Below are 120,784 nucleotides of genomic sequence, written 5' to 3' on the forward strand. Positions count from 1 at the left end.
TCAGAACATTGGGACTATCCGCCAAACAGCTTTTATCCAGAAGATTTTATTTTGCACTGTACATATTAAACCTTTTATGCAGACACTCAGATTAAGCTTACTCAGTGGACCTATCCTGGGCTGTACATTTTCCTGTTCAGAGACCTCACAGGCACCTGAAGGTAAAAACCTGGTTACTCAAAGCAATAAAGCACATCAGCATATTCAATCGTTACAGTATTCAAAACCATGTGTGAGTTGTGTACCTCATAGGAGCCAGACTCCCATGACCAATGGGTCTGTGGGGGGGGGGGAACAATTCTCTCATTAAAATCTGAGCAAGAACTCTTCTGCCTAATACAGAGCTTCTAGTTAGACTGTGTTATTCTCATTTACAGAACGTTAACATACGGAAAACAAAAAGCTTTTATGACGAATGGGGGGGGGGGGAAGCATAGATTTTTCACCAAATATAAGGATTCCTGTCTATGGTGCTTATGTTTAAAATGGCTTGGTGAGGTTTCTCTTTAAAGCAGTCTTTTAATAGGGGCTAGACATGAGGACTGCATTGTCTTTAAATTCTCTTATCTTTGCTGTGCTGGGACCTTTGGTGCAATTTCTACAGAGCAGGACTTTTCACACATTTCTGCTCAAACTTCCACAGTAAACCAGGTTTAAATTCCACACTCGACTGGCTGCATGGCCTGGAAACTGTGGCGATATCACTCAGACTCCTTCCCCCTGAGAGGCAGCAGCCTTCACTTTAATCATGGCCTGTTTTTAAATACAGTCATTTCTGGCAGTAAATCAATGGTTTTGGTAGGTTTTTAGACAGAATGATGATCACATATATTGTCATGTAACATTTATAGAGTAGTAATTGAATTCGAAAGTAATTGGGTTTTATTGGCGAGTTCATCCGAGTGACAGTGAAACGACTACAAAATTATTATGAAAAATTTAAAGGAAAACATTGTTGGAGGATACCAGGCAGCGTTCTAGTTGTGTTCCTGTCACTAGTTTTAATGGCTATCAAAATTCTAGTGATTGATATTTCTATTTAAATGAACGTTGTTTGTGATTTCTTGTCATTTCTTTTGGGCAAAAAAAGATGGTAGTGAACAGTATTTTTGATAGCTATTAAAATCCAGCTAGCAGTAACAGTGGAAAGTTTGGTGTTTGCATGAATACGACCACAAACGATTTCTTGTGAATTAACGTGAAAGCTTGCGTCCAAAGAGAGAGCTTCATAGGAATGCTGGTGTGGTGATGGATTTATTTATTTATTTTTTAGTTTGAAATAAATCAAAACGAAACCATAAAATTGAATTCGATTTTTAACCCACGAAGGATCAATGCTGTTATGATCAGTGATTTTCATCTTTTAATTTGTTCTTATAAATCAAAGGTTGCATGCAGGCATATTTACTTATTTCTTGATTCAGAAATGGTTATCAGAAATTTTTTTAGGTTCCACACCATTGTGTCATATCCCTGCAGCTGTACTAACACCTGGATATAAGTTGCATTGAGATTTACTGCACAGTCAACTTGTCAACCCTCTAAAGCAAGCCATCTTCAGGGCTCTGCTGGCACTTGAAATCGCTTAAAAGCTGAACAATGGCTGACAAATTCCTATACTCAGTGAATGTACTGTATAACTGTTTTTAAATGATAGGATGAGCTAATAATCTAGTCACCTTTTGTTATTGGTCTTGTTTAATGTCTAAGGTATTTTTTGTATACAAAAGTTTACATTTTTATGTATATTTTTCTTGTATAAAATATGTAATATGTGTATAAACATTGTATGTAATAAGTGTATATAGTGTGAGGAAATTTTGATCTGTTTTTTTGATGTATGAATAAATCTTGCTGTGCTGAATTTGTTCGTGCTTATTAAAGCAAAGACACTGAAGTCGTCTGGCTCGTATCCAGGCCTGGACCAAATTTCTTTTTAGGCAAAAAGATGGACCAATGAACCGATGTAATGCATATTCTTATGAGGAGTAAATAGAAACTTCTCTTCTACTGGATGGAAACTGAAGTATTTTGCACACAACAAAAAAACAATCAAATCAAACTATCATTGTTTTATTTTTCTTAAAATCACTTGAAAGCTTGCAAGGAATTCAGTACCTTGATATCTGATGACAAAAGCAAGAATTATTTACAAGACTATACACTCAGCAATGTTACAGAAAATTACATTGTTTGAAAATCAGTTAGATAGCATATGGTGTAATCATTCGAGAGATAATACTGCACTTTACACTTATAAAAATATTGAATTCTGTTCCATAGAATATATCTGTGCTGAGAAACCTGACAGCCTAATTTATTGCCATACTCAAGAAAGGTCAGTCGCAAAGATAAAACAAGACAAACCGTGATCTCATTTAAAATTACAGCTTACACACAGGGACACATTCAGGTGCAAATATCAATAGTATGAACGGAAGAAAAAAAAAACTAAAAGGGCAAATAAGAGAGAGAGAAAAAAAAAGGGAAGCACTTTGTGGTAAACAGAGGCTGAGCAACAGGACAGTCTAAATGTGGGTGCAGAGTTCTGCCTCGAATAAAATGCCATTTATGGGTTTTGCAGACAGACAGAACGACAAACTTAACAAGCAATGATTTGAACAGCTTCACTTGTCGAACGTTTCAGTTTCTTTCAGCAATTGTTTTCGATCAGGTTCATTGCCTCATTATTACCTAGTCTTACTTTAAGAACATGCTCTTCAGTTTTAAACGTTTAATTCCAAACTAGTCTTGAGTTGAGGATCGACTCTACATCTGTAGCCTTTTTATGCCATATTATAAGCATATTATTTATTATAACCAAGACAAAGCAAAAGTTACTTTCCACCTGACGACATGAAAAATCATCACTCCTCGTGGTTCTCTGTGCTTTTACTGGTCTCATGGTCAGTGTCATTGTTTTGTTCTCCATCTCGTTCTAAACCCCAGTGCCATTTTTACTCGGGGGTTACAGCGGGGTAGAAGAAACGCACATATTTGATTGAACTGTTGAAAAAAGTTGAAGTCTTGAAGAACAACTGTTTTTGGAGCACACTGTGCAACTAAAAAAAAGGACTAAAATTCTAATTGTAGTAGTGTTAGCGCAAAGAATTGAAACAGTTGGATTTCAGAATTTGAAACACTTTCTACACACATGCATATGCGTCATGCTTGTGATAGCATCCACGTCCCTGAACGTATTAGAAAATAAAATCTATCTAGAATCGCCTTACGCTCAGATTCCCATGCTGTTTTTAAGCGATAGCTTTTAATCACTGGATTTACATGTTTAAAAAACGGGTGAATAAATGCATCAATGCCCAGTCTGAGGGGTAACATTAGGGTTAAGAGGGTTAGCTCAAGTGCAGATCTACCACAACATTTGTTGATGCTAGCTTTTCATTACGGACGCTACATGTACGTGAGCAACAAACAGATCGAGTTGTGCATGAACGCGCTAGACTTCGTGGAGGTCGTGGACGGTGCTCACATCAGCAGTCCTGTATGCATGGAGGTGAAATGCACTGTACAAGTCTCATGCTTATGTCTTATGGCTAATTCGCGTATCATAAGAAGGCAGTTATCTAAGTGCAATAGAAGCTGTCGGTACGACGCGTACCGTTTCGATTTCCAGGAAGACGTGAGGATTTATCGGCATATGACGTGTTTTCAGCAAATCAAATATACTAGAATTTAGTGAAATAGCGTGGCGCTGTTAAAGGAACAAAATCAAGAGTACAGCATTATTTGTTTCATGACTAAAATGATCAGGTGGAAAAAATGGGCTTGGAACTTAATACATTTTCTAAGTGCTGGACTCAAAAACTGACAGTAAATGGAAACAGTGGAGAAGCACAAATGGCACTGTGAAGGTACAGGAAAACAAAGATGTGTGAAAACGAGTCCAATGGCAGCATTCAGTTTAAAACATGAAAAAGATTTAATCAAATGATTAAAAAAAGAAAAAAAAAAAAAAGAAGCAAACTAAAAGACAAGGCAATCTCAGTGATGGCCGGTTTACATATATACCTTCATGAACAGTATCTACAGGAGCAGTTGGCCATTTTTAACACAGTGTTTTCATTAGCGTACCTCCAGGACATGTCTGTAAGCCTATGTACACACACATTTACACACCCAGCTGAGCACGCTCAGTCTGCCTCTCAGAAGACTCCAGTTACTGAGAGCAGAATACCTGAGTTTAAAAAAAAATAAAAATAGAAAGGAAAAAAGAAAGAAACTAAATTAACCAAAGGAGAGAAATAATTCAGATCACAAGGTTCACTGCTGGGACCCCTACAGCACTTATTCTCACACAGTCACACACACGCACACACCTTAAAGGTCTCAAATACTGCACATACACATTCAATACCTGGTTTGCACCAAATATCCAAATTCGAATGAACCTGACTGCCTACTTTACAGAACTGTATTGAATGCACCATAATGTAAAATTCACACTGGCGTAGGAACGAGTGTAAAACAGGATATCGCCTCAAAACTGACCAGCTGATAACGACTGAACAAAAGAAACAATATTAAAAATAATAATAAAATACTCATGTACCGTTACTATAAAACAACCACTCCTTGCATTTCAACTACATTCTGACTTGCACGCTCTACTGAAATGTTAACTAGCCATCTGGTTCAGCTAGACTGCGCAAAGGGATTAATGATATCAGTGCGGATTTAACGCCGCGAGAGTCGATTAATCTGCACTCACTAGACGCTTCAGAATAAAATGGTGTCATTACGATGCATTTTGCTTTATACATGCAGTTTGGAAGGAACCTGCACACGCTGGTGCAACCACCAGCTGCTCTGCCCCTGTGTGTGCTGAATAAGGTGCACTGCTCTCAGAGGGGTGAGTCTGAGTCCAGGCAGACCTTCACAACACTACCCATGCACCGGATATGTGAACCACCAAATTTTGTTGAGGGGGACAAAAAAAAAAAAAAAGTGTGCCAGGTACAAAGTGAGTAAGTGGGTGAGTGAGTGTGTGTGTGTGTGTGTGTGTGCATAAAGAGAGAGAAGCTGCACAAAGGGGCGGAGAGTGGAGAATCCACAGCAAGCAGTCAGTGAGAGGAGCCCCGGGGAACTGCAAACCTGCAAAAACCACACAGAACATACCTGTAGTTAGTCCAAACAATAAGGAGAGAAGAAATGATACAATCCAATATGTGATCAGTTGGAATTTGGAATTAGATATGACTGTCATTTAGCATTTTTAGTGTTTAAAACAAGAACCATCACAGCTCGAAAGCCTTCTATTATTTCGCTAAAGGCGGCTAAAGGATAGAAATGAGAGCCTTGTCGTAGACTTATTATATTACACATATACACATTTTTTTAGCGTGATCAGGGATATTATGACCTATGGTTTAAAAATAGGTTGCAGAAAACAAATAGACAGAGAAATGTGTGTTTATTCTCCCTGTGTTTAATAACACTGGTCTACAAATTCTTCGAAACGATCGAACGCCGAGATTATTTGTGCCAATTCTTACAGATTTTGATTAGATGAATTAGAAAACAGGTGATGAAGGTGCTGATTGGCTAAAGTTTTCAAGCTATTTCACCAGAAAGATTTATACTTATTTATAGACAGGTGAGTATATTTGCCTACAAGGGAGGTTGGTGTCTGTCAAGAAGTTCTGAGGTCATCAAAGTACAGTAGAACAATGAAATACCATATGAAATTTTATGCATTTATTTTCACTTTGATACCAAAGATTATGATTGAACTGTAATTTATTGGTCTTTTATTGGAACCATGTTGTTTAATCGGATGTTAGAGATTGTATTTTGTAATTATCTGATATTCACATTATATTTCGTAAGCTTTGAAACAATAATTTTGAGGCTGTATCTTGATAGGCTGGGAAGCTCCACAGCAATGGGGTCCAACCCAGCCACAAAACAGTATTTCCATGAAAACCCCCCCAAAAAAACAATAAATAAATAGAAAGTCATATCAATAAAAAAGATCAATTTATTATGATTGGTGTGGCACTATTCTCATTGCTAGATCACATTTTGCATAAAGGTTATGGAGCATAAACTTTATGAACACAACCCTTTTAATATGGAATTACCTCAATGAAATTTTGATCTTGGAAACTGGAGCCAATTAACACTCAGGACTAAATTTTTCTTTATGAATATAATTAATATAATCAAATCTCCATTTAGTTATGGTAGCAGCAGTTTTGTATTTCCTTTGTATGCAAATAATTGTATGTATGTGGAACATCACAAACTCGACATTTATTCCTGCTCTAGCGTCTGCTACGTCAATAAACAGCCACCTATTGCCTACTGTTACATGTAGACGCCATTTGACTGATAAAGCCATGACTACGGTCAGTTGCTGGTCATTTGCAAAACACTTTCCACTTACTCCTGTTTCTTTTACAATCAACTGGCTCTAGAAATCTAATTGGCTCCAAAATATAAAAGTTTGCTACTAGAACATCTGAGTGTATACACATTTGGCGACACACAGATGAATGCTACCACTGGCCATTCATACCTCTAAGTTTACATTACATTCCTGATGCTCCATTAAACTTATGGTCAAGTATCAGACAATTAAGATTAGACAGTTAATTTTAATAACCATTTAGAAATAAGGAAATGAGCAGCTAATACAAGACAAACGTGAAAAATTGACTAAAAACTATTTTGAGCTCAACAGTTACCTCTATTAGACAAAACAATATGACTAAAATCAGTGAGAAAATTAAATCCATAAATCGTACCTCTGCAGTCTCTGTACTAGCTCTGTAACCATAGAGTCCGAGATGCCTGGGCATGTCTCTTCTGCCAAGAATATGGCCTCCCTCAATTCCTCGACTGCCTCTGGCTTTCCATTACTTGCTTCACCCTTCTGTTTCAACTGATTAAGTTAAAGAAAGAGGAGCAACTGTTAAATCTCATGAGGTACTAGGCAACAGGCCTAGTACTCAAACTGCTTTCTTGACCTACATACACAAGTCTAGAAAGAGGAAACTGCTGCTTTGCACTGCAGGGCAATATAGCAGCCTACGATTCATTTAGCAGCTAAGTCAATACAGTGCACCAAAGCAGCTGCTGCTGATGGAGCCTGCACATGACAAATACTATAATGTTTTTCAATACACACAAAATTAAAAATAAAATCAGCAAAAATAACTAGATTAGCCCAAATCTAGTGCATAAAAAAGTGATCAAGTTCTTACCTCTGCAAATAACGGAGATATAATAGTTGACAAGCTCTTGGACAAAGGCCTTTGTGCGCTGCTCTGTACCTGTGGCACGGAAAACCCAACAATGTGAGTGAGAGCAAGTGAGAAACAGGGTTATAGATATTTAAATTAGCATATTTAAATGTATAATGCTTTTAAAAATGTTTTGCTTTTTGAAAATAACTAATCTACACATGAACTCCTGGTCGATTTGAAGAAAAATATTAACATGCATTTGTGCACAAAGATTTGTACTAGTATTCCACCAATGACAATGTAATGCCTCAAAGTACACAAAGTAAATACTACTGCAGTTACTGGTCTGGTTCAGTTATTACAATGTAGTTTTTTTGTAGAAAAGCAATCAAAATAACGACATTAACAGAGTCTACATAAAAATGTGCTGCAAACTGTTGAGGCCAAAAAAATATAAACAATACATTGTTTAAAAACCCTACCCCAATGGACCCCTATGCACATGTATAACAGCAATAAAAAGTTCTCTCTCCTTCACCTCGCCATGGTCCAGCTCTGATGCTTGCATGATTCCATTTTGTATTTTCTTGGGGTCTTTCTCTCTAATAGTAAAGATCCAATCATCATTTCCTGAATCGTTCCCACCTGAGGCCTGTCCATCCTGTTCCCTGAGTAGAGACACAGAGACAGATTCTAACTAGAATTGTCAAAAAAATGGCCTTTAAACATTTCAATGTAGTAAAACCAACATTTTTAAAGGTCCAAGCTACAGACAGTATATCCTGTGTAGTAATATAAGGTTTACAGTTTACTCATTTAAACTGAATCAGTGTTCTTGAATTAATATGCTCTGTACTTATTTTAAACACACATACAGTATATGTAGTTTATGGCACTTTTTCCAATTTTGATTTGGACCAACTTAAACTGAAATAAAGTAAAATAAATAAATAAAAAATGGTGATGCTTACGAGTCAGATTCGTCGGAGCTGGAATCCTCTCGACTCTGCTCAGACTTCCACCTCTTGTACCTGTCAATGAGCTCTGTTAGGTACGAAGTCTTTTTAGCATGACGTACAATAAGCTTATGTTTTAGCAGCTCTTTGGCTGAAGGTCTCTGAAGAGAAAAGGAAACATTGAAAATTAGCTTAAAAAGATAACTTCAAGATAACAAGAAGTATATATATTTAATTATTTATTTATTTATTTATTTATTTATATTTAAATTTATATTTTTATTTATTTAAAAGTGCTAGATCCATAAATATCCAAAGCAAGGATCGTTTCCATCTGCCACAATCATCAGCTGAGAAACAGCTGGCGTCCAACCAGAGCCAACGATGCAGAAAAAAACTAAAGCTGACTGACACTCAAAATGACATGAGGAGAGGAAAAAAAAAAAAAAGAAAAAAAAAGAAAAAAAAAAAAATCGGGCCAAAAAAAATCAGCATCATATATCGGCTGCCCCTATTTCTAAATATTGGCATCAGGCAGAGAAAAAAAACAAACTAAAAAAAATTTATAGTTGTGTGTGTGTGTATATATATATATATATACACACACACACACACACACACACACACACACACACACACACACACACACACACACACACACACACACACACACACACACACACACACACACACACACACACTCGTTTATATATACGTACAAAGCTCGGTTCCTTGTTGAGACAGGCTTCTACAAACTCTTTAAGCGGTTTGCTGTAGTTTCCCTCCAGAGTTGGTGGGTTGTTCTTTGGGATGAGGAATAAAACCTTCATGGGGTGCAGTTCTGAGTGAGGCGGCTCTCCCTTGGCCAACTCTATTGCAGTAATACCCAATGACCAGATATCCGCCTGAAACACAAACACCACACATAAAACAGTTTACCAACACTCACATGCATTTATTCTTTTACTCTAATACCGTAACGCTTTCATCTGAGAAAATACAGTGAACGATTAAAAAAAAAAAGTCTAGTGCATGTGGATGATTCAATTTGAAATACATTAGACAGCTGGTAAAAGCTTTATTATCCTTTTATTACAAATTTTACAGACTACACTAAAACCCATAATCACAACAAAGTAGTAGAAAGCAGTCACAAACATACACTTTTCTTAGCTTCTTTTTTTTTCTTTTTTTTCTTTTAAAACATTATTCCTACTAATTTTGAATTCAAATATATCTAGTTTGTTTGCCTGTCACCTAAAATCCCACCCTATAGACTTTAATAAACAACCAAGATAAAGCACTAGTTCTAATTAAAAAGTGGGGGTGAGTATAGGGATTTAGGATTTGTGGACATTACAACCAAATCAGAACGCAAACAGCTTTAGAGCAATCTCCCCACACGTGACACAAAAGCCAACATCAACAGAGATGTCCTCCACTGCCAACAAGCCAACTTGTTACAAATTTGCATATGAATTGCATAAAAGATTATTAAAATTTACTTTAAATCTTCTTCTTTCGGCTTGTCCCATTAGGGGTCGCCACAGCGGAAATAAAATTTACTTTAAATAAGAAAAAAAAAAAAAGCCATTTCAGACATTTGCTCTTGGCTTTTAGATCCTGATTGAGTCAATTCCAAAAAAATAACCTGCTGATTAAAATGTTAATTCTGTTTAAATTATACATTTAAACATTCATTCTTAAAGATACCTAAGATAGCATAAAAAGATAATACAAACCTTCCTATAGTTCACAGTGAAATTAAGAAAAGTAAGTGCAAAAAGAGAAAAGGTATATAAAATGGGGGGGGGGGGATTCTTCAATAACTCAATACAAAACAAAAAGTGAATTACTAGTTTCAGAATGAAAAGCATCTCTCCTACATGATATAATCATCCACCAAGTCATCTCTTGTATGAAAAATAAATTACACAACACTCAATGAGCGGTTTCATACTATTCAGAACAATAAGGACCTTTATATGTGAGTCATCACAGTGATGCATGTTTGCTCATCATCTGATTTTCGAGTCACTCTGACTTCTTCACACATACAGAAACAAGGAAATTGCATCAAATTTCTGAATTTATAAAGAAAGGCTTATCTGATCACCCGGGTGCCTGTCACACTATTAGTACACACTCAAAAAAGGCATCAGCATTAGTTAGCTATTTTATTGTGTCGCTGAGTTAATATCTGATTAGATCTGGCGTTGTGAAGGGCTCTGACCTTTGAATCATAGGCTGACTGTTTTATGACCTCAGGTGCCATCCAGAACGGTGTGCCCACAAACGTGTTCCTCTTGATCTGGGTGTCTGTCAGCTGGCCTGCCACGCCAAAGTCAGCCAGCTTCACATCACCCTGCTCTGACAGCAGCACATTAGCAGCTGTAGAGGTATGTACACACGTTAGTCTTTGAGGTGAATTATAATGTCAGAGCTAATAAATGCAGCTATAATCACAACACACATTATAGATTGAATGCATTCACAATAGTATTAAAAGAACCTTTTATGTCTCTGTGAATTTTCTTTTCTGAATGCAAGTACTCAAGACCCTTGAGAATTTCTCTCAGTATAGTGGCAATCTGGGACTCATCCAGGGGCCCTGGCTCCAGCTGTGACAGAGGGGACAGTGTGATAAACCCTACATTTATAAGCATTTTACATCGTCATAATGAACAGCGGAAAAAAAAAACAGGAGCATGAATGTTACATACTACTCACCAAATCTAACGCTGATCCTCCTCCTAAATACTCCATTATAATCCATAACTTTGTGCCCTAGCACAGAAAGAGCAGCAGAACAGAGACAGTAGGACATTATGTTAGAAGCATCTCATGCCACCTAAACTCCCAGCAGAGCTCACATGATCTGTGACCATGACCACACAGTTGAGATATGAATAACCATTCAGTTATAATGAAGTGCAAATGAAAGGTTTTAACATCAACCATCAGCAAGCAGTTACAAAACCTTAAACGAAATAGATTTCGTAAATGCACCCTTGCAGGTGTCGCTTAAATGCAATATACATTGAATAATAAAAAGCTTAAAGTTTTTCCCCATAAAAAATGTTTGTTTTAATATTTTATAGACAATTTTTTATCTTATAGAGCAGCAAGTAACCAGGTCAAAATACACCATAGAAAACAATATTAGTTTCTACCATTAGAAAACATGCAGCTGGAAACACAGGATCTGTATCTTGAAGATTCTGGATATCATATTATAATTCTGCAATGAAATGACTCAAAATGAAGCATAGCCAAGGGGTGTGTCATTTTTGTATATGGGGTTTTATAACACTCTACGAAGGATCAGCAGGTTAGCAACTTCCCTCATCTTCATATTAAGGAATTATGCTTAACTATGTTATATACTCCATATGCTCTTATAGGATAAAAAGAAAATCCCTGCTGTATACTGCTGACTTTCAGTGACCACAGAGTTCTCTCAGCAGGAAACGAAAAAAAAAAAATCAGCCTCAGAGAGGAAATGATGAGCAACAATGAAATTTGGGCTGAAAATGAAAGCAAGTCTGTTCTAGACAGCTGTAAAGGTGTGTCAAGGCAGAAATGTCCAATGCGCAGCATTTTCTCTTAATTCGGAGAATGCTCTGTGAAACTCTGTATAGAGGAATTTGAATACAAAGACCATACAAAAGAATACAGCCATGCAGGTATTTTTAAGAGGTAACATAACCCCTCAGCATTAATTTACACACACACACACACACACACACACACACACACACACACACACACACACACACACACACACACACACACACACACACACACACACACACACACACACACACAAAATGTAATTACCGTAATTTTCGAACTATTAAACGCACCAAAATATAAGCCGCACCCACTGAATTTTACAAAGATTTTTATTTTGAACATAAATAAAATAAGTCTACATTGAAACTAATGAACTTTACACAGGCTTTAATGTGTCTGATACACGGCTTGTATCGAAACAGTAGCCTACCAAGAAAGTCATTGTTCACTGTCTTCCTCCTTCCTTTCACAACAATTTATCTCAGGAGTTTTTCTTTTGGCATCGTCGTGCGTTTAAAAATCACCATCAGTGAAGCTTTTCTCCCGATGCCATGCAGCTCAGAACACAGGTGAAGTGCGGTTTTTCATGCCCGGTTGTTTTCAGCGTGACGAATGATTTGCATTTCCTGTTGACAGTCCGAGTGAGCGGCAGGTCAAACGTCAGAGGAACCTCATCCATATTTATGATGTGGTGCGGCCTGATTCAGTGGGAGCGCATCTGATTTAATATAAAGAATTTCATCGGTTCACCTGAACCCGTTCAGCAATTTCATTGGTCTAATGTTATGGGGCTCAGTTTTTTGGCTTGAGGTTTGTGAAACCGGGAAAACCCAGGAAAAATCCATATATTAGCCGCTTCATTGTTTAAGCCGCGGGGTTTAAAGGGTGTGAAAAAAGTAGCGGCTTATAGACCGGAAAAAACGGTACACACATATACATACACACACACATACACTCACACACACTCACATAGATATTCACATAGATATACACACACACTCCTGAACAAAATCTAAAGACTGGGGGAAACATTCCAAGTATACGCATTTCGGGCGTGTGGATCATAACCAGGTTGTAAGTACTTCTTCAAAATGCCAAAAGAAGAAACAAGAGCAAGAGACAAAAAAAATAGAGTAGGCAATTTATTGAAAACTGCACTTAAACTTAAAGGCTGTTTATCAGCTGATCAAAAGTTTAAGACCACAGCCTTTAAAAATTTAAATCTGTACAAAAATATGGCTTTAATGTCATTGTCCTTCAGACAGTCACAATGTCATGGTCTCCTGTTGGAAAAAACTAAAAGGCTTTCTGGTTTTGAAGGTGTCAGGATTGTTGAGCTGCACAAGCATGCTGCCGAGGTTAGACGCGGTAAGACAGTCATCTTAAATTTCTTAAAAGATCCTGAGAGTTATGCGACAAAAAAATCAAGTGTAAAACCCCAAAAAATATCACCTCTACTGAGCCGGAGGATCCGACGGGCGGTCCGTGAAGACGCAGGCCGAACCTCGGCCCAAATAAGGACCCTTTCTGATGCTGATTGGACCCCAATAACCATGAGACGGCATCTGCGAGAGAAGGGCTTAAAGAACAAAAAAAAAAAAGTCTTCGAAAGCCACATCTCCACCCACACCACAAACTTGCCCATTTGGAATTTGCAAGGGAGCACCAAACATGGGACATTTAAAGATGGAAGAAAGTTTTATTCTCGGACGAGAAAAAATTTAACCTGGATGGTCCTGATGGCTTCCAATGGGATACTGGCATGACAAGGAGATCCCACTGGAGATGTTTTCTACACGGCACAGTGGAGGAGGCTCCATCATAATCTGGGGTGCTTTTTCCCCTTCTATTTGAAAATGGAGCTTCAAGTTGTGCAGGGTTCTCAACCAGCGTCTGGCTATGTGGACATGTTGCAGCAGGCATCCCTCATGACTGAGGGCCCTCGTCTGTGTGGTAATGACTGGGTTTTTCAACAGTACAACACTGCAGTTCACAACGGCTGCCTGAAGGACTTCTACTGAAGGACTTCCATCCTGCATGTTCCCCTGATCTAAATCGCTTTAAGAATGTTTGGGGATGGATGCAAGGGAAGTTTACAAAAACGGACGTCACTTCCAGACTGTGGATGCCTTTCGAGAAGCCAGCTTTAACACATGGAAGCAGTTGCATCAAGCATGTCGAAACGAGTGTTTGAAGTTATGAACAAGAACAGTAGGGCTGCTCAGTCCTTTTTTGACACTTTTAGTTCTGTTGTGGGGATTTTTGGGCTGTGGTCTTAAACTTTTGATCAGCTGATGAACAGCCTGTTTAAGTTGAAATGCAGTTTTCAATAAATTGCCAGTCTCACTCTTTTTTTCCTTTTGACATTTTGAAGCACTTCTTACAACCTGGTTATATTCCACCAGCACAAAATGCGAATACTTGGACAGTTTCCCCCGGTCTTATGATTTTGTTCAGGAGTGTGTGTGTATGTATGTAATGTATGTCATATATTATATATTACATACATACACATACATACATACGCATATACACATATATATATATATATATATTATACACATATATACACATATACACACACACACACACACACACACACACGCACATCTAAATAAGTATTTGAATATCATTAAAAAGTTGATTTTTTTTAGTAATTCAATACAAAAAGTGGAACTCGTATATTATATAGATTCATCATACACAGACTGGTATGTTCAAAGGGTTTATTTCTTTTAATTTGAATGATTATGGCTTACAGCGAATAAAAACCCAAAATTTTGTATCTCCGAAAATGTGAATATTGTGAAAAAGTTTATTATTGAAGACTCGTGATGTCAAACTCGAATCAGCTAATTAAATCCAAACACCTGCAAAGGTGAGCCTTTAAATGGTGTCTCAGTCTGGTTCAGGCTACACAATCATGGGGGAAACTACTGACCTGACAGTTATCCAGAAGATGATTATTGACACCCTGCACATGGAGGGTAAGACACAAAAGGCCAGAGCTAAAGAAGCTGCTGTTCACAGAATGCTGTATCCAAGCACATAAATGGAAAGTTGAATAGAAGGAAATAATGTAGTAGAAAAAGCTGAAACGAAGCCCATTCAAGAATTTGTTCTCCAGTTTTTTTCATGGGACCCACAGGATCAAAGGCCACATATGTATACTTCCTTCTGCTTTGGTCAGAACTCTTACTACCAAACAACAGTGGTGGCATTGCCAGAGGTGCACCCAGTCCAAAGGCTCCATCAACACTGTCACTTTTGTTTTTGAATTACCAGCTCCAACATGTTTCCATTCAGTCCACTATAACAGTTTAACGTTTTATTTATTATCTGATTCTGAACAATGTTTTATTTTGGAAAATTACCGGATTCTCTCTGCAACATCTGTCTATGATTCACTCTTGATGCATGACATGATGCCTCGGTCACATGTCTTACATGTCTACATCCTACCTTCTTAAAGGGGCTGCTCCCGCCGGTAACACATAATACATTAGCGCTAAATTGAACCCCCCAAGCTAGCAAAAGAAACAAAAACACAATACAGTGGATTCACGTTTATTATTATATTTAGAAAATACCAGTTTTTATGCTGGCCGTATCATTTTATTTGTTGTATTTATCCGCTACACCTTAAAGGCCGATCCGTCATTAAACCGGTCCGTGGCACAAAAAAGGTTGGGGACAACTGCACTATAAGTTCTCACATCTTTCCAACTGTGCATTATTATGCTTTAACTCTTAGTATTTAGCTATTAGTAATGCCTTAATGCACTTACCTTCAAATATGACCCATAATACTTTGTAACAAAGGGGCTGTCACATTGGCTCAGCACAGTGATCTCCTGCTGAATGTCCTCAATCTCATCTTCTGCTTCCTCCAGATCAATGATCTTAATAGCCACGACCTTCTGCGTACGATTGTCTATTCCTTTAAACACCTCTCCAAATGAGCCTTTCCCGATCTTCTCCAGCTTAGTAAACAACTCTTCTGGATCAGTTTTAATATTCTAAAAAAAACACACACACAATTTAGTTTTAATTACACATTAAATCCTTGATAACCAAATCCATGTCTTGTTTTGAGTCTAAAATTGCACTGCCTGAATTCCACCTTGCTATAGACAAGCTAAATATTACCCTTAAAAACTTTTTACAAACATTCTGGACACTTGATATGAAGTAATGAAGTAATCGACATTACTCCTCACTGAAAACTTAAAGAGCAACTCTGTGTTATTTACATGTAGAACACAAAGAGATTTTTCACATATGAACTATTCAACAAAAGTAGTCTTCAATTTAAGAGGGCTAAAAAAAAAAAAAAGGACACCAAAAGTGTTTGTGCCTATGACCAAACTGCTGTGCAGCAATGGCTTTGTTCTTTGTAACACTGCCTGTGATGTCTTTATATTTATATTTAATCATGCATAATAAAAACTTACTAAAATTGAGTTGCACATTCCATTGAATGAATAGCATATGGGCAGTAGAAGTAAAATAAATAAAATGGAGGGGGAAAAAACAGCATTGCCATTTATATACATTTGACACAGGCCGGAAATGACAATTAATTAGACCGGTTATAAAATTGTAGTTCATTAATGTTTTCTCTAGTTTTTGAGTTATAAAATACCAGTAAATTCTCCTTTATACTTGGTCTCAAACTACATATACTGATAAAAAAAAAAACCTGTGACAAAGTACATCAGCAGACATCACAGTGCTCACGTTTGAAGTCTGTCAGTAATTGTTTACCAAAACTTTACTCTTGTTTCACGTTAGAAACGATCAGAATAAGAATGCGGAATTCTCACCACATTTTTTATTTTACATGGACTGATTTTGAGTTGCGTTTTAACATATCAAATACTGCCGCAACATGCATTTTGTCACACCTTCATTTACTGGCAATGGACTGGACTATCATCTTAAAACCCAGTCACTGAGAGTCTTTACACAGGGTTTTTTTTTTTTTTTAATGCACATACACTAGAACAGTAACAGTATGAAGATGTGAACAAAATTAATTAACTGCAAGTCTGATAAATACACAGAAGTCAAAGACCACACAATAAAATAAACCCTAAAATCTCGGTCAAACAGACCAAACTGTATCGTAGCATTGCAACTCATCACTACTGAACATGCCAATTGGTTACAACAAAAAGAAGAAATGTACCTGTTGCCTGATAGACTCCATTTGAGCTCTTTTCTTTCGGCTGAACACTATTCATTCAGGCTACGCCAGTCAGGTGAAACACTATCACGAACCGTAAAACGGGGCGTTGTTCACACACACTTATCTAGCGTGAATGAGTGCACTATCTTAAGGAATGATGTTAGTGAGTCTTGCCGGAGTCCAAACTGCACAGTGACATTAACTTTCATACAACAATAAGGATACTTAATAATCCATATCCTTCTCTTCCTGTCACCCTCTTTTCTTTCTTTCTCTCTCTCTCTCTCTTTAAACTTGCTCCTGAGGCTCCAGTGACCACTGTTCCTGCCCCTCTCCCCTCCGTGGATCTTTCCACTTCATCCAGGCCTGCCTCTGGATAGTGTTCTCGTCGACTGGAGGCCACTCTGTGCAGCTTGGGACGGTTTCTCATCAACGCCTTGGGTGGTTCCATGAAATTCCGGAGTAAGAACGGGCACTTTGAGGATGGATTGGACTGTAGTTAATGTCAACAGTCTTCTACACTGACTCAGGAATACAGTTCGCTTCTGATCATCATCACTGCAACCCAGATGAGGATGGGTTCCCTCTTGAGTCTGGTTCCTCATAAGGTTTCTTCTTAATGCTATCTCGGGGAGTTTTTCCTTCCCACAGTCGCCACCGGCTTGCTCATCAGGGACAAACTTACTCATAAAGAACATATTCACTTTTAATCACCACATTATCTGTGTAAAGCTGCTTTGAGACAATGTTCATTGTTAAAAGCGGAATACAAATAAAAATTGAATTGAATTGGTAAAGGGCCTTGTGGAGCCCTACACCGCTAATCAGAGAGAAATTTTTTTTTTTTAAATTGACCGTCACAATCTGGCAACAAGCTTTCACTTTAACAGTGAGCTAAAACTGCTCTAATCTGGACAACTTTAATTCAAATTGTTCAATTAGTTTTAAACTACAGACTGCAATGTTGACATTAAAAGGCTTTTGAGGAATCCAGTCATTTGGACATGGCTGTGTGTGTGGTAGTGTGGGAAAACCTGTTAGGATTTTGCTGTGGCTGAATTCTGGAAATCTGCTTGAAAAATTCTTCCTATAATACAATGAGACATCAAAATAAATACATAAGATGTAATAATGTTTTATTCAGGCTGCCTTTTCATTTTGGCTCAACTACAAAGATCACTTTTTCTATGGAGGTGAGGTGGTAAAAGGAGTAAGGCTGCTCAAACATGGCTATAAACGTGCTGGATCTGTGCGATACGTGTGATCCGACACTGGCTGCCCAAATGTTTGTGATGTTCCTGCATAACACATCATCAAACAAAGCTACATAGGACAGTTATGAGGTTTATGAAGAAAAATTTTGTTTATGAATAAAATAGATTAACAGCCAGAACCAGAAAAAACTGGATTAGCAAATATTTCCACCTTGTATTTTACCCCAGGTGATGAGACAGAGGCTGATGTAGATGATGCTGAATAAAGTGAAGATTAATTTCCACTTACAGTTTTTCGGCAGCAATGTTGCATTTCCACAAGTAGATTAGGCTTGTATTTTATATTTATATCAACTGATTTGAAGACTTACAACTGCGCAGATTAAAGTTAGGGGGTCTATCATAGACAGCCCAGTGGTGCAAGTAGTTTAAACTCTAAGCTTTCTGTTCGAACCTTCACTAAGGTTATAAATGTTGCATTAGACAGGACATTTATAAGCTGAAATCTTTAACTGTAAATGTATTTTCAGTTTTAGTTAAAAGCTAAACTGGATGTTTACTTCATTGACTTCATTGTCTGTTATCCAGCATGCATGAAGAATGTTTACGATGGCAAGTCTGTCTCTTAGATCATTTCCTTTTATAACAGTAACTACAGTTCAATTATTTGGTTGCATACTAAAGCTTTAGAAATACTAAGACCAGCTGAGTTGAGAACAAATAAAAAACAGCAGTCACGGCAGCAGAATGGACAGCCAGAAAAGTAAATGGTTGTGTGACAGACATAGGGCAGAAAGGAAAGGGCTGCAGAGCTGGTAACCCACATAATGTTTAGTCAGTCAGCAGCCTGTGCTCGAGTCTTGACCTCAAAGCCCTATCTGATCCGACACAAGACCTACAGGCTATACCACAACCGCTACTGACATTTCTAAAGCCAGGCCAGGCGCAGAATCTCACAGTTCAATACACATGCAACAAGACTAGCAGGAACTGTTCCCAGGGCTCATAACAGAGAACCTCTCAGGTGTGAATACTAATAATGATGTCACCAATACACAAGTATGACTATGGTTGACTGATTATAAATCATATGACTTACATGACTATGTTCCTCTTAAGAACACAGATACCCAAAGATTTTTTGTTTTTAAAAAGGGCAAAAGTCAAAGCTTAGTTCTGCTGTGTATAATATGGATTAAAATATTAAGGGGGAACATTTCTGATTTCATACCTGGCTATACAGCACTATCTTCACACTACACACAACCCCACTGCCAGAATTGTCCACCCTCTGCCACAGAAGATTGGCAAGAAATAAAACATTTTCTTTAAAAAAAAACAACATTGCTTTTTTTCCCCACAGATGTCAAGACACCGCTCTACATTCAAAACCATATAAGAGATTCTCCACAGATAAACCTCCCACCACTACCTGTCAAAATAATAGCATTTTCAAGGGAAACCCAAATATAAATGTTCTTACTCTGTTTTCACAATAATTTAAGGAATGCTTCTTTACTCTACACTCGGATGATCCAAGTTTCTGAGCGTTTATTACATTGATAATCGCTTCACTGTTGTATTTGAGTTCACAAAAAAAGTCCAGATGGGTCTAATTTGGGAATCCTCCTATATTCTCACTCACTTCTGGTAGCTAATAATCCTTGTCAGGTTCATGGTGGATTAAAATCAATCCCAGAACCACTGAATGTACAGGAACTCCCGCTGAATGGTATAAACCTTACTATGTAGTGCAAGTCCCCCCCTATCTCAGTCACTAAATGGAAGTTGATGGGATTAAGAATAGATTCAGCATCGCTCAGTGTAGCTGTGTAGGAGGTCAAAGGTTCAGCTTCACGTGAAGTGAATAGGATAGTTTCTCAATCATGCTATTTATTTAACGCATAGTTTTCCTGAAGCAGCGGTCTTCAATCTTATAGGCAAGGTGTGGGTGTACCGGCAGGCCTTCACTTCAGGTATACTTAATATCCATAAACTGATTAAACAACTGAGACCAGGTGTGCTATAATCTCTGTTGAAATGTGAAACGAGAAAGCCTGCAGCTACACTGGTCCTTTCTGAAGATAAGACTGAAGACCTCTGATTTAAACAAAGCCCCAGTATAACCAGGCTCTATGGATGAAACTGTTCAACAATTAAAACACATACAGCATCACGGCAAAGCTCACAACTATTATTTCCGGTGTTGTTTCATGACTTGTGGCGCTCAGGAAACTCCCCAGGAAACTGAACTACCATCGTGTGCAGCATACACAACCTCATTCTGTGTATCTTCATGAAAAATAAATAAAATGCACCAGAAATAGGAAAACATACACCCTCCCAGGGTTAACAATCACGTAGCAGGTGTATTTAAAACCCAAAAAAGAGGCTCAGGTGAAACATTTACTGGAGAGTAAACATCCTCAGTGATATCGTTTTGAAATGCAGCATGTCACATTACAGGTCGGTACTACTGTATGATGCTGTTGGATCTGTTACCTGTATGACTGGAAGTCCTCTCTGGACTGGAGAATGACGAGCCATGGCTTTTGATCAGTCTCTTGGCCAAAACAAAAGGAATAAGAATAAAAAAAGATCCAAGCAGACGTGACCACCACTGTGGTTTCTATCTTAGCTTGCTGGGTTTATCATAACACTAAAACCTAATCAAACATCCAACCAGGTCCATTCAGCCAAAACCGTCCCCAGTCCAAGTTGACGTGTGTTCAGAGGACGGCTAGCGAGCTTAGCTAAATCGCCACTGTTTTTAGTCCCGAAAAGAAATATATTGCAGTAAGAAAGATGGATCGTAGTTTAATAACACAATGACTCCGGGGATGTCGGTTTGCTAGCATTCGAGCTACGGTCGATAGAGAAATTACACCTCGGCCACTCCGACATCCATAACGCCGCTCCTCAGTGGTCCTTCAGTGAATAAAACAACGCCAGACTCGAGCAGCAGCGCTGAGATGATTAAGTGCGATAAACCGCCAGAGTCACTGGACCGGAGAGGATTATGTTATTTTTTTGCCAACTGCCGCACAAGTTCTGTGGATGGACAGCAGGCTAGTTAGCTAACTTTCAACTTCCGCCTCGAATAGCTGCCAATATTACACAGATCCTTCGAATGTCCGAAATCCGAAAGCCAGCGAATGATGCGTTTGCGTCTACATTTAAAACGGCTTAAAAACCTTTCAAATGCAAAATGCCACCAAATACACTAAACAGATCTCTTCCTCCTCATTTTTCGCCGTAGCCTTCCGCCATATTGAAACCTCAGATTATATCAAGGCGGAGTCAAACGAGTCGCCACGACCAATCGCTCTTTCGTCATAAGGTTTTTTTTTTTTTAACCACGCCTCCTGACAAACGGGCACAAAATTGCCTGACGACCGGTCCTTTGTCTGAATCCTCAATCGGCTTCCGGTGATTATGTAAGCGCACTATATCAGTTAGAGGACTGCAGCTTTCACACCCTATGAAGTGCACTAGGTGTAGAACAATGTGCTATTTGAAACGCACCCACGGCCCGCGCTGACTAAATGGAAGCTGACTCTGTAGCGCATGCGCGTGGCTTTGAAGGAGGCATGGCTTGAGCTCTTCAGAACAGAAGTGGTTTGTGGTTTGTTGCCGATGTGCAGGATAAAAAAAGCTTTATACACTAATACCTTTAGTGGGTACGTTATTATATAGTGCAGAGGCGCGTTTGCTAATTGTGAATTTGTAGCTTAGTGTTATGTTTATCATGTTTATAAAACATGTCTTTAACTACAGTCATGTATGAACTTGGCTGTCAAGTATAAACAGTATCTCACAAAAATGAGTACACCCCCCTCACATTTCAGCAAATATTTTATTATATAATCTAAAGAGACAATACTATAGAAATTAAACTTGTGAATGTGACGCTTGTACAGCTTGTACAGCAGTACAGATTTACTGTCCTCTGAAAATAACTAAACATACAGCTATTATTGTCTAAACAGCTGGCAACAAAAGTGAGTACACCCTAAGTGAACATGTCAAAACTGTATCCAGAGTGTCAATCATTTGTGTGAGCACCATTGTTATCTACAGTGGGAGAAATAATAATTTGATCCCCTGCTGAGTTTCCCCTTACAAAAGAAATGAACAGTCTAAAATAATAAAAAAAAACTATAAAAAAATAAAACTTTTGGTAGTTTTTTTTAACAAAGAAAGACAGAATATAAAAAAATCAACATTAAAGAAAGGTTCTCAGTTAAGGAGCTGTCAAAGGATGTGATGGGTGTCTTTAGTACTTTCCTAACGGGAGAGGACTAATTTGGGTCTGTGGAAGTCAGAATTCTTGTTAATTTGGTATAGGATTCACTCTATATTTGATCGATTTCACTGGATCAAATACAAATTAATGTATAACCTTTCTTTCTTTTTATGGATTTTTTTTTTTTATCTTTGGACATACTTAGCCACTCCATCATCTTTACCTTCAGCAAGGCAGTTGTCATCTTGGTGGTCTGTTTGGGGTTGTTTTTATGTTGGAAAACTGCTGTTCTGACCAGTTTCTATAGGGAGGGCATAATTTTCTGCTTTAGAATGTCACAGTACATGCTGGAATCCTTCTTTACTTAAATAAACTGCATATCCAGTACCCGCAGCACTCATGCAGCCTCAGACCATGATGCTACCACCACCATGCATGACTGTAGGCATGTACATTTTTGTTGTCCATATATATATATATATATATATATATATATATATATATATATATATAAACACACACACACACACACACAGTGGTCCCCCGGAACTCATGGGGGTTACGTTCTAAGACCCCCTGCAAGTTTAGAAAATCTGTGAATTTTGGATGCACCCTCGCAGCCCCTATGGTATCTGAATTAATCTAGACAGTTAAGTGAAAACATAGTTTAAAATGTTATTCCTAATGTTCCTAAATTTTAAGATAATAAGCAACTTGCTGTTATTTGTGTTTTAAATGAGAACCCGCAAATTTTCTGAGCTGCGAGTTCCGAACCCGCAAATTACCGGGGGTTCACTGTATTTCATATAAATCTTGAATCTATACTGCTAGCCAAATCTTGGTTAGTGGCTAACATTATTTAACATGTTATGTCCAGCTCAAGAATTTCTCTTATTAATATTGATTATAAACAAATTATATTAAATGTAACACAGACTTACATATACATCTGTATTACCCAAATAGGGTTTAACAAAAGTAAACTATTTAATTACACATTTATTTATTCTATTTATTTACTTCTATTTCATAAATGTAATTTGTGGCAATTTAATTGACTACTCAGTTCAATCAATATAATAAAGTGTATTGCATTGATTTAATGTATTTTATTTTTATTACATTTTAAATATTATTTTATATAATATTTAACCAAGCGGGCATTTTATTTAAAATTGTTTAAAAAATGTAAACTGTTTAAATGTTGATGATCACAAATATTAATAACAATAAAAAATAAACTGCGTTAATAAATAACGACAATCAATTTTATGTTTTGCATTTCAAACTATGAGATTTCTTTTGTAATGAAATATCTCCAGCAAAGTAATGTTTTCACTCATAATTCATTTACATTTTTGTCATTTTGGGTTCATTGTTCTGGTTTTGCAGATCCTTTTGTGCTTCCATCTCTATAGCTTTTCTTTCTTCCCTTTCTTTTTCACAGGGTTCCAGCTCTTTGTTTTGCTGGAACTGGGCCTCAATTTCAGCAGGGTCGATGTAGGTGTAGAAATAAGCCATGATCGAAAAGATTATACACACTGCTACTAACAGAGATGCAAACAGCACATACTCTGCCCACTGTGAAAGCAACACACAAAAAACACACTTATGTCAAATACATTACAAGTAATAAACCAAATTATAAATCCTAACTTAGAATAAATATAAAATATGAATTGAATATTAAATATTTCATAGTTTACTGCACATTACTGCATTTATTTTACTGGATACAACACCTTGTCAGGAAGCTTTGCTAGCTCTGCCACAATCAACACAATGAAGTTGCCCACAGCCACAGTGAAGAGCCAGCCAGCCTGCAGTACTGCCTTCATGTTGCTAGGAGCCTGCAGAGTGAGGGAACGCTTCAGTATATACCCCATAATGTTTTTTTTACAACCAGATGAAGCTACAGCTACTTTGTGACTTTTTAATGGTACAGAAGAAAACATGAAGGTCTTCATTTGAACGTTTTTTGTTTAGACACCTACAGTATATTTTGTGAATACTTTGATTTATCCAGACTATTATTTAAAAACAAGAATAATAATTTGTGATTGTACCTGCGAGTATGAGAATTCCAGGCCGGTGACGGAAAACACCACTTCACCTGCAGTGATGAGGAAATACTGAGGGATCTGAAGAGCCATGTGCACAGAATTGGGCTGAATATCTTCCACTGTCACTACAGAGCCACCACACTACACACAGACCATAAATACACAAGTTATTTTACATAAGCCTGGTAATATTTGGCACAAGTAATGTTTATAAATAATATGCATTTTTTTTTACTGTTTAGAAGAACAAAGTGTTTCGCAACAGGCTTTAATCAAGGATTTTCTTTTTGCACATTTTGCCATCAGAACATTTGTTTACACCACAACCTATTTATAGCTCAGACCCCAGCAGTGTAACTCAGACCCCAGCAGTGTAATAATTCACAGGGCTGTGAATTATTGAAAATGTAATTCAAAACATTCGGTTTCAAGAACAAAACTGTATTAAAATACCAGTACTGTATGGAAAAAGCAAAGTAACAAGGAGAAGGAAATACATTTTTTAACTATTTTCTAGACCTACTTGTGACAGTCAAGTGTATGGCATCACTAGAATAAATGCATTCATATACACATTTATATGAGTTCCTATATTCCCCTGATTTTGATGTTTTATGTGAACATTAATGAAAGCTCTTGACATCTCAAAAGAAGCTCTTGACATGTATATCTGCATGATCTGCAACATGAACTGCACTGTTATCATATGAACTCTGTAGTCCGATTACAGTTTTCTTGTGGACTGCTTTAGAAGGGTCTGTGTTTATTATTGTGTTCACATATGCATAAATGATGAGTCACTCATCTAAAACCACTTGGAGTAATAAGTGGACCAAATGTGTAAAGGGTGTCAAATATATAAATAAACCCAATGTGCATAGGGAGTACACTTCAGAATCATTTAAGAATAAGAAACATGATAACATACATTTACAGTCCAGTTTAGTGTGCTAGGGATAAGGAAGGTGTAAGCTCCTCCAAACCCAAACTGTGTAGAGAACTGACAAGACTGTGCGCCGTCAGTGATGGTGAACATCCGCCTGATGGGAAAAAATACCCAACATGAGATTTCCTGTACCAATAACATTTATATTTCTATATAGATTTTCCAACATCAGAAAATTGAACAGATGAACTTACGACCCCTGTGAAAACAGTGCGTTTTGTGAAACAGCAGATGGTTTAATGAATCCAACATTTGAAACATTCAGTCCTGTACTCCCACCATTTACAAATCTGTTAAAAAAGAAAAGTAAAAAAATAAATTGCACAGAACACAATACATAAAAAATTAAATAGTCTTGTATCATGTAGGTAATGGCCTTATGGATATAAAAATTTTATGAATAAGCTGAATTAATACAAAACTTCTATAACCTGACTGCATTGTTGCCTTGCTCTGGTTTGGAGAGTAGATCTTGTGTCTGGGAGAGTGAAAGAGAGAGAAAGAGAGAGGGGGGGGGGGGTGAGCGGCGAAGATTTTAATTTCTTTTTTATTTAGAATTCCCACCAACCATATGCATAAGAAAGTAAATGTTTTGAAAGCAATGCATATGAAAGAAATGTCATTATGATAGTAATAATGCTCTTTTAATAGGCTATTTATATTTATATTTATCGACTGATGTGGATTTTACCGATACCAATAGCTAAGTTGGATCGTACTTGTTGATAACCAATTAATCAACCGATAGTTAACAAACACTCCATAAAATAGTACTTAACTTAATTAAAAAAAAACATACTGATTCATTAAAATATGCTAAAGGAAATACATATAAATATATATTAATTAATAAATATAATTATATAATTAATAAATAATAAATGTATTAGGTGTAATAACAAACAACACGTGGCATCAGCGATTCGCCTCTAGAGGCCGCTCTCGTAATGACAGCGGACAGGAAGCCAGAAAAACTATCGCAATGGATTTTTGCATTTGTACTTCGACCTTTATTAATAACTAAGATACCTTTTTGTTTGAAAGCTGACCTTTATTATCAAAACCAGATATGATATGAGTAAAAAATATATGTTTAAAATTACATTTTCACAATATGTCTCTGACATTGTGGGCCATAGTTTGGGGATCCCTGATTTAGGGATCTCATGAATAAAAGTAAAGCAATTATTTAATTATTACCAGATACATGGAATCAGGATCAGAGGGGATGATGAGGGTCTGACGTTCTCCCAAACCAAGGGTGAAGGCTTTAGTAATCACAGGATTTGTGTTCAAAGAGACTGTAATGTTTGTACTATCAAATGTCATGTAGTCCTCCAAGGCCTGTAGTGGGCATAAAGAAGAGTGTCAGTCTGTTTTTTATACTATATGGGCAAAAGTATTTGGGCTACAATTTCCCCTCACTGAAACTAAGACTAGCACTGTTACATCATTGCAATGCCCATGTGTACAAAATGTGAGGTCCATGCAGACATAGCTGGAGTGAAAGAACTCAAGTAACCTGCACAGAGCCCTGTCCCTAATTTTACTGAGCACATCTGAGATGAATTGGAACACGTAGCACTAGGTCTCCTTGCATGACATCAATGCCGAACCTCATTAATTGGACAAATTTATACAGCCAGACTCAAATTTCTAATAGAAATTCCAACCATAAGACTGGAAGCTAAAAATTATGGTTTTGGACTGCACATTTATGCTTTTGATGGTTGGGGTCCACATACCTTTTACCATATACTATATTGTATAGTGTGTGTGTGTGTGTGTGTGTGTGTGTGTGTGTGTGTGTGTGTGTGTGTGTGTGTGTGTGTGTGTTTCTGCAATGCTCATGGTTTTGGACTGCACATTTATGCTTTTGATGGTTGGGGTCCACATACCTTTTACCATATACTATATTGTATAGTGTGTGTGTGTGTGTGTGTGTGTGTGTGTGTGTGTGTGTGTGTGTGTGTGTGTGTGTGTGTGTGTGTGTGTGTGTGTGTGTGTGATGTGCTATACCTGCATGGATCCGAGCAGAACAGGTGTATTGGGAGGGATGCTGACTTGGAGCTGCGCATTTGAAGAATTTGCCATGTTCACTACCTTCAGCTGACTTTGTATAGAGGATGGGAAAACTGGCAGTGTTTTCTAAATATATATTAAAATTATATAAGCATGGTTTTTAAAAACGCGAAACACACTGGAGTTGTTTTTAAGTACAAGACATCCAACACAAAGCTTGCATCAACTCAGTACTTGCTAATGGCTGTCAGTTTAACACTCACATCAATCTGAATCTGGACCAGAGCTGCAGACACAAAAGCCATGGCAGCTAATAACATCCCAACGGTCATTCTCTTCAAAGGGCTGTGGGAAAAGTTCAAAAATTTACAATATACAGGCCAAAAGCTAAAACGCAACATTAACTAGGTAAATTCTACATTCGTTAAAACTACTTTTGACATGCACACTTGGATTCTTGTGAATTCTTAAATAAACCGAGCTTATGTGCTTAATAAAGCCTGTGTGGTTAATGTTTGTGTTAGCATTAGTAGTTAACGAAGACTGATATCCCTTTTACAAATGATTCACTCAAAGGAATTCTGTGCTTTGTTTTCTCTGTGAGAACCCTTCAATGTTCTGTGTACAACCCTACAACAAAAAGTTCCCTTTCCAGAAAAAGTAAACCATTGGCCATTAACGATAATAAGAATTCCTTTAAAAAGTGTACATTACACTATTACATTATATTATTAGTTTGAAGACAAGGCTCTTACGTGAAGTTGAAGCCACACTTCCTGATGAGGGGATACACAATTCTGTCCATGATGGGCACCAGTGTGAGAATCAAAATAGGGTTCACAGTCTGCACAGGAAAAAGAAACTCATAACAATATATCATGCATTCAGCGCAGTCACACCGTGTTCAAGTCTGATACAAAAATCAGCACTTACTTGCATCTGGTCTGGCTGCAGAATCAGTGTTCCCTGTAGAAACAAACAACAATAAAACATTGTCATTTAATGCTATAAAATGTAATACAGCTCCAGTATTTTATGATCTAAAGTTAGCTCTATGAGTCTATACATTAAATGGGAAATATTTATTTAAACAACTCACAAAGGTCCCATCCATGGTGGTGGCTTGGAGAGTCCAACGTGATCCCTATGGACCAAATCACACGTGCAATACTTTTAAGAGTTTATTAGTTTAATACACAAAGCATCATGACCAGAAGTAGAAAAGTAAAACTCTTCAATTTTCTTAAAGTACAATCAAGAAAAATCCTTAACACACATTAAGTTACTGCTTGCAAAATAGCACCATTAATCAGGATTGTGTGGGAAAATGCTAAGGCTAACTATCAACAGTTGGATTTCTCTCAAAGGTTAGCTAGCATTATAATAACTGACATAGAATTGAATGAAATTCATAAAAATTTATATAAACTAACTAATTGCCAAAAGCTAGCAGTCACAATACAGTTAGCCGTAAAAAATAACAAAGTGTACGTAGTAAAACTGATTGAGTGCAGTGATCTCATTTTTATTGTTCAATTGTTCATTTGGTACTTAGGAATTCAGATGTCTGATGATGATTTTATGTGACTAAATGAAATGATGAAATATGTGATGAAAGGGGAAATTTAGTGATAAGTTAAAACTAGTATATGTAGAAAATGTATATAGTAGTGTATTAGTATATTAAATAAAATCTCAAATAATTACAGATACTACAAACTCTGATTTAAGTAAAGTAAATAAGTGAATGCCAGTAAGGTTGTTAGTGTTACCTTTTGGTCAAATAGAGTCCAGAACATTGGGAGAGGGATATAGAGGAACAGCACTCTGAGCACCATCTTAATTTGAGCAATGAGGAGTTTCTGTAGCACACAGGGAAGAGTGTCACACAATAAACCATGTATATAAGAGAATAGTGGTGATTTTAAAGGTAATGAACAACATAATGGGGCATGAAATGAAAAGGGAGTTGAGTTCATTCCTGTAGAAGGTCCTGAAGTATTTACTACAGCATTTGAAATCAAATGTACTTTATTTATTAAAGAATCATTTGTCATACTACTTATCAGTTAATAGTTACATTTATGTTGCTTTACCTCTGACTTTAACATGCTAACACCAGAGACTTCTTACTGAAATGCTAAGTAAACATCTCACAAAAAGCCTGCTCACATTAACATTACATGTTTCAAATATTCAAATTCTGATTGCTCTGTTTATGTAGAACATCTGTAACATAATTCCCCTTTTAGTGTTACTATACCAAATGCATTAGTTGATTTAGAACAAATGCAATACCCTTTCCAAATCAGAACTGAGGAGTCAACAGAGCTCAACAGAGCATACAGCACAGTATGAAAGTAAAGAAAAGAGTAAAGGACAGAAAGGGAAATGAGGGTGAACTTACATCGTATTTCTCATTAGCCCAATCCATCCAGTGTTCTCTTTTTGGGTATTTACTGCTTCTGTGTCTAAAACGGTTCTTAATAGCAAACTAGGAAGAGAAAATAGATACTTGGTTCAACATTCACTATACAAAATCTAAATATTTAAGAATTTCTGAAACCCAGTCTTTTAAAGCTTGCAAGGAAAAGGTAATGCTAGTAGTACAAACAGAGTGATATCAAACTTACCCCAATGCATTTACACACATCCAGCATTATGTTGCCCTTGGGTGCAGCTTTAACGTACATACTACTACCAGCGATAAACACCACTGCGGAAATTCAGAACACACATGTTATAAGCCTTTTTTTATATGCTTGTTCACAAAAAAACTTCTACTCTGGAGACAACATTAACAAGATAACAATTCTTGTGAATTATCAATCAGTGCAGAATGATGCTGTGACCTCAATGATTCAGATTCTATAGGTTGCTGCCAAAAAGAAAACAAACGTTATATATTTGTTCAGTCAGACTTAGGAACTCACCCAGAGAGACCACCATAAGGGCTGCAGGAACACCAAAAGCCAGCGGATAGCATTTCTGTGTACTGTAAATACCACACTCCTGACCTGTTCGCCAGTTTGCACAAACACACAAATAACAGCAAAGTCAGTAAACTCATTTTAATGCTTATTTTGTACACCTGGGATGTGAAAGTGTTATACCTCGGAGTATGGGGGTAATGAGAGTGGAGAGGAGACTGCCAGCATTAATACACAGGTAGAATACAGAGAAGAATGTACTTCGCTGCTTTGTCTGCAAAAAAACAAATGACGGGAAAGAAGGGATGCAGTTTAATTAGTATCTACTTAAAATACAATTACAGCTTTATTAATAAGTACAGATTAAATCTTTACATAAACAGTATAAAAAGAAGGTGTGTATTAATGGTCACACCTGATGGTCCTCAAACTGATCTCCTCCAAATGCAGACACACAGGGTTTGATGCCACCTGTACCAAGAGCGATGAGGATCAGCCCTAACATAGCCAGTGTGCTACAACAGGAAAAGAAAAGTAATAAGATAAATAAATAATAGTAATAATTTACTCTAAGTAAATACTAATTAAAAAGGCTACAATGATACAAATGGTGTTAATGGGAAGCTTACACATGCACTGTCATATTATCTGGCGTGCCGTCTCTGTCACTGTCGGTGATGTCTTGAATAGCACTGACTGCCATGGTGACCTGACCGATGGCATACACAATGGACAGGTAGATGATAGTTCTGCATAGAGAACAAATTGGAAATGTTTTCACTACTGGTTGTTACATTGTCAGTTTTAATGCACCCTGGGTTTATTAACAAAGTCCCAATCCCACAAAAGGTTTAACAAGCACTCACTTAAACTTTCCCAGCCAGGAATCAGCCACAATGGCACCTAATATGGGCGTCAGGTAGCACAGTGCCACGAAAGCATGATAGATGGATGTTGCGAGATCATCGTCCCAGTGCAGGAAGTACCTGAAGTACAGTACCAGCACCGCTAGAAGAAAACACACACAATCAAATGTTCGTCTTACTATACTGTCTGAGTGACATAATTTAGAGCCCCAAACAAATGTTCCCACAAGACCACTGTAATATTTTACAGTGCATCTGGAAAGTATTTACAGCACTTCACTTTTACCACATTTTGTTATGTTACAGTCTTATTCCAAAATGGATTAAATTCAATATTTCCCTCAAAATCCTACAAACAATATCCCACAATGACAACATAAAATAGGTTTGTTAAAAATCTTTGCAAATTTATAAAAATAAATAAATAAATAAAGTAATCACATGTACATAAGTATACACAGTCTTTGCCATGGAACTCAAAATTTAGCTCAGGTGCATCCTGTTTCCACTGATCATCTTTGCGATGTTTCTACAACTAGATTGCCAAGCATCATGTCTGGAGAAAACTAGGCACCGCTCATCACCAAGCCAATACCACTTCTACAGTGAAGCATGGTGGTGGCAGCATCATGCTGTGGGGATGTTTCCCAGTCAGCGGCAGGGACTGGGAGACTAGTCAGGATTGAGGGAAATATGAAAGCAGCAATGTACAAAGACATCCTTGATGAAGTTTTCAAACACACTTCTTTGACGTTGTCATTATGGGGTATTGTTTGTAGGATTCCGAGGGAAATAATGAATTTAATCCGTTTTGGAATAGGACTGTAACATAACAAAATGTGGGAAAAGTGAAGCGCTGTGAATACTTTCCAGATGCACAACAAATCAAAGATATAAAAACAAGCCCCCTCACAGACCCACTCCTGTTTACTTATACTGCGATTTTGTGCAAGTAAATCAACAATTATTTTTGATATATTGTGATTTAATAATAAATTGTTATTATCTCTTAAAACTATATTAATTCTCCTAACTGCAATGCAGGTTTTGCAGTTCTCTTACCACGCATTCCATAGTAGGAGAATCTCTCACAGAACTCGTTGACAACGATGAAAAATATACTGACTGGATAACCACAGCATTCCACGCTCTGCTTACACACACACACACACACACACACACACACACACACACACACACACACACACACACACACACACACACACACACATTTGTACAAATATTATTTTATTGCATTTAATATGGCAATAACTTTGGCAATATAACTGTATTTTTAATGCCAACCTGCTGCATCATATATTTTTTAATTTTGCAAATTATATGTGCTCAAAAAGTAAGTGAAAGTAAAATGCCCAACACTGCTCCTGAAATCCCCCTGATCTGCACAGTTCAGTCTTTTCTCTGCTCTAAACCTGAATCTTCCTTAAAAGCAGGAAAAACTAAAAAATAAATTGTGCAGCACAGCATCTACTGTATTTCCAGGAGCAGGTTTGATAGCTTGAGTTGTAAATGAATATATGTTGCCCAGCAGATGGCAGCTCAGTCCATGAAATCTGTGGATTCTTTAAAAGATCTGCAAAAGATCTGCAGAGACTCCCTTCCATCCCAAAATTGCTGGTGAGCCAAAGATTCAATGTGCTTTCAAAACGATTGATTTTACTTACTATGTTTATGTAAATCCAAACAGTGAAGCAAACCTGATTATTTGTATAAGCACTCTATAGCTATGAAACATAAAATGCTTCCTCTTGTAATTACTTTATGTGTATAAGTTAAGCAATAAATGATGCTCCAGGTTTAATGTGTAATTTCATTTAGTGCACTTAGAATATGTCTGTAAATGATCCCTATTGCAATTTTCATCAATCATTTTTTTAATAGAAATATCAATCTGTCTACATTTATTTAGGTTAGTTTAGGTTAGTCACAGTCTTAAACATCGGAGTAAACACAATAGCCACATTAAAAAACAAAGAAAAGGAGAAAGAATATGTAAAATGAAGGAAAATGATCTACAGCATATTTATGAGAATTAGAATCTGTTCCAATAGTTTCAGCAACAGCACTGTTCTGACCTTTTTTGATTTCTTATCACCGTTCTTCTCTGTGTCTGTCAAATCAATAAAAAATGATCTACATCAGTATAAAAGCATCAAAAACATTGCAAATATTAAAATAATGAAGTCATACTGATACATAAAACAGTGATACACGGTCTTACCCAACATGGCTGCGTGTGTAACCTGCTGAGTGGCAGTGGATGTAAAGACCTGTGTGTCTTCAGAACCTGCAGTGTAAAGGTGAACCGTTTCTCATTCGATTGGACTGTGGCCCTGTTTATGAGCCCTTTTTCTAAACATACAAATACAGGCAGTGAATGAGGGAGTGAGAGATAGAATACTTTATAAATATATCTATATATTTGGATGGCTCACAAAAAAAATATATAATAAATCTCTGCAATTAAACAAATTTCAGAGATGTTTCAACTAACAAAATAAATATATCAGATGAAATAAGTGAAAGAGAAAAGAAATAAGTAAAAATAAAAGAAGGTCCAAGCTTTTGTAAAGAAAAGGTGAGGTACTTTGAAGTAATGCAAAACTAGAGAAACAGCAGTTAAAAAAAAGTTTATATCACAACACGTGTTATGGTGTTTACATGTTTTATAGAAGGCTGAACTTTTCCATAAAAACACAAAAGATATTACTGAGCTTATCAGGTCCCATGCATATTTTATCTAGTGGGTGTTGGAAGGATGAAGAAAGATTTTTCCTATCAGCTGGCCTCAGGTAAAGTAAGAGAGGGAATACAAGAGCATGAAACGGAGACAAAACCAAATGGGCAGAGAAAGTTAAATAAAGATCCACACTGTCTAATGGAAATTTTCATAATTCTGATAACAGCAACATATTTTCCAATTACTTGTCTAGAGCCCCCCACTCTGTGAACGGCCTACACCTGGCCAACAGCCTGAACAAGTACTACTGCCGCTTTGAAAGACAGTGGGACAGACCCCCTCCTACAGTTACATTCTTAGATTACCCACACAGCGCCAACTTCCCCCACACCCCTCACACCTCTCACCATCAAAGAATAAGATGTGAATAGATGTGAAAAGACTGTTTAAACATCTGAACAATCGCAAGGCTACAGGACCGGACTCTGTCTCCCCCTCCACCCTGAAAAACTGTGCCACTTAACTGTTCTCAGTGTTCACAGACATTTTTAATGCCATGTGCCAGCCTGCTTCAAGACCTCAGCAATTGTCCCAGTCCCCAAAAAGAAAAGGACATTAGACTCTCTCCTGGATCCACTACAGTACACCTACAGATACTACAGATCTCTAGACAATGCCCTCCACTTCATCCCTCAACATCTAGTCTCCCCAAGATCCTATGCCAGGAAACTGTTGATAGACTTCAGCTCTGCTCAGAGACCAGCTCTCCCTGCTGAATGTGCCTGACACTTTCCGGTGACATCTGTCGAGTCCTTCCGCTTTCTAGGCACCACCATTACCCAGGAACGCAAGTGGGAGCAGAACATAAGCTTCTTCACTATTTTGTTGGTGAACTTCTACACTGCCATCATCGAATCTATCCTCACACCTTCATCATGGTCTGGTTTGCTGCAGCTACAGTCAGAGACAAGGCCAAGCTGCAGCGTGTCATGCGCTCTGCTGAGAAGGTGATCCAGGAGCTGTACAAGACGTGCAGCCAAGACCGCAGCCGACCCTGACTCTCATCCTGGAAATTAACTCTTTTAGTCCTTCCGGTCCATTAGGACCAGGACCCACACCACAAGAACAGTTTCTTTCCCACTGCAGTTAGCCTGCTGAACACCAATGACACCCCCCTCCAAAATCTTAGTCACTTTCAATTTCATATTTTTTTCATGCAAACTCACACTTCTGTATACAATATTTATTTTATTTTAGATTGTGTACATACTTCATGTCTGAATATATGTTTGGACAGTCACTTTTTACTTTTACATACTAAATTGCACAACTTTTAACACAAATGCAAAGCTACCTTTTGTATACAGTATTTATTTAATTTATTATAGTTTATTTAAAAACTGTTTATTTAAAAACTGTCCAGAATGCAGCAGCCAGAGTTCTTACAAGGTCGAGAAAATATGACCATATAACCCCAATCTTTTCATCCCTACACTGGCTACCTGTTAAGTTTCAAATCGACTACAAACTATTGCTACTTACTTACAAAACACTAAATGGTTTAGCTTCCATGCATCTCTCCAGTCTTCTAACACACTACAATCCATCTCACTCTGAGATCTCAAAACTCTGGACTTCTAGTAGTTTCAAGAACAGCAAAGTCCAATGAAGGTGGTAGAGCATTCTCACATTTAGCTCCTAAACTTTGGAATAGTCTTCCTAACAGTGTTCAGAGCTCAGACACACTCTACCAGTTTAATCACAGATTAAAAACTTATCTTTTAAGCAAGGCCTACACATAACACATATCACATCATAACCTTGTGCTCCAGGACATCTGATCAAATGGACATTATCAACTTGTGCTTGTTAATATAATGAACAGCTTCTCTTTCTTTACCCGCCCCGAGGCATCCTGAGGTTGCGCCAGCTCCAGTCACGTCCCACCTCATGAAGATTATGGATTTTTAAAGAAGTAGATGAAGAGCTCGCGAGCAACCCGAACCATCTAGAGACGTACCAGCGCCATTTGGATTCCACTTCATGTAGAGTTTGGACATTGGACCTCTTTAAATGTGTTTAAAGGCTCTGGCATTGAGAAGCTGGTGTTGATCTCAAATGTTGAGCTATTTAATGAGTTGCTCAGTAGCTCCTGGTTCCATAACAACAACTGACTTTATAAGACTGTAGAAAGGACATTATTCACAATCTTACATTCCGGTGCTCATGTTAGTTCTCACTCTCCAGTGTTTTGTATTGTTTTTATGATTTATAATCACACTCTTGATATCACCCAAATAAGGATAAGTTCCACTTTGAGTCTGTTTTATCTCAAGGTTTCTTCCTCATAACATCTAAGAGAGTTTTTCCTTGCCACAGTCACCATGGCTGCTCATCAGGGATAAATACACATTGTTCACCTTAACTGTTAAATTCTGTAAAGCTGCTTTGAGACAATGTCTGTTGTGAAAAGCGCTATAGAAATAAACTTGACTTGACAAAGACAAATTCCTGCTCTTTGCTGAACCCTTTGCTGTACCTGGCAATAAAACTTTTTTTGATTCTAAATATTTTTCTGATTCTCACATTCAGGGTCAATGTTCAGGCAGATATGAATTTCTTACTCTAAATGCACATGGCAAAAAAAAAAAAACAACAACTAATGCTATATGTAGTTGAATAATAGACTTGTTTATGACAATCAGCAATGCGGAGAATTTAAAAGAAGCAATGCTCAAAATTACAATCAACAACTATAACACTGTCAAACTATAAATATTTTAAAATGGTAAACAAAAAACAAGAAAACAATTTTAAAATAGTAAAATTTATTTAAAACAAGCAATAGGGAACATCAGATGTACAGTAGAACAGTGACTTCCTATTAAATAGAGTGGGAAAAAAAATCACCACTGTGAATGTAAAAAGCATTTGATAAACATTTAAAGCAACACTCAATGTGGTAATGTGTCTGCTCCTTCACTGGCTCCTCTCCTCTGCTCTTTGGCAAGAAGGATCAACACCATGCTTACAGTGTATCAAACACAGCAAGCGCTCAGCTTGCTTTATATTGCACTCTGTTTCAGTATTTATACATATAATATCATGGCTTTAAGAATATCTCCAACTGAGACATTAAAGTGATTTGTGTCTGTGTGTTTGATGCCTAGGTTTCTAGCTTTCCATTATAGTTTTTTTCCCTCCTATAAAACAAAGAAAAGCTAAGCTAAAATAAAATCAAGGAGGCCAAGCAGACGGTCTAAAAGACTTTTCAAACTGACATTCTGTACATACGCTATAACAGATCTTTAAGTTAGAAATGACAAACAATGAACAAGAAACAAACAGTAATAATAATAAAAAAAACAACACTTGGCAGATGATGGGGGTATAACATGTAAAAAGTCTCCACAGGAAACAGTAAATCAGATTCCCAGTTAGAATGGGATAGAAACTAATTAAAAACTCAGATATTAGTAAACTGCTACTAATAGGGACACATGGAGCAGAATTTCTGACCACATTTTGCTGTTAAGATTTGTGTGTGAAAGCAGTCATATATGAAAAGTGAAAGACTGCATGGTTAAGATGAGTGCAGGGTGAAGCTCAGACCACAGAAGATGACGTGGGCATGCCCTGGATGCTGGCTGAGGTGGGAGTGCCACTGATGGCATTGAAGATGTGAAGGGAGTCAGGCAGGGGACTCTTTATAACATCTTCCACAGGAGAGATCTACAGGGAAAAACAATGAGAGAGAGAGAGAGAGAAAGAGAGAGAGAGAGAGCAATATTAACAAAGTATCAGAATTTAATAGCATGCTGGAATACAGAGTATCAGATTCAGAGCTGCATTACCATCCAATCTGGTCATGAAAGCAGAGGAGAAACAGAGAGAAGATCATGTTAGATATGGTCAGATTATTTTATGGGTCAGAGATGAGGTCTTCCAAAATCTAGGATTTTTTTTTCTGTTTGTAACCAGAGCTTAAACTGTAAATGTATTAACCTGTACGTCTGCTCATTTATGCATTTGATCCATTCGGACAATTAGCAGCAGCCCAGTGCATAAAATCATGTGGGTGCATGAAAGTGCTATAGTTACTGTTCACATGAAAAATATTTGATCTCTGTGAATTTCTCTGTAGCTCTGGGTATAGGTTGGACTGAGTATTTCAGAAACTGCTGATCTCATGAGATTTTCACACACAGTAGTCTCCACTGTTCCGTGTACAGTTTATACAGAATGGTGCAAAAAAACAAAACAAAAAAAACCCCAAAGTGAATGACAATATATTGGTTAGTGATGACAGGAACAACACAGTAATTCATATAATCATATAATAATGATAATCGTATAATAATAATCGGTATATAAACATACCAACACCTTTATTAGCAAAAAGGAAAGTAAAAGAAGATAATCTAACAATATAATCATGCAGATTCATTTGCCACGGGATGCAAAAAAAAGCATGCAATCCTTCTTTGTCCCACAAGTTATATTCATCATTTTTATATACAGAACATATGTGCTCAATCTTGAATGTAAGAGGGTAGGGAGAAGCACCTGACACAGCACAAGTGTGTGTTTTTATACTGTATAGCTTACCGTTTCGTGCATAATTGCAGAGAGTTCCCTGGTGAGGTCTCTGTAGTTGGCCTTCATTTCATCATGATACTCCTGCTGATCCTCTTTGATGAGTCTCTCATTAATGCCCAGCCCGTGACCGCAAGCCTCCACAAACTGCCTACATATGCCAGAGCACAAACCGCGTTACAGCTACCTCACAATTAAAGGTAATTGTTTGTCCTGAACACTTTCCAGTACTAAACCTCACACATGGTTTATCATATAATGCATAAACTCTTACCTGAACACCTCTTTGAGCTGTTTAACTTTGTTGTCAGGGTACTTCTTAGATGTCGTATCATCAAGAAAAGCTCTGGCATAGGCCAGTGGGCCAGCATTCACCTAATGCAGGGACACAGCTTGTTATATTTGTCATTTTGAAACTGATATCTCTTTAAACGAGCCGGACTGTGTACCTGTACGCTGATGCTGCCCTGTAGTTTGAGCTGGAGTTTGATCATATCCACTTCACTTGAAGCACAGAGCTGCCGCAGCTCGGCCACCTTTTTACTCATCTCATCGATAGCCACCTCGATGGGGTTCAGGTCAGTGTGGTGCTGATACATCACAGCTATCCGCTTCTTAACGTATGGAAAACAGTGTGTGGCTGTAAGAGAGGTACTGACTTAGCCATGGAGAATGAGGAATCCAGAAAACAGATTCATGACTGGAATGATGTGACTGAAAATAGTACATGATTTGTAGAAATAGCTAGATTTCATAGTATTATTTCGCATGGTAATTTGTTGCTCTTTTAGATACTTGCGTTTATCAGAATGAACAGATAAGAGTTGGACTTTGGGGGCCTGATAGATTATATAATTATAATGGCTGCTTGTTTAGCTGACACATTCAAAATCTAATCTCACTTATTAATTATTATACAGGAAACAATATTATTACAGCATGCCATTTCTGCCTGCCAGAATGCTTAGTGTTTACTTCCTACACACACCCTGCATATCCCCAAATATCATTAACAATATGCACGCCAACTACTATTAAACAAACTGCTTCTTATAACATGCCATTTGTGATGTGACTAATTTGTGGTATATATCAGCGTTTTATCATTAGTGGTTTGTTGGAGAGCAAAGCAACTGATGTAGCAGAATAGTTGGCACAAAGGGCATTTATTCTATCATTCACAAAACAGCAGCCATCAGGATTAAAAAAAAAAGCAGAAAAGACTACCAAAGACAGGCCATGATGCAAATTCAAGTCATTTTAGAACACACCAATTATAACGATGGGAAACTACTTCAAGTGTCTTTCTCGCCAGAGACGAACAAAAATGCAGCAATGCACATAGTAGCAAATAAAATTAAGTGTTGAAAAAAAGTTGACTTGTTCAGGACAGATTATAATTTGGTGTACAGATGTACCCATGGAGCGCTCTAATTTGTTATGCATGTAGCAGGTTGGTGGTAATGGTGTGACTCCGGAAAACCACTGAGAACATGTATTACATATTTTTTACATAGAAATAAACCATGTTACAAATCGACACCCAGTTGTCTTCGCTTTTTCGCCGTCCAGTTATAAAAAGGATTTCTGCTCAATGTATCTACCAAGAATCAACACCCAGTTGGGGTCATGCCATTCTAAAGGTCAAAGGCAGAGCACTGTACTTCTTGACAGGTACTGTATATATAAGTGGACAGTTGTATGTTGTGTAAACAGGATGTTGGACTTATGATTAGAAAGTCTTGAGTTCAAATCCCAGCACCGCCAATTTGCCCCTACTGGGCCCTTGAGCAAGCCCCTTAACCCTCAAATTCTCAGTTTACAAATGAAATACATGTACGTTACTCTGCATAAGAGTGTCTGCCAAATGCTCTAAATGTACACACAGGAACAAAGTCATGAATTCAGCAGTTTCATTAAATGAAAACAGCCTTTTTGCATTTTGTAGACTGATCCTTCCGTTTTCTTTTACTAATAAGATGCAGCACTAGTGGATAAACACACTGCCCCATATTCCTGCACATCTCTTTATTGAATGCTTGGTGAAAATCTACAATGCTAAAGATATTATACTGTGCAAGACTATCATACACTTTCATATAACAAATAAATGCTACCTACTGGTGAGTATAGTCCTGCGTTTGCACTGCTCCTCAATACCACCCTGCTTCTTCCCAGAAACAGTAAAGGGCATCTCAAATACAAAGCGGCGGATGTTGTGGCTTCTCTCGAATTCAGTCTTCCTCTCCACCAGCTCCTTCTCCTCTAGGAAGGGAGTGACGTGAGTCACCTGGATATATGCATACTTGGAATCCAGGTCTTTAGGATTGATCTGCACCAGAAAAAAAGAAAAAACAATAGTAACAGATCATACAAACCACAAATTCACATGCACCCACTACAGAATGTATTCATTACAGTGCTTTCTATTTGAATCACATGTCCTCACCCTTCCTGAGTCCTGGATCATCTTGACATTCTCTGCTCCAAACTTCTCTGAGTAGAGTTTGAGAAGTCGCTGAGAAATCTCTGACAGAGGGGTAAATTTGGGCTCTTTGTAAATGTATTCTTTACCATCTTCATCCTCAAAAAAGCCCTGAAAAAAAACAACAAACCCAAAAACAGACAAAGTTGTTATACTGGAAAACAATAATATTTTTTAGTTCTTGAGGTTGTTTTTTTAAACACAACAAACAACACAGTGACTAAAACTAGTCAACTAGTCACACTGCACAATGTTTGTGAAATGAATTAATTGATGTTATGCATTGAAACAAAGACAAGCAGTGGAGCACACAAATGCAGCCACAATGACCAATCGGAAATGCAACTCGTATGTATACATGCATACATTATGTATATATGCATACCTTATATATATATATATATATATATATATATATATATATATATATATATATATATATATATATATATATATATATATATATATATACATACACACACACACACACACACACACACACACTTTGTGTTTTTCCCTTATATATAATCTTAGCAACCCCAGTCAAAAATATTAATGAATGAATTATTGAAAGAAGTGACAGATGCACATTACTATTATCAAATCAATATAAAACCTGCAAGGTTTACTTCACTTATTAAAAAAAGACTAAAGACTGTTGCTATGCAGGCATTTGAGAGCAGTGAGAATTCTAATAATGAGAGTACTCTGTAGGTACAAATGCTGATATTATTCACAGAGCAAATCTTAGGCTTGTAGAAAAAGCATAAAGTTTGAAAAATAAATGATGCATTCTGTCCTTCCTCTCAAAGCAAAATACAACAATGAGAGACTTGTAATAAGGTAGTGAAGTACAGCACTCTTAACACAGACAACTAGTACCAGGACTTACCGCTGCCTTTAGCACACAAGCAGAGAGAGATTACAACAATAATTAGAGTTAAGATAATATGTTCAATACTGGACAAAGAGAAATTACATTCTTAAAAAAATATTTTTGTTGTCATTGATTTTGCTATTTGTAACTTTCAATAAAGACTGAATGTCGTTTAAGCTTTTATGTAGAGAGTTCCTTACTTGTCCAAAGAAGGCCACCCTGAAGTAAGTTCCCAGAAGCCGCTTTCCGGTATGCATCACCTCTGAGACTTTACTGTATGCACGGTGAAGTGTCTCATATAGATGAGCCAGTTTCTGTGAAATCCAAAGCAGGTGAATACATTAATAAACAGCATAGCAATGCATCTAGAAAAGCTTATCTTGGAGCATGTGTGTAGTTCACCAACTCATTGATAAATTCGAATACGACCATTGGATACATAATATTAATTGAGATGGACTGCCTCTCTCTATCTACTGCTGACCCCATTCTTTCCCTATATGACTGCAAATTATACATATGCATTTACTGTATACAATGATTTTATTATCTAGTACTATTTACTCATTTGTCTCTTTTTTTAAAATTGTACCTCAAAGTCTCGGCGTTTCTCATAGATGGGTATGATGAGTTTGTAGATATCAGAGATGAGCTCATATCTTTCTGCTTTCCAAAGTCCATCAGCACACTCCTCTAACAACTCCATTAGGACGTCCTAAAACACCCACAACAAACCCAACATCTATGTAAGCAACAGATTTCTGGATATAAACAGAAACAATGCAAAAGCACAAAGTTGTACACACACACACACACACACACACACACACACACACACACACACACACACACACACACTTTAGCTGTTAAAAGTAACGCAAATTCATTTTAACAGCACAAATTTTATTAATGCGCGATAACTAATCTGCCATTTAACCCTCTGGGGTCGACAAACGCTTTGTGACATTTTTTCCTCCTACTGCCGAAACAAACTTAAATTACTCTCCCTTTTTTTGATCGTACAGATAAGAGCAATACATCATTCGAATCTGTAAAGAGTCTACTTTTATTTGTATTCACTCATAATAACAACAAAACTCTGTGCTTTTGTTGAAAACAGACAGGGCGCTCTCTTCACAGACACACACACACACACACACACACACACACACACACACACACACACACACACACACACACACACACATATATATATATATATATAAAACTTAAAATATACTTAAATTGTCTCTCCCAGACCTTTATTAAAAAAAATAATAATAAAAATAAAATCAATAATAAATAAAAACCAAATTGCAAGCACTGTGATATCAGCCCTTGATAAATGATTGAGATAAGTAAGTACAGATACATTAGTGAAGCCACAATCTCTTACTTTTATATAGCCTTGTTATCAGCGTGACTAATGTACACGAGATCAGTAAGAACAAGCTCTTGCTGCTCCTTATATGTGAGCAACGTGAGAACACTTGAATGGTTAATGAGTGATATTGCTGCCATTATCTCTTGGAGAGTTTAGATAGTGTTACAGTATGTGACTGATTCGCACCTCATTGAAGTGCACGTCCTGCATGCCCACATCTTCCATCATTGATGCCTCCTCATCAATGTTGGGCGTGACCACTCGAAATGCAGAGCAGCCCTGTTTAAACATGCCTATGTAGATAGAATAATAAATATAGATGTTAAACAATACAGTAAATTTGTGTTTCTGATTATGTACTACTGTATATCAATACAGTTGCTCACCTTTTCTTAGAAGGTATTCTGCTACCAGTGCTGCGACGTGCACATAACACATGGCGGCCTGAAAACAAAAATACACACAAACAGAACATATTCAGACTGGAACAACTCTGTGTATAATTGGAGACAGGATGTGGGTTAGTTTGAATGTGTGTTCATACCTCAGATAGATCCCCATTCTTGACATGGATGCGAGCCATGCTGTCCAGCCAGGTTTTGCGCAGTTCAGGAGTGCTGGCGTACGACTTGGCCAGACTGTACTGCAGGTCCACCAGCATCTCTGGATCTCGTTCATGCTCCTTCATTTGAGCTGTAGCCATCAGGACTGTACGGATTCGCTTTGTCAGGTCTTTTACATCAGATGGAAATGCCGTGCTCTACGAGAGTCACCAGAACACAAAGTCTACATCTTTCAAACATATACATCATGTCAAAAATGCTTATTGAAGATTTTTATTTTAATGAACTTCAAAATGAGTTACATAATCAGTTCATGCATTTCTTACTCTACACATTTGGTTGTACTCACTTTAATGGTCCGGTCACTGTTTGCACAGTTGTTTATGATGGACAGAGACTGCTGAAACCTCATCCCTCCAATTCCAATCACATCAGCAATCAGTTGACTGACAGCAATCACCACCTGATGGGAAATGGGTAGGAACAAATGTACATTTACTCCACTCAATATTTCTAAATTCAATAGCACGTAATGTCTTTTGCTCTTTAAGATCGTGACCTGCAGATGGGTGCGAACAAAGGACTTCCTGCCCGTGTAGTCAAAGTTGCTCTTCATGAGAAAGTAAAGAAGGTGGGCAGCATCAGAGCGGATGGAGCTGAGTTTGGAGTTGCAGCACTTTAGGATCTCATAACAGAAAGATGCACACATATCCGCACGACCCTCGAAAAACGTACAAGGGAACTGCAAAGAGAAGCATAAATATAAAACCTTCTCTGGATATGAATTATAAACAAGTGTATTTTACAGGGCAGGACTATGTAGACATGTTTTTGCAGGCTTCATACTGCAATATTTCCTCTACTACTGAGCCACTGACATCATTCACCATTCAAACTAAGGTCAAACTTACTTTGTAGATAAATGTGCGCAGGAAAGTGAAGACTTGTTTGAGGGCTGTTTCTGACTGGTTGATCTGTAGAAAACACAGATTGACTGCAAACACCTTTTTCATCAGGGGGTTGTGCCCATGATCTAAGCTCAGTTGGGTCTGAGGGAGAGAAAAGAGAATCCATGTAAACATTTTCCACATCATTTTCCTTTTTCACCAGGTTTTCCCCATTATTCTCATATTCTTAACATTTTTATATAAAAAAAGAAAGAAAAAACATGCATTATCATTTTTTTTTTATTTCTTGTCTTTTCGTGATCTTAACATGAAATTAGTTATCACAGTCTCGTTATCACAACTTAACTTTCCTGTGATCTTGACACAACAAACATTGTTTTCCTATGTATTCAGCATAAGAGCTGTTCTAGAGGCCCGTGCCAGTGCGTCTAACATGGACGTCTACGTATTATCTTTGTCTACGTGTTATCCATGATACTGCATCTAGAATTGCAGCATTATTGATAATAACCATCGGCTGGTAGACGAGAACAATGCTTTAAATGCCGAACACACCGAAAAATTAAGTACTGATCACGAGGAAACAATGTTTGTTATGTCAATATCAAAAGAAAGTTTAGTTGTGATAATGAGAAAACAAGAAAGAAAAAAACATAATACATGGCCTTTTAAGACTTCTGTATAAAGCGATTATAGATGCTAACAAAGTTACTAATAATGCTATACCTTAAATCCCATGATAAAGATGCTTAGTACATCCAGAACTGTCAGACACACTTCAGTAGCAATATTGGCCTCCAGCAGCGACTGGTTCAGCACATCTGCATCCGAATGACTGTAGGCTACACAACACACATAAAACTGTAGATAGTTCCAAATATTGGCATTCTGCATCATCGTTTGTGCCAAATTGACTCGAAAATTAATGTACACTTTTTTTTTAGAATCATTAAAAAAAAGAAAAGAAATATGTACAGGACATATACAGTGAGGAAAATAAGTATTTGAACACCCTGCTATTTTGCAAGTTCTCCCACTTACAAATCATGGAGGGGTCTGAAATTGTCATCGTAGGTGCATGTCCACTGTGAGAGACATAATCTAAAAAAAAAATCCAGAAATCACAATGTATGATTTTTAAACTATTTATTTGTATGATACAGCTGCAAATAAGTATTTGAACACCTGTCTATCAGCTAGAATTCTGACCCTCAAAGACCTTAAAAATGTCCACCTCCACTACATTTATTATCCTAAATTAGATGGACCTGTTTGAGGTCGTTAGCTGCATAAAGACACCTGTCCACCCCATACAATCAGTAAGAATCCAACTACTAACATGGCCAAGACCAAAGAGCTGTCCAAAGACACTAGAGACAAAATTGTACACCTCCACAAGGCTGGAAAGGGCTACGGGGAAATTGCCAAGCAGCTTGGTGAAAAAATGTCCACTGTTGGAGCAATCATTAGAAAATGGAAGAAGCTAAACATGACTGTCAATCTCCCTCGGACTGGGGCTCCATGCAAGATCTCACCTCGTGGGGTCTCAATGATCCTAAGGAAGGTGAGAAATCAGCCCAGAACTACACGGGAGGAGCTGGACAATGACCTGAAAAGAGCTGGGACTACCGTTTCCAAGGTTACTGTTGGTAATACACCAAGACGTCATTGTTTGAAATCATGCATGGCACAGAAGGTTCCCCTGCTTAAACCAGCACATGTCCAGGCACGTCTTAAGTTTGCCAATGACCATTTGGATGATCCAGAAGAGTCATGGGAGAAAGTCATGTGGTCAGATTAGACCAAAATAGAACTTTTGGGTCATAATTCCACTAAACGTGTTTGGAGGAAGAAGAATGATGAGTACCATCTCAAGAACACCATCCCTACTGTGAAGCATGGGGGTGGTAGCCATGTATTGCGAGATTTTGGGGAACAACCTCCTTCCCTCAGTTAGAGTATTGAAGATGGGTCGAGGCTGGGTCTTCCAACATGACAATGACCCGAAGCACACAGCCAGGATAACCAAGGAGTGGCTCTGTAAGAAGCATATCAAGGTTCTGGCGTGGCCTAGCCAGTCTCCAGACCTAAACCCAATAGAGAATCTTTGGAGGGAGCTCAAACTCCGTGTTTCTCAGCGACAGGCCAGAAACCTGACTGATCTAGAGAAGATCAGTGTGGAGGAGTGGGCCAAAATCCCTCCTGCAGTGTGTGCAAACCTGGTGAAAAACTACAGGAAACGTTTGACCTCTGTAATTGCAAAAAAAGGCTACTGTACCAAATATTAACATTGACTTTCTCAGGTGTTCAAATACTTATTTGCAGCTGTATCATACAAATAAATAGTTTAAAAATCATACATTGTGATTTCTGGATTTTTTTTTTAGATTATGTCTCTCACAGTGGACATGCACCTACGATGACAATTTCAGACCCCTCCATGATTTGTAAGTGGGAGAACTTGCAAAATAGCAGGGTGTTCAAATACTTATTTTCCTCACTGTAATTTGTATATTACAATGCAGTTATGGGGGAAATATGTGTTTAAAAGATATGGGAATGGCGAGACAGTACAAAGATGTAATACACTTCAATCATAAATCTTAATCACCACCAAAACATCTAGTACACATTGTACCCAGCATAAATATAGTAATCATTCAGATTCAGGAATGGAAGAATGATGTTTAAGAAGAGAGGTATGATGAAGGGATGGCAAGGTGCAATGTAATATTGTACTATAAGGCATATTGTTTATATCACTTCTATACAACTTCATACATGGTGAATTAGGAATTACTGATGTGTAGATGATGTTATTATGAAATATGTGGATACTGATTTGATATTTGCTGGCATCAAACCTGCTCAGTTCTTACCATGATCTACAAAAATTCCAAGTATACTTGCAATCTTTCTGACACTGAAAACAGAGAGACTGGGTTTATTATACTGACTATAGAAAACTAGTGCTTTCTCACAGAGATGCTTAGAGTTTTAAATGTCCTGGGGCAAGAGGTGCAGGGTAATGCGTTATGATCATGATTGCGCTGATCGTTAGGATTATGATAAAGGTAATGATGATGAGAAGTAGATTCTGACGCATGAGAGGAGGCGTAATGAAGTCACTGTAACTCACTGTGGTTGTAAGTGTACGAGTTATCCAAGCTGCTGAGCTGCTGTAAGCGAGCATGCATCATTCCGGCTTTACTGCGGGACACAGGTAGAGTCTGAGACTTACGCTCATGTGTTACTAACCCTTCCTGGCTCCTAAAGAGGAAACAGCGAAACCGGCACAGCTGCTTTAGTAGTAATACAGACAGACAAAAAAAAAAAAAAAGAACTACGAAGAGATGGATAGTGATTGAAACAACTTTTACATTGAGGATGGCAAGTAATACAATTTATTTCGATTTTGGGGCCAATGTGGATGACCTCTTATATACTTGCACAACAATCCAAAGCTGTGTTAAAGACAACCTGAAATCAATACACGGTTTATGTCCCTGCGCAGGGATATATACTTCATCATACTGCACAATTCATCAGGAAAATCATGCATGTTCAGCCTGAGCATCATGCATGTGCAGCTGGTAAATAGTTTCCCTGCTTCCATGCCCAATTTTAAAATTTTGCCTTCAACCTTTCAAGCAAATGCAGTAATCCAGGTGTGCTGCTAATTTTATAATAACACAGCTGTAGTTACTGGCTGCAAAGTTTGCTTCAGCATGCAGCATGAAGATCACAGCAGACATCACCAACATGCTACTTTATGCACACCATTAAAAATGAGACAGAGAATAAGAAATGCATGATGTAGTTAAGCCCATGTGATGATATCAGTTACCATGCAAAAGATACATGCAAATGCAGAAAAGTTTAGTCAAGCGTGTTTGGTCTTACCCCAGCATTAGCGAGAGACGCATGTGCCAATGTGTGTGTGTGCATGAATTTGTCAGTGGAATATACTTGCAGCAAGTGCAGCGATAAAGAGAAAATAATTGCGAACGGTTAGAGACAACTCTTAACCCAGGTCTAGCAGGGCTCAACCATCCAAAGAGAAGCACATATCAAGCTACTGTATGTAAACATGTATGTGTTCATGTACTACATTAGCTTTAAAGATTAAAATACATTCAACTGTGCTTAGATAGAAATCAGACAAAGATTCAATAAAACATATGAAAAATAATTAATTTAATTAATTTATGGATTTTAATTTTAGTTTAATAGTCAATAATATAGGTTTTTGTTTCCTTTTTCTTGAACAAAAATAAAAAAGAAGTAAAAAACAAAGTAGAAAACAAAGGCATTACCTGGCAATGTATCTCTTCCCCATATATCTGAACTGATGGAGACACAGTCTGCAGAGAGCAAAACAATGCCTCAACATTATCTTCTGTAACATGATGTGACCTAAATGTTATATCTATCTGTCATCCAGTCTTTACACACACAAGACCTTTTAACAGAAGGTCACAATATTTTAATGTTAGTCTCTGACATCATTACATTTTGACAGACAGAAAGTTGGCAGCCATGAGGACTTAATGCTTAATGCATTCTGCTGGTGGAAAATCAAAGTATAAAAAGCAATATGGCTCTAATAAATAGACAAAACATTAGAGAACATTTTATTAATAAGCAGCATCTGACTATTGAATGAAAATTTTGAGTCAAAAAACAGTGCTAAGGGTGTCCTTTTAAATGAGTCCCTGATTGCAGAAAGCACAATTCTGGCAAATATGGTTTGGTGAGACTTCAGTTCTTTGCCAATAGCATTTGTAAATACACTAGATTTTCCCATTAAACAGTGAATAAAAAAAATGAAAAACGCACTTTAAGGATGGACTTACTCCAGCAAAGTGAAAAAGTCCATCAAATCTCCAGATGAAGCTTTATTCCAGTAGGTAAAGAGGGCGTCTGAGAAACAGGAATGTTTCCACATTAAACCTATTAGTTCTCATTTAAAATGTCAGATTCTGGGTTTTATATAAAGTATGCAGGTATCACATTAAACAGAATCAAATTTCAAAAAAGTGCTTGCTACCTTCAGACATGCTCTTGAGCACATGAAGGAAACACATTAACAGGCTCTTGACTTCAGACTGCTCTAGTTTATCACAGCGCAGGAGGGATCCTCCCAGAGCTGCAGCCACATTGCACTGCTAAATATACAAAAATAAAAGAAGTCAGACCAGCACATTATTTCTTCTTTTCTCTAGACATTTGTTTTCAAGAACCACGTGAGATGAAATACTCTCCATGCGAGATTAAAGAAACTGAATCGATTTCAAGACTCAACTTCACACCCTCAAATAGGATTGATTTGTATTCCACGTCCTCAATGTTTTACAAACACACTGGATTTTGAAGCATCAACTTACACTGTACCATTAATAAGTGCATTTCACTGAGGACACCTAATACAAAGCAGAACTGCCAACCCATGAAGGCTGTAATATAGAACAGAAGAAGGGCAGGTATGAGTGCAGCTGTATAGTTTTATAGCTACAGAGCTAATGTGTCTACCAAAGCACACGGCTGGCACAGAAACGCACCAGTCAGACTTGCCAGCAAGAAATAAAAGCGTAAACCACAAAAAGCTCTTAGGAGGTAGGAATGAAGAGCATGATGTCTTCACCTCAACAATATTATCAGCTTTTAATTTAAGTTCTAAATCATGAGTATAAGAATTTATATAAATTGAAAATATACAGTATGAAACGGATAAAATAGAATATACAGTGGAACCCGGTTATCTCGCCCTCGGTTACCTCGACAACCTTATTAAGTCGACGTTTTTGAAGTGGAACCGCCAAATTCTCGCTTTTTCTTAGCATTTTTTATCGGTTATGTCGACTTTTTTCATGTCGCCGAACCCTGATATCTCGAGCACAAGGGGGGAAAAATTTGCTATTTAACGTCGGTTATCTCGGTGCAGCCGCAGAAGAACTCGAGGAAGTGGCGGAAAAATCAAACCTTACAGCTGCTACAGGTGTTGTATTGTATACTGGTGAATCTCTGCTGTTAGTTAGTGCACTTTTGTTGTTAAATGTTATGCGATGAACGGGAGGCGAAAGCCGCGCTTGGCGGCGCGGGACGTGGGATGACAATCCAAAAGCTTGGAATGAACACCGGCAGGATCTGGGGGGGAATCCGCGATGCGCTTTGGGAAGAAAAGAGCAGCCGTTGAGAGAGTGCCGGTGGGAAGACACGTACCGGGAAACGCATGAGCGATAACAACGACCGCCATGAACCACCAATAACGGACAGTGAGAGTGTGGAAGTTTAAATAGGAGCTGGTGATGATGCTAAACGAGCACCAGATGTGCGCGATTAAAGCCGGGAGCTTCAGAGAAAGCGGCCGAGAAAACACCTGACACGCTGAAGGGGGCTGAAGGGGGCGTGGCAGGTGGATTCCTGACAGATAAACATGTACTGTATGTATTTTTATAGCATGCCTTCATCAAACAAATCGCGGCAACGCTGTTGTGTACAAAAAACCCTTCAAAAACACGTGCATGCACATTCTCATTTATTAACACACATCATGTACATAAAGAAATTTCAAGCACGTTAATATACTGCCGCCATTTTGATTTTCGTTTATCTCGATCATCGGTTATCTCGATGCTTTTTGGCGACCCCCTAGGACATCGACATAACCGGGTTCCACTGTATTTAAATAATTACAATTTTTTTTTTTGTAATTTTACAACGTAATCTCTATTCACAATCTCAGTAAATGTTTCAAGAAAATGTTATAGATTTAGAATAGTGGGGTTCATTTAAAAATAATGCATTTCTTACACTCATTTCTTACATTTGGGTCAACAATTCATCCCACTTGCCAATATGAATGATCTTATTCCTCCTATAAAGCTTGCTAACAGAAGAAAATACAAAAGTAAACAAAAAATAAAATTCATCTTCTTATCCTAGCTATGCAGACAGCTGTCTGTGAATCCCCATGCACATAAAGCTCACACACAGGGAACACACACACACTTGCTTAGAGCAGCTCTACAATGGGAAAGGGTGAAAGCTCAGAGCAAGGTGATGTAATACTTGTGCAGTTTTTTTGTTGTGGATGGTGAGATGGCTGAATGAGGGAGCAGACAGCAGTGAGAAGTCCATGGTCTGGCGTTTAGCTCTTGTGGAAAGGACCTTCTCCTCACTCTCTGGGAGAGAGCGTAGCATGCTGGTGGAGTGACGGCGCACAAAATGCTCCCTCTGACGCAAGCGAGGGTAAGAGGTAACCGCACAAACCCGGGTTAGCAAACACATACAACCACACACCTTTCCTTCATGCAGTCCCAATGACTCACACTCAGCATGCTGGATTGCTCCAATATGCATTCAGGCAAAGTTTGTATGAAATATGACTGAGTAAGGCATCAAATTCAAATTCCCACTTTCAATGAAATAAAACAAGAATGTGACTGCCAAGGTGACAGAATAAAGCTAACAGTACAATTAATCCAAGAAAAACATTCAGTTAAGAAAAGTCAGATATGCTAATTAGCACAATTATTGCACTACTTTATGAATAAGTGCATATTTTCAGTACTTTTGTAAGAACTTTATATTTATAATTGATCATTAAGGACAGTACCTTGTCAAGGGGGAGGGATTTGTCATTGCTGCGTTCTGGAATGCTGTTTCCTGAGTCAGTACTGATGAGGGAGCAGCGCGAGTCAGCGTGTCGCACAGAGATGTTCGGAGTGGAGGAGGCATGTGGAGTGACTACATCACAAAAAAATATCATTTGCTGATAAATGACGTGTTATTCTATCTAGTTATTTATGGATATTATCAATATATTTTATTTATTGTTTCACACTTTTTCTGTAGCAAAGCTGAATAGACCTGACTTGCATAGCGTATAATTATTTTAAACCTTTTATTTTTCTTTTAATAAATAGTTATGTATATTTTCTATCTCGTTTAAAACATTTTTTTTTTTAATTTTCGGTCAACATTTTTTAAACAATTTAAACTCCATTTGTACCATCCAAAAATGTAATACAGTTTCACAGTGATTATACAGCAGCTATCTTCTCTTACTTGTTCCAGATATAACCCCGAACACATCCTTATGCAGGCTGCTCTCAATATGACTTCCTGTTTTATGGGGTGTCATCAAAGAGCTTGTAGGGACCGGTTCATCCCGTACAGTCTGCAACACACAATGGACCATCATGCCTGAGTAACTAGTTTATAAAGAGGTAATAATTAACTGTATTTACAGACTACAGTCAGTAGGTGTCAGTCTTACGCTGCTGGAAAGACTGTTGGTCAAGGGTGTGGTGTCTTTAATGTTAAGTCTGTTGACGTTCTCTTGGAGAAGGCCAAAGAGAGGCAGGTAGAGAGTAGCCAATCTCGCCTGCTGACTCTGAAACAGAGTTTTACATACTCATTGCACATTTGTAAAGAAAAAGAGACGCAGAATATAAGAATACAAACACACACACAAATATATATTCTAATACATATACAGTGGAACTCCGGTGTATGAGATTAATTAGTTCCTGAAACCCGCTCGTGTTCCCATATTCTCATACTCGCATGTTAATGTTCCCATAAGAATGAATGTAAAAGCAATTAATTCGTTCCCAGACCTCAGGCGATCGCTTACGTCAGCCCTTTAAAATGTTTTATGCCCAATTTACCACACAAATATACAAACATAAAAAGTAATAAATGATAAAAATAAAGAAATAAATAACATTTTGTTGTAAATGGAACCAAATGCGTCAAAATAAATGCTCGTCTTCTTGAGGTACACCGAGGCACTCGTACCCCAGGGTTCCACTGTATACACGTGTGCATGCCCTTCACAATTTTTGCCACCCCTGGTTAAGATGTGTTCTTAGGTTTCTAATAAATATATTTTTTAAACAATATAGAACCACAACACAAAAAAAAAGAAGAGAAAAATCAAACCTTTCAGTAGTACAATTATTCAGTAGGAAAAAAGAATCCAACATTAAGAAATGTTTTTTTTTTTTTTGTTACATGAAATTATGTGTACCACAATTATTGGCACCCCCTGAACACTTCATGCTGCCCCCTTTTGCCAACAAGACAGCAGGTAATCTCCTCCTATAACATTTCACAAGATTGAAGAATACAGACAGAGGGATCTTTTACCATTCCTCTTTGCACAATCTTTCTAGATCATCCAGAGTTCTGGGTCCTCTCTTATGCACTGTCCTCTTTAGCTCTCCCCACAGGTTTTCAATTAGGTTGAGTTTTGGGAACTGAGATCGGCATGGGTGGAGCTTGGTTTTGTGTCTGCTGAAACATTTTTGTGTAGATTTCGGCACACGTTTTGGGTCATTATCCTGCTGAAAGACACAATGACGACCCATCTTCATCTTACTGACAGAGGCCATCAGGTTTTAATTTCAAATGTCCTGGTATTTCAAAGAGTTCATGATGTCATGCACCCTAACAAGGTTCCCATCACAGACCCTCCACCATACTTCACAGTGGGCATGAGGTGCTTTGCCCATTCTCATCTTTTATTTTACGCCAGAGTGTTTGTTGCCAAGAAGCTCTATCTTAGTCTCATCTGACCAAAGCACACGGTCCAGTTTATGTCCCAGGACCACTTAGCAAACTCCAGATGTTTAAGTTTGTAATTGTAGTGAGAAAACGTTTTTTTTTATTGCATAGCTGGCTCCCAAACAGCTTGTTGGCCTGTAGATAGATCTGATGGTTGTTATAGAGACTTTGTGCCACTCTTTGATGCAGTTCTCTAACAGTGAGCTTTGGAGATTTTTCTCTAAACATCCTCCTCACTGTGTGTGGTGGCAAGATAAACTTGTTTGTCACTGTTCCATTTGTTTTTAACTTCTTAGTGAATTCTCTAACTGTAGACATGGGCAAGTTTAAGCGAGTGGCTATTTTCTTGTAGCCATTGCCTGATTAAAGAAGGTTAACAGACATCTGCCTTATTTGAATGCTGTGTTCTCTTGTCTTTCCCATGTTGAAGAATGGATAACAGAAATAGGCTTATGTATCGTGTCATTTTTATAGCACAGGGAAACAGGAAGTAATGAAATATTATTTAAAAGTGTCTAGATACTTTGATCAACTTTAAAAACTACAGTAAAAAAAAATGCTTCAATTACATTCATTTTATAGGAATTGTTAGGGTTGCCAGAAATTGTGGAACAGGTGATTTTATACAAAACTTATTTTTTAGTCTTTCTTTTTTCTTTTTAAATTCACTTCAGTTAAAGGATAGATTTTCCTACACTTTTCAGTGTGAGATTATGCTTCTGCAATAAAAAAATTATTTATTAGAAGCCCAACACACATCTTAACCAGGGGTGCCAATAATTGTAGAGGGCGCTGTGTAATATATATATATATATATATATATATATATATATATATATATATATATATATATATATATATATATATATATATATATATATATATATATATGTATGTATATATATATATAAATAAAATGAGCCTCACCTTGGAGGTGTAACGATCATCAAAGGTGTGTTTGATCATCATGTTCTTCAGCACCTGGATGGCTATCTGACGGATATCACGAAACTCCTGTAAAGCTGAACCCACCTCCCTTAGCAAAAGACCAACCAGGAAGTGATTCTTACAGAAGTCATCAGTTAGAGAGTAATCCAACTGAAGGTCTGAGAGAAAGAAAGAGAAAGACAGAGACAGAGAGAGTAAGACGTGGAGAAGGGTACAGCGGGTCCTCCCTCTAGTTGGGTTAGAGCAAACATGTACATTATGAAAACTGTACATGATACAATAACATGAGAATTGAGAATAAGACAGCAAAGGTGTACATTATGTACATTGTCAACTCTGAAATTATTGGAACATTGCTGGTTAATTAGATTCCAGTTTCAATATAATCTACCTTTTCTATTTATTTTAAGAAAGTCAAGATTCGATCAAAAACTACGCATTGTGAGGATCAGTTGTAGCCCCTTTTGGAATAAATTACATTTGGAATAAATTCACTTCACCTTGAAGGTTTTTTCTTATGTTTAGTGTGAGATTGATTACAAAAACTACAAAATAATTTTTCATTACCCTTTTAAATAAACTCACCAAGAATGTCAATAAATCTGACTGAGGGTATTACATAAAAATCTAACCTTGTGGTTTGCCAAATGTTTTCACCTTTTATCTCTTATAATCACTCTTTTGGACCATGATTGCTGATTAATAATTTTTTTTTTTTTCAGGTAATCAATGATACATTCAGTATTTTGTCTCCATGCTTCAACCCTTATTTTGCAACGGCAATTAGGAACACTAACAGACCGAGACACTACTTACATCACTTGTCAATCACACTGATGCTAAATGTAGTACAGTGAAACTGAATGAAAGGTATATCATTTGTTTTAAAAATGACAGAAGAAATCTTTACTGATTTAAGTATAAAAGGATTGATTAATATGATTTAATGATCACGAAGGTAGGCACTATGCCTTACCTACCTAGAGCAGTGTTAAACTCCATACTGTAGTAGGGAGCTGCTGATGAGGCAAACAAACAGAACACGAGAGCAGAACACACTCATTCAGACTAAACAAGTGTTTTGGAGAGTATGCAGATATAAAACGCATATCAAGTGTTCTTAGAACTATATATAAATATAAACAAGACATCTGAATTGTTTTTTTTTTTTTTTATGTCATGTCCAGTCATAGTTCTGGACTATAAACAAGACTGAGTTAGTTGAAAAATTATATCTTGGATAGGCCTCACCTTGAAACCTCATTATCCGTCCTTTCCCGAATGGCATGGGCAGATTAAGAGGGACGTAGTGCTCATGGTTGCACACCACCTTCAGGAACTCAAACTTAAACTCGTACAGTGTCTTTGGAAGGAAGCAATGGCCACCCGTAAGCATGATCACAGAATTAGCAAGTGTGAAGTTTAAAAATGACTCTGGATGTGTCTGAGATCATAAGAAAATATTAGAAATAATAATGCAGAAACCAGGTACCCTAGCATCTCCAGGCATAAAGCAGTTGATATAGTTGTTGATCTGCTTGAAGACAAAGCCACGATCCATGAAAGTGAAACAACGCTGAGGAAAAAATAACACAAGTTGATCAGATCACTCAATGCTGTCAGTCCACTTGCACCCGCATAGACAATAGTCAAAAAATAAACAAACAAACAAACAAATAAATAAATACAGCTCATTTTCTAGAGTCTAGGTGAAGTGTGTGGCAACTGTGGTCTGCATGTCAACACTGACCTTGATGAAGAGCGCCAAGCTATGGTTGGCATTGCGTGTTGCATCTAGGTTGTCTTTGTATTTCTGTGTAATGTGAGGCATCAGCATATTCACCAAGGTCTCTACCGTGTGGTGGAAGGAGGCTGAGAAACGCTGGTTCCTGGACAGCTGGAATGCAGAAAGCAACGGTCAAAACTAAAAACATTAGCCTTCTTCTTTCGGCTTCTTCAATTAGGGGTCGCCACAGCAGATCAAAATACATTTTTAAATCTGACTTCTGTTCCTCACAGTGTTTCAAGCATCATTTACACAACACAGCAAATGTCATCTCTTCTCAGCGAGAATATTCACAAATGATGGTGCAGACTTACCCTAACTTTACCGCTTTCGACCAAGTACTGTGCCATGGACTTCACTAAGCCTTCAAAAAAGTACCAGGAGTACTAAAGAGAGCAAAATCAAAGCAGGTAAGAAAAACACACAAGCCCAGACTTTGCTTCAAATCATTGTGGTACAGTGGAAAAATTAATCACAGCAAAAAAAACAAAGACAGCCGCCCCTTATGCACATTTCTGGTGGTCTGGGAAAACCCGTCACATGTCACTGTGGCTGAAGACAGCATTTTCTTTTTTAAATTGTGCATAAGTTATCTGCTTGCTAGGATCATGTTGTAAGGCACTTTAACATATGCAGCAGATCTGCCTACCTAAATAGGCATTATACTTTGCAACCATGTTAAAGCCAAGTAATAAATTTGGACCAATTAATTTGTCAAACACTTCCTAAAATATACACAAATTTCATCAGTTCAAGGTGTTTTTTTTTTTGGTTTTTTTTTTCCCCACGCCAACACAAACATATGCGGAATTTTATACAATAACCTATGTATATATAAAACCACTCCTTTTTTTTTTATTCCAACATTGTGATCTACCCATGTACAACATAAAAATCACCTTGAGCAATTTGTTGCTTGTGAGGAAATCTGTTGAGGGCTTTAGAATGGTGGTCATGGCTTTGGCCAGCTCCTCATGCACTGTTTTGCCAGTGGCTGTGTTAGCATCTGTCCTAAAAACATACTATGCACAGACAAACACATAAAACACCCATAAAACAAGTATGAGGTTTCATTGGCAAAAAGAACAGGTGAGTCGAAAGTCAACTGCAAAAAATCAACTTGGGAAAATAGTCACATAATGAAAATAGTAAATGCAGTACAGTCAGGGAGGCAGATACCATAGATTTATTGATGTTGCTCACCTTGACATATGAACGAAGATAATGTTCCAAGCCTTCCTCATGGCACTGAGCCACGATATGGATCATAACTCTGAGTGAAAATAAACAGACTCAGTTTTTTATATGAGGCATACATCAAATTGATTACTCATACAGCTTAAAACCACAAAATAATAGCCCATGAGACTTCAGGAACATTATTACAATTAACGGCACTGGCTTGAGGAAACAGCTTGGAAAGTTTACTTGGCTAATTTCTACATTTTGTTTAATTATCGGGCAAACATATTGAACACACACACAATTATTTCACACAAGCTCTAATATATATATATATATATATATATATATATATATATATATAGTTATATATATATAGTTATATCTTGTGTAAATATGTTCTAAGAACACTAGGACATTGAGCACATTTAACTATGACAGATTTTTGAGGTTTACCATTGTGTCCTCACAATAATAGTTTAGGGCAGATGAATACAACCTGAAGTATGTAGGCACATTTCACACATAATAACTAGTAATAAATGCAAAACTAACATAAAATAAATTAAATGTTCAGTTATTTTACTAATTAAAAAAGTTCTTCCTAAATATCAGACCTTTTCAGGAAAGCAGGTGAGAACTGACCTGGTGACATTCACAGCAACATCCTCGGGTGCTGTGCTGATGAGGACGCAGAACAGCTGGTTCAGAATTGTGGGGAGGAAGTTTATCATCACGTGAGCTTCCACTGCATGCAGGCTCTGAAGACGATACATGCACAATCCTTCAATCTGGCTGATCATTTACTCTTAAGTGGCTGATTAAATAAACTTAAACCACATGCTCTCAATTGTTCCCATGTTGATCAGCAGTTGGACCATGCTTTATTATTTATAACATTATTTACCACATATGGGTACCGGTGTATTTTGCTGGAAAACCACCGCTAATGGATTAAGGGTGGAGGACCAAAAGTACTGATTGTGGGCTATTATGCTGTTATCAGAGAGGAATGGTGTGTTTACACATACAATCCAGAGACATGGGGTCTGTGTGAAGCTCCCTACGTAGTTCTTTAATGTATTGTAAGTACATTACACAAGTGGTATTAGAGTGCAAAAACAAGGCTGACTTGCCAAACATGTTAAGGAAACATATGGACAAGCACATTAAAACGTATATACTTAGAGAGCATGAGCGAGTGACAGAAAGAGAAAAAGACAGAGGAAAATGCTTCATAGTTAAGTTTTACAGAGTCTGTTACAATACCTTAAGGTATTTGACCAGCTCGCCTCCTGTGGACTGGGCTGCAGACACAGTACTCTCACAGTGGTGGAAGAAATTGTGCAAATGCTGATCCTGAAATATTTGAAAATAAATCTTGACCACAAAATGAAAAAGAAATGGAAGGAAACTGGAAAAAAAATGCCTGAAAATGAAGTGGAAAAGTGTTAGAGCTGTGCTGAGACCTGTGTGTAAACGGTGGACACGAGGTGGGTGGAGACCTTAAACACTGGCTTTCCTCCATCGACCCATCTCACTTCAGGGCCTGTGTGCTGCTACACATACAGAGCAAAGAGAAAGATGGGAATAAATAAATATTGCTAAATATCCACTCGATCTGTTATGATGCTGAATGTTAGACTCTGCAGGAAGTGCTTACCTTGCTGTTTCCCTCCTGACAGCTGAGGTAGCCAGCAGGCAGATTTGCAGCTACAGAAATATTCTGTTCATTCATGATCACTCTGCCATCCCTCAGTAGAGGCAGCCATGCATAGCCCACTACACACATGCACACAAATATGCACACACATGAGAGTTATGACAAGGTGAATACAGATTAACTTAAATAAAATAATGCAAATATGTCAATCTACAAATAAATGCATAAAACAGATTAATATTATCAAAAGCCAAGTCTTTACAATTCATTCTTCTCGACAGTTTTGTGCATCTCAGAAATAATCTAGATTTTTCCATGGTACTGCTAGTAAAAATATGCGAGTGATAAGTAAATGGCAGAATAAAAAATAGGGAAACAAATGAAAACCACAGAGCCGGTAAAATACAAACTTTCTCTGAACCCCAAAAACACATTCACTCATTGTTTTTCATTCTGTAGTGCGGACACCTGTTAGGCACAAAGAGAGGAATGTACTAAGACAGACTTTAGTGACTGTTAACCCTGAGTGTGTCCGTTGCCTTACCCTGTATCTCCACCTGTTCCCGCTTCTTAGTGCTAGCTTTGCTGTTGGTGTCACAGCTGATGTGGTAGAACGTGAACAGAAGGTGGTGCTTCTCATTCAGCTGAGTCGGCAGCTCAATCTTAACCTGACAGAGAAAACAATATGCATATCTTGTATAATATGCATGCAAACAATGTGCAGAAAATCCCAAAGCTAATGCTAATGTTGCTAGGATAAAATAACATTGAAGGGTTCGAGTGTTTTACCTCATCATAAAACTCAGGGTTTTGCTGGTGATGCAACACTAATGCAACAGCATTCTTTGTGAAAAGTGATCCACCTGGACGACCATATATACACTGCAAGGTACGAAAATAGATCAAAGAGATAGGATTATGTGTTTAGGTCCGTGGGTTTATAGGAAATTACGACATTTGTAAAAGACAATATCTTACCTTTAGAGGAAGCGCATCTTCTTCATCAGAGTCCCTAAACTCCACATACACAGCAATGTTTCTAGCCTGCAGACACACAATGCACAGTGCTAAGCTGTCATCCTCTAATAGGGCTTCACAATAATAATAATAATAATAAAAAAAAAAAAAAAAAAAAGAGAGCACTTTAGTGCTGGTACCTTAGCAAAGGTCTTCTGGCTGTCATATTTAAGGTGGCGTGGGTACACGTAGAGGTGATTGTTATAGATGGCGAAGGGTTGTGAGTGTTTTGCTATACATGGGACAAACTCTTCGACCTCGAACAACACCCCGTTCCAATTACTGCTCTCAAACAGACGCACTGGGATATATGAGGACGATATGGAGTCTTCTCAAATAAACACAAAAATACACAGAGCACAGCGTTTTAAAACCCGCGGAAATAACTGTAAGAATAAATTGAATTAGTAGAAGTAGTGCCAAGTTTGACTCACTTGGGAGATCTGGGGCAACGCTGTCAATAGTGACATCCAGATTCCCCAGGATCACTGGCAGCTTAGCCATTTTCTCTGGCCTGAGCGAAAACAAGAGTACAAAGGACAGATTGTGGACAGGAAAGCAGCTCTTTTAATCCTCACTCTTACTCTAATAATAACGAAAACACTAGGGCTTTTCTATTAACGTGCTGTTAAAGCAGATCGCATTTCTGTTTGACTGTTTTAATAAAAAAATATATAAATAAATAAATATAAAAGAGGCTAAATTAAACCGGCAATGCAGTGCACATATGTTCGCGACGTCCTTTCTTTACTCAGATATAAAAAAAAAGAATAAGCTCTACAGAAAAGTCCTGAAATACTGATCCGCCAAGCCTCGAATCAAGCATTAAAAAATTCGCCGTTATGCACATATCCGGCAATTAAGACCGTCCGTGTGGAAAGTGGCTCCATTTGGTATCCTCATGATTTACGTAATTTAAAAACACCACAATAACTTAATAAATAAATTTACAAGAATATTTTGTCTTCATGCTCTAGGTTAAATTTGGTTTCACTAATACTAAACATACATTTGCAAAAAACATCCACATTTGTATCCATATATATATATATTAAAAAATTAAGTTACATTCAGAACAGATACAAATGTTAAACTCATGACAATAAGGTGATTAATTGCGATTAAATATTTTTATCGAGTGACAGGAAATACAGAATAGTAGGCGCAGTGACTTTTTCATGACTTAAAACAAACAAAAAAAATCCTTATTTATTTATTTATTTATTTTTTATCTTTAGCGAAACTGTATGTAAAACACTACAATTAATCACTTCCTAAGCCCAGAGGGATTAGTTTGTACATGCTAACACTGTCAGTGAGGGAATACAAGTGTTCAGATGTAATCACAGCCAATAAACCAAAAGATGCACTAACTTCCTGAAATCTGCCAGAAGTTTGAACATGTCCTCATTAGATAACTTGTTACTGTCCTGCCTGTAGATTGCTGAGAAACGTGCAGATTTGTCCAGTGCTCCACTTGTATCCTTAAACAGAGGCCTGTGACAAGGAGAGAGGGACAGAGAAAAGAAAAACATGAACAGAGGTTTCATTTGGATTCTCCAAGACACAGTGTCTCCTTTCCTTATCTGAAGGAATATCTCACATTTGATGATTCCTTTCGTTTTGCAAGAGTAGCTTTTATTGTACAGTTCCCTCAGCCCAAGAATTACACTTAAATGTAGCGCACACAAACAGACAATTATTTCATGCATCCTAGATTTTTCTTACCTGGCTGCCCATGCAAATGGCATCCTGTACTGGCCGAGCCTGCTACATGCCACTTTAGCGTTCTTCAACACCTTTTGTGCTGTCTGAAAAAGGAGGGAAAAAAACAAACAGAAAATAATCAATGAACACATTTCCATACAACTGTTTTCTTCTTTTATATCCTCTATTTCTGCGAAACACACAAAGATTTCTCCACTGTACACAAGTCTGTAAAAGCACAGTAAGAGACAGCAGAAATGGTATAAACACTACATGAATATATTCATGCGATTTGCATCACTTAATATATGAAGAGATTACGGTGGGTAGGTGTTTATATTTGTGAACTAGATCCACAGACCTTGGTGGAATCAGAACTTTTCATGTATGGCTCAGCACAGTGAGCAATTCCTCCCTGAAGAACTTTCTCAATCCGAGCGACCAGGAAAATATCCGGGTGCGGACACATCACAGAAAACACACCCTAGACACACACACACAAAAAAAACGCATACACAGGATAGCATCAGAATCCGAATCATAATCAGAATACTTTATTGATCCTATAGGAGAATTGTTTGGTTGCACTTGTTCACAGTAAAAGATCGTGGTAAAGATTAAAGCAAAAATATTGAAGAGAAAATATAAATAAATATACAACGACTCTAAGCACACGATAGCCAAGATAACAAAGGAGTGGCTACAGGACGACTCTGTGAATGTCCTTGAGTGGCCCAGCCAGAGCCCAGACTTGAATCAGACCGAATATCTCTGAAGAGATCTGAAAATGGCTAAGCACCAACTTTCCCCATCCAACCTAATGGAGCTTGAGAGGTTCTGCAAAGAACAATAGGAGACACTGCCCCAAAATAGGTGTGCCAAGCTTGTAGCATCATACTCAAATCAGAGGCTGTAAATGGTGGCAAAAGTGTTAAAAAAGAAAATTCTCAAATTATACAAAAAAATTAATAAAAAAAAAAAAAAAAAAAAAAAAAAAATTATATATATACAGTGGGTACGGAAAGTATTCAGACCCCCTTAAATTTTTCACTTTTTGTTATATTGCAGCCATTTGCTAAAATCATTTAAGTTCATTTCTTTTCCTCATGAATGTACACATAGCACCCCATACTGACAGAAAAACACAGAATTGTTGACCTTTTTGCAGATTTATTAAAAAAGAAAAACTGAAATATCACATGGTCCTAAGTATTCAGACCCTTTGCTGTGACACTCATATATTTAACTCAGGTGCTCTCCATTTCTTCTGATCATCCTTGAGATGGTTCTACACCTTCATTTGAGTCCAGAAATTTTTGATTATACTGATTGGACTTGATTAGGAAAGCCACACACCTGTTTATATAAGACCTTTCAGATCACAATGCATGTCAGAGCAAATGAGAATCATTAAGGTCAAAGGAACTGCCTGAAGAGCTCAGAGACAGAATTGTGGCAAGGCACAGATCTGGCCAAGGTTCCAAAAAAAATTCTGCAGCACTAAAGGTTCCTAAGAGCACAGTGGCCTCCGTAATCCTTAAATGGAAGACGTTTGGGACGACCAGAACCCTTCCTAGAGCTGGCCGTCCGGCCAAACTGAGCTATCGGGGGAGAAGAGCCTTGGTGAGAGAGGTAAAGAAGAACCCAAAGATCACTGTGGCTGAGCTCCAGAGATGCAGTCGGGAGATGGAAGAAAGTTTTAGAAAGTCAACCATCACCGCAGCCCTTCACCAGTGGGGCTTTATAGCAGAGTGGCCCGACGGAAGCCTTTCCTCAGTGCAGGACACATGAAAACCCGCATGGAGTTCTCCAAGATGGTGAGAAATAAGATTCTCTGGTCTGATGAGACCAAGATAGAACTTTTTGGCCTTAATTCTAAGCGGTATGTGTGGAGAAAACCAGGCACTGCTCATCACTTGTCCAATACAGTCTCAACAGTGAAGCATGGTGGTGGCAGCATCATGCTGTGTGGGTGTTTTTCAGCTTCAGGGACAGGACGACTGGTTGCAATCAAGGGAAAGATGAATGCGGCCAAGGACAGGGATATCCTGGACGAAAACCTTCTCCAGAGTGCTTTGGACCTCAGACTGGGCTGAAGGTTTACCTTCCAACAAGACAATGACCCTAAGCACACAGCTAAAATAACGAAGGAGTGGCTTCACAACAACTCTGTGACTGTTCTTAAATGGCCCAGCCAGAGCCCTGACTTAAACCCAATTGAGCATCTCTGGAGAGACCTAAAAATAGCTGTCCACCAACGTTTACCATCCAACCTGACAGAACTGGAGAGGATCTGCAAGGAGGAATGGCAGAGGTTCCCCAAATCCAGGTGTGAAAGACTTGTTGCATCTTTCCCAAAAAGACTCCTGGCTGTATTAGATCAAAAGGGGGCTTCTACTAAATACTGAGCAAAGGGTCTGAATACTTAGGACCATGTGATATTTCAGTTTTTCTTTTTTAATAAATCTGCAACAGTGTCAACAATTCTGTGTTTTTCTGTCAGTATGGGGTGCTATGTGTACATTAATGAGGAAAAGAAATGAACTTAAATGATTTTAGCAAATGGCTGCAAAATAAAAAAGAGTGAAAAATTTAAGGGGGTCTGAATACTTTCCGTACCCACTGTATATATATATATATATATATATATATATATATATATATATATATATATATATATATATATATATACATACATACATACACACACACACACAGTACAGACCAAAAGTTTGGACATACCTGATCATTCAAAGAGTTTTCTTTATTTTCATGACTATGAAAATTGTAGAGTCACATTAAGGGCATCAAAACTAGGAATTAACATGTGGAATTATATACATAACAAAAAAGTGAACTGAAAATATGTCATATTGTAGGTTCTTCAAAGTGGGCATCAAGAGAATGCTAAGAGTGTGCAAAGCAGTAATCTAAGCAAAAGGTGGCTACTTTGAAGAACCTACAATATGACATATTTTCAGTTGTTTCACACTTTTTTGTTATGTATATAATTCCACGTGTTAATTCATAGTTTTGATGCCTTTAGTGTGACTCTACAATTTTCATAGTCATGAAAATAAAGAAAACTCTTTGAATGAGAAGGTGTGTCCAAACCTTTGGTCTGTATTGTATATAATTATTCAAATGTCCACTGACAAATCCAACCTGGCGTGGATACTGCAGAAAGCTGTCCGATAGATCATTCTTCGTTTCCTGTGCTGCATCTGAAGCGCCATTAATGATTTGAGCACCGGAGCCTGGCACCATGGCTCTTACTGACGGGTGGTTTAAATCTACATGGAAATCTGCGGAGATCTTCCGGCTGTTCTGAATATCAAACAGAGACAGAGTGACGAAGAACGGCTCCACCTGCCATGTACAGAGAGAAAAAGAATCACTGCAATGATCACCATGCTTCAGGAAACGAAGCTGAATGATGTAAATTAATTAAAGCATTATGGATTACGTTGGTGGTTGGGCCCTCCTCATTCTCTGCCACACAGCTCTGCAGGTTGAACGCCAGATCGTTGCATTTCACAAGAATCCGCTTCCCAAACTTCTCCTCAAATGGTCTGGATTCTGGCTCGATTCCAGAGAAATCTAACTTCTGCATACATACACATCCAGATATCTTAAAGGCACCAAAAACACATTTAGAGCATTTTCCAGACTTCTGCCCAACTGTCAGACTGTTTTATTTACTTATCTTGCCTTTTTTGTTTTTTACCTGTGTGTCTGCATCCAATGTGAAGAGCTTTAGCCGAGTTTCATTTCTCATCTTAGACTCGATATCTCTGGCACTCTAAAGAAAAGCACACCAAGCATATCAATCACACTAGCCTAGAGAAGGAATCACTAAATGGGTATGACATAATGACGAGTGAATGGGGATAACATTTAAAAGAAACATGCACTTGTTCACAGTAATGAACAATAAAAATTTATGACTAACTGTTTGTACAGACCAGAACTGTGTCTAAACACATAGTGTCTACACTATTGAGCTGATTCTCATGCATGTCTATAGACAATCTATAGAACAGTGGTTAAGTGCTTTGTGTCTTCTATAAATAAACAAATAAATATATTTTGGCACCTGCTTTTTATATTAAATTAAAACTAAATTGGATCTATGGTAAGTAGACTAAAGAGAAAGAAATGTATTATTATTAATCCTTTCCAGACCATTAATGACTGACGCATAGGTCATCATTTGTTTATTTATGCGTCAGTCAACAATTTTAACCATTTTCAAGAGTTAAAATAAATGAACTGCTTTGAACTAACAGGAAAGCCAGGAATGTTTCTTGTTAGTTCAAAGCAGTACATTTATTTTAACTCTTGAAAATGGATATTACTATATGCTTATGGTCTCAAGCAAGATCAGAGTATAACATTTAGATTTTGAGTTGAAATGAAAAGAAAACACCACTAAGTCTGGTGCTGGACATTTATGCAAACAGGACCTACCTGAAAACTGTCCATCGATCCAGAAGAGCTGTCGGTCTTCCCCAATTCATCATCTACATAATGGGAAAACAGATAGATGATTTATTACAATGGCTTACATCTTGGAGCCAGAAAGAAAACTGTAGGTAATGATAGATAAATTCCTAAAGAGAGAAATGTCATAGTAGCCTCATCAACTGACCAAACAATGCATGTGGAGCACTGAGTAAATATAAACCAAAAAGCCTGGAATATCTCACTGCTCGGTAGAATAGAGGCATGTGATTCTGTACAGGGGTTAATAATGGAGTTGCAGGTGCTCTATGTTATCTGCTGTCAAGTCAGGGGTGGTAGTTGTCTGGGTGGTCTAAATATGAAAGCTCACATATTTAGGTAGATAGACACACAAACCATCATGTAGGTCTCCATTCCTCTTCTCTTGCATAGCGAGCTCAAAGCTGCTGTGAAGTATTTTGTTCAGCGTGCTGATCCACTCCTCCATCTCACTTTCCGAGTCAGCGGCCAACAGATACGTACTCTTATCTTGCATCTTCAGCTCGAATGCAAACCTGCGCACCTTATTATTCTACACGGATAAAAGACATAAACGCTTCAGATTACCTTAAAAAGACATGTGTTGGATACTTACTCAGTTAACATCACAGATGGAGTCTGGCCAGCGTTGCTGCTTTGGTAATGGGTGTAAAGTGCAAGTTGGAACAGAGTCAGTAGCACTAATTTTCCAAAATAGACAAAGAGAATAATGAGGTGCAGGTTCTTCTTCTGATTAATATATATGATTTATATCATTGATATGGGTGATTTTTGCAACTAAGAACGAACAAAACATCTTTGCTTTAAAACCAATTACCGAAATGTTGGGATGTGTGGTTTGATTCATGAAGTAAAGAAAATAAAGTGTATTTTAAATTCTAATGAACACATCCACTTGACTTAAGTAATGTATGGGAACACTTTAAATTCCTGCTCTGATTTGGTATGTCCGTGTAAGAGAAGGATGTATACTCATGCAAACAACCAGACGGAAAGCGGGCGAAAATATTTCCATATGGAGGACAAAAGAGCTACTGGCTGCCAAAAACACTGCTTAACTGGATCAGACAGAAAACTAAAAAGGGATGAGGAATATTAAGCTAACCAGAGGAAATCAAGGACAAGCACAGGGACCTCTTTAAAGCATAGGCTGAAATTGCAGCAGAGGGTTGCTAGCACATCTGTATATGCGGTAGATCTCGAATCCTGTCTCGATTTCTCTAAATTCCTCAAAAGTGAATGTGTGAGCACATGGTGCATGGAGGACGGGGTGTCATCCCTTCTGGGGTACACTTCTGCCTTGCACTCAGTGCTTCTGGAAAGTCTCTAGATCAATGGACGAATGCAAAATAATGTTGATTATGTGTGGGTTATTGGAGAGCTCTCTTAGACTATACTAGATATACTATTGTATACTAGTAAAGTACTACACTATACCAAACACTAGATATGTTAGTATGGACGAGTAATATACAAGACCTGCGTTCCTATAGCTCTGCAATAATAAAACAGTGAACATTTAAAAAAAATGTATAGCCTGCTTTTCACCCTACATCACCTATTTGTCCCTGTTCTGCCAGATTGCTTAATATGTTTATTATTCTAGAAAGCATTCCTCGGTGAGTGACTTTAACTCACTGAGTGGAGCAGGCAATCAGTCTCCAAGTGCACAGAGTGGGAGTGTTTCAGTACTAACTGCACAATTGGAGGACATGCTTGAGATAGCTTAGTTTATTAAAAGCCAGACTGGGAAAGGCTAGACTGTGAGTACGCTGCTCAGGGGAACAGGTTGACTAATTTTCTTAAGTTATTTCGTCAGTGTTTTTCTGGAATGCTTTCCGCTCTCTGAGCAAATATGACATCACACCTCTTGGATCAAAATCAGATTCTCGAATCTTTAGGCAACAAAACCCACACTAATTACAAAGGCAGGAGAAATGATGGATATGCACACACAAAATAATTACAGAAAAACTCATATGATCACAAAACAATAGGCTATGAGAAGATGAGTGTCTGGACTTTTTTTTTCCTCCCTTTAACACAATACACAATTTGGGTGCACACACATGCAAAATTTTTTGGCAGTTTAAAATCCACATTTACTATTTATTAGTGTTAAGCCAGAGACCAAGAATGACAGGGTGCTAAAGTAACTAAAAGGTTGAGATTGTTAAAGAGAAAGAGAGAGAAAGAGAGAAAATGTAGTCCACTGATACTGAAACCACTGATATAATCTCCATATGGATATCACATCTGTTTCCATATCACTCGTGCACTGTTTCAGACAAAGCACATATTTATTTAACTCCAGAGTGGAGTATGATGATATGTTCCTCTGAATGTGCTAAACAGAACTCTCTCAAATCCACATGTAAGCATTCACCTTTAAAGAAAAAAACATTGATAGCTTGGGCTATAAAAAATACACATACTCTTAATCAAACCACTTTTCTCATACCTGAACCACACCCATGCAAGAATCCAAGAAAATGGTTCCTTTGGGCTCCTTGGAAATCTTTTCATCCTTGTAGAAGTTCAGGTTATAGGAGCCGTCCCCAAATTGTGTGAGGTGAAAATACCTCCTTTTGAAAGACTGAAACAAAGCATTAAAAATAACCGCTTTATATCATTAAAAGAATAGCCCATATTTAGCCTAATCCCAATCCACTGCGTCTAAAGCAGATGTGAAACTGACCACAGTGAGGAAATAACAGAAAGGCTTTTTAAAGCCCTTAATGTTTGTAATGAGTGTTTGCAAAGATGCAACAGCTTTTCGAAAGCGATTACTTCTCAAATGTTTTCAAACGATGATTCTTTTGCATAATTGTTTTTGGTTCTTATAAATACCACAAATAAAATTACAAAAGACGAAATTTGGTAAACCATTCTTTACTTCCGGTAATGATAAGTGCCTTATTGGTAGAAGCGTAAGACAAAGTTTTGATTTTGCATAGCACATTTTGCATATTTAACTGAATGGAATTTAACTGCTTCAATCAGTTCTAGGACTTTCAGTTAAGCAGGTTTCCATTCTTCTGTCAAAGAACCTGCTAAAGAACCTGCTAAAATTATTCACTGCAACTACAGTTGTCGTAACTGTGCTGTTTCGCTAAAAATGTACTTTGGTGCACTAGAGTAAGCGAGGAAAAACTATAATTGAGCTGGTTTAATTTAAAATGTACGGTGGCCGAGAAGTGCAAAACACATTAACAAATCCCGAAAACAAATTAACAAATTAGAAATCAATAACAAATCCGAAAACAAAATAACAAATGCAAAAACAAAATAACAAATCCGAAAACAACATAAATCCGAAAACACAACGACAATTCAGTTTGTGAATTGAACACTTACCGATCATTGGACAAGACACCTGCCTCATTCAAGATATACAGGAAGTACAAGAGTTTCTCCTTGCTTGCCAATGTTTACTTCTGTTATTTTCTTGTATTTAAAGGTGCACTAATTGAAATAAAAAAATAGTTTAAAATAAACTGAGAACTTAACACATGTACAAGAAACAAAGTGATAAGATTTCATACTTCTTGTATATCTTGAATGACAGGTGTCTCGTCCAATGATCGGTAAGTGTTCCATTCACAAGCTACACCTACTTTTTCCGGTTTGTCTGAATTGTCTTTGTGTTTTCGAATTTGTTATTTACTTTTTGCATTTGTTATTTTGTTTTCGGAGTTGTTAGTGTTTTCTAATTTGTTAATTTGTTTTCTGATTTGTTAATGTGTTTTGCAGTTCTCTGCCCCCGTAAAATTGCCATTCAAATGTTGTTTTTTTTATTTGATTTTATTTCCAGTGTACTGCAGTCATACACGCAACTCTGTGCAGAAACATAATTAAGGTTGTTCTATTGATGCAGTAAACACAATCAGCACACCATATTATGTATATTTTATCCAGCAGCCCTATTATAGCAAAGCATCAGTTGAAATCTAACTTTTGTCAAATATTACTCATTAGACATTGAACATAATGAACTGTATCATATGAATTGACACACATGAGGTGGTATCGAGGTAGTATGAAAAAGATTCAAGACTGTGCACCACAGATCTGGTCGCTTTCGCCGAATGTCCTCCTTCAGACGCCTTAAAACTCGGCGGTAGAACTAGTTATCGACGCTTCGGTCTCTGGGAATGAATTCTCAGTGCACAATGGCCCGAATGTTGAAAAAGACTTGCACTTGGTTGCCTTGCCTTTTTCGGTCATGGGCTCTTCCACTGTGAAGACTCAGGGTGGTACCCGTACCTTGACATAAAGGAATCCATGGCATGCTGACAGTTTTTAGCAGACTTCGACATGGTGTTCCTTCTGCTCCTGGGGCATTAGCCTGGGGACAAACTTGGCAGCAACAAGGTGCATGTTCAAATCTGGACCGTTCTGTATTACACACCGACAATGGCAGCAATATTGTGGATTGTTCTCTGTTGATCATCATGCACCAAATTTGTTTTGACATATTCGAGGGTTGAGCTCGTTGAAGGTGTTTCTGATCTCTCGACGTCTTCCAGTGAGGCCACTCAAAACACCTCGAATGACTCATTGCAGCATCGCCGTAAACTTGGCAAATCAGGACCAACGTCTCTCTGGCAGATTTGCCAAGTTTTATTCAAAATTTTACGTTTGCTATTTGTTATAACTTGCTCTCCATGATGAAATTGCAGACATGGTAAAGAAAAGCACCAGCTGCACACCTCCACAGGACTATGTCTTTTGACATACCAGCTTATTAAGTTTGGTGCTCCCTGTTACTGTGCATGCAGCCTTGTGCTGCCATCTGTTGCTGTGTTGCAAAACTAGTCTCGAAACCTTTTGATACCACCCAGTACCTTTGTTGTTAATACATCTAGAAATATTGAGTTTAACATGATTTAGATCCAGACAGGATTTGCCAAACAGTACAATTTCAGAGACATGAGTGTGAAAATTGATTGGGTCTAAAAATCTAGGATTTCAGCTGGAAGTATTGAAGCCGCTCTTCTGTAATTACATTTAGAGCTGTTATCTGAAATCGGACAACAGTATGCAGCCCACAACTCATTATTTAAAACATGATGTGGCCCCTGAGCTACAATAAACCTTGCCATAGAAGAAAGATCTCCGAGTTATATACAGAGTGTGTTGTAAAAAAAGGCTCACCCTCATAGTAACACTGATCGCACTGTTCATGTTTCCTTTGTAAAGCCACCCTTGCTTACTAACACCTCCTTTCTGAGAGCCCAAGGAAGCTGTGTCCTACACACACACACACACACACACACACACACACACACACACACACACACACACACACACACACAGAGGAAGAGAAAGTGGAGAATGACTTTTGTGATGTGGCTCCAGCCCTTCTCTGTTTGATCTTGCAGCTAAAGTAAATGCTAGGAGAACAGGGATTCATTGAAAAAGCAATCCAGTTCACTAACTCCTGCTCACCAGAAAAAAAATGCACAACAGCAAAAACACTGATAAATGTAAATAAACCACTGAACTAGAAGGAACAATCTCAGAGACAGCTGGATAATATATAAAGCTTAAAAAAAAATACACACCTTCATTATGCAATATCATAATCGATTTTTTATATTTTAAATTGTAAATATAAGATAAACTTGATAAACTATTTAAAAAAGTTTCCTTCAGCAGCTTGTGCTCTAATTGTACCTTCTGTTTTTTTAAACTTTAAATGTGAAGCAATGAGGACTAAAACATTAATTTGCAGGCCTCCCATAAAGTCTTATCAGGACAAGATAATGTACGTGAATGCGTATACTGTACTCCCGTTTGGTGCGGTTTTACTAAACGATTTAGCCACAAATCCAAGAAAGAAATGCAAAGTATAGCCAAATGCTTTTGCTGTTATATTCCGTCAACATACTAAAAGGTTTAAGGTTTAACAGTCAGATGAATGCTTGTGTACTGCTGATGTTAAAAAAAAACATTTTACATGATTGAATTCTTGCTCTGAGGTTAACTGAGGAGGACTAAACACTGTTCATAGTATCTGTTTAAGTAAAAACATGCCTGCTAACTCTCTTAGGTACTGTGCAGACTGGTGCCCACTTTTTATACGTATGGCAACCCAATTCAGTAACTTTGAGAAAGCAATATCGTTATTGATCACTCTGAAGTCTGCAATACTAATTTATATCTTGGATTGTCAGTCTGAAAAGGCCTGATATGCTGTTTGCTGTAGCTAATTAATTAAACAGGACACCCTTCATTTGCTGGGTTGCAGGGGGGATTTCTTGGAAGCAGGAAAGAGGAAGAAGGAGTCATCATGGCTGGCTATTAGATACCTTATTGACGCTGTCCAGGCAGAAATTGCAAGACTATTCATAGGGACATGACCTAGCAGGCAAACTGTGTGTGGGGGAGATCTTTAAACCAGAGCCCAGGCATATCTGTAGAGGAGATGCTGCTGGTATTGCAGTAAACCTCAAAGCAAATGTTTTAATTATCAGTGGATACAAACAATGGTAACAGATTGGTATGAGAAGAACTTGCTGTGTCAGTGCATGCCTTGGTCTGCTTTTGACTCACTCTTCCCTAACAAACTGCATTTAATGGAAAAAATATAGACATCTGGATTTCTCTCACTGAAGATCTTCTTTGCCAATCTATTGAAATAAAGAAAAAAAAAACTAGATGCTTCAACCAGATTCACTTACCTCGTCTTTATCCACATCCTCATCGACCTCAAACACATGAACCCCTAGCTTATCAGGTCTTGACACTTTGCTGTTCAAAAGCCAAACACATGAAAACACAACAGAGCAGTTAACAAGACTACAATGACAATAGTGCTCATAATGAAACATGAAAATGATTACGCTCAAAGGCACAGTGTCAGTGAATAAAGAGAGCTAATGTCTCACTGTTAGCAATGGTTTCTGTTTGTTCTCAAGCATTGATTGCTTCTATTGGCCACCTGTGTTTTCCATCTGTCATATACAATGTTTATACATTTCTTCAGAGGTAGTGATGTGAAAACTATATCTAATTAAAAGAATGAAGAATTTATTTGGCTCTTCTCAACTGCCCTGTGTCCCTACAGGAACACATGAGCTCATACATTGTTCCATTGGCTCCATTGTAACTAAGAGGAGGAAATGTGCAGTTTGTAAAGACTCCTGTTTTCCAAGAACTGAAATGCTTTGACATATAATACACACAATACAATTGGCAGTGATACTCTGTTGAACCCATGGTTCTATGTATTTATTGTGTGGCTTGTTTTAACTTGTCTGATGTGTGTTGCATAGATCCTGTTCTTATTTTGTTAGAGCTATAGAGACAGGGTTAAAAAAATGAACACGAGGTGTCTTACTTTGGGAGTTGACGGAAGTCACCAGAATAATCTTCATACTTGTAGTTGACAACGTGCCAATCTGATTTGTAGGTCTTAAGACACTAGGAAACAAGAAACAATATATGATTGTTAGAGTCAGAACCTGATACTGTGTGTTTGTTACACAAAAATAGAGCATATGCTATTTCAGGCCACAGTTTCATCAAAAGTCATCCTGGGTAAGAGGATGGGTAAAAGCTCTTTGCTCTTTGTCCAATCTGACTGCTCAGGAAGAGAGGGCAAGATGAAAGACCGGGGGGCCTCTCGTCCTAATCAGGATGTTCCAGCATTTGGTTTCTTTCACAGATTTGAGTTTAAGGAAAGAAAAATCAGAAGGAGATCAAAAACTCTTTACTGGGATATCTATTCAATATTACAACAGTAACATGGATCCTTATGTAACATTCATTTTCTCTACTGTGTGAACTTTGACCAAGTTTAAAACTTAACATGCACACACACACACACACACACACACACACACACACTTACTGTCCAGCTGGTGAACTTTTCTCCTTTCTATGCTACTCTATAGCATGTGTGGGTTACAGAAGATGAATGCTTCATACTTGGCCAAAGTTCAGTCTATAAACAGTAAAGTAGATCCACAGAATCCAGTGTTGAGAGCAATGAGTTTTTGCATTTTTTTCCACAGAGCCACAGCTGAATCATTTATAGATCATGATCAGAGAATATTATAGGACATTCAGAGAACAGACAGAGACAGAATTACATTCAGTCTGTCTCTTACCTCCTGCACGAACAGGCTGTGTGCTTCTTTCTGGGCGTTCTCCGGAACGGATGGGTACAGAGTGCGGAACTGACGCCGCAGAGTGCAGGTCTGAGTGAGAGAAAAATTAAACAACAAAAAAATCCATGAAAAAAGTATTGGGACATTAGAATTTTTCAGCCACATGTTGGTCTTCCCCAAACTGTTACCTCAAAGTAAGAGGCACACAATCACATACAATGCCTTTGGATGTGGAAGCATTACATTTTCTCTTCACTTGTACTAGAAGACCCAAACCTGTTTTAACATGACAATGTCCCTGTGCACAAACCAAGCCCCATTAAGATATGGTTTACATTGGTTGGACTGGAAGATTTTGATTGGCCTGCTATAGAGCGCTGACCTCAACTCTATTGAACACCTTCAAAATAAATTGGAACACTGACTGCAGCTCAGGCCCCTTCACCCTACATCTGTACCTGACTTTACTAACACCCTTGTGGCTAAATTAACACAAATCTCCACAAGCACACGACAAAATCTATTGGAACGTCTTTTCGAGAAGAGTGGAGGTTATTTTAACAGCAAATTGGGACTAAATGTGTAATAAGATGTGAAGATAAGTTTACATTTCTTCATTTGATCTTAGTATTATTTCAGCATCACCGACACTTTACGCAACTTAGTAAAATCTATTCCTAAAAAAAGCTTGTACAGACCAGCTGCATGCGATTTTCCAAATAGCTTTTAAATATTATTCCTGCCTGATTGCCACTCCCAGGTCTGGCTGTGCTGAAGAGATCAGGCAGAGGAGTAGGAGACTCATTGTTCAGCTTCAGCCTCCTGCTGTTACTGATGACTGATGATTAAAACAAATACTGAAACTCCACTAAACTGAGTCGCCTTTTATTTACTTGCTTCCAACAGAGACAAAAAATCCCAGATAAAAATATGTGGAAAGTGTTTCATAAATAAACTCATTTTGACTCCCTCCTGCAGGGAGTTTTCGAGAATCTCTGTAGTGTGGTAATGTGTGTGAGGAAAAGTCAGAATTCCTGCTACAGAAAGAGCCACTTCAGCGAATGGTAAACAAAGCACACAGGTTAAACTTAACCAAACAATGCTAGTGTAAAAATTCCCATCCTGGCTCACATCCTACAATAGAACAACCCACAGGAAAAAGCAGCTTCTTTTTCAATAATAATTTCGGGAAGCGTTCGGGAGAGTTCCTTTTCGATCTTGAATATAAATGCATAAAAAAGGTTAATGGAGCACTATAAAACATTTATCAGTGTGCCCTTTTGGGAAACCTTCAAAGAAGAACACTGCGAAATGTTTAAAGTAGAAGCTGTATGAATTATTCAATATCCAAAGAAGCCTTGAGAAAACTTTTTTCAAACAACAAATAAATAAATAAATTCTCCCAGATGCAGAAATATAGAAAACCTTTTATATTTTACATTTGAGTCGGGGTTAATGTGGCTAACAATTGAAGGAACCCACACAAATTTGATCCTTTGCATGTGGCCGTATATTGAGACAAGCAAGTATTTGGGAATGGAACTTTTAGAATGATTTTTTTTTCTCCACAAAACCAGTTGTTTAATAATAAGCACTGAATCCTGAAAGATGCCCTCTACCAGTTAAGAACGTAAAGCTCGTGGTGTGACTCTGATCACAGATTTAGGAAGTCTTGGCTCCTCGAAGACTGGGTGGAAGGGTGGACGTCATCAGAAGCACACATCAGCGGAACGTCCAGCAACATAGTGTTTTAATGTGGCATTCCACAGGTTCCCTAAGAGCCTCACACAATATCCTGCTACTGTTGCACTATTTCCTCCTTCAATCCTGTTTTCCTGTATGGAAGATGAGAATCAGATTGAGTGGAAAAGTGAAACGGTTCAGATGAAGGGAGAGAGGGATGCATACACTAAAGGAGTAAAAACAGCGCTGGAATGCAGCTGATTTGTTAGAGGAGGTACCGAATCCAGTCACAGCTTTGTTTTCCCTTTCAAACCCTGCTGCCCACAAAATACACATCTCTCTCTCTCTCTCTCTCTCTCTCTCTCTCTCTCTTTCCCTCCCTCCAAACCCACACTCACATACTCCCAAACTCCTAAGATGCTTTTCTTCATATCCCAGCCCACGCACTTGGTTAGGAGTTAACGCTTTCTTGTATGATTAGAGAAAGGCTGACCTTACACAGAGTCCACGGGTCCACGCCTGCCCAACAGTCTCTACCTTAAAATTATTACACACACACACACACACACACACACACACACACACACACTGCCAATCTGGCATGCAATATCTCTTTTATACCACATGCATGACCCATTTCGTATCAGTGATTGGCATTTTAGAAAGAATTAGCGTAATATTCTTTCTAGTGGCTGATATTGCTAATAATATTATACTATGTCTGTCTCAAATTCTTCCAAGTTTTTATGCTCTAAACTGCTGTACAAATGTGAGTTTGTTTACTTATTTAGCATTGCAATACTTTGAAAAGCAATACACTGACCAGGCATAACTTTATGACCACCAAATCGGGCATAACATTATGACCATCTGCCTAATATTGTGTTGTTCCTCCTTTTGCTGTTAAAACAGTCGTGACTCGTGGAGCATTAACAGCATGAACTTCTACAGCAGTTTGAGCTACAGCAGCTGGTCTGTTGGATCGGACCACACGGACCGGCCTTCGCTCCCCATGTGCATCATGAGCCTCGGCCGCCCATGACCCTGTCGCTGGTTCAACACTGTTCCTTCCTCAGACCACTTTTGATAGATACTGCCCACTGCAGATCCCAGAGCTGCTCTGATCCAGTGGTCTGAACATCATAATTTGGTACTTATCATATTCGCTAAAATCCTTGCATGTCCGTTTTCCCTAATTTTATAATGTTATGCCTGTAGATGCTAAATGCATAACACATTAAACTATCAGGAGCATTAGTTTATAGGTGTAATTCAAGTTTCGTCCGGAATACAAGAATTTGCACACAAGCCATGAACAGAGAATCCCGTACATCAAGCAGCTGTGGTATAAGCAACCATCACTACAAGATAATATACCATGTTTAGATAAGAACAAAGTGAAATCATTTTTAACACTGACACATCACAAACCAGAATTTTACTGGGGAGCTGCAGCCATTTCTACTGGTTGTGCTTGTTTAAAATGGGACTATTGTGTGACTAGCGTGACTAATATCATGCTACTATCATGCCCTAATCCTAACCCTAGAGTTGTACCTGGGTAATTAAAAAAATATATATATTCTTTTTCACGGGTTGAAAAAATCGTTTTTAATAGAATTCGTACATAATAAAAAGACGCTATATGTTAATGTATTTTTTTTTCCCAGTTACCAGGATCATTTAAACCAGATTTCTAGCTCCCTATTCGGCACATTACTATGGAGATTTTATTTCAAAATATTCATTTGTAATATTACAACTCTTTCACCATTTTTATTTTAGTGAAAGAAAGAGTATAACAGACGGAGAAAAAGCATAAAGCTGACTGAGCTTCTATCATTCACAGATTTAGACGGAGCCAGCAGCAACAAGCATTCAAGAGGAAACCTATGTGGCCTTCATTTCTCCTAAAACCCACCACAGGCCTGCTTCTCTGCGTCTCTGCATGCACAGCCCACTAACCCACCCAGTGATCACATACACAGCAATCAAAATTTGACACACACACACACACACACACACACACACACACACACACACACACACTTGCCCGTGTAAGCTACAGAAGAGCAAACATTTCCAGCAGTGCGTGACAGTGTTTTCTGCGCCTGCCTTCTGGTTTTGTTGAACATTCTTGCAGCTAAGCTGAAGATCACCTGTTGCTCTGAACACACTGCACCTTTTCTTCGAGATCGTGTTTCTTGACAAAGTGAAATACACAGACAGATACTAGGGGCTGGGGGTGGAGAAAGAGTTACATGAGAGAGATTAATGGGTGCAGTCAAGGCTGTTGTCCTATCACAGAGAGTTCCCATGCAGCTGTTTGACCTTCATAGATGCACAAGCACACACACACACACACACAGTACACATTTACTCCATATCACAATCATACTCGAGAGATATGCCATCTAATTGTGCTGCAATCCTCTAGTATTGTGCAAATACAAAAGCCTGTGTAGAACGATCACCTTAAGGAGGCCACGCAGCCTGAAGTGAAGATATGGGAAAGACATTAGTGCTAATATTGCTGGGGGAACTTACAGAAAGCGCCCAGCGATATGATCTCTCTGTGTGCTTACAGCTGAGAATTACAAAGAGCGACTCCCCTAGGTTCTTGCACTAGTCTCTGTTTTGTATCTCTTTCTCGTCCTGCATTCAGGGAAAGTAAATACACATCAAACCACAGTGTAGCCTGTGTTTGTGCGAGATATCCAAGCATGGTGTCTGGTAATAATGTAATTCTGGCCAGTACACCTTTGTAGGAAATCATAGCTGTTCATTTAACACTCATCCAAATATAACAAGTGTGAAAATAAGCATACAGGCTACAAAAAGACTACAAAAACTATTTGGAAGGCCCTCCACGCTATAACTCTCTCATCGCAAGCACGTTGTTTGGAGAAGTAATTACAAACAGCAAACATCTGTTAAATATTACACTGAGGCATTTTTATAATGAGTATTGTCCATAGACTTTAAATAGTAGGCTAGTTAAAGGGTGTGACCTCGGGTCTGCATTGTGAGTGTCCCTATTGCTACTCCTCTCTCTGAGCATGCGGTGTGTGCGTTTGTATAGATGTCTGAAGCAGACCTCCCACTCAGACACTAGATCAGAAAGTGTAGCCTGCAACCTGAGCTCTGTGACACACACACACACACACACACACGCACTAAATCTGACAGTACAACACTGCTCCATGACTAATAAAAACAAAAACAAATGCCTATTTTCAAGGTCTTCACAGACATATCTTCTAAAAGCAAAACCATGGCACTGGTTACAGTTTTCATTTACATTTATACCATTTGGCAGATGCCCTTATCCAGGGCAACTTAAAACTGAGCAGTTGAAGGTTAAGGGCCTTGTTCAAGGGCCCAGAAGTGGCATCTTAATGGGATTCAAACTCGTGACCTTCTTATCCAAAATCTCAACCAATAAGCTACTAATAAAGGATTCTACAGTGTTAGTGCTATTTAACAGTCAGTAATTAGAGTCCATGTTCATGCATCTGTAAAGTCTTGACAAGCTACATGTTGTCTTACTTTGTCTTAATAACTTGAGTGTAGAGACACTAAGACAGTAGTGAGGGAACAACAGTTTATAGCTGCTATAATTGAAGTGATAACAGTAACTTGTTCAACATGAAACAAATCTGTTACTTGTATCGAATGTACAATGCAAGCGTTGCTAAATTGTGATATTAATAAAATAAAACAGTTGCAGTAGAAAATTACCCTCCAACAACAGCGTTATCATAGTGTTAAGGAAATAAGAGATCAGGAAACAATGTTCGATTCAGTCTGTGTTTTATGATTGTGAATTGCACGTTAACAACTGCTCAGGCTTCAAGCTGATTTTCGCAAATCAAATTTTTTTTTACTACTGTTCAATAACCTTGTAACTGCCAAAGACTATTGTATAATAAAGCACTCAAAGAAAAATTCCTCTCTTCAGGTAACTAGAGATGTGTGTGCGCGAATTCAGGGTATGGCTATATAACCTGTACCCTACTGTGGAAACCTACACCATTTTCCCCTTCACTCAGCTCTCCAGCTGTACCAGTAGCAACAAAAACAAACACTGACTTCTCTGTGTATAACTGAAGACTGCATTTACTGCAGCCATATTTCGAAATGACTTGCTGTAAACTGCACAATCAGATTAAAGTTGGGTTGCCAGGTAACCTCACCTGAAAATCCTCCAGAGGGAACTGCAGCATGTCTCGGAGAACATCGCTTAGGATCTGAGTCTTTCTTTGGACCAGGACACTCTCATAATCCAATGGCTCAATCAAACGTGGCTTTAGCTGCAAACACACACAAACACACACACACAGACACACTTATTATTTACAATAAAATATAATAATGAAATGAAGAAATGCTTAATGTGAACAGTAACTTATAAATGTCAATATTGAGAATGTATGCAAAAAGTAAACGTGATAATAATAGGGCAGATATGGAACTAACAGAAACAATGAAAATCTGGAAAAAAAACTAAACACCAGATGGAAGTGAAAAGGGTGGAGGAAGAGTACATGTTAAATGATCTGGTCTTTTTGGGTGTGACTGGTCTGAACAGACAGAAGTGTTTGTATGTACGTGTAGGATTTTTCAGAGAAGGGAGAACACTTTCCAATGTTCCTGGGGCTTCAAGGAATCCGTCTCTTTGACCCTTTGCAGCTTTGTTGTGTTTCTCAATCCTGGTCAGATTAACTATATTTAGTGCTGGTTTAGTTCATAGTGCTTTCAGCAAGCCACAACAAATCAGAGGCTTGCCAACACCAATCTAACTGGCCACACCTCTATGTGTACACATGTCTGTACACCATTTTTATCTGTCTGATGCAGAAACAATCTCTGAAACACAATAGCAATAGTGAGCATAAGGATGTTTAAGCTTGACATCAGCCTAGCCTTAGCTGCTCAGAAGTTTAATCCATGAGATTATAGTCCTCCATGTTGTTAGTATGTTGGTGCCATGAGGTCTAAATTTGTTAGAGCTCTGTTTTCACAATCACCTCCCCAATAAGTCGAGACTCACACAAAAAACATTCAGGCTCAAATGACAAGGTCTGAATACTGTAGTATCTCTACCACATTTGTGACACACAGGTAGGACAGGTTTCTACTAAAAGATACACACTCGTATTATCTTCAAATCCCTTTTCGTTCCTTTTTTCATTTTATCTTTGACATTAAACAATAAAGTGCATCTGGACAAAAGCACAGTGTTGAGAGTTTAGCAGATATGATTCATTGAGAACGCTATGCTAGAAGTGCGTGCGCATGTGCAGCAAGCAATTATGAATTCCGCTCTCGCTGGTAAGTGAGATCGCAGGTTGCTCCACATCTGGTCCTGATATCAGCTGGGTGATGTCAGAGGGATCACCATGGTAACGGAATAGATTTACTAAGCGGTGCTATCCGACCCACAATAGGGGAAAAAAAACGCAGACGCACTTTTGTCATCGCTACTGAACCTCCATCTCCGATAGGAGAACAGACACGTCCACGCGTTTCTTCACGTCTGCTTCATTCCTAAGTACAATGTTACATCTTCAGGTGTTAAAGGAATGCATGCTGCTACAATGGAGCACAAAGACGCGCACATACAGGTGAGTCAGTCCTTAGGGCTCGCTGATAAAAGGCCAGGCACTGCAAGTTTCTCACAGCTGATAGCATCACACCGAGAATACAGCTCAGACACCCAGCTATGGGCGCATGAGTGTGCATTTAAGGTTAATCATAAGCTCTCAAAAGCTGTATAGACACAGCAATAATGACAATCATATGACAGACAGGTGACAAGTCGGTGAATCAAGAGTAAGAGTTCACATCGTGTAATACAAGCCTGTTTTCGATCACAATACCTTCACATCCAATTCAGACTGCTACGTCGGCTGTTTTAAGCTCTAGCTTGCCTGCTAAAATCTGCTGTTCCTTCAGGTCATTTCATTAAGAGAAATCTAGAATAAAATATTAGGGCAAATACACAATACTGCTAGTTATTTATATGCCATTATTCAGAATAGTTTTACTTGCTACCTAAAGTCGGTAGTAAGATTTTTTTCTTTAGATTTTAAGATAGATCTAAACACGGTTATAAAGCCTTTTTTAGTTTGACCCAGACCTGTTTATTAAAATTATATAATATTCCATAAAACATATTTAACCCTTTGAGCTCTGAATTGGTGGGGGTTTTTTGTGCTGTCATACGGATCATTCTTGTGCGCACAAATTAGACGTCTTTAACAGAGAGCGTTTTCAAAAGGCCTTTAAAGGTTGTTTGAGTGAAAAAAGACTAATTTTTTTTACAGTGATTATGCATGCACTTAGACCCTTTCACATCATTTTGGTGCAGACCAAAGATTTAATAAAAGCTAAGGATATAGACCCCATTTGGCAAACCAGGTTGTAAGTATGTTCACATCTGTCCAAACTAACTCCACTAAATAAATAAATAAATAAATAAATAAATAAATAAATAAATAAATATCCAAACACAAACCAAGGCAGGTGTGAAAACACACTTAAACACAAAGTTTGCTTTACCTAAATACTGTACAACAGCAAAAACAAACACAAAGGCAATTTTAACTCCAGACTGTTATATTTTTAAAAAAAAAATTCCTTTAGGTTTTTCTGTTCAAACGGAAAAAACTCGAAAGTAAGGCAGGGCTCAGAATAACATGGGGTGAAGAATTTGCCTGATCTTTATGCATACAGGAAATTCAGCCCTTTATTTAGGCTCAGACATCAAAAGCACCACAAAGGTTTGGGCAGTTGTGTTCACAATGACATAAAATGCAGTTATTGTGGTTGAGCTCTCAGTTTAGTCAGGACTGTGGAATGTGTTCAGATTTCAGTGTGGTATAGTTTGCTGGGTGTGTGTGTGTGTGTGTGTGTGTGTGTGTGTGTGTGTGCACACTTTACTTCCACTGTTGTTTAAGTCTGCACTGATGCTTCCCATATTCTTGTATCAGGGTTGTACTTATACAACTGACAATACGCTTCATACACTGAAGCCCACAGGAAGAAAATACAGCTCTGCTGATACACACACACACACACACACACACACACACACACACACACACACACACACACACACACACACACACACACACACACACACACACACACACACACACACACACAATTTCCTCCTGAGCACCTGCTTCAAACTATGAAAATATCTTTTAATAGATACTATAACTTTTATTTGTAATACTGTCTCATTAATCTTAGTTGTAAAGAAATAAGAACCGCTCAGCTTTTGTTCTTAAAAAAACTTTAATTGAAGAAGCTTGACAGTGGTTTCACTTCAATGCCTTAAAAATAAGAAACTACTTCTGTCCATGACATGCAACAGTATTAATTTCCCAAGATTTCAAAACAGGTTTCCTTCTTTAAGTGTGTGTAGTACAGGGTGTTGAGTGGCTAAGTGTTGGGAAGCCCCAACTAAAGCTCCTGTCACAATCCGTAACAGCTGGTGTGGTTAGGAGAGCAGATGTTTATTTATGGGGCAACACGTGTAACTACAGATTTTCAGACTGGTCCAAATGAGATTAGAGGAGTAAATAAGTGCATAATGCTGGAATGGTAATTCTAGTCTAAGACTTCGGATTAAAATGGTGTAGTTCACGCAGACTGCATTTGTGTTCTCTAATTACCACCAAGCACATGACTTTTAAACAACCATCGTTCTTTCTTTAATCATTTCCTATTTAATTAATAATACTCATTTTTTCATCATTTCTAATCTGTGAGCGCACACACACACACACACACACACACACACACACACACACACACACACACACACACAACACTAATACACACGCAACACTAATACACACGCTACACTATTCTCTCTCTGCAGGTTTTAAATGGAAAAATCCTCAACAATCCTTAATGACACTGGTTCAAAAATGTTCATGTTATTCAGTGAGAATTTCACAAGTTCTGAATTTTTCCACATCATCTAAATAGTGCACTTGTTGCAGTGTGTGTGCATGTGTGTGTCTGTATGTGTGTGTGTGTGTGTGTGTGTGTGTGTGTGTGTGTGTGTGTGTGTTACCACTGTCTGTGCTGAGTTGCTGCCCTGCTCTGGCTCGACAACAGGCTGAGCTTTAAACTGCTGTGGAGATTCAATCACCATCTTCGCTCCTTTAGCCGCCCTCCCCTGCATGCTTTCAGCTTCTCTCACTCTCTGTCCAGTACCAACAAAATCCAAAAAATCAAGTTACAATCCAGTAGAAGCACTGGATGTGGCTCTCTCGGGGGTAGAATCGTGACTGGATGGAGCAGCCAGCATGTCCAGTAGAGGGAAAGTTGTAGTTCTACTTCGTTCTCTCCCCAACACTCTTACACACTCACACACCAAATCTACTCTCTCATGCACTGTAGGCAGTGACAGGAGACTCCTCCTACACTCAGCTCAGCTGTGCTACCCCACACACACACACACACACACACACACACACACACACACACACACACACACACACACACACACACACACACACACACCTCCCCCATGAGTGAGCAGAGCCTATAGAATTTACCTGCACACTAATGACTCATATCACATAGATGCAGATTACAAATGCGTGTCTCTTTGTATAGATGTAACAAAGGTTTGTGAACCCTTTGAAACTAGTTGAATATCTGCTCGTTTCAATAATTAATATAGTCTTTTATAGTTTCATATAAATCGTACAACTTGGTAAAATTTGGTGCATAATAGAATTTCTGAATGAATGGTGTCCCATGTGGTTCTCAAATTCTAAATACAAGACCAATCTCTGGCAAATCACAAACTCTATACAGTTAACATATACTTTAAACCACAAACCCTGGATGCTAGGCTATGTGGCGAGAAATCTAAGCTAATAATAGTGAGCACTTCTAAGATTTTGTGATCTACACAATATGGACAAAAGACAGATGACTTTTCCAGCCACATGTGTTTGTTCCCCCAAACTGTTACCACAAAGTTGAAGGCACACATACGTAAATGTCTTGGATGAGGCAGCATTAAACTTTCTCTCACTTGAACTAGGAAAAATCAGACCTGTTCCATCATAACAATGCTCTTGTACAAAAAGCGAGCTCTTGGTTTGGAGTGGAAGATCTTGAGTGGCCTGCTATAGAGCTCTGATCTCAACCCCATTGAACACTTTTGGATCAATTGGAACACTGACTGGACTGCACATGACTTTACTAACTGCCTTATGGGTACAATTTCTATAAGCACAATACAAAATCTTGTGTATCAAATTCCCAGAATTATTATAAAAATAAAAGGCGACTAAATGTGGAATCAGATTTCACATACGAATCTTATATTTAAATTTCTACAACCCTTTGCCCATATAGTGTATTTTGAAGGTTAAATATTGTTACTTAGGAGATGAAAAACACCACAGCTCATTACAAATTAGTTAGTAAGACTAGTTACAAGTACAGCAGAAGATATTCTCATTGTTCATTGGTGCAGTTTCATAGCATTGTTAAAGTATAGCCAAAAATTGTACAGATTAAAGCTGACCACAAATAATTCAAAAAAGAGCTCAGTATTTTGGAATATGTTGCATTTACAGTCTACACTGCAGCATGAAAGTGAAGGTCTCATTTTATCAAATGTTTGTTATCTGTTCCAGATGCGAGTGTTTGAACGGTGAAATCACTGTCCAGGTTTTTGTTACATTGCAGCACAGGAAGTCAGGGAGAAATTATGGCATTGAAAAAGTACAATATATGGTGTACAAATCCTCCCAGCAATTCAAGCGGCTCAATACTGAATCATGCAAGATGAAAACACTCTGATCTGTAAACAGAACAACGTGGTCTAAAGCTAATCTGCGTAATTAACAAGCTTACTTACAATTCGGTCTTATGCAAAATCTAATTGCAAAAATAAAATCTGATCGTAAAAAGTATGAAAAGCTTTTGCTGTATACTTTAAACTTTATTCTTTGAATGCCTCTAATGCAATCAAACTAAAATGATGTCCAACATGCATAATTCCTGTTCTTTTTATTGCTGTTGATGGTGTGTGTGTATCATCTGCTGCATCCTGCATTCTATGAGAATGCATGTGGGGCTTGCAAAGGTTTTTTGTTTTTCGTTGACTTCACCTGCTCCCTAAAAGACTGCCTTTTATTCTCTCCTCAGTCTCTTACACTGGAAACAACGTGTCATCCTTCCATTGATGCAGTCATAAGTTTCCTTCCTTTTTTGACCCTGGACCCACATGGATAATTTCACCATACGGTTGTTTAAGGGATTGTCAGATTTCCGAAAGGCACAAGGTCAGAATGTCCTCTAGTCGATCTCTTCCTGAGGGCATGAGTGCCTGTTCTCTATGTGTAAGATAGCATATGTGAAATCACTTACAAGAACCTATTGTATACAGACAGTTTTACAACCAGAGTCTGTTGTAACAGACATCAACTCCATGGGGTGTTATCTGGAAGGTGCGCGCAAACACACACCTGATCCGATTTTCCCCAAAAGCAATATAAGTTCTGTTTCCAACGGCCATTCCTAAGAGCTTAGAATCATTTTGGAAGTGTGACTGACATCAGAGTCAGACTAGAAACATAAAAGGTTACGTCCATATTACCCCAAATTCAGTTTTTTTGCCTAAACATAAAACAGATGTTTTTTTACATCATATTTGAGCATCTTTCATACGAAGTCCCAATGCACACACTTATCTGATGCATAGCCATAAATGTGTAATGAAAACGCTCAAATCAGGAATGCACATGTACTCCAGGCTCCACTTCTGCACAATTCTGATTCTTAGCATTTAAATACCAGCTAGAATGACTGCAAAACGTTCTCTCACTGAGTCAGTATTCATCTTCATAAGCTTCATACATCATCTTCAAGGCTATCAAGGCCAAGCACAAAATTACAACGTAATTACAATACATTAAGGCTTTTTGGTAAAGATGGATCTGTGTTGCCAGTCCATCTGGAAAACACCTTTCCTATTTCATCCATTAAAAAAAGACCATGCGAAAAGATCTTAAACATTTGTCTAAAGTAGAATGTATGTTAGTGTATAACATACACTGAAAGAGCCCCAATACAAAATCTTTGTCCTTTCGCTACTATACATATGATTTCTTGTGCTGGGCAAAATTATTAAAGGGGTAGGCAGAAGGCGGCCTGCATGCATCCTGCAGGTAAATGTCACTCCACTCTACACAAATCAATGTAGTTCTTCCTGTAACCACAGCAAATCAGCCTCCATGAAGAAAAGGGAGGCTTTCAACTAAATTATAGCAGTTTTTACATCTGATCACAATAAAAGATTTCAATTATGTCCATGCATTAAAAGAGAATGCAGCTGTTAGGTAGAATAACTCGAAGAAAGAAAACTGTAACACAGTACAATTTTATCTATTTCACTTAATCAGCATCATTCTTAGTAGATCTCTTTACACAAGTACTGGTAATGCATAAACCAGCACAGCACTAATGATGCCCTGATGTTTTCAACTTTCCCCTTTAAAGGATGTAGTATTGAAGATCAAACACTGCCCCCATGTGCAATTAAACAGACATGATCGGTGTCTCACCTGGTTTTACACAGACAACAGTGCTAGGTTTACTTTAGGTCTATTAGCACCTCGTGCACAGTATTCATGGGATACAGGAAAAAGCATTTAATGCATTTTAAAGCATTTCCCAAGGGGAAAAAATGGTGTATAGGAATCACACTTCTGCAGAAACGCCATAGGAATGGTGTATACAAACTGAAATTCTTTATCCTGTTTTACACATGCCTAAAACTTTCCTTCAGAATAATTACGTTTCGAGTACACATCCATTGCAGCATTGTTCCCTACTTCTAAGGCTAAAGCCCAAGAAGACAATAAACCTCTCACTGACCTCTATCTGGTAAGTACACTACCAGATTCCTCAAAGAGAATCAGCAAAAGCATACCAGAAACACTTAGCCTTCGCACTACACACGTGGCCCCCTCACCCCATCCACGTCCCCCCGTCTTAGTAAAGCCAGAGTTTGGAAGAGGAAGGAAAAGGCTGTGCTGCACTAATAACTGCACCGAGTATAATAACAGAGCTCGACTTTCCACTAAACAAGCATAGAGACTCGTTACCTCAAGCACGCACACACACACACACACACACACTCTTACTTTACCCATCTGTAGCATTTTCGAGCTTCTGGATCAGGAAAAGTCAGTTTAATGTTTTCTACCCGTAAACATCTATTGATCCATTGAACCATTAGTGGCATCTGTGTTGCTGAAGGAGAAACAGGATGCTCAGGCTTGCATTCTTAGAGACGTATTTTAAAGTGCTCACTCATAGCAGACATAGATATTCATACATCGCATACATAGCACATTTAGACAGGATGATGCAAGTAGGAGAAGGCAGGAGGATGCATAACATATGGATACTCTTTTCGATTGCAACCACAGTGTTCTAAAAGAAAAAGGTCATCTCTTTATAGGCGTGAGGGCGATGAGGGAACTGCTCCTCCTCCATGATCTCCTGATCTGTTCTTGCAAACACACACTCAGCAATCACAAGCTCTTTTTTCTCACTTCTCTTCGGTCACTACGTGTCTTCCAGGTAATTTTCTTGTCATACAGGCACACAATGACACACTTTCCAAATAGGAAACACAACACATTTATCCTTCAGCACATCAGCCTATAAACTATAGAAGTATGCAGGAATGATGCATTGCACTAACCATGACTAAGCACTCTTGTAACATATCTCCTGAGTCCTATTTCTGGGTGTTGCTGCTTTAAAGCAAATTAGCACAGAATAAGCCCAGGACAGAACCCACAGGACTTTACAGACAAGACAAGCACACTACACACACCCTCGACCCACACCTTGGATGTAGTCCTGATGGGCCACACTCTGGACTCCCTGTAGCTGGTGGAGGATGGTTCTGTCTCCGCCTGTCCGTGTAGCTCGGCTGTACTTGCTCTCTTCCAGTATCCGCAATTCTTCTCGAGTGCAGAACGTAACCCATCGAACAGAATCACGCTGGTGGTGCAGCCCATGACTCGAGCTGTGACTGTGCATTACTCTAAAGCGTCAGTGACCCAGATTCTGTCAGGCTCCACGGAGAAGAGCAGCAGCGAGCCGTGTGCAGCGTGGAGATCTTAGTGCGCTCTGACAGCAGTGAGTGCTGTTCTAACGAACTGATACAGCATGGAGGGGTTTGAATAGCTATACGTGTATGCGTGTGTGTGTGTGGGCAATTTGAAGCAGGACACATTTACACAGTGGTGAAATGAGAAACGTGTGGATGTGCTTGTGTGTTAAAAGAAGGATGGATAATCAGATTACGTGACTACACATTCAGAAATTTACTTTATGCTGGTGCTGCTATATTTCACTTTACAGTCGCTACTCATTCTGATTTTCATTCGAAGATCTGTTTTTTTTCCCTCTCATCTGACTCAGCGACTAGCTCATCGTCTTATACAGACGTACATATCTGAATGTCATACAAGAAACTTGCAAATATTTTGTAAAAGCTGTCAGCTGACAAACTTGTACTCAGTTATCAACTTTTATACCATTTATTCTCTCTGGAGTCTCTAAAACACTTCTCATTCCTCTTAACAGACACAATAAATCCATTAGTTTGCTTTCCACCTGTTTCCACTCTGAAAACGTAACTGTGTTTGTATGTGAATTATGGTCCAGTGTTTAGAAACTAGTGCCTGCAGGCTGATTAGTGTTAACAGATATTTATAAAGCGCAGCATGTTACACAGTGAGCCTTTAATGTGCGGGTTTCAATCAGACGGAAAACTTAATGCCAATCTTACACCGATTCCCAACAGCATTAAGCAAAAGAAAATTATAAAACATGTTTTGTTATCAAAAGCAACACTGTTTACCACCTAAACAGATCAGCCAAATGCCCACAAGGCCACTTAATGATATTCCTATCCTTGTGAGGACATTTGGTCCTAGCTAAGTTATAAAAACATTCCCCCCAAACCCCCACCCCACACACTTGATATTATGAGAGGTAACAACTGCGACTTTTGACAGTGAATTATGGATTGTATTATGAATACAATATCAGGATATTATTCAAATATTATTTCTACCACCCAGTCTTTCTTGCAACTTGAAAATCCCACCAATTTCGCTTGTTTACACAGATAATGTTCAGTTTGCATTTTTACATTTCTGAAACTAAATCATTCTGCAAAAGGCAGTCATGGGGTGTGTGAATAATGAGGTGCTAAAGTAATCCTGACTGTGAATTCTACAAAAGGCATGCAGCCACTATATGTGTGTGTGGGTGTGTGTGTGTGTGTGTGTGTGTGTGTGTGTGTGTGTGTGTGTGTGTGTGTGTAGGCCACAGGTGGGGAGCAAAGTAGCTGGAGGATAATTCATTCAAAACAAAATAAAGGCTAAACTCTCAGGGTTAATGCATATAATGTATAATAAAGCAGTATATTAGACAGTATATTAGTAAAATACAAAAGAAAATTACAGCCTGGAACAAGCGTATCCACAGACAAAGGCAAATAGCCTCGAGTAAGCTATTATCCACCCACACACAGGATTACGCTATGACACATTATGAGCCTCCACTGACATCTGTTAGACTTATAGCAAAGAAAACTTGTTGACTTAATGAAGCACTCACATACATACATTTTGACACAGACCCAAAGTGCAGACTGCTTCCATGTCCTGAGGGCAGGTATTCGTCCAGCTCATGTTTCAGCGTGTCTCGCACTTACACAGCCACGGATATACACACTCACAGAACGATGGCATATCTAATGTTTTAACAGCGATCACCCATTCAACATGTTCTGCTATGACGCATGCAAAATCATGCCGGAACATTACAGAGGTGACGGTATTTTGGACACTCTATTGAAAAGCTTTTGTTTTGTTGTTTTTTTTCACAACAAGGAGTTTTTCTGTAACTGTCACCTGTTTTTCTGTGTTACTCTAGATAGATAGATAGATAGATAGATAGATAGATAGATAGATAGATAGATAGATAGATAGATAGATAGATAGATAGATAGATAGATAGATAGATAGATAGATAGGATTATTTGATTACTACCAGTTATGTCTAGTAGACTGCATGGGAGATCCATGTTCAGGAAATGTTATTATAACATGGCCATGGAGTGTAAAACTTGTTCTTTAATACACTTTTTTTTTTTGAGCTGAGTGATAATTTAGTAACACAATGAGAATGGGATGACCTACTCAATGCTCCCTCTCATATTGCACTGGAATGTACACACCCATCTCTGTCAGCTTTACACAAACACATGATATGTACAAAACGTTTGTGGAAAACTGAACAGAAGATGCGCATTTTTTATTTTTTTTTTATTTTTATTTTTTTAGTTATTTTTTTTTTTTTACATCCTATTTCACATGTATTCTGAATTTGCTGTTATAGTAACCTCCACTCCTTTGGGAAGATGTTCCACTAGATTTTTAAGTGTGGTTGTGGAGATCTCGTTTAAACACTAGGAGTAAAGTCAGGTACTAATGTAGGGTGAGGAGGTCTGTGGGGTACAGTCAGTGTTCCAATTCATTCTAAACGTGATCAATAGGGGTTAAAGTCAGAGCTCTATAGCAGGCCACTTAAGCTGTTCCAGTCCAAACCATGTAAACCATATCTTCATGGAGCTCGCTTTGTGCACAGGGGCATTGCTGGATGCCGTGACAGGTTTTAGTCTCCTCGTTACATCGGAGGGAAATTCCAATTCTACCTTAACCAAAGACATTCTAAACAATTGTGTGCCTCCAACTTTGTGGTAACGGTCTAAAGAACAACAACATGTGGCTGGAAAAGTCGGCTGTCACAATACTTTTGCTCATAATGTGTACACAAGGCATTTATGAGGTTTAAACTCGGGTATCAAATAGACAAAAGAAAACAGATGAACTATGAATATTTCAGGCAGTGCTGAGTCACTGTAGTGGACTGTGATGGATGGGTGACTCTCTAACCATCGAATGATGAATGAAATGAATGAGCTGGGATGAGATGAATGAATAAACTGCAGATGCCAACACTGATATGAAGTGATCAGTATTATTCAAATGTACTGCTTGTGTGGTGGGAAATAGAAGCGTCACTAAACATTTTACTGACCAAAACAAAAAGGTTCATTCAGGAATACAGCAGCAGGGCAAATTAAGCAAAATTTCAGTAAGGACTATGGACTTCCCATCATACACTGTGGGGACTGTAGTGAGTTCAGGGGGTTGGGGTGGAGAACACTTACTGTAAACCGATACAGTTTTCTCTGAAACGGAAGGAAACTAAACCCAAGAGCTCAAAAATGCCAAGAAGCCTAAAGATAAAATGTTGCTCTGCTTTCATACTCCTCTGTTCCTCTTTTATGTTATTTAAAATCACTCAGTGCTTTACTCTTTTTAGCTGCATCGAATTAACCAATACAGTACACACTCTCTGGCAGAGATGGCAAAATAACACACATCCCTCACTCAAGTAGAAGTACAGATACTCATGTTTTTAAAGTTGAAGTACTGACTACAACTAAGAAGTTTGGGCTCTGACATGTAGTAAAGTAAAAATGATCCATTATTACTACCTGTTTTAATGTCACACTGGTAACTGGACCTCACATCATATTAATATATTAATACAAAAGAATTTTAAATGTTGTTACATAATGAATGTATCCAGACTGAACAACCACCATAGAGAACACAAGCAGAGAAAAGATAATGATCAGGTGATCAGGAATGTCTCTGTTCTCAGTCATGTTTACATCGCTGACTCCCTCTGTCTCATCCACGTTAACCCCAGACTTCTGGCTGCCTTCTGCCGTGCTCGTTGTTTGCTTTATAAACTAACCTACGTCTGTGGTGTGTGAGAGTCAGGAAATAGATAGCCAGTGGTAGATTGAAAAAGCCACGCAATGACAAGAAATAGGATGATGGGCTGAAAACGGAGCAGTGAGAAGCACAAATATTGATTATGTCACTAAATAGATAAAAACTAAAGTAATGAGTCTGGTTTGAAAATTTAAGAAGTAGAAAGTACAGATGTTTGTGTAAAAAAATTTAATGAGTAAAAGCAAAAAGTTAATAAATAGTGAAGTACTGATACCAGGAAAATCTACTTAGGTACAGTAATCAAGTATTTGTACTTCGTTACTTCCCACCTCTGCTCTCTGGATGGATGGATGGATGGATGGATGGATGGATGGATGGATGGATGGATGGATGGATGGATGGATGGATGGATGGATGGATGGATGGAGAGAGAGAGAGAGAGAGAGAGAGAGAGAGAGAGAGAGAGAGAGAGAGAGAGAGATACGTGCGAGTTAAAAATTCAGGAGCAGCACTGACAGTGTTCATTTCTGTGGTGGCTGCTCTGCTCTCTCAGCACTTTGTCTGAAAGCAGTATCTTAATCAATACTTGAGTCAATCTTTAACCTGACATCTTCTCTTCCACCGTTTTGGTTACACACTACAGTTTTACAATTCGCCCATGTAGCACTTGGATATGGAATTAAATCTGAACTCAAATCCAGATTTTAGTGTCATGAAACCTGGAGTCAAGACACTCGGACTTGGGCCCATTAACAAAAGTGACAAATATTTTAATAATAAATAATTGATTTATTATATAATTTTTTATATGAACAATTATACTTACATATTAATAAAAATAACATTTATAATAACTATAAAAGTATATGTGGCTACTGCAACCGAAAAAGCACATCCATAGCAGTCCCCATTCCACCTCAACACACAAACACATTTATTGTGACTTGATCTGGACTTGAGAGCTGCTGACTTGCAACCAAATAATTCTTTTCTGATCTGTGACCATGCAACTTTGACCAAAACCCACTGAAGACAAAGTTCTGGCAGCGTCTGAAGAGCATTACGCTGCATTTGTCTTACCATTTTTGACCTTGAGGTACAAAGTTTGAAGCGAGCCAAGTATCTGTGACGAGTGATGTATATTATCCTTCTCCAAACACAAACTGTACGTACCTGCTATAATGACTGCACTACCGCTAACACTTGTATTTATAAAGAAAGTAATTTAAAGGTCAGATGGAGGTCACGGTAGGATTTTTTTAGTACAGGGGAATTTCTGGGAGGGGGTTTCCAAAACACTTTCAAAGGGGTCGGTTATTGCACGGTACAATGTCTAACTAACTTGGACTTAAAGCTTGGATGAGTCGGACGAGAGACATAAGCTTAACGGGAAGAGATTTCACTACAGCACCACTGTATACACCATTAAAACACGCACTAGAAACTCTGGGTTGGGCACAAGATGAGTCCTAAGAAATCAGGACACACATGATGTGAGTGTGTGAGATCAAAGGAACTAATGCACCAAGGGGTCTGCGATAGCCAGAGCGGTCAGTGTGAAATGGAACTGAACAAGAGGAAGTGGCCTAATCATGTGCCTTTTTCCTGTAAGAGGAATACACAGATATGCAAAGCAAGAGAGCAAAGGAAAGAGAGGAGCCATGTGGTCTCATGGGGGAGAAGGAGATGCTGATGTGCTTTTCCTTCATTAAGAAGGAAGCGGCTGCTTCCTTGTTATATGAATTGAACCACAACAAAGATGTACTAAGTGCCCAGTTTCCTCTCACACACACACACACACACACACACACACACTAAAAAGACTAAAAACAAAGTGTAACCTTACCCAGTAGAGTGACAAGAGGATGAGTGACAGGAGTGAGTCCAAGCCAGGGACAGGAAGGGAAACAAAAAGACAATGCACTATGCAAAACATATAACCATGTCTGCAAAGTAATGTGTAATTCAATCATTTTTGGCTTGATTTCTACTGAAATCAAGATTTGTTTATCATAATTATTAGCTTATTTAGAAATTTTTATAATAAATGGAAAACAAACAAACACCAATATTTAATTTGTCTGAGCTTACATACAGAGATATTACATATGAAAACACACACACACACACACACACACACACACACACACACACACACACACACACACACACACACACACACACACACACACACACACACATACACACACACACACACCCTTTAGCAAAATTGCACAGCGAAGCAGGGTCTCATCCTCTTCCTGTGGCAAAATATTCCACAAATGTTTATTTATCTCAGAAGAAGTCTTTGTGTGTGTGTGTGTGTGTGTGTGTGTGTGTGTGTGTGTGTGTGTGTGTGTGTGTGTGTGTTTGGGTTGGGGGGTATTTTTGCTGATCCTTTGTGGTAGCTCTCCAAAGCAGAGAACGCTCTTTGCCTTTCAACTTCATCACCTGGCTATAAAAAAGTTATCCACAGTTCAGCCTTTAACCTTCCACAGTGTCAACTAGATCCAGAAAGCCATGGCAGGAGATGAACAAAAGTGACAGATGAACACTAATACCAACACACACACTCACATATATACTGTAGACACACTCAACTACTTTCCTGCTTACACATCTCCCCATACTCACAATCTATTCACCTATTTCATTGGCTCGATCTCTGAACCTTTGTATCTGTGGAAAAAAATCTACATGTTCCACACTGTGCTCTCAGCCCCTTGGTCCTTGGAGATGCGTAGTGTAAGAGTGAGAGTGATTGGAGGCATCAACGTGAAGAGATAGTCTTCGACTTATCTCCCTGATAATGCGTTTACGTTGCGCTTGGATGCAGTGAGGTGCTTCAAGAACATGCTAAGCCGCTGCTGCCATCTGCAGGACAGAATACACACAGTCAGCATTGCTTTTCTTATCAAAATGATCTCAGGGTCCTGTTTTCAGATGATGGAAAGAAGGACAGAGGATGTATTGTTAATGGTATAATGATTATTCACATTAAGCTTGGTCAGGTTATACGGTCATTTTTAAATATTAATAGAATAAGTTACTGACTTTCCACGCTATCCCTTTTAAAAGATTTCAAACTGCGTTTACCCACATTTTATCATGCATTTTATTCTTTCTCCTTCACTTTACTTAGACACAATGAATTCACACAGATATGATAACACACATGCTAGATAAGATGATCTTGAATACGGCAAGTGACTACTACACGCTACTGAAAGTCCATGTGCTTGAAAATCTGTGGAAAGACTGTTTTACTTAAAATAGTTTACTAATTCATATAAAAAATGACTTGTAATACTATTTTTGCCTGCAAAGTGATGAATACAGCCTATGGCCTGAAGCTATGAGTATAAAAAATGTGATTCAATTACATTCTTTCCTATGTCTTTCAATCCCCTTATCCTAAATACAATATTTATTCTTATTACATCTCTTATCCATTCCAGCTTGATACAAAAAAAAAAACAACACAGTTTTGTTCCCAGGAATAATGGCAAACCTCGTATCATTTGTGTAGAAGGAATATGGGGTTATGCAAACAAATCTACACTGAAGTTAGAAAAACTGAGAGTTCGATTTGCTTTTCAGTGGTCTGTTTTTCACAAGCCCACTTCACCTTTTGTTTGACAGATTTATGGAATCGATTTAGAAAAAAAATAAATAATAAAATGCAAAGCTTAGAGGAAACAGAAAGAGGTCTGGAGCTTAGAGACATACAGTACATTCCTTTCCAGTCACGTACAGAAGAGGCCAGACATGTTTACACACAAACACACACACAAAACATTAAACATGAACACTCACTCATATGCAGTTCATATCTAGGGTTAATTCTGAAATGAGGACCAAACAGTTAAGCAGCAGACCAAACACATGATGGAGTCGCTCCTGTCACATCTATTGAACATTTTACCGTTATTTACATAAAACCTGTTTCTTAGTGCTCTAAGTGTCTCAGTAATGTTAATTCACCTTCACTACACATCTGTTTCTGACCAAAAACGATTACATTTGGTGGAATATTAGTGAATTAAAGAATTTAAAAAATCTGAAAATTGAAAACTATTGCATTTCCAGGCGAGCGTGATTAACATAACAGTCGTTCTGTTTCTCTTCAATAATAGGCTAATTAATCTGATTTACAAAAACAGTAAAATGACGTACATTTCTGTCAGCATCATTTATATGCACCCTGCTGAGATTAACAAACGGCCTGAAATCTGGGGAAGAAAAAGAAGAGTCCCCATCCACCATTTAGCACTTTCCTGACTGTTGTTCTTGCAGCAGACTTTAAAAAATGTCCTAACTAGGTTTTGTAATAACAAAACAGAAAGAGGAAAACCAGCTGTATTGACATCTAAGCAGCAATTTGGGAGTTCTCCTACATGGAAGGCCCGAAGAGTGGAAAAGGAAATTAAATAAGAAAGTGTAAGAGGGTAGCAGGAAGTAGTTCTGATGTAAAGGAAACAATATGGATAGCGCTGAATGTCACTGCAAGACAAATTGAATCAGACTGACCAGAGACAAAAAAAAAAAAATAGGAGCGTTAAAGAGGAAATACGCTGGTGTCGGGTTACGATAGCAGACTTGTGTTACTGAGTTAAAACTTCTCATCATGAGAACAGCATTAAAGCATCAGCAAACAGGTATGCAGTGAGTTGTACAGTCAGTAACAGACATGAGTAATAAGCAGCTCCACTTGTGCATTGTATCTCAATACAATCCTGACTCACAATAGTCATCCTGCTTTTCCTGTGTGTACACGTGTGTGAGTGGGTGTATGTGTGAGAGGTTATTCAGATTGAGAATATTGCCTAAAGTCAAACAGAATTTTTTTGTTTGTTTGTTTTTTTTTGTTTGTTTTTTTTTTTTTTTTTTTTTTTTTTTAGAAGTTTTTGTCTAATTTCTGTGTGTCGCTTATTATCTTTAACCTAATAAATGGAAAACCACTGTAGATTGCAAGAATGTTCATTTGAGTACGTGCATGCCTGTTTTCCTCACACACACACACACACTTAAGGGAAATGAGGGGCACTGTACTCACAATGGTTTAATCACACACGTGTATTTGCTCATGGTATGGGCACTCGAATGCAGTATTATCTGTGACAGAGCTAAAAGGCACCTAAAGACTCAGAAAAGCTAAATAAGGATTTGGATGGACACACACCACATCACAACCAGAGACTGGAAGCCCAGTGACTTCACCTTAGATACTGAAGAAACAAACAGGCAACTGAGCTGAAGCATAAACACTCAGAGACAACTATAAACACGAAGCAGAGTTTTGGATGACACCTCCAAAAGGAGAGGAGCTGCTCCATCAGGACATGCTGAACTGGCCTGCACTGGCTGTATGGCAAGTGGCACAGTGCCATAATCCTTATCTTGGACACCAAGACACTTCAGGTTTTTTTTCTGTCATACATACAAACATAAACACGCCCTTCCTGTCTAGGAAACACATTTTGTGTGTCCTTGTTCGAGAACCTTGCGTTTGAGCTTTTCTCGACTTATGTTGATTGATGAGACAGAAACTCGAGTTGCGAGCAACCTTAGAGAGACATGATGATGATAAGACCCAGGAGCAAAGACTTCAACACTCCAGATCATCACCAGACAAAAAATAATAGATAATGGAAAAGTGAAATTTCTTCATCGGATCCGATTTGTACAAATGCTGCAATGTTTGTGCAGATCACTGAAAACGCTCTGACTTCATTCGGACATGAAATGCCTTTTTAAACCATTTTTTAAATAGTGCGTTAAATCAAGCTAATGAATCATGTCGCAACCGGAATAACGAGCGATCTTTCTTTCGGTTGAGTAACTAATATGTTGTGCTTTGTTGCAACTAGCCCGAGTTCATAAAGAGGAAAGTTAAAGCGCATTGGCCACTTGCAGTGCTCGAGGGTGGATTTATTAAGGTCAATAACGTAGCGTTTTCTTTTCAGGAACACTTGTAGGAAATGTTTCAGTGTGCGACTGTGTTTGAGGAAAGACTGTAAGAGGATTACGTTTGTGTGGTTAGCCACTGAATGCTTTGTCTAAGGGTTAACCGAGGCATTTTTGTGTATAAACACTTCTGGCCTATTCACCCTACAAGAAGGACAGTGCACTTTGCTTTGACTGTCAAACACACACACGATCACAAACATTAGTATTTCCTGATCTCTTCAGGCTAATGACCAGCACCTCTTAAGAATATACACAAACAATAAACACTGGCAGCAGCATCACATCACTGAAGCACATCTTGTTCCCAAATACACTGCACCGGAAATCTCACACAAACTCTACTTTACTATTTATTATACTACACCACTGATAAATTTGCAAATGTGACTGCGTGTGATTTTTTTTGTACATCAGCAGCTCTGACAACCATATTATATGGTTATTCTTTAAATGTTTTGAATGTTAATCTGCTTGTAACGACTTTAAAATGAGCAATCAAAAGAAGGATGTTTATATTCATTTATATTCTTGTCTTGTGTTTGTTATATACACTGTAGGTTAACTTTAGAACTACACGACTGAACCACAAGATTTTAACTATTTATATACTCAGAAGAAAAAACAACAGTTTTCATTAAAGACTTTCCAATTTCACGGTAACAAAATAAGCTGCTTGATTTCTGTCTGATTAACTTCACAAAAAAAAGTGAAAGAAAACAAGGTTGCTGAAGGAACTGCTAATTAGGATAACAGGAAGTAACCTAGTTCTCGCATTCCACAGCATGCTTCATGAAATTATTTAAAAACATATCATTCATACATAAATGAAAAGTCTTCGACAACACTGAGGCAAATTACTATGATATAAAACACTTTCTGTTGTAGAAAAAGAATCGATAAAAATTTTCAGTTGTAATGTACGTTTAATACAGAAACGCTTGCATTCAAAATTATTTTAATAAACTGTATATGAAAAACTGCCATTAGGGTCTCGTGGAATAATGAGAGCAATAATAATAAAAGAAAATAACAGCGCATCATCCAAAAGAAAAAGCTTTAGCCTATAGCAGTGGCTCATATCACTAGTCCTGCTGTATCGTGCTCATTTTAATATTTACTCTGCCTTTATTCAGTAAGGCTGTAATTAGCATATTATCTGAATCTGGCATGTTAGAACAAACAACGTAGAGCATGACGCCCTAAAGTCGCACAAAGCCTGTGATTTTGCTTTACTAGTGCCATATTTCTGTGACGAAAGCAGATTAAATCAAACTAAAACGTGGGAAATATTTCACATTCTCCAAAACAACTTTCTCCACAGCATGCATGTCTGTCTATACAGTTATGTGTACAACCATCAGCAAATTATTAAAAGTAGGTGATAAAGAAGAAGAAGAAGAAGAAGAAGAAGAAGAATTGTCAAAGCAATTAGCATGTGTTACCAGTCCTCCAGCCAACAGTATTTAAAGTATTTCTTACCTAAGCTAACGTGTTTTTCACCACAGTCTTCAATTAAAAAAAAAAAAAAAGAGTGGAGCCCTCACATACAGACAGTCACCTGACAGTTCAGAAATATTTCATGTCTCCATTTGTTGTTATAATAACCTGCACTCTTCTGGGAGAATGTTAACCACTAGGATTTTGGAGATTTTAGACATTTGTGCTCAAGTTCACCTCCAAACCATGTAAACCATAACTCCATCGAGCTCATTTTGTGCTCTGGTTTGGCTCGCCTGGATTAAGTGAAGGGGAAATTTGATGCTACTGCATCTGAAGACTTTCAATACAGTTGTGCGCCTCCAACTTTGTGGTAACTGTTTGGAGAAGTACCACATAAAGCTGGAAAATCAGGTGTCCCAATACTTTTGTCCATATAGCGAATGCAGATGTACTGCATCCCCTTTCACTGAACTCTGTGTGTCTGAGTGACTGTTCTCTGTCAATGTGTCGTTTGTGTTGCTGCCCGCTTTGTTTGCATGCCCAGTAATCTTTGATGTGATCCGTCACACCTGCTGCATACATCTTCCTTCCATGTGCCAATTTCCTCATTCCTCAGAATGTTAAGTTTGCTGCCTGAGACCCAAGATCTCTGCCTCTTTTCTCCAGGCTTGGCGTGTTTTCTGAACGGCACCTGATCAGCATAATCCACGACAGGTCAGTCATGTGGTGTTCTGACACGAGTAACGCAAACTGAAGAAAAGCGCAGACATTTCAGTGCTCTTTCATCTGTGCGGGGAGCAGAGAAGGAAAAGTTATGGCCCACTAACCAAGAATTCACAAAGACCAATGATACACACTCATCCAGACACACACACACACACACACACACACACACACACACACACACACACACACACACACACACACACACACACACACACACACACACACACACAGAACCTTTCACCCTCGTGGTTTAGCTTCACACAGCACTGGTTTAGCTTCACACATTACCAACACAACATGAGCTAAACAGTTTTTTTTAACAGCATATTACAAATAATACTCTCTATTCTTATTTCCAGATCTCGTTCCTCCATACACGTTGCTACAACATGATTTAAGTCTGCAGCCTGCCTGACTTCACTCGGTATGTATTGAGAAGTATCTACAGTAAATGTAGGCATTTCGAGCTTTTTTTTTATTTAACCTGCAGGAATAAAAACAACCCTGACTATGAAAATAAACCCGTCCAGAAAGGATTTCCTGCACTCCGTTTAATGTGAAGACTTTCCATCTTTCCCTATTGCGATAATCATGCTGAGGTTCTTTGAGGTCGTCCTCCTGGCTCAAAACGCACGTGTGTGAAGTATACCGTACACGCGGTAGAGTTGCCCAGACAAATTTTAAACACACCGTTTTTTTTTTGCTCATCCTGTCTGTTACCGATCCACAGATCACGGTTCCTTGCGTCATTGTAGCTGTTTGATGTCTGGCTTTTTTGTTTGCTTACATACAGTATGAGGAAAGTATGAACATTTTTAAGCGGGGAAACATGTCAAGCAGATCTTGTGTCTGAGGAAATTAGTTGCCTTGCAAACAAACAGGTTCGACGAACTGAGAAAGAAAATAAAACCCTACTCTCTGTTGACAAAACATACAAAACAAAACATTGGTGAACTACACACAGCAGCTGATGCACAGCCTGGTAAATTGTAACCTGGATTCTTACTAGACACATTCATTAAAGTGAGCTGATAAGAGAGGGTCGTTACAGAACACGCAAAACGGGTCACTTCATTTAAATTTAATTAAGGCAAAAATATGGGCACTAACGTGAATAGGAAAAAAATGCAACAGAAAATTCCAGCCAAATCTGCCACCACAATCTACGTACCTTTTTTTTTTTTTTTTTACTGAAGGCGAGGCTCAAAAACATAATAAAAAAAACAAAAACAACTGAGCAGCACATGCAGGCTTTTGCTCACATGGATGGCTAGATTCTACATTTGTACTTCCTCCAGTCACAAATGTTAATGTTTAAAAGTGCATTAACTTGCTGTGGTTATTTTCATTACTAAATGTGGCTAGAAAAAATGTCAGATGACTGACAAACATCCACTATTACTATATCCACAAAGCTCTAATAACTTAAAAAAGGGCTGCCTGCTGTAAACATTGGAAACTGGTACCCAAGTGTACAGAGATTTCTATTCAGACCCTGTCTGGGAACATCTAAGGCTGCAATAGGATGTAAGCAATATCACACTTTCGTAGCACCGCGAGTAAACTGCCGATTCCTGCATTCAGGCACAGTTTAAACTGGTCCAGAGTAACAATGACCCATTTCCTGTCAGAAGTAGGACTTGAGGAAGTTAGTGTGTCTGGATTGTGAAGGCTAACACACCCCACGTTACTGATCTCTGTGTTATTGTGTGCGTGTGAATCAGTTTCTAAGTGCAGGCCAGAACTTGAACAATATTCTGCTGTACTGTTATGAGAGACAAACCTCAGAGAGAATGATAAGACTGACAGAATGCATAGATATTTAAATCCAAGACAGCAATCTGTCTTTCCTTACTGACACTGGTGAGTCCTCTATTGTTGTGTCCTTTCTAAAAAGTTTCTTTTGTTGTGCTTTGTATTGCAAAGAAACAGATAAAAAAAAAAAAAGAACGGATCCATTCATAAATGTGTTACTTTATCACAGAGATGAAAATCCTGAAAGGATTCTATCTGGACAGGCTGCCTAGTAAACTGCCTAGCGTCCATGCTAATAACATTTAGACATTAAGTCCATGCTAATGACTTATATATGAGAAAATAATTCACTTACAAACTATACTATACTGAGTAACACGATTCACATGAACCACAACACAATATCATTGAAAATAACAGAAATAATGACTTCAACTCCTAAATATTTAATATATTAATTAAATGTTATAAAATATTTAATACAAAAATGCACTTAAGATAACCTTTAACTGATGTTTAGAAGACAAGGTGTCAAAATGGATTATTGAAATTGTAATAATTTATGCAGTTATTAAATTTTTTTTTTTTACATATTTTGATACTTTGATTTGTTTTTGAAAGAAAAAACTGCTAAACTACCGATAAAGATAACAGTACCTAAGTGCCGTTTGAAAGGGGCACAGAAAATGGTCCAAACAGTTGCCATACAACTAAAAGCCTAATGTTGTCTACAATGCATGCTGTAGCATTTCCATTACCCTTAAGTATTCTGGCAGTTTGTGTTCTCCTGGTATCAACCAAACCCAGATCTGTACACCAGTCTGCCAAACAGTTAAGTGTGATTCATCGGTCCAGAGAACATGTTTTCACTGCTCCTTTACACCACTTCAGTCACACTGAGCATTGCACATGATTATCTTATCCCTGGAAACGCATTTCATGAAGCTCCCGATGGACAGTTTTTGTGCTGATGTTGCTTCCATTGGCAGTCTGGAACTCTGTCCTGAGCGCTTGCCAGACCTTTTTCGGTGATGATATATGGCCTAGCCATTTCGGGGCTTAGCCATTTAAACTCCTAATCACTTTCATTTCCAATAGCACTTACAATTGATTAGGGAAGATCAAGCAGGCAAAGATTTCCGATGTGTGGCAAAGTTGGCATCCGAATGAATTTTAAAATCACTGCTGAACCCTTTCTACTTTCAATATTTGTTTATGGAGACTGCATGGATGTATGCTCGATTGCATGCACCTGTTAGCAATGGGAACAACTGTTAACTAGGAGGGGTGTCCACATACTTTTGACCACCTAATATATAGGACCCAAATAATGGAATCACATTTCTACATGCCAAACGACTGTGTGTGTGTGTGTGTTTTCCAAATGGACCACTGTGGTTTCACATGCTCATATAAACCAAATTGCCTCTCGTCCAACACACAGACCCACATTTCTAATGCTACGGCGAAACCTTTAAGTCAGAGTGAAAAATTGCTACACTGGGTGTGTCCTAGAACCACAAGCAGTAAAAATGTGTGTGAGAAACTATGCTGTGTGTGATTCGATCAATCTCAAAAGTGAGAATCTGATTTTCTGTATGTAAAAACAACTCCACCTGATGATTACGCTCCTTCATTTACAATTGGAAACCACCGAGAAACCCCTGTATTTTCTGAAAGAGAACGCGGTCGTCCCTCATTCCTTTTCCCCCTGGCGCATTTTGCTTAGACAGATCTCTCAAGCAGCCACTGCTGCAAGCTGTCTCGTTTGTTTGAACGTCGCTTATAACGACAGAGAGCTCTACGGAAATACAGATGTAGATTTGGATCCCAGGACAAACCAGAGGAGACGGAGTCAAAGGAAAAATCTGCAATCCTTAAAAATAAATGCCGCTCCTTCCAGCACAGACACCAGATCCTTTATCATTATATTATATACAGTAAGGAAAATAAGTATTTGAACACCCTGCTATTTTGCAAGTTCTCCCACTAAGAAATCATGGAGGGGTCTGAAATTGTCATCGTAGGTGCATGTCCACTGTGAGAGACATAATCTAAAAAAAAAAAATCCAGAAATCACAATGTATGATTTTTAAACTATTTATTTGTATGATACAGCTGCAAATAAGTATTTGAACACCTGAGAAAGTCAATGTTAATATTTGGTACATTAGCCTTTGTTTGCAATTACAGAGGTCAAACGTTTCCTGTAGTTTTTCACCAGGTTTGCACACACTGCAGGAGGGATTTTGGCCCACTCCTCCACACAGATCTTCTCTAGATCAGTCAGGTTTCTGGCCTGTCGCTGAGAAACACAGGGTTTGAGCTCCCTCCAAAGATTCTCTATTAGGTTTAGGTCTGGAGACTGGCTAGGCCACGCCAGAACCTTGATATGCTGTGTGGAGGAGCGGGCCAAAATCCCTCCTGCAGTGTGTGCAAACCTGGTGAAAAACTACAGGAAACGTTTGACCTCTGTAATTGCAAACAAAGGCTACTGTACCAAATATTAACATTGACTTTCTCAGGTGTTCAAATACTTATTTGCAGCTGTATCATACAAATAAATAGTTTAAAAATTATATATTTTGATTACTGGATTTTTTTCTTTTAGATTATGTCTCTCACAGTGGACATGCACCTACGATGACAATTTCGGACCCCTCCATAATTTCTAAGTGGGAGAACTTGCAAAATAGCAGGGTGTTCAAATACTTATTTTCCTCACTGTATATGTGTATAAGAGCAAAAGCGAACAGTGAAATACGGTGCTCACTATGAACATACTGTGATTAAGTATCATGGGATAAAGAGGGCAGTGTCCATAAAGACATGAAACAGGAAAACACTGCACTTGTGAACAGGAACACACCACTACAGTTGGACTAAAAGAGTTTGTTATGGCAACAACCCTCCTGAACTATAACAGTCTAAATGTATCAGACAGCACGAGAAAGGCAGAAAGAGGAGGATGGGGGAGTGAGGGCAACAGGAAAGCTTGGGTGCTTCCTGTTTCAGTGTGCTATAGAAACCACGGTCCTGTCCTGTCCAGCCTTCATTACAGATCATACATGAATATTCATATTCAAGAAACTCTGGAGTCAAGCACTTTTTTTTTAATGTGTCCTTCCCCGAGTCATTCAGCTTTGTATTTCATTCAGACTTTTGCTCTGTTACTGAGAACATTCGGATGTACAAGTGCAAACGTCACAAATGCTGCCCTGAGCTACAGGGATCAATGAACCATTGTGATCCTAAACCCACGGTTCATAAACACAGATTTGCGTGCACATAAAGAAATAAACAGATAAAAATATTTTAGCTTTCAGAAAAGTAATAGGGCTTTAATAATAATAATAATAATAATAATAATCAACAAAATACAGTGTAAATATCTTATCTGCATACAGGATCACATATTATACATGGAATTAAGATTATCCCAAATAAAATACTAACATGTCTCGTATTCTTAAGAATGTTCTTGAAGTAACATCTGTGGGTCTGTCAGAACTTTAGCTGTCTGCTTGGCCTCAACATAATTTAATTTGGCTTCATGTCCATGAGCAGACTAACTGAGGTTTGGCTGAAACAATGGCCTGCATTTGGGTGTGTGGGTGTGTGTATGTGAGTGTCTGGGGATTCTCTCACAGGTCAGAAGTTTAGACAGTTCGAAAATGGAAAAATCGCAGATTCAGACTGATGTGGCTCCGAAGTCTAAATTAAGGTTGAAATGTTTTTATCATCGATGTCATCAATGTGAAACAGGCCGCACAGGACGCAAGACGTACTGAATGATCCAGGTTTCCGATCCTGATCTAATATCTGTGTAGATCTGTGAAATCCATGGGTCAGTATTTACTGGCATATATATATGTGTGCTTTATTCCAGAAAAGCAAAATCCCATAAAAACCATTTGCATTAAGCACATTTGTCATAGCTTATGCAGTCATTAGGAACTCGGCTTTGTGCTTTTCAAAGATATTTGGCAATAAATGTGATGAAGACGAACTCTCGTGGGAAATTAAATATGCCTGTGGTTTTGTCTGAAATGCTGTTTGCAGTCCTTTAATGTCTGGCTTGATTTCTCTTTCCATCTCTTTTTTCCGTCCTGCAGTGCAAGACAATAAAAAAAGCCCCGAATGCCCAGTTTCTAAATTTACAGAGTATTAGAAATGTATAATATTTCTAAAACAACATACTGTATCTTTGTATACTTATAAGAAAACAAAAATGCGGTTTTACAGTCTACTATAATGATTACATGCTCATTTATGCTCAATTTGTCACTAGGGCAACATAAGCAGGTGATAGCCACATTTCGTTCATTTTTTACGTAGAAATTGATGCTATTCAACAGCCATATAATAGAACAGTGGAAAGGAAATCGTGGGCTGTTTCCAGGCTTGGATGAAACCATAATTATAACAAATGGTCTGTCCGTGGAAACTGAGTGAAAACTTAATTAGAATGACTATTACATCTGAACATCAAGGGTGCATATAGCCTGCATCGTATGACATAATCTGTAGTGGCGTTTCAACCATGCATCCTGTACGATTTGCAAAATAGCAACCAAATTGGAATTACTATAATGATCTATGACGCACTTAACGCTTATCACTTAACGATGTATCCAGAACATTCTCATTTCCTCTACAGAATAAACCATTTTAAAGTCTTTTTGGTGCTCATTTTTAAGTATTATTTTATTTCGGACAAACATGACATCGCTACGGTTAATTAAAAAGTACAAACCAAAGACAATGCAGTCAAACAAAAAGATTGCATAATGCTGCAGAAATCCCGAGTCCAGCTGCACTGTATGTAATTGTATATAAGACTTGTTCCTCAAAGCTATTTGGTTGCTGCTGGAGATTAGAGAGTGCGGGGGAAAAAAACATTTTACATTTTATGGCACAAGCAACTTGCGATTTTCTCATTTACAACGAAGCAGCTGAGGTTTAAGGGCCTTGCTCAAGAGCCCAGCACTGGAAACATTGATGGAGCTGGGATTCAAACTCATGACTTTCCAGACAGAAGTCCAACATATTAACCACTGAGCTACTACTTACACAAACACAGCAAGAACACTAAAGCACATGTGTTTTGAAAGAAGGTCAATGGGTAAAAGTAACAGTCCGCTGCTGCATATAAATATATTTATTTAATCTCTATTCACAAACTTGGCTCTGATCTTTTGTGTTTTGTTGGTCACATTAAAATAAAAGTAAAAAAAAAAAAGTCATGTTATGCATCAATGTCGAAACTTTTCAAAAATGACCTCAACAATATAGCTGCTGCTACTGTTAATAATACAGCTGCTGTATTAGGGATGAATATTATAGTGTTGTATTACACGCAGCTTCTGTGGTAAAATGAACACGTCTACATTTTTATACAGTGAATAATATAAAGACAGCATCCATTAATAGAAACTTCGGCATTCTCAGTAAACTGCGTGATCTGTGTGCTCAGCCTGGCTACTTATTAATCAACTATGGCCGAAAACCACACACACACACACACACACACACACACACACACACACACACACACACACACACACACACACACACACACACACACCGTAGCTACACTACTAAGCACACATGCAGAGTGTAATAATGTGATAGCTGCTCTAGTAGTTCACACAGACTTGGAACAGGTGATGTGTGAAGAGGCAGGATCGTTTTTCAAGCCAGGGAGTAGAAACTGATGTCACTGGTGACTAGTATGGGGTGATGCCACTGGACACTGACGTACTAGAAAGAACCTGGACAGCCATACGAACGTAGAGGCAGCATTTAATTACATTACTGCTAAGACAATGTCTTCTCTGTTGGGCATGAGACATGATCCCTCACAAGTGCATACACACACATACACACATTGATGACAAGCTTTTATTCACACTATTAATGCAATAAGATGACACAGCAGGTGCAAGACAGAAACACAGATCCCTGCCACTCATTTTGTCTAGAAGAAATGTCAATTACAAAGTGGCGATATGGAAAAAGTGTGTATGTGTGCTATTAGAAGAGCGTTTACACATTTGATACCTTTAAATGTTATTGCGAATCAGCACACGAGAGTACTGATAGCGCCCAACCCTCTTCCTGACATAAGTGGATTTCCTCTTGCATGATGACTAACAGGATGCAGTGGGATTTAATGATGACCATTCACTGGCGTTTCTTAGTCAACAATTACGGCTATGATTCACTTATCTGCTTCTGATGGTTGCATAAAGATAATAATAATAATAGTAATAATAATAACAATAATAATAATAAAGAGAAATATGCAAATCCATGTTTAAACCCAGCACATAATGATACCCTGCAACACGAACACGTCAGGGCAAAAACGTCAAAAAAAAAGACCAAAAAAAAAAAAAAAGCCTGCTATGCTGCACTGCTTATTATTGACTGCAATTACACAGAGCTTCTGTCTTCACTTTCTATTTATCGCTCAATTGTGTCAAGACCCACCAAAGAGGCATGCTCAAAGCATTATAAGCCATTATACATCATTTAAGTCCACGTTCACTCTGACTTTAGCTGTTTAAAAGCTCGAACTCAGTCTTTATTCATTAAAGTTTTAAACAATCAATACTGAACATGAACAGAGTGTTCGCAAATTGTATTGATAGTAGTGGATTTGGACAGTTTCAATTTGGCTTAAAGTATATTGATTAGCCATGATCCTTGTTTATATGATCATCCTCATTATATGTCGAACAACAACAACAACAACAACAAAAAAACAGTCATACACAACTGCCATATATAGTACTATCCAAAATAGCAGAATTAACCACCACTGGAGCGAAGACTTAAATCTTACATTGTTTACCTAAATCTGATAAGGTGGCTTTTCCTCCTTCCAAAACAGATCCCACGTGCACTCCGGTTTCTATCCTGCTCTTAACGCGAGTTGATATCAACGCCTAGGTGATGCGCTTTACGTTAGTCACACTCATGTTTAAAAAATTTTCAGAAGCACCTTTGTTTTTGTGCTGGCATCAGCGCAACCACACAGTCATTTCAGTGGGATGAGTAAACTATAGAACACAAAATTACGATTGTTTTCCTGTTCTGTACAATATTTATATATATATATATACACAAAAGAATCAGCTTATATTACAAATCTTGAAGTACACTGCAGTAAACTTGAGCCTGTCTGGGTGCAGCTATCTGGCTGTTTGAAACATGATTCATCCCAATTGGCTAATTCTGTTTCTCATCACAGTAACTGCTATCCAATAAAATGCTGTTAAACACAGGAATGCATGTATTATAATCACAAGAATAAAGATTTCTACCTAACAGATACCATACACTTTGTTTTTCTTTCTAGAAACATCTTAGCCCAGAGACAGCCCTTATTTTTTTTTTAGAAACATCCACAGCCTAGAGCGTTGATGCTAAATAAATAGTACTTGTCACTTCAGTATAAACAACCTGACCTATGAAATGTAGTGACGCTATATTTTGTATCAGTTCATATCACAGTGTATCAGTTCAACCACCACATTCAAAGCAAGGTGTTTATTATCAGTGCTGTACAGAGAATGATCAGGCGCCCTAACAGAGGGGCTAATGTCAATATTTGCCATTTCCAATGAAGGCACAAAAGAGAAAGCATGACTACTGCCTAAACAGTGTGATGTAATGGAGAGGGGAAAAAAAATCCCTGTGAATTTCACAACGCTGCATGGGAAGCCTGCCATGGAAAACATACGTCCTTCTTACCCTCTAAATCTAGTCCCATTTTAAGACAACTCAGTCAAACCACCCTTTCATGGCATTTAGAGCAGATCCAGCATTTGTAGCTGCAAGCAATCCTATGTAGAGCTGAGTGTTTCTAATCCAGACTAATCTGATAAAGCACAGGAAGAATGTGCACCAATTTTGGGTTTTAAAGTGAAGCAGCTTTGCTTGCTAACAGCACAAATCAGACAACAGAGAACAGTGCAAGTCTATTCAGTTTCCAATGAGTCTGACTACAGACTGCTCTCCCAGCTCATGAGCAGGCACCAAAGTTTATATGTTTAAGCTATATGCTTCCTATTAATAACGAATTTACTCAGAATGTGATCATAGGGATGTTACGTTTTGCGGTTAGCGGTACAAGAACAGCATGTCCTTAATATAGAAAATTATATGTTGTGGGACTTGATATTGCTGGTCATTTCCTCATGGGTACAACTGCTCTGCTAACTTGGGATGATGGCCGAGGATAAATACTCTTCTCTAATGGGGAAAAAATGGTTTGGGGCAACAAACATCACTGACCCTGAGTAACTAAGAGAGAGTCATAAGCACTATGACACTGAGAAATGGAATTATTATTTTGTATGACACATAGACCCAAAATGACTGTAGATTAATGATCTATGAGTAAATACTGAAACAGGAGAACTTTCTTAAATAATCATTTACAAATTACATCAGCCAACTTCTATATACATTATATATATACATATACATATATGTATATATATATATATATATACAGAAATGTAATAGTTTACATTTTTTATACCCCATTTGCGTAATATAGGTGTGTGTGTGTGTGTGTGTGTGTGTGTGTGTGTGTTACATTTAATATCAAATGTTCTAAAGATATGATCTACTTAAGTGTTCTACATTTTTCAGCATACTTCAACAAATTACTGCATTCCTTCCATACTTCAATCATTCACTCCCTCGATATACGGAATTGTCAGGATTTTCTCCTTTTAAGAGAAATTCTTGAAACTGGACATACAATACTAAAGAATCCATAGCGCTAGCGTTGGCCGCTAAACAAACTTGCAGTTCGCCGCTTACTAAGTTTTCTGAAAGATTTTATCTCCTGATAGAAGATTTTAACCGTACGTAAAACGGATTCCATTCGTTACACGTGTACCGAACCGAAAACCCTGTACTGAAAGGTTTTTGATACGAATACGTGTACCGTTAAACCCCTAATATGTTCTCTCTGTTGCTTCTCTACTAATAATGATGAAGCTGTTCATGTTCAATCTTTGTATTGTTTTTTTTCTTTAACATTGTCCTCTCCAGTTTGTCAAACTCATCACCATATGAGTTAAAAGTCAAGTCAAGTCAATTTCAATAGCGCGTTTCACAACAGACATTGTAACAAAGCAGCTGTACAGAATTTAAAGCAATGCAAAATTAGCTGTTTCGCTCAGTAAGAAACTGTGACCACATGATACTACGGTTAGAGTTATTTATAAAGCAGCACTTTAATTTAGAGCTGTAATCAAACTCATAAAACCATAAAACAACTACTACCACCTACTAACCAGCCAATCAGAATCAAACACTGACAGACTGTAATATAAACAAACAAACAATTAAGTACATTTGTGGCATAATGTTAAACTTACTACTAAAAGCCACTGGTGTTTGTTAGTCCACAACTACAGTTATGATTCACTGACTCTGCTCCTGCACTCAAGCTCAGTTGTCTTATTAAAGGAACAGTTTGATTCACTATTTTTCGTGTAACTGGACTATCTCTAGATTAATGTGTCAGCTTCGTGATGTGAATGAAGAACACCCTGCCGTCCTCTATGTTTCTGCATTGCAACACCCTCAGATGCTCAGTGGCGCCGAGTTCTTAATAGATGCTCCGGCACAATGGCCGGGACACAAGCAACACACAATACGTTTGTGTTTGCAGGCTTATGGGCCCACAATCGAGCTCCATTCAGAAGAAGCCCTCCACAATCTCCCTTTTCTTCTTCTGACACAGAGCCGTGTTTCACTCACTGTGTATTTACATGTTTCATGTTGGAGTGTATGTGTGCATATGAGTTAACCTCAGTCACACACATTTTCTCAGCCCACTGACGGTTTTTCAGTATGGTCCTCACAAAGTAAATACATTACTCAACCAGCTGACTGTGATCTGTCTACCCTACGTTACTTCGGTAAAAAGATCAGGGCCAGCAAGCGAGCCAAAACGGAGCTGTGATGTCTATAGTCTGCCGTTTGCTGTTTGTCCACTGCAAATGTAACATGTGCCGTCGCAGCAGAAACTCCGGCTGCAGGTTGACGGAGGCGGTCATTAAACATGTACTTTTCCCTCCTGACCCTGAACTGTACCTTTGCTTCAGTGCTGTCCTGCAGCCTCTCTCTAGTATGGGAGGATAAATTAATCATACAGGGGAGAGGCATCATGTGTGTGTGTGAGTGTGTTTCTAAGGATTCCATTTCTCCGACAATGGCCCTGGATGGTGTTCATTTCTGTATCTTGGCAACCTGTTAAGAGACATCTGAACCCCACACAGGACAACACATGGATATACACAGATGTGTAAATGATAAACTGTTACTTTTCTTGCCATTGTGAACCAATACACACCTCCGTGCAAGCCGTGTTCAGTTCGGGTCAGAGTGAACAAATGTTCCACACACAGCCTTTGGTGCAATGTGAGTGGAAATGAATGGTAGGTTGAATAACGTAAATACATCTGAATATACATTACATAGACATTTTTATGTTTACAAAAAAAGAAGCTTGCTAACAGCCTACATACAAAACACTAATGCCTGTAAAAAAAATAAATAAAATAAAACAATTATATTTTTTATTACCCATGTTCCCAAATGCAGCTACATCTGTACACGTTCAGAAATAAAACATGTCTGGGGAAAAAAGGGAAAAAATACACGTAGCCCCCCCGATCTGAAAACATAGGAATCAGGACAGGATTCACAGAGAGGGTAGTTACTATCTAGTAGGGCTGTTATGTAAAAATCCGACATTGCAACCACTGACAAACGTATGTAGTAGTGTTGCTGCTCATCCCAGAGGGAGTGGAATTGTGTGTTAAGTCTTCTATTTTGCTTATTTTATTTTCTATTAAGTCTTTTATTGGCTTGTTGTTTTAAAGCTGTAGATCATTGTGGCAAATCCTGCCCAGTGGACCAACAAGATCCATGCAAACAAGCACAAACACACACAAAATTACCAGACGAACACAAACTTGTGTCTATAGGACAAGTGGCACTTTGCGGTTGTGGAGTCTCACAGGAATCAAATAATACCACTAATTACCTCTAAAGTAAGACTATAGCTTTCAGACATGCGACAGCACGCTGAGAGATTCAAACTCCGGCTTTCAGCAGCAGAGATTTCTTGTTTATGTTGCTGAGGTTCAGATTCGGAGTGATGAAGTGTGATCGGATCATGAACAGCAGTCTTGTGATCATTGTCACAATTAAATCAAAAAGTGGATGTAGAATAGTGTTCATACAGATAGAACAGATTACACTGTATAATATATTTGATGAAGGCTGGGATAAATGTATTCATAGGAAATCTGATAGCTTTGTACTTACCTGGTTTTGATCCCAGGTTATAATTCATTTAGTAAAATATAAACAAAATGTGCAATATTGACCTCTGCAAATAAACCTACATTCACATATTCAGTCAAACTACAATCCTAAGATGTGATCAAGATGAGTGATGACTATAAATTAATTTATCTTCAATTTAATTATTTGATGGATCATGCAGGAATGGGATCGCCAGTCATCACAGGGCACCCACACACTCTCACTCACTGACCTGCATGGCTTTTGCGGACAATGGAATGAAACCGGGAAACCCATATTATATTATATATATATATATATATATATATATATATATATATATATATATATATATATATATACACAAAATACAGACCAAAAGTTTGGACACACCTTCTCATTCAAAGAGTTTTCTTTATTTTCATGACTATGAAAATTGTAGATTCACACTGAAGGCATCAAAACTATGAATTAACACATGTGGAATTATATATGGAATTATATACATAACAAAAAAGTGTGAAACAACTTAAAAATTTCATATTGTAGGTTCTTCAAAGTAGCCACCTTTTGCTTTGATTACTGCTTTGCACACTCTTGGCATTCTCTTGATGAGCTTCAAGAGGTAGTCACCTGAAATGGTCTTCCAACAGTCTTGAAGGAATTCCCCGAGAGATGCTTGGCACTTGTTGGCACTTTTGCCTTCACTCTGCGGTCCAGCTCCCCCCTAAACCATCTCGAATTGGGTTCAGGTCCGGTGACTGTGGAGGCCAGGTCATCTGGCGCAGCACCCCATCACTCTCCTTCTTGGTCAAATAGCCCTTGATGCCTTCAGTGTGACTCTACAATTTTCATAGTCATGAAGATAAAGAAACCTTTTTGAATGAGAAGGTGTGTCCAAACTTTTGGTCTGTACTGTGTATAATATATATACATATATATACACATTCATACATACATACATACATACATACATTCATACATACATACATACATACATACACACACACATGAACAGATTCCAGGCTCAGGATCAAACCCACACTTGCAACATCGCCTTGTTACACTGTTAATTTTTTTATTTTTTTATTTTTCATTATAACAAATGAAATGAGGTCAATTGCAACACGTAGATCATGTAAACCCTGTGCTCTTTGCGTCCTGTAGGTATGTTTGAACTACTGCAGCATGTGTGTGTGTGTGTGTGTGTGTGTGTGTGTGTGTGTGTGTGTGTGTGTGTGTGTGTGTGTGTGTGTGGCAATGCAAGAAAAAAGGTGTTAGAAAAATGTACCAAAAGAGAGTAACAGTGTCTGCCCGTGGTGTTGGATGATTAAATAAACTCTGATAAACATTATATACTGGAGAAAAAGGTAAAGAGTTCACAGCTGTTCCAGAGGTTTAAAAAAAAAGAAAAAAAGAAAAAAAAAAAAGACTGTTTGAAAATGGAAATTGTGGTCAAGAAAGTTTATAGCAATAACAGTTTATGTTTTTAGAAAGCGTCCAGGAATGACCTCACTCCTTACACACTGGCGTGTGTGTGTGTGTGTGTGTGTGTGAGAGAGAGAGAGAGAGAGAGAGAGAGAGAGAAGGGAAGGGAGGGATAGAGAGGGAGATGTTTATAAACAGTTAGAGATGTTAAACCCGGTCCTCACCACCAGCACGGAGCTCCTCACCGCCTCGGAGACGCTCTGCCGCAACTCGGCGGCGGTTCCCGGTTTGCCGAGTCCCCGCGTGAATTTCCGGGTCTCCGCATGGCCCGGCAGAGACATTTTTTCAGTCGTCAACACCTTCCCTAACTCGTTCCCGAATGTGTCCTTGGGTTTTTTTTTTTTTGGGTTTTTATTAAGCAAAGACGCACGCAAACACACACCACACCACCCGCCCTTGTTGGGTTTTCTCTTCTTCCCTGCTCCCCTTATTTGGAGCGCGCGCCTCAACTCGGGCTTCTAATCAGGACGTCCCCGGTAATCCAGTCCGCGTCCAACTCGTCCAATGCTCATTCTAAACCCGCTGTCCACAAACACTGGACACGCGGCTTGGGGCTTTTCGTGAAGGTCTCCGGTGTCCATAAACTGCGCGCATAATCTCTCTCTCTCTATCTATCTCTCTCTCTCTCTCGCGCGCGCGGTGGCGCGGCTCGGTCTCCGCAGCTCAGCTCACGCGCTCGCTAGTCGAGCGTAACGTCCGCGCGCGCCGTGCCCCGACAGCTCCGAATCTTGGGTTGCCAGATTGTCCCGAACACACACCTCCGTGTGAACCCAGGACGCGGGCGGTTAACTTTTTGCGCATGCGCATGATCGCATGCTACACACTGTAAACGATGCGTAATATTATACAAGAGTTGTATTAAGAGTGTACAACAGTGTAGGTTATGCTGTAAAGGACAATCTATTTTTCAACTAATGGCTTTTTTTTAAAAAAGATGTAGATCATTGTGTTAAATCCTGCCCAGTGGACCACCAAGATCCATGCAAACGCGCACGATACACACAAAATTACCAGACAAAACAAACAGACTTGTGTCTATAGGACAAGTGGCACTTTGCGGTTGTGGAGTCTCACAGGAATCAAATAATACCACTAATTACCTCTAAAGTAAGACTATAGCTTTCAGACATGCGACAGCACGCTGAGAGATTCAAACTCCGGCTTTCAGCAGCAGAGATTTCTTGTTTATGTTGCTGAGGTTCAGATTCGGAGTGATGAAGTGTGATCGGATCATGAACAGCAGTCTTGTGATCATTGTCACAATTAAATCAAAAAGTGGATGTAGAATAGTGTTCATACAGATAGAACAGATTACACTGTATAATATATTTGATGAAGGCTGGGATAAATGTATTCATAGGAAATCTGATAGCTTTGTACTTACCTGGTTTTGATCCCAGGTTATAATTCATTTAGTAAAATATAAACAAATGTGCAATATTGACCTCTGCAAATAAACCTACATTCACATATTCAGTCAAACTACAATCCTAAGATATGAAGTGAGATGAAATCATATGCACTATAAAAGGTGCACACCACTGCAGGGCATGCTGACCTATAGTTTATGATAGTCTGTGTGGACCTTGTGCATGTGTGTGTTTCCTCTCACCCCCAAAATCTTCTGCTAGTTGGATTGGTTGCCCGAAAAGTGTAAATGTGGGTGTTGCTCTGTAATGTACTGGTGTCCCATCCAATGTGCATTTCCTCTACAAACCCAGTGTTCCTAGGATAGACCCTGGATGCACCACAACTCTGAATAGGATAAAGTGATTTGAGAAGAATAATGTAGACATGAATTAATGAATGAATTAATTCCCCATAGTAGAAAATAGAAACTATTTTAAAGCACGGACACCAAAAACAGGACTGTAGGACTTTTTTTTTTTACGTTTATTTTTAGACTTAGATTATGTGAAGCGTCCACCATACTAGTTTTTGTAAATGGGCTGATACTACAAAAAAAACCCCACTACATTATTAAAATAAGTGCCGTATTATAAAACTATCAATTGGATTACAGTCAGGCCTACAGTCAGCATATTTCCTTTAGACATGGAAAAGTCTTTAGAATCAAAAGCTTTGCATTCTTCTTTAAAACCAAGCTAGCTAGTAACTTTATGCTAACAACACTACCACCACCTAATTTTCCTAGTAGGTAGACTAAACATTGAGACTCTTTCAGCTTGTATAACATTCACTCATTTAAACAAAACACACAGTGAGAATATTGCTCCAACAGTGGCAATTGTCTTCTCACCCTATTCTTCCTTGAGTTTATAAATACACCAGACAGGAAATATAGTTCCAGGCATTCACTCGCAGATTTATGATCAAACTCTTGATGTCACCCAAATGAGGATGGGTTCCCCTTTTGTGTCTTGTTCCTCTCAAGGTTTCTTCCTCATTACATCTAAGGGAGTTTTTCCTTGCCACAGTCGCCACGGCTGCTCATCAGGGATAAATACTCACCATTCACCTTGACTGTTAAATTCTGTAAAGCTGCTTTGAAACAATGTCTGTTGTGAAAAGTGCTATAGAAATAAACTGGACTTGACTTATGTTCAGTGACTGCTTCTGTGTCCTGATAAGGCTTTTGGTCGATCCAAAGCCTAAGAATTGCCAGGGCTGGTAGGTGTATTTCCTAACAATAAATGCAGTAATGTAAAGGTGCAAGGGTTTGAGGTCGAATCAGAAAATCTGACATGGCATCCCTTAATCTCTTCAATAAGAGAAGAACAAACAAAAACAAACAAACAAACAAACAAAAACCCCCCAAGCAGGTTCACACTTGGCCTTTTTTGAATAGATCTTACATTGAATGTCCAAACCTACTACACCAAATACTACACTAACCTGAAATTAGTCATTTTATATATTTGTTCTGTGCATTCACACTCCAGTCACTTTCCCATCCTTTAGGAATGCAAACCTTTTCCTATTTAACCCAGTGAGATTCACCCACATCGGGGCCCTGGATAATCCAATCTTACGCAGACCCTTCATATTAATAGGGGATACACATCACATTTATCAAGGACATTTCACCAAACAAGGGACATTTATTATCTTGTACACAAAACCCCACACAATGGAAATGTAAAATCAATTTAGCTTATTTACCTGAGGAAATCTAAATATGGCAATCCATCACTCATTCAGTCACTATACTTTCACAAAGCTGACATGAAAGCAATCTATGCTCCCCAATTTTTATTTCCAAATTCCACAAATTTGAACTCTATTATAATAATCACTGGTTATTTTGAAACAATAAAATCCTATCCATATTGCTCATAAAACTGTTGTAAAACATTTCCTTTGTTTTGGATGTTACTGCTTGGTACAGACAGAGTTTACTTGGTAGAACATCATAGAAGGTGCAGTTTCCATTTTAGATCATAGGGAAATCCCTGATATAACACGAGGCCCCTGCTGGTGTCTAAACCCTCTACCAGGGCTAGTAAAACGCAGAACATGACCGTGTGCCCTCAAGTCACAAGCTGTACTGCACTGCACACGTATGAGAAAAGGTTACTTACAATATGACATGTGGGAAGTAAAAACTTTACAATGAATCAAACCTTAATTTTGCTGCCATCTAGAGGTTGAAAGAGTTTACAAATCTGAAAGATCCTGGCCTTGACTGACCAAAGCACAATGGAAAAAAAGTCTCTTTAAAGAAAATTATCACCACTTTCCCATTTATACAACGCAAAATTAAGCCTGTGTCTGTAAAATGGGTCACTCAACAGATGCAAGCAAAAAAATTAAAAATAATAATAATCTGAAGAAAAAAAATTTTACATTATTCTGGATGTTTAAATGTGTTTTTATTGCTTACAGAGTCAAACACGGTTTCTCTTTTCTTTTTCAGGAATATGAAACATTTCTTCCTCTTTCCGAAAGTAAAGTAATAGACTTTTATCAGACACACTTTACCAAAGTCACCCCCCCCACCCATCCCTACACTTCTTCACAGACAAACCACCAATAAAACCTTCGTGTGAGGCAGTCTTGTCATTTGAGAGTAAATAATATGTATGAAACTACAAGTTCATGTATAACTCTACAACCTTAAAGCTTTACTTCCTCCATGGCATTCTTCATATATGTAGTGTCTGATTGGTGAGAGTGAAGCATGGCTATTTCTAACTATACCGTAGCTTTAATATGAATTAATTTTTTCTAAATTGATAGCGGTGCAAGATTGAACAACCCTGAATTTAAAAAATTTCAACATCAACACTAATTAAATGTAATAA

The 120,784-nt window shown here is 38.2% G+C and overlaps 4 protein-coding genes across 12 annotated transcripts in view; 1 reads left to right on the forward strand and 3 right to left on the reverse strand.

The window, feature by feature from the left end:
* ino80da (INO80 complex subunit Da) overlaps positions 1-427 on the forward strand; it is an 8,524-nt gene extending 8,097 nt beyond the window's left edge. The window contains exon 10 of the mRNA XM_083536774.1: positions 1-427. This exon is cut by the window's left edge and continues 1,188 nt beyond it. The gene's annotated coding sequence lies outside the window, so the exon portion shown is untranslated.
* Positions 428-2,057: 1,630 nt separating this feature from the next.
* stk24a (serine/threonine kinase 24a) lies at positions 2,058-21,461 on the reverse strand. 2 transcript variants are annotated; one of them, XM_083536788.1, is made up of 11 exons: positions 20,648-21,461; positions 15,529-15,759; positions 10,895-10,951; positions 10,677-10,785; positions 10,398-10,555; positions 8,884-9,069; positions 8,180-8,325; positions 7,747-7,876; positions 7,227-7,295; positions 6,768-6,904; positions 2,058-5,112 (listed from the first exon to the last, which is right to left on the reverse strand). In XM_083536788.1, exons 1-11 carry the CDS (start codon positions 20,690-20,692, stop codon positions 5,082-5,084), a joined length of 1,299 nt encoding a protein of 432 aa, XP_083392914.1. In that variant the 5' UTR covers positions 20,693-21,461; the 3' UTR covers positions 2,058-5,081. The 2 variants fall into 2 exon arrangements, with proteins under 2 accessions (XP_083392914.1, XP_083392915.1); XM_083536789.1 differs by lacking the exons at positions 15,529-15,759; positions 20,648-21,461 and adding an exon at positions 13,193-13,542.
* Positions 21,462-23,721: 2,260 nt separating this feature from the next.
* slc15a1a (solute carrier family 15 member 1a) lies at positions 23,722-34,373 on the reverse strand. Its single transcript, XM_083536785.1, has 23 exons — positions 33,461-34,373; positions 33,315-33,349; positions 32,281-32,368; positions 31,219-31,360; positions 30,982-31,101; positions 30,768-30,867; positions 30,536-30,626; positions 30,356-30,439; positions 30,056-30,138; positions 29,830-29,916; positions 29,195-29,284; positions 28,522-28,566; positions 28,356-28,388; positions 28,178-28,266; positions 27,686-27,767; positions 27,420-27,548; positions 26,601-26,744; positions 25,832-25,878; positions 25,595-25,690; positions 25,383-25,494; positions 24,458-24,595; positions 24,134-24,241; positions 23,722-23,972 (listed from the first exon to the last, which is right to left on the reverse strand). The coding sequence occupies exons 1-23, from the start codon at positions 33,465-33,467 to the stop codon at positions 23,742-23,744; spliced, it is 2,181 nt and encodes a 726-aa protein (XP_083392911.1). The 5' UTR covers positions 33,468-34,373; the 3' UTR covers positions 23,722-23,741.
* A 2,357-nt stretch (positions 34,374-36,730) lies between these two features.
* Positions 36,731-117,278, reverse strand: LOC310723554 (dedicator of cytokinesis protein 9). 8 transcript variants are annotated; one of them, XM_083536766.1, is made up of 53 exons: positions 116,684-117,278; positions 81,108-81,224; positions 75,229-75,318; positions 74,457-74,539; positions 73,798-73,867; positions 72,269-72,364; positions 69,573-69,707; positions 67,469-67,643; positions 67,079-67,131; positions 66,336-66,410; positions 66,075-66,215; positions 65,774-65,977; positions 62,970-63,092; positions 62,630-62,712; positions 62,276-62,398; positions 61,336-61,415; positions 61,042-61,229; positions 60,863-60,928; positions 60,674-60,766; positions 60,429-60,552; positions 59,885-60,003; positions 59,691-59,780; positions 59,491-59,580; positions 58,867-58,982; positions 58,243-58,312; positions 57,939-58,061; positions 57,354-57,425; positions 57,004-57,150; positions 56,746-56,829; positions 56,505-56,616; positions 55,233-55,411; positions 53,014-53,130; positions 52,803-52,914; positions 52,351-52,481; positions 49,783-49,900; positions 49,589-49,655; positions 49,049-49,096; positions 47,872-48,002; positions 45,459-45,574; positions 44,736-44,873; positions 44,384-44,566; positions 44,174-44,287; positions 43,806-44,021; positions 43,648-43,705; positions 43,448-43,554; positions 42,470-42,592; positions 42,078-42,191; positions 40,965-41,111; positions 40,637-40,847; positions 38,965-39,155; positions 38,790-38,890; positions 38,528-38,666; positions 36,731-37,651 (listed from the first exon to the last, which is right to left on the reverse strand). In XM_083536766.1, exons 1-53 carry the CDS (start codon positions 116,798-116,800, stop codon positions 37,526-37,528), a joined length of 6,246 nt encoding a protein of 2,081 aa, XP_083392892.1. In that variant the 5' UTR covers positions 116,801-117,278; the 3' UTR covers positions 36,731-37,525. The 8 variants fall into 8 exon arrangements, with proteins under 8 accessions (XP_083392892.1, XP_083392893.1, XP_083392895.1 ...); XM_083536767.1 differs by having other exon boundaries at positions 59,691-59,777; positions 116,684-117,228; XM_083536769.1 differs by having other exon boundaries at positions 66,075-66,239; positions 116,684-117,200.
* Positions 117,279-120,784: the final 3,506 nt, after the last annotated feature.

This window comes from Silurus aristotelis (genome assembly GCF_946808225.1).
Source record: "Silurus aristotelis genome assembly, chromosome: 3".
NCBI classification, from domain to species: Eukaryota; Metazoa; Chordata; class Actinopteri; order Siluriformes; family Siluridae; genus Silurus; species Silurus aristotelis.

Excerpts from the sequence above, each read along its gene's own strand:
- stk24a (XM_083536788.1), bottom strand. The coding sequence starts at position 20,692 with ATGGCTCGTCATTCTCCAGTCCAGAGAGGACTTCCAGTCATACAG. Across the intron at positions 10,952-15,528 it reads ATTATGGGTCATATTTGAAG|GGCACAAAGTTATGGATTAT; the intron begins GTAAGTGCATTA and ends TTTCTGTGCTAG. Across the intron at positions 5,113-6,767 it reads CTAGTACAGAGACTGCAGAG|GTTTGCAGTTCCCCGGGGCT; the intron begins GTACGATTTATG and ends TGGTTTTTGCAG.
- slc15a1a (XM_083536785.1), bottom strand. Across the intron at positions 25,691-25,831 it reads CAAGGCAACAATGCAGTCAG|ATTTGTAAATGGTGGGAGTA; the intron begins GTTATAGAAGTT and ends CTTTTTTAACAG. Across the intron at positions 24,242-24,457 it reads TGGAATTCTCATACTCGCAG|GCTCCTAGCAACATGAAGGC; the intron begins GTACAATCACAA and ends CTCACTCTGCAG.
- LOC310723554 (XM_083536763.1), bottom strand. The coding sequence starts at position 89,990 with ATGGGCTGCACCACCAGCGTGATTCTGTTCGATGGGTTACGTTCTGCA. Across the intron at positions 57,426-57,938 it reads CAAGCAACAAATTGCTCAAG|TACTCCTGGTACTTTTTTGA; the intron begins GTGATTTTTATG and ends TGCTCTCTTTAG. Across the intron at positions 48,003-49,048 it reads GGGAAGAGATACATTGCCAG|GAGCCAGGAAGGGTTAGTAA; the intron begins GTAATGCCTTTG and ends TTTCCTCTTTAG.